General features: G+C 45.2%; 1 protein-coding gene across 2 annotated transcripts; it reads left to right on the top strand.

The window, feature by feature from the left end:
- Nucleotides 1-21,918: 21,918 nt before the first annotated feature.
- ADAMTS16 (ADAM metallopeptidase with thrombospondin type 1 motif 16) lies at nt 21,919-106,583 on the top strand. 2 transcript variants are annotated; one of them, XM_083448556.1, is made up of 23 exons: nt 21,919-22,444; nt 22,736-22,832; nt 27,218-27,543; nt 40,022-40,298; nt 41,927-42,126; nt 44,416-44,499; nt 47,114-47,273; nt 48,408-48,513; nt 49,035-49,172; nt 52,945-53,098; nt 54,064-54,159; nt 65,020-65,168; nt 68,383-68,555; nt 69,070-69,200; nt 72,761-72,884; nt 74,138-74,382; nt 77,454-77,592; nt 87,715-87,841; nt 98,147-98,348; nt 99,468-99,662; nt 100,365-100,583; nt 104,839-104,986; nt 106,058-106,583. In XM_083448556.1, exons 1-23 carry the CDS (start codon nt 22,385-22,387, stop codon nt 106,171-106,173), a joined length of 3,666 nt encoding a protein of 1,221 aa, XP_083304682.1. In that variant the 5' UTR covers nt 21,919-22,384; the 3' UTR covers nt 106,174-106,583. The 2 variants fall into 2 exon arrangements, with proteins under 2 accessions (XP_083304682.1, XP_083304683.1); XM_083448557.1 differs by lacking the exons at nt 21,919-22,444; nt 22,736-22,832; nt 27,218-27,543 and having other exon boundaries at nt 40,050-40,302.
- Nucleotides 106,584-144,179: the final 37,596 nt, after the last annotated feature.

Genomic DNA, 144,179 nt, shown 5'->3' on the forward strand with positions numbered 1-144,179 from the left:
ATGGATTTTTAATTTAAGCCCCTGTGGATTACTTTCATATTAAATTGTTTCCAGTCCTATTCATAATCACTTGGGAGACAGTGACAAAAATGAATCGGGGGGCTTTTCCCCCCCTCGAAAGGCTGTCATTACAAAGAACAAAAATATGATTTCACCTTAAATATACAGAAAAATACAAGGAGGGTGTACCTGGTGTGGAGAGGAGACCTGTATCCTGTTCCTTGATAAATAGCCCAAAACTGGAGTACATACATATTTTAGTTTGGCAAACTCTGCTATTTCCCGCACTGCATTCCCATTCTTCTTTTTACCTCAGCACCCAGTTGAAAAGGTGGATGTAGCACAGGTGAGGTCAGCCTGTGGCCCTCCAGGTAGGTGAAGCACAGGTGGTTTCTTTTCCAAATACAGTAGTCAGGGAGATGTGCATGTAACCCTTTAAAAAATGCTGAAATGCCACAGATCAGATGCTCAGGATTTAGGTTCCCCCTCCCATGTCAAACAGCTGGTTTGTAGGATTTCAACTTTTAAAAATATGCTTACATGCACACAGTCCCAGCTGCCCTACTCATCTTGTTGGACTGATGACATGAAATTGGACTACAGTGCAGTTATAAAGAAATGCAAATAACCCTCTATAACTTCTTTTCTTCAAACCCAGAAAATTGTTGATTGCCCTCGAGGCTGGGGCTGGAGAGGGGTTGGTACGGAAGTTACTGCTGTACTCTTGAGTTTAAAATGTTCCAGCAGCTAGGATGAAAAGGTGAATTGTTATACTGCTGAAATGAAATAATAATTCTGGTTCTGGGTAGCAGTTATACACAAAAGTCTTCGGGGGGGCGGGACCCACAAGATGAGACAAATTACCGTATTTTTCGCTCTATAAGACACACCAGACCATAAGACGCACCTAGTTTTTGGAGGAGGAAAACAAGAAAAAATTATATTCTGAATCTCAGAAGCCAGAACAGCAAGAGGGATTGCTGCACAGTGATCCCTCTTGCTGTTCTGGCTTCTGGCATAGCTGCGCAGCCTGCATTCACTCCATAAGACGCACACACATTTCCCCTTACTTTTTGGGAGGGAAAAAGCGAGTCTTATAGAGCAAAAAATACGGTAGTTTTGCCCAGAATTCCCAACCTCATCAAAACTAACCACATGGAAATGTGTTTTGCCTCCACAAGGAGCATAGGAACCTTCCTCCGACTGTTGCAATACTCCTTTTGCTTTTGTTTAACTGTTTGTTTTGTGCTTTTCTCCAGTATTTTTATGTTGTGAACCGCCCTGAGATTTTCAGATGAAGGGCGGTATATAAACTTAATAAAATAATAGTAATGCACATTCAAATTGCGGCGATTGTTAGGATATTTCCGTTCCACCTTAAAAGGGAGCAGGATGTTTGTGTCACAGCCTGCGTCTTTCCTGTTTCACAGGATGTTTCTGTTGTGTCTTTGCTTTCGTTTCTCCTTCTCTCTGTGCCGGAACACTGAAGCAGGCAGTCATGTTTTTTCTTTGTTCTGACCAACGCTGAATAAACTTGTAAATATGCTCTCCTGCGTGCATCTTTCGCTGTGCATTATCTGCTGATAGAGCGTGCATCAGCTCTGGAATGTGGCAAGCTATTTCTGGAGCTCGTGTCGCTAATTGCTGATACTGCGTGTCTGCGGAAGATCGATGGACGTCCGGAGACGACGTGGAGTCATGATGGACTTTGTCTCCCTGGCAGTATCCAAACAGCGATGTGTTGAAGTGAGGGCATGTGGAATAGTGGAAAGGCATGTGTGTGGATGTAATCTCATGCACTATGCTAAACCAAAACAAAACAGCAGTAAGGGGGAAATTGTTCTCCAAGATTGCGGGGGGGGGGGGCAGAGGGAATAAGTACACCAGGGAACTGGAATGCAAGAAAATCAAACCTACCCATTCTTAAGGAAATCAGCCCTGAGTGCTCACTGGAAGGACGGATCCTGAAGCTGAGACTCCAATACTTTGGCCACCTCATAAGAAGAGAAGACTCCCTGGAAAAGACCCTGATGTTGGGAAAGATGGAGGGCACAAGGAGAAGGGGACAACAGAGGACGAGATGGTTGGATAGTGTTCTTGAAGCTGCCAGCATGAGTCTGACCAAACTGCGGGAGGCAGTGGAAGACAGGAGTGCCTGGAGTGCTCTGGTCCATGGGGTCACAAAGAGTCAGACATGACTAAACAACAACAACACCAGGGAACTGCCTGGAATATACTATCCATGTTGCTTGAAAGTGATGTGGGGTGATGCATTAAGATTGGAAGAGGGAAATCCAAGTCAATCACTATTTATTTCGTATTTATTTATTTTCATATTTATAACCTGCATTTTCATATATATATATATATATATATAGGCAGTATAAAATGAGCACGCTGTTGTTGAATCTCACCTATGATAAGGAATGAAAAAGACGTCCCACATCATAACTAATCTATAACTTGTGACCGTGCTGAAGCATAGGATGAGAACCTCAGATAAATCATTACAAATGGGGCTTTCATTCTGCTCCCTCTCCCCTATTCAGCATAACATTTTCAGACGACGAAGGGCCAAGCTGGGGTTAACTCTCCCTGACCAGAATGATGCAATGCACAATTGAGCCTCTGTCCTCCTGAGCCAAGCAGCTTTCACAGAGTGGTCCCTTTTAATTAGCAGCCTGAGATTTTCAGGACCTGACAATTTCTTCATGGCAGCTAGCCAATAAGAGGAGGCCAAGCGGCCTCTGTTTCAGTTTGGCTTGGGCTCAATCTGGTTGCAGGATGACAGCTTTTGGCACAGGTAGCATCTTACAGTGGCATGCAATTCGACAGAAGGAGGGGGAAGCATGAAGCATATCATCAAATAAAAAACCCAGTCCATCTCTCCCCGCCCCCACCTCCCTTCCTGGTCCCCACTGCCCTTCCATCCACTTACTGCCTCCCAGCAAGCATTAGCAACAAAATCACTGATAAATCTTGATAAGGAAGAATTGGTGCTTGGTCCTTTTCTGGCACACTCCTGTGGAACTCCAGATACCTCCAGGGGTGATGGAATTGACTGTTTGCCCAGAGAGCTTAAGCACAGGAAGGCCTGATGCAATGTTACGTGTGCAACAGCTAGATGATGACTGACTCCAAAGATTTTTCCAAAGCTCAGTCGGTAGAGCAGTAGGCTTTTAATCTTGGGGCTGTGGGTTCGAGCCCCACATGGGGGCTTTATCTGCAATTTCCCTTCGTCCTATGATTTCTCCCATTTTCCCTGTGATTTCTAGGCCTGGGTCCGAGAGGCAATTCATTTACCCAGCCACTAATCCTGGAAAAAGGCCCTGTGTTTACTGATGATTCAGAACAAATGTCAGTTGCGTGGCGAGTCCCCCCCCCCCAGGAGAAATAAAGACACAGGGCACCAAGTATTAGGTTTATGGGCGAATTAGGCCACAACTTGATTGATTACAGGAATGAGCGGTATTGGCTTAAGCATTGGTCCTATCGACTAGGTGGCTTCAGCTCAATTGCGTGAGGACCAGCAAGGGTTAACACCATTGGAGGGAGTCCTGCTGAGGCACGTCAACTAGGAGCTCTCCCGGGTCACCGCTCGAGGGCGTGCCTTAGGCCCACACCTCCATAGGCTTCGGACAGGGCCACGCCCCCCCAGAGTCCTTTATCGGACTACCCTTAGCTTTTGGGGGGAGGTGATGGTGTTTCCTCCCCCCCCCCCACATCTCTTAACCCCTCTTTACCAATGCCTAACTGCCAATGCCAAGGAGTTGTGACAAGTTGCTACAAGGTAGGCGAAAAACCGAGTGACTGAAATTGCCAATTGGGAAAAATTCCTACCAGGCCCCTTCCGGCGACCAACCAAAGTCCATAGCAAAGTCAGGAGCCTGCCTAAAGGGAGGGTGGGAAGCTGGGTCAGCTGGCACGACAAAAAGAGGGCAGGCCCTGGCCACGCCGGCCCTAAATAGGGCGATCCACGCCTCCCCAGCCACCCAATAGGCTGGCTGGGTAGACGACACGGCTGGGATTCCCACGGTCTACGTGGGGTGGGGCGTGACGCCCGCAACCCCACCTCCTCCCCAGCTCAGAAGTGGCTTTCTCAAAAAACCCTATGGACGTGCGTTCCAATTCAGCAGTGAACCCCGGGTTTTCTCAGAGGAAAGGAAACCCTGGAAGTGGAAGCTTCAATTAGATGGATGAGAATATACCTTGAAAAGCATCTCCCCCAATGCGCCAGACCCTATGATTGGCAGGTGAGGCTTTCTTCTGTTATGGAAGTGTTTGCCACCCTGGGCTCTTTGGGAAGGAAATTCAACGTAATCGTAATAAAATATGGTATCTTCTGGATTCTTCCACACCCATCTACTTACCTTTGCTGAAGAGACCACAATGGGTGGACAACTAGATCAATACCTATTGACTAAGGATGCTGGTGGCTTCCTTCAACAGTAAGTGAAATTGTAATTTTGTTAGTTGCTTAGGGTGTGCTGTCCATTTCTTCCTTTTCCTGATGGAAGTATCTTCCTTTGTAACTTCTGTTATAGCAACTTCCTGCTGTTCTGCTGAAGTCAAGCCTCCTAATGTTGCCTGTCGTCCATTGCTGTGCTGAAGGCTTTGCAAAATGCAGCTTTGCTGGCTGTTAGGTTGAATGGTTTCTGCAAAAATAACCTTGAGGTAGGGTGAAGTTTGGCGTATCATTAAACAGCAGCAAATTGTCAGTTATTTAGCTTATTCTTTTATCTTTACCATTCCGAATGGGATTTTATTTTTATTTTTCTGCCACAAGCAACAAGAAACCATGATAACATTCGGCTCCGTCCATCATTGACTTTGCTCCTGCCCACCACTGACAAGTTACCTCTAAAGGAATGTGGCACCTGGCAGAAAACAAAAATGGTTGCACATCCCTGTGTTTTAGCTTTGCCAGATTTCAGTTGACTTTGCTGAAGCTACAGAGGTTTTTGTATTTAACTTGTAAAGGGACCCCTGACCATTAGGTCCAGTCATGACCGACTCTGGGGTTGTGGCGCTCATCTCGCTTTATTAGCTGAGGGAGCTGGCATACAGCTTCCAGGTCATGTGGCCAGCATGACTAAGCCGCTTCTGGCAAACCAGAGCAGGGCATGGAAATGCCGTTTACCTTCCCGCCAGAGCAGTACCTATTTATCTACTTGCACTTTGACATGCTTTTGAACTGCTAGGTTGGCAGGAGCAGGGACTGAGCAACGGGAGCTCACCCCGTCACGGGGATTTGAACCACCAACCTTCTGATCAGCAAGTCCTAGGCTCTGTGGTTTAACCCACAGCGCCACCCGCGTCCCATCTTTTAACTTGTACGTTGCCTTAAAATACCTGGTACTGAAGGCAGGCTTGTAAATTGAACTAACAAACGAATAAAGTGCATGTGTTTTCCATGCATGCAGATTTCACCGGCAAAAATGAGATTTAGAACAGTATTCACTGAATCTTAGAATCATAGAAATGGAAGGGACCACGCGGGTCACCTAGTGCAACCCCCTGCAATGCTGGAATATTTTGCCCAATGTACGGCTCAAACCCATGACCCTGAAATTAAAAGTCTTATGTTCTACCAACTGAGCTATCCCTCGGGTAAGATTCTGGTTATGTATGCCTGCTCATAGCAGACCCAAAATACAACTGTTTGGGTTCTTCCCCACTTCCATGGGGAAGCTAAAGACTTCTGAACCCTGAGGGAAGGCAGACGTGAGGGAACCCAGACCAGGGAGTATAAATACCACCAGCTCCCTGTTAGCCTGAGAGGACTCTTACTCTACATTTTATATAATGTATTTGTTCTGGTGTTTTACGGTAACACTGCATTGGCCAAAAGGTAGTATGTAAATAAATAAATAGGGTTCAATCTGAAAAGAGTGGAGCGGAATTCAATGGATTGTGTTTGTTTGGATTAGGCATCCCAACTCTAGTGTTAACCCATCCCAACACAGCAAACCCAACCAAATAAGTTCAGATTTCCACACCTGTTCCTGACTAAACCCCAAAGTTGAGCTATATCTCTAAAGGAAGGTTATGGTATGTAAGTTAAAGGTGAAGGTACCCCTGCCCGTACGGGCCAGTCTTGCCAGACTCTAGGGTTGTGCGCTCATCAGACTCTATAGGCCAGGAGCCAGCGCTGTCTGCAGACACTTCCGGGTCACGTGGCCAGCGTGACATCGCTGCTCTGGCGAGCCAGCGCAGCACACGGAAACGCTGTTTACCTTCCCGCTGGTAAGCGGTCCCTATTTATCTACTTGCACCCAGGGGTGCTTTCGAACTGCTAGGTTGGCAGGCGCTGGGGACCGAAAAGCAGGAGCGCACCCCGCCACGGGGATTCGAACCGCCGACCTTACGATCGGCAAGCCCTAGGCGCTGAGGCTTTAACCCACAGCGTCACCCGCGTCCCGTTATGGTATGTACTCCAGCTCAAATGAAACATGGCATAGCATGATAGTCACCCCGCCACCCCATAATGGAGGGAAATGTTTTGAAACTCAGGTAGGAAAAGTGACCAAACATGGGGCTTATGCCTGCCAGGTGTCAATTTCACTGAGGGCAAACAAAACCAATTGCAAGAGAAAGTAAGAGAGGGGAAAGGGAAATAACTGCACAAACCTTTCTGCTGATCGAGAGCACTTTCAAAGATTTTCTTGAAATACAATGAGTATTGGCTCAGCCCTAATTTAACTGAGAAATGTGCTGAGTAATGGAGAATAAGCAAATGCTTGTAATGTGTGGCTTGGGGACTTGGATATGTATTACCCAACTCTTCAGCTGAAAAGGATCCCAGACCAGCTTACAAAAGATTAATGACAAACAACCTAGGCTTACAACCTAAAAGACATGGCACAAAAGGGAGAAAGGATGAGGAGAGGAGAGGAGAGGAGAGGAAAATAAGCAAAGTCAACCACCAGCTCTTAAAGTTTTCAAGTTATTTTAATGAAAACAGGTCAAAGAGCAGAGGAGCCAAAGAGAGTTGGCCTCTCCTTGTTGTATACCTGGGATGTGCTACAAACCTAAATTGGTTTTCTGTCATTTTGTCACAGCATTCTCCAGAGAATCCTTCCCTCTATCACTGACAGAACATGTGAGGTGGGTGCTCTGTGCCAAAGCACACAGGTACAGAACCCAAATTTGCAGAGACTTTAGCCCCACTGCACACTTTTGGGGAGGTGAGGATGGTACAACTGAGGCTTCTGTGCATACCAGCAGCCACATGGAGTTTCCTCCTCTTACAATCCATTATGCACATAGCAGAGAGCACTGGTATCTGGCCGCTGCTCTACTGCACAAAGAGGACCATTGGCCCAATAAGTGTATGAACTGGGCTTTTGTTAGCAAATCTAGCCCGGTGAAACCGCAGAAGCAGACGGCAAACCCTCCGCTCCCGGAGATGCTTTTCAAGGACGTCTGACAGTTTGAAGCTTAATAGTGACAGGTCTCTGGGCATGTTGTTGGGTGGCCCCTTTCCAGAATGTCACACACTCTGTTTGAAAGAATTGTCATGAACGCTTGTTTCCATGTATGCATATTAATGTATGACGTTGCTATCCTTGGCACCTCATCTACCAAACATCGTTGTTGACCAGCCACATTCTAACATATCTTTAACTGTCAGCCATGAAGCTTGCTTTTTTTTTTTTTTTTTTGCTTTTGCTGTTGGCTTTGGAGGCTGCTCCAGCATCCATCAGTCATTCAGAACTGGTGGCTTCTGCAGTCTCCTGCTGACTTACAGGTGCTCTGGACCAAAGGAATTAAAACCCCACATGCCACCCTCTTGTTGTAGCTCCTCGGCAGCATGAGGGGAATGTAGCTCAGAATGTTGTTAGGTGATCTTCATCTCTTTGAACGGTAAAAAGCTCCAAAGACAGATACTCCAGGTTTAATCTCATTTAGCTGTTACACACACACACACACACACACACAGAGAGAGAGAGAGAGAGAGAGAGAGAGAGAGAGAGAATTTAAACATATCTGTTACCCTAGGAAGCTCAGGTCAGCCACACAGATTTTATCTTCACATCAATCCTAGGGAGTAGTTACAGGTAGGTAGCAGTGTTGGTCTGCCGTAGTCGAAACAAAATAAAAAAATTCCTTCCAGTAGCACCTTAGAGACCAACTAAGTTTGTTATTGGTGTGAGCTTTCGTGTGCATGCACACTTCTTCAGATACCCTAGATACCTAGAGAGTAAAGGTAAAGGGACCCCTGACCATTAGGTCCAGTCGCGGACGACTCTGGGGTTGCGGCGCTCATCTCGCTTTACTGGCCGAGGGAGCCAGTGTACAGCTTCTGGGTCATGTGGCCAGCATGACTAAGCCGCTTCTGGTGAACCAGAGTGGTGCATGGAAACGCTGTTCACCTTCCCGCCAGAGCAGTACCTATTGATCTACTTGCACTTTGACATGCTTTCGAACTGCTAGGTTGGCAGGAGCAGGGACCAAGCAATGGGAGCTCACCCCGTCGCGGGGATTCAAACCACTGACCTTCTGATCAGCAAGCCCTGGGCTCTGTGGTTTAGACCACAGCACCACCCGCATCTCACCTAGATGGCGATTGGCCTAATAGTTCACTCAGTGAGCCTCATGGCAAGCAGATCCAGACCTCTCCAGTCTAAGAACAACAAATAATAGATTCATAATAGCAAACTATTTCAACATATAAATTCAATAAATCATAACATGGCCACATACATCTCTGCTTCATAATAAGTGGCTGATCCAACAAAATAAATCAAAACATGGCAGGTCATGCTCCAAGTAAATTATTTTGGTGTCATGGCTGTGATTCACGAGTGTCCTTTGTTAACTATGGTAATATTTTTAATTAGATGAAGGGGCCTGGCAATTTCCCTGGGCTCTGACACCAAATATCATTTCAGATGTACGGCATCATTCTTATCCTTTATGTTTCTGTAGGAAAACCCCATGATGCAAGCCCTTGGCAGCAAGGCAAACGTCTAAGAATTTAGTTCCAGTCTGCTAGCAGAGGGCCTGTTCCGATGGTTGCCAGCTCCCATGTGGCATAAACACAGTATGAATCACTGCTTAGTTTTTCTCCTGGAATTCTGTGTTTTGCTGAGTATATTTTATATATCTTCCAACATAGATACAATAGGCTGGCCTCCATCTAAAATACTTCTTCTGTTGGGGCAGTGCTGAATTCCACTCTGTAAGATGCTTGACTGAGGCAAAAGCCTTTTACAAAATGGAAGGAAGGCTGGTCAGTTTCAGGCCAGTTCTGACTAGCTGGAAGCCACAGTGCGACAGCATGACTAGGTCCCAGTGTCCTAAAATATCAGAAAAGGCATTACCTACCTTATCGGGAAGGTATCACAATACAGGTTCATGTTAGGAATGCCCAACCCCCTACTCTGGGTTCACATGTAAAGCAAATATCTTCCAAGTCTAGCTCTTTTTCCTCTACGACAAAATCCCTCAGTGGATTTCTTCCAGTGTTTTAACTGCGTGGGCTGCAGATCATCTGGGAGGGCCTGAAACCAATATGCTTGCTTTGGGAGGAATATCATCTTTATTGCCGAAATGTTTCCCAGCCATGAAAGTCCTTCAGGAACAAATTTCCTCTTTCAGGTTCATAATTTCACTTTTTGAGCCGATGTATATCTTTTGTAATGATTATCCCTGGATAATTAAAACAGTTTGCTTGGAATGTTAGACCAGGCAGCTCACAATGTTAGATTAGACAGTTTCCGTATTGCTAATTGCTGTTTCCATGACAAGTTAAGACACATAAACTGGGACTGAGTATAATTAATCTACAAGCCTTCTACATGTTAAAAAAAATCTGCTGGTGTCACTTTGAATTCTAGGATTCCCTCCCAAGGGTCAGGAAGAATGAGGAGAGGTTCTACAAATAGATTGATGACATGTGCTTGGCTTTCAATTTCTTACACATTGTTTTAATAATCCTTCTGATTTTATCAGCCAAGACTTTGATTGCAATAGCAAACAGAATCCCCAACAGAGGGCAACCCTGCTATTAGATCAGAATGTCTAGCATTCACACACACACACACACACACACACACACACACACTAGTCTCCAATTTTGGATCGAGTTGTGAATCCAGGGCCATGAATTTCTTTCCAAATTGAAGTCTCCTGAGTAGCCTCAGCAAGAACAGCCACTCAAAGCTGTCAAATGCCTTGAAGGCATCAAGAGATAGTTGAGCCATGGGCTCTTGTTGACATGTCCTTAATGCAATACCTTTAGGATCCATCTGATTGAATCTACAAGATCCTACCCAATGTACATAACTTTATTGTACTAGCCATTGGCCATGACAAATCTGAATCAAAAATAAATACAAGCAAAAGGGGTGCTGTGCCACAAATAGGGAATCTACAACATGTCTACTTGGCACAGTTTAAGGTTTTCTAATATAATGAAAACACTTAGCTATTATGTCAGTAAGGAACTTTGCGTTCTGATTTACCTGTGCTATGGATGAGTAGGATGCCGTTTCTACTGAATCTTTACCTAGTGTAGGGACTATGGTCAATCTAGCTAGTTTCCATGAACTGGGTGTCTCCCTCCTTCCAAAATGCACTCACAGCTGAGAGATAAACACCTCAGAGAACACTTTATAAAAATTGCTCGTGAAACCACCCTCTCATGGGACTTCCCGTCTTTTCAGCCCACCTACCAGTTTTATTTCCTCATCTGACACAAGCTTGTTCCAATAATTTCTATGGCCTTCCAAAAGAAGAAGAATGAACATGTCATTTAAGCATTTGGCAATGCTTTGTACATCCCTCGAGGTGTATAGTTCCTTGCAAAAGGATTCCAAAAGATTATTGGTGTTGCTTTATATGTCAGACTCCATCTTTCTTCTCTTGTACTTTATACTAAGGGCAATGTTCCTTTCAGCTTCCTTTCTCGAAGCCCTCACAAACAGTTTTGAACTCATAATGTCTATTGATACAGGTCATTTGAACATTAATTCCCACCCCTACCCTCAGGCCTTCAGCTCATTTGTTTTACTCAAAATACACAACACATTGGCATTCCTGTTTCTTTATACCTACTTTATAGAAGACCAATCTCCTAAAGGAGCTCATTGCATTCAGTACATTTCCAGAGTGCATTGGATTCACTTATAAACTGCCCTCTCAAGTCAGCTTTCAAAGAGTCACACAAGAAAAGTGTTATTCGTACCACATGACCTGCATTAATAGGTGGTTAACAAATTTGGTGTATAGAATCAACTCTTCTAAAGTGGAATATAGCGTTGTAGTTAATGATAACCCTATATAGACCATATGCCTGCAGGAGATTGTTGTTTTAGGGTATAACCCAGCCCAACTGATTTCCATACGAGCAACTGAAGCATTTGCTAAACCATCCCACTGACATTTTTGGGGGTTGTGCCCCTAATATATTGTTAGGCCCCATTTCTTATTTAAAGCATTTCCTGTCAACGTGATTGTTGCTGCAAAGGATTCAGTTTTGAATTACATACTCAAAATAGTGACAAATTCCTTATAAGTGGGAAAGCACTTTTTAATATATATATAAAAAATCACTGACTTGTACTGCATAACTTTATCCCATAGATTCCCTGTTAAACCCATTATTTTATTTTCAGAGGAAAAGTTTAGAATCAGACTGTTTAATTTTCTTGAAAGGGTTCCCAACAGGGTCCTGAGAAGGAAGTCCCTAAGGAAATACTGTAGCTTTCAGAATTCATTCCCGCCAGTAGAAAACAAAAACCCTGTGTATTAGTTTATTCCAGACTGAAATTTAAAACATTTATTAGGGGACTGGAAAGTAAAGAAAGTTTCATTGGTCCCATAGACAATGAAAACTTATTCCATTGGATGTCCCATCTCTATCAGGCATAGGCAAGTTTTAGAGCCAGTGTGGTGTAGTGGTTAAGAGCGGTAGACTCGTAATCTGGGGAACCGGGTTTGCTTCCCCGCTCCTCCACATGCAGCTGCTGGGTGACCTTGGGCCAGTCACTCTGTGAATCTTTCTCTGGATGTGTTGAGAGTGTGCACACCAAGAGTTGCAACATGACTTGCCGTGTCCCAGGTGACTTGTGGGTGTCGAGTGGGTATCCGCACCACAGCATGCCCCCCAAATCCTTAGCAATGAGCAGAGGTTCAATGTGAGGTGTGGAGGGGTCCCTGAAGAGTCTACTCAATGTGAAATGTGTCCCTCAGGGACTTGGTCAGAAATAGTTGGAGGGGAGGAGGTTGGCAGGGCTCAGCCATGGGCAGCAGTCGGCGGTGAACCATGGGACAAACCATGAGCCAGAACTGAAGCACAAAGCAGGAGGCAAGCTGGAGGAGCCAACCAGAAGTCAAAACTGAACCAGAGAGTAAAACAACGTAGCTCAGGAAGACCACCATGCTCAAGAAAAGCTGACCAGGAACAGGAATCTGGAGTACGTCTTTTCAGAAGGAAAGTGGAGCTAGTCTAGGATCTGTAGCTATTTCACATGGAAGCCTGCCACGTGTACTTCAGTGGTTCTCTACATGGGACACAGTCCTTGCAGGAGGTGATGCTCCCTGCCTTCCCTAAATGGCACCACTGACCACAGCACTAATCCATATGAAGGACATGGTAGCCAGGCCCGTCTTACCCATTGAGACTAGTGGCGCAGGGCGCTGGGCACCAAGTTTTGGAGGGTGCCATGCAAGAGTCCAGGGAACACTGAACAAGTGTGCTGAGTGAGCGAGGGTGCATGCGCCGCTCCCGTTGAGCATCGACTTGCATTTTTCCCTTTTAGCCTGCAGGCACCAAATTCTGCGGGGTGCCAGAAAGCTAAAAGGGAAAAAACCGAGCCAATGCTCTGCAGGAGCGGCGCACATGCCCTCGCTCGCTCAGCGCAGGCCCGCTCGCTCGGTGTGCTGCCTGCCGTGGCCACTGTGGCACGAAGCGGCCAGCTCAGCAAGGAGACACCACATCCAGCCTCCGCCTCTTCCCCGCCGGAGGAGCCGCCCTCCAGCCACTGCCTGCCTCCTCCAGCCCTAAAAAAAGGTCAACTCTGAGAGGGGGTGGCGCCGGAGGGATCTTTGCATCACGGTGCCAGATATGCTTAAGACAGCCCTGACTGTAGCACAGTCAACTTGAGGAATTAGGTGTTTGGAGTGAGTTTATCACCAGGGGTCTGGATTCTAAGCAGCCAGTACATTTGTTACCATCTGTAAGATGAAGACCACATACACACACCTGTCCTGTTGTTGTTGTTGTTGTTGTTGTTTAGTCGTTCAGTCGTGTCTGACTCTTCGTGACCCCATGGACCAGAGCACGCCAGGCACTCCTGTCTTCCACTGCCACCCGCAGTTTGGTCAGACTCATGTTTGTAGCTTCGAGAACACTGTCTAACCATCTCGTCCTCTGTCGTCCTCCTAGGTAGATAAAAAGAAGAATATGTTATAGCTATTTGGGTGCTAGAAAACTGCACAGCACTATGGTTTTCAGAACTTTTCTGTCTCGTCAGGAGGAACATTTACGCTGGGTTTCTCCCCCTCCCCCTCCCCTTTCAATCCATGCAACTCACTGAACTGCTCTTAACTGCTCTTTCACCTTTGACACGGTAGTAAAAACTAGTTAGCCATCCCAAGGGGTTTTGTTTTAACAGGTGAGGGAACATGAGCATTGTGGCACTTTGCTTACGTGCTGCAGTCCAAACAAATAGATCTTACTTGTTTTACGATATCATTCATGTGTAAATCCAAAGGCGTATGACCGCCCTTTCTCTGAAACATGCTGGGGACTGAAGCAGGATTGATAGGTTTGTAAGGGTGCAAGGCTCTGAAATGGTCAGGAGAATTCTTCAACATCTTTGCAACTCTACGTAGAGTTCGGCTCAGGCACACCTAAGCCTATTTACTCCACTGGGTTTAAACATCTCTAACTTTATAAAAGATTGGGTGCCTAACCAAAATCTTGGGGATGAGGGAAGTGACACAGATATCCATCTTATCAAGAGGTTATGCACACAGCATGGGAAGGTACCACTGAGGTGGTCATGATGCGTGCTTCACAGAGGCCAGACTAGGCATTTGGAGGGAAGTCAGAGAGGATAGACCTCAGCTTGAAGGTGTCCTTTATTTGAAGGGCTGCCCAGTTGAACTCTGGTTTAAAGATAAAGAATCCTAAGAAGGATGAACAGGGGCCTTGAAAGTTGCCCATCCAGTGTGCTAAAGAGTATATGAAAAAACATTGTTCTGGAGTAAGCATATCGGTATGTAATGAATGAAGCTTTGCAGAGTTAAAGAAAGAGAAAAATGATGTAAAAAGTATAAAGATAAACGTAATCTACATTAGACACAACAACTTAGAAAGAGTAAAAATTTCGAGGTCTTAGAACAAAGGAAGGAAGTCAATATGTGTATATATATGTAATGATTAGGGACACGGGTGGCGCTGTGGGTTAAACCACAGAGCCTAGGACTTGTCGATCAAGAGGTCAGCGGTTCGAACCCCCATGACAGGGTGAGCTCCTGTTGCTCGGTCCCTGCTCCTGCCAACCTAGCAGTTCGAAAGCACGTCAAAGTGCAAGTAGATAAATAGGTACCACTCCGGCGGGAAGGTAAACGGCATTTCCGTGCGCTGCTCAAGTTCACCAGAAGCGGCTTAGTCATGCTGGCCACATGACCCAGAAGCTGTACTCTGGCTCCCTCGGCCAGTAAAGCGAGATGAATGCCGCAACCCCAGAGTTGGTCATGACTGGACCTAATGGTCAGGGGTCCCTTTACCCTTTACCTTTATGTAATGATTAGATTAGAATGATGATATGGTTTTATTTGTAGATGAGTGTTTTTGTTTCTTTTTTCTCTTGTGTTTTGTTTTCTTGTTTGGATTCAATGTTTGTAATTTTTGTTGTAATTTTGCATTGAAAATAAAAGTTAGTATCTACACAACAGACACACAGGTAACTGGGTCACAGTCTTCCCCACTATGGTAAGATATACTGTATTTATATTTAAAGCATAGCAGTCATTTCTAAATTTGCCCATATGCATATAAATTAGTACATTGAATATATATTTTTGCAAAATCTGTGTCCCCTTTATGTCATCTTTTTTAGGCTATGCAATTCATCCTTTCTAGCACTGTGTAAGTGGCAATCCAAGCTATCACTTGGGCTGCCTCCCAAAGTGACCTTGAGAGGTGTGAGACCTACTGCACACCACTTAGTCATGCCAGATGTGTGAGGCCCTGTAGCACTGTGGTTTCTTCTCACATTGTGTGAGATGTTTGCATGTGATCTAAGACTTCTGAAAGGTCACCAGAAAGAGCTACGCTGAAGCAGCTCTCTTGCCACTAATATGGTGACGTTGGAAGAAGCTCTAAGTTAATGGTTGTCTCAATTCAACAACCCTGTCAATAAGAGGTCTGTACATTCTAGTGTTTTCCCCTTCTTCAGCTAAGCAAGCTTCTGTAATAGCCCTCTTCTGTATAAGGCAACAACAAGATGAGAAAGAAACTTATTTTGTCTTCTTCAATCAGTCAACCAACACTATCACCAGAAACTTCTTCCATGAAGCAATTTGCTGAAGAAAGCAAGCACACACAGACTGCAAATGTTATCAGATGATCAGCCTTTCCTTGGAGATGAACGAGGAAACTCCCAATGATTTAAGCACAGGACCACACAGATGGTTGGGAGTGGTGAGATCAGTTACAAAGAAGGATAAGGCTATAAATTTCCCATGGCTATCGCACACAGTCTGCTACACCTGGCCTTTGCAGAGGTCCTGGGAGATGGCGATCAGTTCTGCTGTTGGTAGAACTTGTTCCTTATCTAAGGATTAAAAGAATTTGACCAACTGCAGAGAGGGAATGAGAGGGGGAGCATGCAGAATGCGAGACAAAGCAGCTGCTAGATGAGTTCAGTAGAGTAAATGTGTAACTGAGGTCAGAAATTGGCAACATGGCTTCAACCTAGGTCATTTTGGTGCACCATTTAGTGATGAAAGATGAGGAGTCCTCCTGGCAGGGCTGTTCTTTTAGAGCAAACACAGGAAAGTAGAGAGTGAAAGTGTAAAGCAGGCATGGCTGATGCCTGCAGTTGGCAAGGTTGGGATCTTTCCAGAGTCAAGACCTGTTAAGGGGCCCATCAAAACCCAAAGCTGCCATTTTGCTTTTGCTTCAAATATGGCGCACACCAGGTGAGATGACGCACCTGAATCTCCTGTCACAATAGAGTTCAGGGATGATTTCTATCGAGGTAGGGCCTTCATAGGATGCACTGGCCTGGCTCACAATTAATGCTAAGCCAAACCAAGGCTATGTGTCAGTGTGTGAGCTTGTAGCTACTCGGGAAAAATCACAACTGCTTCACTCCTTTGGTGCTGCTGCTGCTGCTGCTACTGCTTAAACCTGGGCTCGTGGTTTCTCTCTCCAGACAAACCGTAATTGGTAACCAAGATTTGTCCTCAAGGTCCTGCTAATCGAGTACAGTGGTACCTTGGGTTAAGTACTTAATTCATTCCGGAGGTCCGTTCGTAACCTGAAACTGTTCTTAACCTGAAGCACCACTTTAGCTAATGGGGACTCCTGCTGCCGCCGGAGCATGATTTCTGTTCTCATCCTGAAGCAAAGTTCTTAACCCGAGGTACAATTTCTGGGTTAGTGGAGTCTGTAACCTGAAGCGTATGTAACCTGAAGCGTATGTAACCCGAGGTACCACTGTACAGTCATACCTTGGATCCCGAATGCCTGAAACTCGGAAATCTTGGCTCCTGAATGCCGCAAACCTGAAAGTGATTGTTCTGGTTTGCGAACGTTCTTTTGGAACCCAAATGTCTGGCGGGGCTTCCACGGTTTCTGATTGGCTGCAGGACCTTCCTGCAGCCAATCAGAAGCCGCAAATTGGTTTTCGAATCTTTTGGAAGTCAAACTGACTTCCGGAATGGATTCAGTTTGACTGAATCAGTACGACTGTACTATGAAACACCAGCCACTGCCTGGTATAAAGCACCCAGATATTCCAATCTCCCTCATGTAATCTCGGTGACTGCCCTTTGAGATAGAAGATGCATTCTTGATCCTATTTATAATCTAAATCCTGGTACAGAATGTGTCTTCAAAGCATCCTGTAGCAGCCGCCCAGTTGCCTTGTCGACATTTGCAAAGAACGAGCAAATCTCCTTGCAACATAACTGAAGAGCCCCCACGTGGCTCTGTGTGTCTAGCACCACTTATAAATGCTAGCTTTTAATGAGGTAAAGTTTGAAGGTCATTTTAGTCTGTGGTTTCTGCCAATGTAAAGACAAGGAAGTTACTCAGTTTCCATTCAATGATTTATTATGATGTATTTCTCCTTAACAGGTGAAAAATTGACCTTGATGTTTAACCAAGGTGAAGACATATGTTTGTGAGACAGTATATACCGTATATCTGGCCCATCGCCAGATATAATCTTCTTTAAAATTATTATATTGGTTTCAAATCTAATCATGCCTAGTTGTCCAGGTCTGCATAAATGGTGGCCCATGAAGCCCAAAGGAGCCAACTCAGTGTGTAAAATATGCTTGACAGTCACCCTAGCTGCTTGGCTAGATGGATGACTAGGGACGATGCAGCAATGGTAGTCAATTCCCATTAAGACTACCATTTTGGATTTACTTCCAAGGAAATATACTCAGGACTCAGCTGCCATCCTTGTCCTTCCATCTGATGTCTTTTGAGTTCTAGAATTCCATTGGTTTGGAGGGAAATGTTTCATTCTCCTCTTCATCGTAAAACTATCCAGCGTTTCTAATGTAGCTGTGAGTGTCACTGCAGACCTTGAACCGTTGAGGATGCCAAGGGTGTTGGAGCTTTGCCCAAGAACATCAGTCTTGAAGGCTGGATCCTAGCCTAGAGAACCAGCTGTGGCTTAGCTCCCACTGAGGTGCTTAATCTGTATCTGGGTTGTATCATTTCAGACTGCAGGTGGGATCTCATGTGATGAAATCCTGCCTCATTGTTTAAAAAGTTTCCACACATATAAAACTTAGGATGTCAGGGAGAAGGTTGTGATTCACAGTATACTTAGTGGTCCAGGCTAGCATAATTTGTGACTCACTTGATGGATCACAATTTCATATTTTATGTAAGAAAGCAAGAGGGGGAGACGTTTTATTGTCTAGCCTACAGGGCCTTTGCAATTTCCAATACAAAATCAACTTGAAAACAACCAAGAATATATATAAATTCTGTGTACACCCAACATTTCACTTAGGAAAAAAATAAAACAAAATGATATTAAGGGAAATGTTTCCTGTGTGGAAACAGCTGTTCAGAAGAGAGGGTTTTTGGCAGGTGTCAATTCAAACAGCCTCAGAGACAGAAAAACTGCACCTGGAGAAAATTCCCCTTTCCGCACGACTACGAAAGGTTCAGCTCTACCCTTAGTCACTTGGCTTCTATCCTTAGAACTGGTTCTGCCTCTGTTCTGTCACTTTGGCCTGAAGGCTGGGAGTAAATGATTCCGATTTCTCCACCTATACGCAGAACATAGTGCCGACGCTTTGGTGTGGACATGGCAAAACCCAGGCTGCGGGAACAGCTGCAAACACCGAGTTAAACAGTTTTGCCTGAACCATTCCCAGCTCCCTCTTCCGGATGAGCTCCCCACCCGCCCACCCCCCAAACAAGGCAGCAAAATGCCATGCAATTTGTCACAGCACTGAAAGTTGTGTCATTCTCCTCCACTTGCCAATTTTGCTAATACATTTGGTTTGGCCAGCTGGCAAGCAGAGAGTTTCGTAGTATGCATTTTCATGTTAGCATCCAGGCCTTTCTGCACCTAAACTCTCTTTATTCATGCCTGCACAGAGTCAGAACCAGTCGCAATAGTGGAAACTGGCAGTGGGGGAATCAAATTTGTAGGTGCCTGCATCAAATTTGGGTAATCGGGCACATTATTTCTCTCTTGGGGGAGGGAGGGAATACATGAATTGTTTTGATTTTTTTAAAAAATTATCATCTTATGGCTGCAATCCTATACACCAGAGGTGGGAAATTTAGGCCCAGACCCAAATCAGCCCTCCAGGCCATTCTGCCTGGTTCTTGGGATTATGTCCTGGCTATATCTCCTCCTAGACCACATCTCTCACCTTCTTCCACACCCTCCTTGAGTGGTTTACCCATCTGAAATGTGCCCTTGAGCTCTGATAACTCTGCTCGATAACCTGGATGGGGGGAAAAGAGAGAAGGGTTTTGTGACTGTGTGAAGAAACTAACATTCTGTAGGAAGGCACACTTTTCATTCATTGCTCTGCCGGCTTTTTGCACTGAGGTCCAGCTCCGAGGGCCTTCTGGCGGTTCCCTCCCTGCGAGAAGTGAAGCTACAGGGGACCAGGCAGAGGGCCTTCTCGGTGGTGGCGCCCTCCCATTAGATGTCAAGGTAATAAACAACCATCTGACTTTTAGAAGACATCTTAAGGCAGCCCTGTTTAGGGAAGTTTTTAATGTTTGAGGTTTTATCAGTGGCATAGCGTGGTGGGTGCAGGGGGCCCCGGCCGCACTGGGCGCAACATCTGGGGGTGCACGCTCGCACTCACAGTGCTAAAATCAGTGCTAAAATCCACGGGTTAGGGGGCGCAAATTACTTCCCTTGCCCCGGGTGCTGACAACCCACGCTACGCCACTGGGTTTTATTGCACCAGTCAAACCCTATAGATAGAACAACCTTCCCGGCAAACATGGGCATAGGCAGGAATTTTGTTGTTGGGCTTTGGGGGGGGGGGATCACAGATAACCCCTCCCCCAAAAAAGGACATTACAGGGGGGAAGGTTTCTGCTGGGTGGGCCGGAACTCAATTGAGTATTTTCAATGCTTTTCAATACTTTTTGTGGATTGGGGGGGGGCATCGGCTTCCCCCTGTGGCTACGCCCATGCTGACAAAGGACGCCTGCTGATGCACATGGGCAGTGGCGCAGCGTGGGGGGTGCAGGGGGCCGGGCGCAACATCTGGGGGCGCGCTCGCACTCGACTGCTAAAATCCACGGGTTAGGGGGCGCAAATTACTTGCCTTGCCCCGGGTGCTGACAACCCACGCTACACCACTGCACATGGGATCTGTGGAGGTGAATTCTCCCTCCTGTCCCATCAGCATCTCAAGAGAGAACTACTGCTTTGCTCTTGTATTTCATTGTGTGTGACTTAAGGGCAGTGTTCCCCAGCCTTGGGCCTCCAGCTGTTTTTGGACTACAACTCCCATCATCCCTCGCTAGGGTGTCCTTCTCCAGTCCACAAGCAGCACGCAGGGAATCTCTGCTTGCTCACCTGTGGAGCAGATAAGTGCTACTGAGGATCCTAGAAATTAGGGTAGATTTAGAAATGGGGCCCAAGTCCACCAGTTACAGAAACCATGTCCTCTCTATGTAGCATCACTGTAGCTAGGCTTGGTCTACCTCTAAAGGTAAAGGGTAAAGGGACCCCTAACCATTAGGTCCAGTCACAAATGACTCTGGGGTAGCGTCACTCATCTCGCTTTACTGGCTGAGGGAGCCGACGTTTGTCCACAGACAGCTTCCAAGTCATGTGACCAGCATGACTAAGCTGCTTCTGGTGACCCAGAGCATCACACGGAAACGCCGTTTACCTTCCCGCCAGAGTGGTATCTATTTATCTACTTGCACTTTGACATGCTTTCGAACTGCTAGGTGGGCAGGAGCTGGGACCAAGCAACGGGAGCTCACCCCAAAATGGGGATTTGAACCGCCGACCTTCTGATCGGGAAGCCCTAGGCTCTGGTTTAGACCACAGCAGAAGAATAAAGTGACAGACTCCTGAGACAGGCAGATGGCAGACATGATAATTGCCTGCAGGCAGGAGATGACCTCTCTGGAGATTTCCAATCTTTGTTTTTGGGGTTGTTTGTTTTTAAAGGATTCCTTTAAAATTTTCAATTTTGGCTTTGTCCTCTGGTGTCAAATTTTAGCAGCGCCCTGTGCAATGCCCTGCCTCTCGCACTCCATTGTAAATCAATGTTGTGCCCCGGTGGCACACACACCCCGCAACTGAATCAATTGTGCTCTCCTAAATCTGCCTCTATCCTAGTTTTACTGCTTTTTTAAAAAATGAGGAAAATTTATTTTAAAGAATTAAAATCCCAGTGACATTCTCCACCTGCATCCAGAAATGGTAACGTCATTCTTTCACTGTTGAAATTTACCACTTCGAGATAAACTAACAGGAAGGACTCGAAATCTGCGGGACCAGAAATTCACAGAAGACTGGTGTAAATTTACAGACTATCTGAAAAGTAATTGTGATGATCAGACTACGTTTGTAGGTTTCAATAAGTTTTGTGAGGTGAATTATTGAAACTATTGCAAAAATGGATAAAGGGGAGGATGGTTAGTTAAGATAATTAAAGGCAATATGAATTTAAGAAATGCATAAGAAGTGGTTAAAACGGTAGTTCGTCAGAGGTGCTGATGGAAGTCCCAAAAAAGATTGTATAAGTGGTGAAGCTTTGTAGTATGTATTATAATTTATATGTTAAAATTAATTAAAATTATTATATTAAAAAAAAAATTACCACTTCGTTCTCTCCCTCTCTCTGAGAGATGGGCAAAGAAGCACACTCTTTACCTGCTCAGGAGCACTTTCACCTATTGTTTTCCATTTACAGTACAGTTAAACCCTGGCAGCAAAGCTGATCTCTCCAGGGCAAATGGGCATGGAATAATCCCTGGTTCCCTATGCGCTCGCTCGCTTCTCTCTCTCTCTCTCTCTCTCTCTCTCTCTCTCTCTCTCTCTCTCTCACACACACACACACACACACACACACACACACTTGTCTGCATAATTTGGCCGGCCCCCGCCCCTCTTGCTCCGCGAGGACAAAGGCAGAGTCGGCGAGCTTGCGCGCAAAGTCCCACGCCCCTCCCCTCTCTCCTTTGCCGAGGGGCGTCCTTCGCCTCTACGTGGGAGGAGTAGGGGGGCGGCAGAGGCAGCAGGTGCTGGGCGGGACAGGGAGAGCTGCCCCCTCGGCAGAAGCCGGCCGGCTGCCCCCTCCCCGCCCTGCCCAACGGAGGCTGCCGCCGCCGCCGCCGGAGCGCAGCTGGGGCGCCTGGCCATGGAGAGCCGCACCTGGCGCGCCGCGCAGCCCCGACCTGCCGCCTCCTGCCTCGCCAGCGCAGCCCGCCGCCCCCGCCGCCCCTCTCGACGAGGCACCTTTTAGCCGCTGGGCGTCCCTCTCCCGCAGCAGCCAAGTGAAGGAGGGCTCCGCTCATTCCTGCCATGCCTGCGCTTTAGGCTGCCGCTCCGGGGCATGCGGCTCTCTGCCACCCTGGCAGCGCGCTCCGCTTCCCTCTCCAAAACAGGAGCCAGGCGCCCGGCGTCCGGGCTGCTCCGTCGCTAGGGGTGGTTTGCGGAGCTCCGCTTGGCGGGAGAGGATGCCGTCCGGCAGCCTGGCGGGACTGTGGCTTTGGCTGCTCTTCCAAGCGCAGCTCCAGGTAGGTTCTTCCAGGACAGCTGTGCGAAAGCCTCCTCTCTTTTTCTCTCTTGCAAACTGCAGTAAAGCCAGTATTCGGTGATCTCCGCGGCAGGACCACCCCAAATAATGCTGGTTGCATTAAGAAGGACTTTGCAATACAGAGAATCCATAAATCAATTCTGTTCTTTCTAACCTTTCCCCATTTGCCTATATTTCTTAAATCTTTGTATATATCCATTCAGAAGGGTGGGGTATAAATAACAGCATTATTGTTATTGTTATTGTTATTGCCACCCCCTCCCTTTTCCAGGGTGCACCTGTGACATGTGCAGGTCAAGCGGCCGCTGGGAGCCCAGATCTCCTTTCCTCTTTGCACTCTGAGTTGTTGGAGTTCACAGACAACAGTGGTAAGTGAGCAGAGTAGATCCTATATTGTACTGACCCTTGTGATTGGTTATATTAGCCTGTAAGGGAGTTGGCTGGTGTCTAATGGAAGTGATCTCTTTGGCTTCCTTTATAATTCTCTGCGTATGCTCAGGAGCTCTTCTGACGTGGGGCTTGTAAAGCCCGATGCCTGTTTACTCAGAAGTCAGTGACTTTCCATGTATTCAGGGAAACTTGCTTCCGAATAAGGGTGCTGTCACGTGGTGAAATCCTGTGCATGCCTCCCATGAAGTAAGCTCCATTGAGTTCAATGGGACCTTTGTCTAGGTAGGTGTGCATAGGGTTTTATTTGGAGTGGTTGATTGAGGTTCTGCCCATATTAATAGGATTGATAACTCATGCACCTGGGATCACAAAGTGTTTTGAAATAGGTGTTGCTAATGTTTAGATTCTGTGGCTGTTCTAGGCTACATGCCCAATGCAGGTCTACTGAGAAATAAGCCCCACTGAGCCCAATAGGGCTTTCTCCCAATTACATCTTAATTCCAAAAACATACGACTGGGCTGTAAACAAAACCTGCTGCTTTCTATAAATGAATAGTGAAAACTCTTTGATTAATATGTTGATATCTGGAATAGCAGAGATTGTGAAATATGGGCTATACTTGATGCATTGGCTTTGATCGGCGTTAACGGATTTCCACAGGCACATAAATGTATATGCTATTTTAGCGTGGCTTTCTTAAATTAAACGGATATATTTGCAACTGGCTTTCTTCCCGTCTGGAGTGGCTGCTGCCCTGCAACATAAGACCTAAGAATAATAACTTAATGGGTGAGGAAATCACATCCACACACATTCAAGCTAATGAGTAACTGTTGCCCTCAGTCAGGTCTTACTACATGGTGAGAGGAGCCCAGAAGGAAAGGTCTGCCCAATTGCTGAGTTGCTCCACTCAGAACTGAGCCTCATTAACAATCCAAATATTGTGGGGTGCAGAATCTGACCCTTTCCCCATGATTGTGACTGGAGGAAGTTCAGCCTTTTTTTTATAGGCTTACAAAACTTCCAGATGCAAGATACCCTACTGGAACTACGGTACCCTGTTCTGTAATAGTGTCAGAAAGCAACATGATGAATAAAGCATAATTGTTTTTAACTACTCACCTGGTTGCCATAGGTGATTAGGAAGGTCACCCAGGTGATGGAGTGAGCAGGCTGTCTGAAGATGGGTGGAGTGGTTGTCCCTTCCTCTGACAAGTCACCTATGTTTCTGGGCAGGGGGTGGGGGCACTCCTTTCATAGAAACCCAGCAAGGACACAACAGAGGTGTGCAGTGCTTGACCCCCCCCCCTTCAGCATCTCAGTTTGTTAACTATGATGGGAGGCTCCCCCCCCCCCCGCCCCATGGAGGAGTCATGCAGGTTTCCAGGGGAGGCACAGATTGGCTCTACCATTCTCGTGGATTTCCATACTGGATGATGCTCACGAAGCAAAGGTTGTTCCCTCCCACCCAGCAGAGACACCAAAAAGGACCAGCAGCAGATGGAAAGAGCTGCCAGAATGGTGTCTTTCTGTTGCTAGACATGGAACAAGTGGGCCTCATGCCTGCCTAACATGGAATCATATAATTGGAAGGGACCCTGAGGGTCATCTAGTCCAACCCCCTGCAATGAATGAATCTTTTTGCCCAATGTGGGGCTCGGACCCATGACCCTGAGATTTAGAGTCTCATGCTCTACCAACTAAGCTATCTGGATCAGGGTGTTAATCGGGTACTTGGGCTTATTCACACGCACCATGCTTCTGTCGATATTCATACAATGACAGTACAGCCCTTGGTCTATGTAAGTCCCACACTGAGTTGAATGGGACTTACCCCCAGGTAACCATACATACGCGGGTGGCGCTGTAGGGACGCGGGTGGCGCTGTGGGTTAAAGCCTCAGTGCCTAGGGCTTGCCGATCGCAAGGTCGGCGGTTCGAATCCCCGTGGCGGGGTGCGCTCCCGCTGTTCGGTCCCAGCCCCTGCCAACCTAGCAGTTCGAAAGCACTCTCGGGTGCAAGTAGATAAATAGGGACCGCTTACTAGCGGGAAGGTAAACAGCGTTTCCGTGTGCGGCTCTGGCTCGCCAGAGCAGCGATGTCACGCTGGCCACGTGACCCGGAAGTGTCTTCGGACAGCGCTGGCCCCCGGCCTCTTTGAGTGAGATGGGCGCACAACCCTAGAGTCTCTCAAGACTGGCCCGTATGGGCAGGGGTACCTTTACCTTTACCTAACCATGCATAAATTCAGTTGGTTGGCAGCAAAGGGGCTCTGTCACCAGCCTAATAAGCTTCTAGGCTGGATGCATGAGGAGCAAACCCTCTTCTTGCAGTCTCAGAAATCGGCGAGGAGGCAGGGAGCCCACTACCACCACCAAACACTCTGAACAAGAAAGTCTTTTTTGAAAAATGTTGCAGGGCTGTGACTTTTAAGAGCCAATTTACAAGTCTGTATTAAAAGCAGTTGTGCTCGTGGAGATAAGAAAGAAGACACCGGGGGTGCTGAATAGTGAACATTAATAGCCTGAAAAATTCAGTGAAGGTCTCCCTGGAATTCAAGTGGAACTTTCTCGTTAAGTTTATCAGGACTTTTATTTGAGATGTTTTCAAGATAGCATTTAAACAGCTTTGGGGAAACTGCTATTCTTTGTAAGTTGGAACTAGATGGATTAAACACATGGCTTCTGGCAAAGATGGAGCCATCGTGTATATAATTCTCCCCTTCCCCTCTGTTGCATCTAGTAAGGATTATCTGGGCTGTAAACACAACAAGATTCCTCACAACCTCACTGCTATTAGAATAAGTTATGTGTTCTCATCATCTATGGGACGCGGGTGGCGCTGTGGGTAAAAGCCTCAGCGCCTAGGGCTTGCCGATCGAAAGGTCGGCGGTTCGAATCCCCGCGGCGGGGTGCGCTCCCGTTGTTCGGTCCCAGCGCCTGCCAACCTAGCAGTTCGAAAGCACCCTCGGGTGCAAGTAGATAAATAGGGACCGCTTACTAGCAGGAAGGTAAACGGCATTCCGTGTGCGGCTCTAGCTCGCCAGAGCAGCGATGTCACGCTGGCCACGTGACCCGGAAGTGTCTCCGGACAGCGCTGGCCCCTGGCCTCTTGAGTGAGATGGGCGCACAGCCCTAGAGTCTGTCAAGACTGGCCTGTACGGGCAGGGGTACCTTTACCTTTACTTTCTCATCATCTACCCTTGAAATGCAGCATAAATGCTAGGTCTGTAATCGCTAGGAAAATGAATCTGCTTTAAAAAAATTGTGATAATGGATTAATGGATCCTGTTATGCAGGTATGTAAAAAGGCTATGTCCACAAAACTCCCAATTTACTGCAGGGGTGAGACACTAGATCCAGCCCACAACCCCCTGGGCCAGTTTTGATAGGTCCACCCATCAATCACTTGATGTCACAGTGAAATCAAACCACTGCCGGCAAAAGATGAGCAGCTGATTGTAAAGCACTCTGCATTCCCAATGAGCAGCTCTCTAGTGGAGCCCAACCCAGCAGCACTGTCAGGGCAGTCAGCAAGCCTCCTTGTTAAGAAACCGCCTTCCTGTTGTTCCTTTGGAGCGACAGCCTTACCTGCCCGTAGCACGCAACACGTGTGATGTCAGGTGTGGAGGCAGCTGGTCATGGTTTGGGGGGGATGGCCTTAAGGGCCAAATTTGGACTCATGGTGGATTTAATGAAACCCATTGAAACCAATATTTGAGGTCTCTCTGGCCCCTTCTGCACTCTACATTTAAATCAGCAACATACCAACAGTCAAGTCTCACCTCAGAGAATCCTAACTGTATTTTGTGGTGGGTGCTGAGAGTTCGTAAAGGTAAAGAGACCCCTGACCATTAGGTCCAGTCGTGGATGACTCTGGAGTTGCGGCGCTCATCTCGCTTTATTGGCCGAGGGAGCCGGCGTACTGCTTCCGGGTCATGTGGCCAGCATGACTAAGCCGCTTCTGGCGAACCAGAGCTGCGCACGGAAACGCCGTTTACCTTCCTGCCAGAGTGGTACCTATTTATCTACTTCATGCTTTCGAACTGCTAGGTTGGCAGGAGCAGGGACCGAACAACGGGAGCTCACCCTGTCACGGGGATTCGAACCGCCGACCTTCCGATCGGCAAGCCCTAGGCTCAGTGATTTGGCCACAGCGCCACCTGCGTCCCTTCTGATAGTTCTTAGGAGACCCCTATTTCCTTTCATAGAGCTACTCAGAGCAATTTAACAATCAAGCCCTCCTCCCAGGGGACATTTTCAGTAGCCAGGTTGTGCGTACAAATGCATGCAAACACTTGCATTTGCACCTGCCGCCATCCATGCTGCTGAAAGTTCTGACTCTCTGCCTTGACTGCTTACAGAATATGTTATTGTGACAGCATATGAAGTAGACCAAAATGGGGCTTATGTAAGTCATGGAATTGCACACCATGAAAGGAGGAAGAGAGAAGCATCTGAGGGAGAAACTGACTCGCTGCACCTCCATTTCCATGGATTTGGCCATGACTTCCAGCTTGACCTGAAGACTTCAGATTTTCTCGTGGCACCTGGATTTACAATACAGACCCTGGGCAAGGGGAGAACCAAGTCAATACACACATACCCAGCAGAAGACTTTTGCTTTTATCAAGGTGTCTTGCGATTGCACAAAAACTCATCTGTAGCACTTTCAACATGCGGAGGCTTGGTGAGTAAACATGGAACAACAAGTTGAGGGGGGAAATAAAATGCAAAATGTTGTAGCTATTGTTACAATGAAATTCAGGATGGATGTGCAGGTAAAACATCTGCGGAAGCTTCAAAAGGGGGAGACTTTGTCTTGTTTTAAAATACGTTTTTATGTATGAAACATTTCACAAGAAGACTGTACCGGCAAACATACATTTTACTGCCACGTGTACTGCATAGGTATGTGAGAAATATATATATATAAAGCAAGCATATCAGCATATATATATAGTGCATAATTTTGCGGAAGCTATAATTCCACCCACCCACCTCTGTTCATGGGGAGCATTTATTGTAAGAATGTCAGAGCGCAGCTCCCAGTGGACAATATGTAGTGCCTCATCACAAACCTGGATTTGCATAATGCCAGGGTCATGAAGGGGAACAAAAGTGAAGGCAGGTTTTAAAATGGCAGTGGCCACAGAACTGGAGCAAGAAGGGAGAACCACTGAGAGGGTGAAAATTGGGATTTTAAACAGTAGATTTTGAGTAGAGCGAGCAGGGGGTGACACTGAGGCGGGGATGTGGCAATTTAAAACAAGGTCTGAGAACAGTGAAAAGGGAATTTGGAAAACTTGTTAGTTTCTGTGTTGTACCTACCGCTGCCATTTCTTTTCGTTAAAACAGGTGCTTAAAAAAGCACAGCTCCCCAGTAGCCTTCCATCCCTGCTTTACTCAAATCTCTATTGTTGTTTAAAACTGCCCTTTTCCTCTCAGTATCTTTCCATCCCTGCTTCACTCTTTCTGCCATTGTGAGCTGCATTCAACCTGGTGTGTCACAAGTTGTGCAAATGTGGTATATGCATGTACATCAAAACAGGTAATCCAGGAAGTCATTATTGGTTGTGGCTCCCTTTGTCATCAGGCAGTTTTAAACACAAGCTTGCTGCTCCATCATGTTGGAAGTGCCCCTTAGAGTAGAATATTGGCTAAGGGTGGAACAACCCCCTCCTCCCATACACTGTTTTGGGGGTTCTCCAAATTCAGGAGGCGCATGGGGGGGGGAAAGTCCCATTACTCAAGCAAAAGTCCTTGCATATGCCTTGTTGGGTGAATCCCACCCGACGTGGGATGGAGATCTGTACATAAACACTGAAAGTTCAGTGAAGCTGGCATTCATTTTCTGCAGAGATGATTTCACTGAATATATTTTGCTGCTGAATAATTTGATGTTCATCAAGAGTGCCAGGGATGATGTTATCTTCTCTTGTTTGACCTAAAGGCGCATCTCCACCCAAAGGCGGTTTCTGTAACTTCATAAATCTGTTTTTCCACTCAGAGATGTTCAGGTTTTAGCTAAAGACTTACTGAAGTGCTCTATCATATGTTCACATGAATATACAGGTGGAGAATTGCTGTTGGTCAGAATTCTAAGTCAGGTGGACTGTTTACCTGACTCTGTATAAAGCAGTTCCTTATGGTTCGTTCACACATGCAAATAATCAAAATGTGTGACAGTGTCATGTGGGAATCAGCCCTTGGTCCTATCTTAAAGAAGATAATTCATTTTGCAAAGCTTACATTAAAGCCTGCTGACATCATGTTGGGATGTGCAGTCATGGAGGTAACCATCAAATAATTTGGTTGGGATGACTAAAGTATCTCCACATACTCATGGACAAGGTTTGTTTGTCAGCCACTGCTTTCCAGTCACTGGGAGCTGCAAAACAGTCAGCTGAAAGCTACTCTTGCTTGAGTTGAGTGCATAAGACTGAATTACTAAGAGGGATTTAGGGATGCACAAGAATCCCTTCATTTACTTTGAAGGAGCTTCCTCAAAGGGATCCTTTGTGAACCTCTAACTGAGCAAATGCAAAACCCTTCCAGGTGACATTTGTCCTGCCCTTGTGCTTGACATGTTAAAACCCAGGCTGAAGACATTCCTATTTGTCCAGGCATTTGGATCATGAACTGCATTGCATTCAGAGTGTGGCCCTGTAGATATTAGAATCATAGAATAGAATCATAGAATCATAGAGTTGGAAGAGACCACAAGGGCCATCGAGTCCAACCCCCTGCCAAGCAGGAAACACCATCAGAGCACTCCTGACATATGGTTGTCAAGCCTCTGCTTAAAGACTTCCAAAGAAGGAGACTCCACCACACTCCTTGGCAGCAAATTCCACTGTTGAACAGCTCTTGAGAGCCAGTGTGGTGTAGTGGTTGAGAGCGGTAGTCTTGTAATCTGGGGAACCGGGTTCGTGTCTCCGCTCCTCCACATGCAGCTGCTGGGTGACCTTGGGCCAGTCACACTTCCTTGAAGTCTCTCAGCCCCACTCACCTCACAGAGTGTTTGTTGTGGGGGAGGAAGGGAAAGGAGAACGTTAGCCGCTTTGAGACTCCTTAAAAAGGGAGTGAAAGGCGGGATATCAAATCCAAACTCTTCTTCTCCTTCTCTTACTGTCAGGAAGTTCTTCCTAATGTTTAGGTGGAATCTTCTTTCTTGTAGTTTGGATCCATTGCTCCGTGTCCGCTTCTCTGGAGCAGCAGAAAACAACCTTTCTCACTACTGTTTTACTATATTTTTATGTTTGATTTAGTGATCTTTTGTTGTTAACTGGCCTGTGCTCAGGAATGGAGGAAGGAGAGGATATAAAAAATAAACTAATTAACTAGCTAAATAAATAAATCAGTCATGGTCAGTGGAACTCCTGCTTGTTGTCTCTGCCACCTTCCCCCACCCCCCAGCCAAGCTATCCTCCCAACTTACCCAGAGTAGGAGAAGGGGGCCCCATTGATGAGAGAGGTTGTCTCAGCTCCCCTGCAGAGCTTCCTTTCCCACCAAAGAGTGCACTCAGGCTACACATCGCAGCATCCCTGGTGGGAAGATGATGCTATTCCTGTCTATTTCCACCAGCCCAGTCCTCCATCTGCGGTAACTGATATGAACAGCATCACTTTCCCTTAGGGATGATGTGACATAGAATCATAGAATCGTAGAGTTGGAAGAGACCACAAGGGCCATCGAGTCCAACCCCCTGCCAAGCAGGAAACGCCATCAGAGCACTCCTGACATATGGTTGTCAAGCCTCTGCTTAAAGACCTCCAAAGAAGGAGACTCCACCACACTCCTTGGCAGCAAATTCCTCTGTCGAACAGCTCTTACTGTCAGGAAGTTCTTCCTAATGTTTAGGTGGAATCTTCTTTCTTGTAGTATGGATCCATTGCTCCGTGTCCGCTTCTCTGGAGCAGCAGAAAACAACCTTTCTCACTACTGTTTTACTATATTTTTATGTTTGATTTAGTGATCTTGTGCTGTTAACTGGCCTGTGCTCAGGAATGGAGGAAGGAGAGGATATAAAAAATAAACTAATTAACTAGCTAAATAAATAAATCAGTCATGGTCAGTGGAACTCCTGCTTGTTGGTGGAATCTTCTTTCTTGTAGTTTGGATCCATTGCTCCGTGTCCGCTTCTCTGGAGCAGCAGAAAACAACCTTTCTCCCTCCTCTATATGACATCCTTTTATATATTTGAACATGGCTATCATATCCCCCCTTAACCTCCTCTTCTCCAGGCTAAACATGCCCAGCTCCCTTAGCCGTTCCTCATAAGGCATCGTTTCCAGGCCTTTGACCATTTTGGTTGCCCTCCTCTGGACACGTTCCAGTTTGTCAGTGTCCTTCTTGAACTGTGGTGCCCAGAACTGGACACAGTACTCCAGGTGAGGTCTGACCAGAGATGTATTCCCCATGCTCTCCTCAGGGGGAAAATAAAGCTCTGCCCAAGAGCTGGATCCAATTCTAATTTCTGCTGCACTCGCAGCCGCTCCTGTCTCCTTCCATCCTGAGGTAAGTTGGGAGCATCCTTGGATGGCAGAAGATGGGGAAGTAGTGGCTGCAGAAAGAGTGGTGGCCACTGGTTTTGTGGGTCAAGCAATCCTTGAGAAGGATACTGCTTGACCTCTGCCATCTTATGGGTAGACCTCTGGACATCCCTTAAGATTCAGCTGCTGCAGTGGCGTAGCGTGGGTTTTCAGCACCCGGGGCAAGGCAAGTAATTTGCGCCCCCTAACCCGGGGCAAGGCAAGTAATTTGCACCCCCCGCTGCACTGTCCCTCCCCCAGATAGCCCCTCACTCTCTCTCCGCACCACACCACACGCCTGGCACCCTCCCCTCCACAGTGGGCGGCGACCCGGCGGCTCGGATCGGATTCGCACAGCCAGCACTGCAGTGAGAGAGAGTGAGTGAGCCAGGTAGGGGCAGAGAGCTGCGAGTGCGAGCGCCCCCCCCCAGATGTTGCGCCCGGTGCGGCCGGCCCCCCCTGCACCCCCCACGCTACGCCACTGAGCTGCTATAACAGCAGAGTCAAGATCCTGGTGGATGCAAGCAATTTCCCCCCCTCAAAATGTTTTGGGAACAAGCCACAAAGAGCTGCTGTTGGTTCTGGGCCAGACTGTAAATGACTCTGCACAATGAGGATGCAATGGAGGCAGCAAAGTTTGTCTTATTTCCTGCCTTTACTGCCACTAGGTTGATGAGCTCCTCCTAACCTGAGTAATAGGACTTTTTGGCAGTAGCTAACCTTTGATGACGTGGGTGGTGCTGTGGGTTAAACAACAGAGCCTAGGGCTTGCCGATCAGAAGGTTGGCGGTTCGAATCCCCGCGACGGGGTGAGCTCCCGTTGCTCGGTCCCTGCTCCTGCCAACCTAGCAGTTCAAAAGCATGTCAAAGTGCAAGTAGATAAATAGGTACCACTCTGGTGGGAAGGTAAACAGCGTTTCCGTGCACTGTTCTGGTTTGCCTGAAGTGGCTTAGTCATGCTGGCCACATGACCTGAAGCTGTCTGCGGACAAACGCCGGCTCCCTTGGCCAGTAAAGCGAGTGAGTGCCACAACCCCAGAGTCATCCGTGATGGGACATAATGGGCAGGGGTCCCTTTATCTTTACCTTAACCTTTGATGGCACAGCCATATGTGCAAGTCATCGCTTGATACTTGAGTCAACACATTTTGCACACCACCTAAATATATAGGTAGCTGTGCAGGGCCGTAAGAGCAAAAAAAAGAAAAGAAAAGAAAAAGAACAGCAGCACTAGTGTAACACCTTCCAAAAATTACCAAGTACAGTGGTGCCCCACAAGATGAAATTAATTCGTTCTGCGAGTTTTTTCGTCTTGCGAAGCACCAATGTGTATTGACGGTTTCCCATAGGAATGCATTGGCGGTTTTAAAAAAAAGGTGCAAGACGTTTCGTCTTGCGAAGCAAGCCCATAGGGAAATCCGTCTTGCGAAGCACCTCAGAAAACAGAAAACTCTTTTGTCTTGCGAGTTTTTCATCTTCCGAGGCATTCGTCTTGCGGGGCACCACTGTATTAAGCAAGTTTTCAAATTGCAAATTGCACAGAGAAAAGGGGAAAAAATGTTGCATTGAGAAGTTGGGAAATTAATTGTTAGCAATGAAGGCTGCTCTCTTTTTGAAATTATTTGGATCTTCTCTAGCACTGAGCAAAACACACACTTCCTTGATGTATTCAGCACTTAGCATTTGGACCTCTCAGAAGCAGTAATTATATACAGTTGTGTTGTTTATTATGCTCATGAAGCACTCCATTGGTCAGGTGGCTACGGCATCCGCCTTTATGCCCAACTCCCCAAACTATAACCTATCTTTTTTTATCTTGCATATCTGGGTTAATTGGCTTCCAGCAGTCATTCGTGATTTTCTCTCATCTTGCAGGGATTAAGGATGAGCGGAACCCTTTGGTTCCACTCTGAAAAGCTTTGACGAAACCAGTAGTAAATTCGTTCCAATTGACTCAAACTTATCTTCTGCCCCACTCTTTCTGGGCACAGGTCTGTGCTGGGTTTTTTCACCCCAGAACTTTCCCCTCAAAGAGCATTGTAATAACGTGCAGTTTTATAAGAGTATATATTTAAAGTAGATGAGCAAATTAAGTTAATTTAGATATGCAGAAAATATTTTAAAAGGTAAGTTTAAGGTACCGCAGAAAGAGGGGCAAGGAAGTCAAGTTTTGAAATGTTAAAATGAGTGTAAAGTTATTGAAATGTATAAAACTGAAAATCATAAATAAAAATAAATATATATAAGAACTTTCCCCACAAAAATCCGCTCTTTAAAGCTGAAGAGCAACAAACGGCAAGTCGTGTTTTCTGCGAATTGCCATTTGCTCCAATTTAGCAGTAAAGAGCAGGTTTTGGCAAGGAGGGCTTTGGGGAGGGGGGGGGAGAGAAAGAGAAAGCACTCATACACATAGCTTTAAAGCATTGACTGTGCCTGGAAAGTGTGGATAAGCCCTTGTCTGCAGCTACTCATCTGCTGCGTCATTTCCAGAACCACTGGGAATATAGGAAGCCCTGTGCCCATTCTCAATATTGTTCCAGATGAAATATGGGTTTAAGGCCCAAACACCAGTTGGGTGTTCCTGATTTAGTTCTTTCCCCATAACTTTCTAATTTACCCTGATTTCCTCCATGCTACCATGCTCTGGGAAGTTTAAAAAAAAACGCTAGTAAGTACAGCACTCTGCAATCCTTTGTGCGGTGTTTTGTAAGTTGATATGACAACACAATAACACATAGGAGGTGTTCTTTCAGAGGTAGCCTTTGGAGACCCAGAGATCTACTACATGCTTGACCCAGAGGGCAAATGAGCCCTTGGCCTTATAGTAGGAAATATAAAATCATAGTGGTGGGAAAAATTATTAGCTCACCCAGCCTCTGGCTTTGCCAAATTAAAATTGTTTCCTTTGGTAGGGTTTCTAGTGCTGTGATGAATTCCATTTTAGAATCTCTGTATGAATTTCTTGCTACAGTTTCCCTGGTAAAGGTAAAGGGAGCCCCTGACCGCTAAGTCCAGTTGTGGACGACTCTGGGGTTGCGGCGCACATCTGGCTTTACTGGCCGAGGGAGCCGGCGTTTGTCCGCAAACAGTCATATGGCCAGCATGACTAAGCTGCTTCTGGCGAACCAGAGCAGCGCACGGAAACGCTGTTTACCTTCCTGCCAGAGTGGTACCTATTTATCTGCTTGCACTTTGATGTGCTTTCGAACTGCTAGGTTGGCAGGAGCAGGGACCAAGCAATGGGAGCTCACCCCATCATGGGAATTCGAACTGCCAACCTTCTGATCGGCAAGCCCAAGAGGTTCAGTGGTTTAGACCACAGTGCCACCCGCGTCCCTGGTGCTTAATATTAAATGCAAAGACACCAGGTTGCCCACAATATGCATGAGGAACGGCTAAGGGAGCTGGGCATGTTTAGCCTGGAGAAGAGGAGGTTAAGGGGTGATGTGAGAGCCATGTTCAAATATATAAAAGGATGTCATATAGAGGAGGGAGAAAGGTTGTTTTCTGCTGCTCCAGAGAAGCGGACACGGAGCAATGGATCCAAACTACAAGAAAGAAGATTCCACCTAAACATTAGGAAGAACTTCCTGACAGTAAGAGCTGTTCGACAGTGGAATTTGCTGCCAAGGAGTGTGGTGGAGTCTCCTTCTTTGGAGGTCTTTAAGCAGAGGCTTGACAACCATATGTCAGGAGTGCTCTGATGCTGTTTCCTGCTTGGCAGGGGGTTGGACTCGATGGCCCTTGTGGTCTCTTCCAACTCTATGATTCTATGATTCTATGCATGTGACGTTACTCATGTCGCACATTGTGTGTGTGACATTTGGAGGAGACGGCACATCTAGAGGAGCTGCCCACTGAAGCTGGGACACGTGATGCGTAATGCATGTGACTTCATGAACATGTGACTCATGTCAGGCCCCTTCAACTTTGAGAGGACCTGGCCCCCTTCCGACAAATGTTCATTGGGCCAAAGACACCTTGGCCCTTTAGAGCTGGCACACCTGATTACATGGATTGGTGCATCATACTGTTAGGAAGGGTTTTTGGCATTCTTTTTTAAAAATAATACAGTGGTACCTCAGGTTAGGGACGCGGGTGGCGCTGTGGGTAAAAGCCTCAGTGCCTAGGACTTGCCGATCGAAAGGTCGGCGGTTCGAATCCCCGCAGCGGGGTGCACTCCCGTTGCTCGGTCCCAGCGCCTGCCAACCTAGCAGTTCGGAAGCACCCCCGGGTGCAAGTAGATAAATAGGGACCGCTTACTGGCGGGAAGGTAAATGGCGTTCCGTGTGCTGCTCTGGTGCCGGTTTGCCAGAGCAGCTTTGTCACGCTGGCCACGTGACCCGGAAGTGTCTCCGGACAGCACTGGCCCCCGGCCTCTTAAGTGAGATGGGTGCACAACCCTAGAGTCAGACACGACTGGCCCGTACGGGCAGGGGTACCTTTACCTTTTACCTCAGGCTACATACGCTTCAGGTTACAGACTCCACTAACCCAGAAATAGGGCTTCAGGTTGAGAACTTTGCTTCAGGATGAGAACAGAAATCGTATTCCGGCGGCGCGGCGACAGCAGGAGGCCCCATTAGCTAAAGTGGTGCTTCAGGTTAAGAACAGTTTCAGGTTAAGTACGGAGCTCCGGAACGAATTAAGTACTTAACCCAAGGTACCACTGCAATAATAATAATAATATAGTAAATCTCTCTTAGGACAGAACTATACATGGAGCAACAACAGCCTTGCATCCAGTCTTGGCTTCTCCCAAGCATGTAATATACAGTGGTGCCCTGCAAGACGAATGCCTCGCAAGACGGAAAACCCGCTAGACGAAAGGGTTTTCTGTTTTGGAGGTGCTTCACAAAACGAATCTGCTATGGGCTTGCTTCGCAAAATGAAAATGTCTTGCGATTCCTGGCGTCCCCCCCCCTTTTTCCCAAGCCCCTAAGCCGCTTAACAGCTGTTCGCTAAGCCGCGTAACAGGTGATCACCTAAGCCGCTTATCAGCTGATCTAAGCCGCTAATAGCCTTTTAGCAGCTAATCCGCTAATCCCTTAAGCCTTTAATAGCCGCTAATAGCCTTTTAGCAGCTAATCCGCTAATCCCTTAAGCCTTTAATAGCCGCTAATAGCCGCAATAGCGCTAATAGCGCTAATCCGCTAATGGGCTTGCTTCGCAAGACGAAAAAAACCGCAAGACGAAGAGACTCGCGGAACGGATTCTTTTCGTCTTGCGAGGCACCACTGTACTGGTATCCCCCCATTTACGTGGGGGTTACATTCTGGGCCCCTGCACGCATAAGAAAAATTGCATAAAGTGAGAAGCACCCCACTTTAATAGGGAGGGTGTGGGGGGAGGAGAGAAAGCGAATGAGACACTCATGTGCCAAGCTGTCCTTTGATCAGGGCCACTGCCCGGCATGGCTTCTGAAATATACTCGGAGTCGAGAGTGGATTTCATGCTCTTTATTCAGCTCATAATGGTGAGGAGGAATGGAAGTTCCCCCACAATATCTGCTTTATATACATTATTTACACAATGGGCTGCACGTGATTGGTTAATTCCGGGATTCTCCTGTAGGCCAATCAGGTTGTGGATTCACTTCCACCTGGAGCTGGATTGGGTGGCTCCTGCGGACCAATCATACTGCTGCATTGTTCTTGGACCAATCAGACTGCTGCATTCTGAATCCTATTGTTCTAGGACCAATCAGACTGCTGCATTTTGGATCCTATTGTTCTAGGACCAATCAGACTGCTGCATTTTGGATCCTATTCAACTCAGTACATAACAGCTTCCCTCGCTCACTTCTCGGCAGCAGCCCCAAGTGAAAGAAGGCTAATCTATTTATTTCTTTATTTTGTGGTGACCTGCAGTTGCACACAAGTGGGATGTGTGTAAGTGTGAGGGGGGGGGTGTGCCTGTACTTCAGTTTATCCCCATGACCTCACATTGTTCTGCTAAATTTCTTCTACACACCTCCATACACTTCAAGATTTCTCCGGAGAAAATGGGGGCATCCCATTCCATAATGATAATTTTACTATTTATGCCCCACACATCTTAGTGGGTTGCCCCAGCCACTCTGGACAGCTTCCAACATATATAAAAACATAAAAAAAACCCTAAACTTTTTTTTTAAATCCCTATACAGTGGTGCCCCGCAAGACGAATGCCTCACAAGACGGAAAACCCGCAAGACGAAAGGGTTTTCCGTTTTCAGAGGTGCTTCTCAGGACGAATTTCTCTATGGGCTTGCTTCGCAAGACGAAAATGTCTTGCGATTCTTGAGGTTTTTTTCCGCTCCCCAACCCCTTTTTCTAAAGCGCTAAGCTGCTAATAGCCATTTAGCAGCTAATCCGCTAATCCCTTAAGCCTTTAATAGCCGTTAATAACCCTTAAACTGCTAATAGCGCTAATCCGCTAATGGGCTTGCTTCGCAAGACGAAAAAACCGCAAGACGAAGAGACTCGCGGAACGGATTCTTTTCGTCTTGCGAGGCACCACTGTATAGGATTGCCTTCAGACAACTTGGGGGGGGGGGGGTTGGATAACTCCATACCCTTCAACATTTCTACCAAAGGGAAAGTGGGACATTCCGGGGTCAAATCAGAAAACAGGAAGGCTTCTCTAAATCAGGGACATCCCTGGAAAATAGGGATACTTGGAGGGTCTGCATCTCCCCTCCATACATATAGTGCCTCCGTCATGCAATTCCAGAGCAAGAGATATCATTCAGATACAATAACATGTCATTAAGAACAGCTGTTGTAAGAAATATGACTATATCGGCCAACCACCTGCTAGGTAAGGGACGCGGGTGGCGCTGTGGGTTAAAGCCTCAGCGCCTAGGGCTTGCTGATCGAAAGGTCGGTTCGAATCCCCGCGGTGGGGTGCGCTCCCGTTGTTCGGTCCCAGCGCCTGCCAACCTAGCAGTTCGAAAGCACTCCCAGGTGCAAGTAGATAAATAGGGACCGCTTACTAGCGGGAAGGTAATCGCCAGAACAGCGATGTCACGCTGGCCACGTGACCCGGAAGTGTCTCCGGACAGCGCTGGCCCCCGGCCTCTTTGAGTGAGATGGGCGCACAACCCTAGAGTCTGTCAAGACTGGCCCGTACGGGCAGGGGTACCTTTACCTTTACCTTTTTACCTGCTAGGTAAATCCCACATGGTAATATGCAAATGTGCAGAACCAAATTTAAGAAGCGAAAAATTAGTAACTCAGAGAAACTGAAATTGACAGGTTCACCCAATATATTACACCCAACCCTAGTTGGATTTGGGGCGGGGGGGGGAGTGACCGGCTGCTGTTTGTGGGATGCCTCCACCATTAAATAGACAGTGTGGAGGAGGGAGAAGAGCCTACTTCATCAGGGGTTTTTGGAGTACCCCCTCACAAAAAATAATCAAGCCAGAAGTTTGCTTTACCGAATTTTCAGCTCAGCGCTAAATAATTCCCATAAAAAGTAAAAGTAAAGGATCCCTGACAGTTAAGCCCAGTCGCGAACGACTCTGGGGTTGTGGCGCTCATCTCACTTTCCTGGAGGAGGGAGCCGACGTTTGTCCACAGACAGTTTTTTCAGGTCATGTGGCCAGCATGACTAAGCCGCTTCTGGCGAACCAGAGCAGCACAGGGAAACACTGTTTACCTTCCCGCCAGAGTGGTACCTATTTATCTGCTTGCACTTTGACATGCTTTTGAACTGCTAGGTTGGCAGGAGCTGGGACCGAGCAACGGGAGCTCGCCTCGTCCCGGGGATTCGAACCGCGACCTTCCAATCGGCAAGCCCTAGGCTCTGTGGTTTAGACCACAGTACCACCCGCATAAACAATTCCCATAGTTAGCCCTAAAAATGGGGGGGGGGGTTGAATATTTGCACAACAGGGGAAGAAGGAGGTCTGTATGAGTCTGTGGGTACTCCACTCCAGGTCTCCCTCAACATTATGTTTACTCCAGGCTAATGTCCTCACTTAACTAAGATTTGAGAATCGATTCCAGAGGCTGTTTCCAATTTCTGGTTTACACACACAAAAAACTCCAGCATTGCCAAGCACAGTTCGCATCGGTGTATATGTAATGTTAAGATTTAATTAAATAATTATTAAAATTCCGAAGGAAATTTGGAAGAGAGGGGAGAGGATGGATTTCATCCGGAGAAAGGAATGTGCATCTCCCTAGAATGATTTTTTAGCCAGTGTGGTGTAGTGGTTAAGAGCGGTAGTCTCGTAATCTGGTGAACCGGGTTCGATTCCCTGCTCCTCCACATGCAGCTGCTGGGTGACCTTGGGCCAGTCACACTTCTCTGAAGTCTCTCAGCCCCACTCACCTCACAGAGTGTTTGTTGTGGGGGAGGAAGGGAAAGGAGAATGTTAGCCGCTTTGAGACTCCTTAAAGGGAGTGAAAGGCTGGATATCAAATCCAAACTCTTCAAACTCTTTTAGTTTTCAGATCCTGATTTGTAGGGAGCCAGTGTTAAGTTTACAAAGGACCTCTGTTGTCTAAAAAACCTGCTGTACAAATTAAGATTTGTTTTAGGAGCTTAGTGTGGGAAAGGAAAATATCTAAAAGGAAGGAGTATCTTCTGAAGGACAATCTGAAGCCCCTGTTCTCTCTTTTAATTGTGTTTTGTCTTTCTAGTCTGGCTTGATAAGGACGCAGGAAGCTGATTACTTGCTGAAACCACTACCTCCAAATATTGCACTTAAACACAACTTCTCTGCTCCTCACGGTCACCGCCCTCATGTACTGTATAAGAGATCTACTGAGCCTCAGCTGGCATTTGATAATGAGGTAACTGTGAATGATGAGCGGCAAAGGGAAGTGGATGCTCACAATCATGTTTTTCAAGAGACCCACCATCATCGCAATTCTCAGCGGCGGCAAAAACGGCACTTTTGTGGGAGGCGCAAGAAATGTATGTAAGGGCACAGTTTCCCCCACCTGAGTTAATTCCACTGTCTGTATAGCTGTTGCTAAGATTGTTCATTTGCAGTTCAGTTGTTCTTTTCCAGTAAACAAACAGCTTCACAAGTAAGTGGTAGGAAGTGAGGTTATGTGAACACTTTGGACCCAAGCGCTGGATGTTGGTGTTGCCTGTCTGCCTCAACCAACTTTGGCATCAGCTGTGAAAGCAGTCTCCTCTGATCACTCCTGTAGTCCCAGCCTGTTGCCATGTTCTGGTTTCACTTCTGACTTTTTTTCTTCCTAAAGTTAGCACACAAAAGACTGGTACTAAGCTCTGCCACAGTGTTTGTTCCCTAACTGTGTGAGTGGTGATTTGGGTGACCATATCACTGTGTTCTTTGTTCTGTCCTTCAACTTTCAGTAAGGTCTTTCAAAACGGTTACATTTAGTTAGTTGCAAATCAAAATACTTGCCAGTATCTTCCTAAACTTCAGCCAATGTAAAGTATGCCTTAAGTCTCATTGTTTTTGATTCTTTAAGGTAAGCTGCTTAGAGATTTGTATTATATTAAGCAGTATATTTTTAAATAAATAAATTTATTTAAACAGGTGTGTATTTAATGGACCAGTTTGAAATCAATAGAACTTAAAGAGTAAATGTTTTTGTACAATTTTGCAAAGTTAGTGGCTATGTAGTAGTGCACAGCAGCCTCTGGCAACATTGCCTAAGCTAACAGGTTTGGTGCTAACATTTACTGGAGTCGGGTGAGGAGAACCTCTTGCCCTCTAACTGTTGCTGAACTACAAGCATGGCCAAAGGTCAGAGATGATGGAAGTTCAACAACATCTGGAGAGCCAAAAGTTCCCTGCACCTGAGTGGAGCAGTGTGGTTCCTGTCTCCATCCTCTACTTCTCCAGTGACACCTGTATATGGGAAATCAAACAGGAATGATTAATAACGCTCTGTACAGTGTGCATGAAATACTAAATGAGATAGAAAGGGATGGAGCGGAATGTTAAGAACCTTAGTGGTGTTAAGTTGCTTAAAAATATCAGTAAACACTGTCATCTGGAAATGTATTAAGTTCTTGCCACATGTACTTGACTTCCTTTGGTCCATGCCAGCATGGCCAATAGTTTTGGGATATTGTAGCCCACCTACATCTAAAGTACCACAGCTTAGCTACCCCTGCTTTAACTGGAGACACCAAGGTGTTCTTCTGCCTTATAAATGGATGCCATGCTCTGCTATAATTCTTTCCCACTACAGTCATACCTCGGGTTGTAGTTGCTTCAGGTTGAGCGCTTTCAGGTTGCGCTCCGTGGCGACCCGGAAGTAACGGAACGCATTACTTCCGGGTTTTGCTGCTTGAGCATGCGCAGACAGTCAAAATGACGTCACGCGCATGCGCGGAAGCAGCGAATCGCGACCTACGCACGTGCAGATATGGGTTGCGTTCACTTCAGGATGTGAACAGGGCTCTGGAACGGATCCCATTCGTATCCAGAGGTACCACTGTACATGGAAGTTACTTTTGGGGAGCCTAGTATAATCCTGTTTAGCTCTTTGATTTGACGTTACTCTGTGAAAAACACAGCTTTAGTTTTACTTGGACATCTCCTGTCTTGCTTCTTGCAGATATGCCCCAGCCTCCAGATGGAGACACTTACATCCTGCCAGATGAATATAGACATCTACTGCGAAGCAAGCGATCTCTTATGAAGGCTCACAAGAGCAAAGAGCTGAATGTTGAGACCTTGGTGGTGGTTGACAAAAAGATGATGCAAAACCATGGCCATGACAATATCACTACGTACGTCCTGACTATACTCAATATGGTATGACAGTCCTTTTTCTTGAGACACGTTGGGTGATGAATACAGATTCAAAATTAATATTGTCACTTTATAAGCATGTCCAGCCACTAGTTTGTACTCTCTTCCCCCCTCCAGATGCTTTCTGGAGTGAGACTGAGAGCATCCCCACCCCTCTCCCTGGCCCTTACAGCTGCTTCAAACACAGGTTGTGGGGAAACAACCTCACTGCGTTTCAAGCCGCTGAAGTGTATATAGCCTTAATGCTTTGTGGCATGTCTGATTTAGTTAATCTTTAGTTTTCCTGAGAGTGGAGCGATGAGATCTGTGCAACATGGAAGTAAAAGTTAATGAACCACAAATGTCGCCCTTGTTGCACATTGTTTAGTGCCCTGCAACCCTGAAATCACGTACCAGTTTTGCAGGAAGGAGGTTACTTTGATGCATGTTGTATGGGTTTCTTTCTCCTTTGAAGTATGGGTATGATCTGGCAAAAACTGAGCACGTTTAAGACTCATTGATTGCAGCGAAAGTGTTGAGCATGTCTTTTGGGGCCAGGACAATTATAGAAGCAAGCTTAAGCAGCTACATGGGCTGCCAGACTTCTAGGGGTACCACCTCCCGTAGCTGTGTAAAAGTCTTGGAGAAAGAGCCATAGCCTCTAGTAGTTGGAGGAGGCTCATCATCTAGGCTGACAATCCATGCATCCAGGGAACAAGATCAAGAGCTTTCTGATCACTATCAGGGTGTGGGCATCCAGGATGTAGACATAGTTGTAAAAAGGAGGAAGTAAAGAAGTGGCAGACATTATAAATGAAAACAAGAAAATAATGGCCCCAAGCCACCCTTGACCATTAATGTGCCTTTTTGTTCTGTTGCTCAGGGAGCAATCTTGTTCATAACTCCCCTTTTGAAATCAGTAGGCTTTAAGTACCTGACTTTGGTTAAATTTAAGGTTAAGGGACCCCTGCCCATTAGGTCAAGTCACAGATGACTCTGGGGTTGCGGCGCTCATCTTGCTTTATTGGCCAAGGGAGCCAGCGTACAGCTTCTGGCTCATGTGGCCAGCATGACTAAGCCGCTTCTGAGCAGCGCACAGAAACGCCGTTTACCTTCCTGCTGGAACGGTACCTATTTATCTACTTGCACTTTGACGTGCTTTCAAACTGCTAGGTTGGCAGGAGCAGGGACTGAGCAATGGGAGCTCACCCCGTCGCGGGGATTCGAACTGCCGACCTTCTGATCGGCAAGCCCTAGGCTCTGTGGTTTAACTCACAGTGCCACCTGCGTCCCTTGGTTAAATTACACTGCATTAAAAAAAACCCCCAAAAGAATTGCAAAAATCTGTTGTTACATGTAACAACAACAAAAAGAAAGAGTCCTGTGGCACATTAAAGGTAAATGTATTGTGGCATAAACGTTGATAGGCCAGATACATAAGCAAAGTTACAAGAGTAATGAGAATATATATATATATATACAGTGGTGCCCCGCAAGACAAATGCCTCACAAGACGGAAAACCCGCTAGACGAAAGGGTTTTCCGTTTTGGAGGTGCTTCGCAGGACGAATTTCTCTATGGGCTTGCTTCGCAAGACGAAAATGTCTTGGGATTCCTGGGTTGTTTTTTTCGCTCCCCACCCCCTTTTTCTAAGGCACTAAACTGCTAATAGCCTTTTAGCAGCTAATCCGCTAATCCCTTAAGCCTTTAATAGCCGCTAAACCGCTAATAGCGCTAATCCGCTAATGGGCTTGCTTCGCAAGACGAAAAAACCACTAGACGAAGAGACTCACGGAACGGATTATTTTCGTCTTGCGAGGCACCACTGTATATATATATATATATATATATATATTCATTGTTTAATGGGCACATTTCCAAGCACTTTTCCATAAGCAGGAGACAGCAACATGGCATTTGTATGAAACCAATAGATTGTATTCTAGCCCAAATTCTGAAATACGAGGGGCCCCCTCAGTGTTGAGCTCCCACCAGCTCCTGAAGACATACCTGTTTAGGCAAGTTGTTCCCTTGCCTAAGAGGGCTTCTGGTTTTGGTGTTTTAACTGTTTTAAGTGTTAAACCTTTTAAAATTTTGCCTTATTATATATTTTAATTAAGCATGTTTTAATGCCCAATGGATTTGTCATTGTATATTTTGATCACTTGTTGATTTTATAGTTATAAACTGCTTAGGCCCCATTTTGGCATATAAGCGGTATATAAATCAAATAATAAAGATAATTAATTTTTCACGGCAGATGTTGGTACTGCATTAGCTTCATCGGCTTTCATTTTTGGTATTTCCTCTTAGGTTTCTGCTTTGTTCAGAGATGGAACCATTGGAGGAAATATCAATATCGCAGTTGTTGGCTTGATACTTTTGGAAGAAGAACAGGTGACCGCGAATATTGCACCATTTTCTTTGAAGCTGAATAATTAAACATCGTTTTACTATTAGAGACCCCCCCACTCATTATTGTCAAAGTTCAGTCTGTCAGACTTATGGCAGAAATGGTTTCGCAAGAGTGAAGCAACTAAACTCTGGCTGGTGGAAGCCCTGACTCAAGCGGCCATGACACCATCTTCCACCAACCCTCTCCTTTTCAAGCACAGATTTCCCTGTGTTTTCTCCGTGGCTGAGAGTTGTGCTGACTCCATGCTCAGTTCTAATCAGGGGTTGGTTTTTAGTGAGCATTGTTAACTGGCTCAGTTCTAAGCAACCCATTCTTAGTGTGGACCGTGGTTAACCACAATGTCACGAGAATAAGAGTAATAATAATAATAATAATAATAATTTATTATTTATGCCCCGCCCATCTGGCTGAGTTTCCCCAGCCACTCTGGGCGGCTTCCAATCAAGTGTTAAAAACAGTACAGCGTTAAATATTAAAAACTTCCCTGAACAGGGCTGCCTTCAGATGTCTTTTAAAGATAGGATAGCTGCTTATTTCCTTCACATCTGAAGGGAGGGTGTTCCACAGGGTGGGCGCCACTACCAAGAAGGCCCTCTGTCTGGTTCCCTGTAACTTGGCCTCTCGCAGTGAGGGAACCACCAGAAGGCCCTTGGCGCTGATCTCAGTGTCCGGGCAGAACGATGGGGGTGGAGACGCTCCTTCAGGTATACAGAACCCATAGTGATGGTTAGAGACGGTGGAGAAATGATGTGTGTAAGAATGGAGGTTCAATGTGAACTCTCAGCTCACTCCCAGTCCCCAACCATGTGTGCCTAACTCCACTAGACACATTTGATTTGGAACATGCTTCTGAACTGACCACTTAAGGAAGCACTTTAAAACTCCATACTTGGAGATACAGAACCCTGTATCGTTCCTACATTGAGCCCCGCAAGAACAGCTCCTGATCCGCACTATTCCAGCTGTTACAACTGTGTTGACAGGGACATGAAAGCCTACTCTCCCTTCATTTACTTGCTTCGTTCCTTTTTTGTTTTTGAGTTGTCTCCAAACCCCTGTGCAGTAGAACGCTCTACTAGCAATGTAATGCTTCATTTTATGTGCTGAGCGATCAGGACTCCTTAAGTGACAGGTTAATTACACTGAATGTTTAGCTTTTCGTGCTTGGACCACGTCCAACATGAAAAGAGTAAGGAGAGTAATCTTTTGATCTTACACCTGTGATATAATTTTCCTTTACATCTTATGCTTAAAAATTGCTGCTCCTTAATTGTAAATCTGTTGCTTACTGCGCCGCTGCTTACAATTCTTTCTTTTGCAGCAAAGGGAGTTAAAGGAACATTTAGTACTTGTTAATTTTATAAGGGCAGCTTTTAGTTCGTTACAGCATAATTCTAACCTTGCCTACTCAGAGGTAAATTCTGTTAAATTCAAATGGAGTTTACTTCTTGGTCAGTAGAGGTTATGTGAACACTTTGGACCCAATCCTGTCCATTGGGTACTCTTAGTCCAATCAGGCTCTGCTGATTTTCTTTACTTTTATCCTTTGTTCCTATTATTATGTCGGATAAAAGATTTTGTAAAAAGGAGGAAGAAATATTGGACAAACATAATAATATATTCAGATACAATATTGATTTATTTTAAATGATATTTACAACCTGCTTCTGATATTTTGGAACCCGTGTTCCTCTCCCTTGCTGTTTTTTTCTAAAGAGGAACCTAGAGCTAAGATTCATACTGTCCTCCAGTGCTTATGTTTAATGATGACGTACAATATATTTCAATATATACCACAGTTCATATAGCATATACAGTCGTACCTTGGTTTTCGAACAGCTTAGTTCCAGAATGTTTTGGATCCCAAACGCCACAACCCCAGAAGTGACTGTTCTGGTTTGCGAACTATTTTTGGAAGCCGGACATCCGATGGGGCTTCTGCAGCTTCTGATTGGCTGCAGGAGCTTCCTGCAGCCAATCATAAGCTGCGCTTTGGTTTCCAAATGTTTTGGAAATCGAACGGACTTCCGGAATGGATTCCGTTTGACTTCCAAGGTACAACTGAAGAACACTGATCGACAGGTCAGAGCAAATGGCAATTGGGGGGAAACCCAAATTGCTGTTTGCTCTGATTGAGAGGTAAAGAGCAGCATCGTAGTGCCAATGCCCAGGGTGTGCAGAGGGTGAATAGAGCTTGCCCCACCAGCCCTTGCCACTGGAGCCAAGTGGGGCCACACTGTGCCGCCTTCCAGCCCACAAAGGAAGAAGCACAGCTGGCTGATGCAGCCCTTGAGGGGCAAATCACCCTGACGCCCACAGAGAGGAGTGCCAGGCCAGGCCACACTGGGCTCGCTCCTTGCCTGCCTCCCTTCCTCTGTGTCTGCTCACCATCTGTGCAAGGAGCGAGCAAGCTGTGGCCAAGCGGCCATTCAGCGAGGGGGCCAGGGACATAGCGGTAAGGCCAAGCCAGGCTCCGAGACTGTGTCTTTCCCTTTAAACACCTGCTTGTTTTTATCAACTCGCCCACAGCTACAAAACTAAATCTCATTCCCGGATCCCATTGGACTTTTTCTTCTGTTTGACTCTTCTGTTCAGCCAGGGCTCGTGATCAATCACCACGCTGACCATACCCTGAGTAGTTTTTGTCAGTGGCAGTCCGGGCTGATGGGGAAGGATGGGAGCCGCCATGACCATGCAATTTTGCTTACCGGCCTAGATATATGTTCCTGGAAGAACGAGCCATGTGATACGCTAGGTGAGTCCTTGCTGGCAACCTACTGTGGTCATCGCTGATGAAGCATTGACCTCTGCTCTTAAAGTGGTATCTCGGGTTACGGACACTTCAGGATACAGACGCTTCAGGTTACAGACGCTTCAGGTTACAGACGCTTCAGGTTACAGACTCTGCTAACCCAGAAATAGTACCTTGGGTTAAGAACTTTGCTTCAGGATGAGAACAGAAATCGCGCCTCGGCAGCTGCAGCGGGAGGCCCCATTAGCTAAAGTGGTACCCCAGGTTAAGAACAGTTTCAGGTTAAGAACGGACCTCCAGAACGAATTAAGTTCTTAACCTGAGGTACCACTGTACCTAAAAACCAGTGTCTAGCTTGACACTTAACCGGCTAAACACATATTGGTCCTATTATTTCACAACTGACTGACATGATTACACTCTAGCAACTGAAGGGTCCTAGACCCTATCTTGCCCTCTGAGAATTGCTACCCACCATGCCCCACAAATGTCAACAGTGGTGGAATAGTTGCAAACTAACGGGCATCTGTAGGAATAGAATTTGAGGGTTGATGTTGAACAGGGATCTTCTGTCCTGTCCTGTCCCCCCACTCCCATATTCCTGGAGCTTCTTGGAGTACAGTGGAATATATATATAAATTGGGGTTCTGCAGTCCAAATCCATACCGCCTCTCAGTGTATACCCATTTGATTCCTCAGGGCAGGACACCGGTGTGATAAATGCTGGAATTAAACATAACCATCACAAGCTATCATATGTTTGCAATGGGTTTTGCAATATTCAGGTGATGGGAGAGAGATGCCTCTATTTTGTTATCCAGTGTAATAGCTCTGCCAATACCTCTGGTGAGGAATTAGTGGTGTGCTCAGGGTGTGGGAGAGAGAGAGCAGGGATCCAGTTGTGCACTGCGATACATAAAAGCAGAGAAAGCAGTTCCTTTCTAATTCGTATCACAACACGGAAGCTGTGTGACGGTGGCAGCAACAGTCTACTTTGCAAAAACCCAAGTATTACATTTTGAAGCCAACAGACCAAGTTCTTTTGTGTTTTCTTTTTTGGTATTTGTTAAACTAACATTCACAAAGACCATTTCCTAATGAATGCTGTTTCCCCTCCCTTTACGTTTAATTTACCAGGATTTGCTCCCATAAATGGAATGTGCAGTAAATATCGCAGCTGCACGGTTAATGAAGATACTGGGCTCGGTCTGGCATTTACTATTGCTCATGAGTCTGGACACAAGTAAGTTTGTATGCATATCTTTGGAAAGAGATACTAGATATTTGTTTGTTTGTTTGTTTGTTTGTTTGTTTCCTTCCAGCATCCTTTCTAACAGGTGAAGTAGAAATTCGTTGTGCTTCGGTTAAATATCTGGTGACAAGCCAAATGACTGTTTGAGCAAACTGTGGTTAGAATTCAAACTGTGATACGATCTTCCAAACAAACATATCGTAATTTAGGTCTGCTTGTTTGCCTTCATGTTTCATCTGCTCAGCGTTTCAGAGTTCAGATTCTATGGCTTTGGGGGCTGGAACAATGGCTGGGACTATCACCCTATGTGAAGCATCATATTGGGTAAAAGTATTCACTGGGAATACTTTTCAAAAGAGCCCTTAATTGACAGTTTTTTCTAAAAACTTGTCAGGATTAAAAATGGTGCACAACCGAGAAAGCTCTCTTACGAATTTGCAGTTCAGAGTGCTGGTATTATTAGGCAGTATTTATATAGAGAGAATGCAAGTTATCGTTTTTTCCTCCTGCAGCTTTGGCATGATCCACGACGGAGAGGGAAATATTTGCAAAAAGTCTGAAGGTAACATCATGTCACCCACACTGGCAGGACACAACGGCGTCTTCTCCTGGTCAGCTTGTAGCCGTCAGTATCTCTACAAATTTCTAAGGTATGCATGTTGTGGAAATGAGAGTTGAGCCACTGAAAACTTTCCTTCCTGCCCCCCACACTTTTGATAAAGGAAAATTTGGATGTTTTAACTTACCTGTGGCTCAGTATACCAGAGCAGATAGATAACATTCATAGATCTCTTGGGATAGTGGATTGACTGGACATTCGCTAGGCCCCAAGACCAGCCAAGGGCCCACTGTCACAAGAATGCTGCCTTTCTTACTATATAGACCATAATGAAAATTAGAGGGAGTATGTTTAATGCTCTGCCTCCACTAGGATTCGGGGCAAGGGGCGTCCACTCAACTTTTCTACTCCATTTTACCAACTAGTGTTTGCTTCGGTAAGATAAGAGTCAGAAAGCTTATCACAAACAATTTTTAATCAAGGAGATTTACACTTCACTTGATAAAGGATTTCCTCAAAACTTAATCTCAGGACTGTGGGTTTGAGTTCAAGGCACCATACATGGTTCTCTCCTCATGCTCCTATTTTCCCCTCACAGCAACCCTGTGAAGCAGGTTAGGCTGAGAGAATGTGACTGTCCCAAGGTCACCCAGTGAGCTTCGTGGCTACGTGGAGATTTGAACCTGTATCTCTCGACAAACTATTTCGCTACCTTGGGCCTGCGTTCACATCGCAGTTTCTTCTGTTTTCCTAATTGCTACGTTCTGCATTATATTTGAGCGTTCACATGATGTAAAACCTGTATCTGGAACAAGAGTGGAACATGGTGCAAATTTAGTGTTCATTTCCATGTTACAGTAAAGCCCACAACTTACATGCATTTAATTTGTGCGCATTCAGCTTTACGTGCTTGGCAAAAAGAAGGAAGGAAGGAAGGAAGGAAGGAAGGAAGGAAGGAAGGCGGGCGTCCAGAGAAAAATACTTAGGCAATCCTATTCAGCACTGAACCCAATGTGTTTTGACCATACAGTGGTACCTCGCAAGACGAATGCCTCGCAAGACGAGAAACTCGCAAGACAAAAGAGTTTTTTGTTTTTTGAGTTGCTTCACAAGACGAATTTCCCCATGGGCTTGCTTCACAAGACAAAAACGTCTTGCGCCTTTTTCTTAAAACCGTCAATGCATTCCTATGGGAAATTGTCAATGCATTTCCTATGGGAAACCGTGCTTCGCAAGACGAAAAATTCACAAGACGAAAAAACTCACAGAACAAATTAATTTTGTCTTGCGAGGCACCACTGTATGTGATTTTGGCTTTAGGCATGATCCCCAGAACATAACCCCCACACAAGTTGTGGGCTTACTGTATTTGCTTACAGGGGGTAAAAAAACCCTTTTGCAACTAATAAGGAAATAAGTGATAAACTTGTGCTAGATTCTACTGTGGTCCCAAAGGTGGCTTTTACATCGTGTGAATGCTCAAATATAACGTGGGGATTAACAGACAGGAAAATGTTGTGAAAATGGAAACAGCTTCCATGTGAGTGAAGCACTGGTAGATAACTAGGCATTTCTTAACAGATGCACCCATAACAGGGATCTGAAAACCACAAGCATTCAGTGAATGAGCTTGCAGTAAGTTTTTGAGTTGACTTGCTTTTCTGTCATTTGTTAGATGGCTGTTGTTTTGCAATGCTAAGAAGTTCCGTGCAGAATCCTCCTGTGCTAAATTTCTCTCAGTCACGCTAATAGCGTTGACCACGTTGTCCTGCCGTGCTTCCACTATTAATAGCAGAAGATCTCATCCCATTTAGTGATGCCTGTATGGTAGAACTTATTTTAGGAGAATGGGTTAATGTTAGACTCAGCCACTCACGTGTCTGATATCCCCAGGATGTGCTCATCTTGTTTTTCAACAGCACAGAAGTGAAGACAACTAGATGCAAGCCAAACTACTGGTCTGATTTGAACCAGAGAGATAGAATCATAGAATTCATAGAGTTGTCGAACACCAGAGAGTTGAGAGCTAACTTCATTGCTGTTCCAGGCACAGTTTAGCCCTCTGCACATTGTCAGCTGTATCATTAGATATGCTGAGGCTCTGATGATAAAAGATATCAAATGGGGCCAGCCCACCCATTAGGCAAGGTGAGGCAACCACCTCAGGTGGCAGGATCCACAGGGGCAGTGGGTCCCAATGTGGAGCTCTATTCCCTCTTTGTTCCTAATGTTGTTCTTCACTCCCCCTTTTTCCTTGGCCGGGACAGGGGTGGGGCACCATTTTGTGATTTGCCTCAGGTACCAAAGTGTCTGAGTGCTGATTACAATGGGGAGTTACAGTGTACACACCCAGGTCCGGCAGACTTGATGTGTTCTCGAAACCTTGAGAATGATTTGTGAATGGTTTTATTTGTAGTTCCTGATAGTAGAACATAGCTCTATTCCAGGTTGTGTAGTCCTTGTATTAATCTAGAATCAGAACACCCAGTTCAAAAGTCTAAGGAGGGGTAGCCAAAATGATACCTTCTGAATGTTCCTGGACTACAGTTCCCTTAATCCCCGATCATTGGCCATGCTGGCTGGAGCTGATGGGAGTCGAACCCCAACAGTAGATGGAGTATACCACCAGTTTAGGGGTTTTCTTTTGCCAATTTCATTTGCACACAGGAAACCTGGGATTCCAGTTTCTGCCCGTGCCTAAATTCTTTCTCACATACCTTCTTCTTTTTTTAAAAAAAACTGGTTTAGAAATGCTTTTAAATAAATAAAAATGAATACTTCCTGTGATGCAACAAAAACACATTTACTTTGATACAGGAAAGGGCCACATCAAAACTTTCTGCTTTTATTGCCACCAGCAGTAGTAGTCCAAGGAAGTTTTACGCCCAAATCTAGGGTGAAAATACATGTCTTTGAAGGTGCTACCGATGTCCTCTGCACCCTATTATATTGGGGTGACATCCAGGAGGAGAGGGTTGTTATGTTAGGAGCTCGTCCTACACTCAAGTAGGACCCTGGCAGAGACACATGGCTGGCTGGCATGTTCTCTCCCTCCTGGTCGATTGTTCAGGAGCTTCAAAAGCTTTCTTCAGCCCAAACATCACAGCAACCGATGTCAACAGACACCGGCACACTTAGGGATCCGCAGAGTTTGCGCAGCTTGCGTAACAGACCTCAGCAACTCAGCATTTTGGCTAATCTACTTTATTTACATATAAACACACACGGAGCACTGCAACATGGCTCCCTCTCTCTCTAGCATCAGATAGCAAAGAGAGAGAAAAACAAAGGACAATAGTTCCACTTCACGGAACACAGTAACACAAACATCCTGTCTCCGTCACTTCCCATTCTATGGAGTCAAAACATACACCATCATGTGAAAGACAACAATCCCATGACTGCAGTCATGGAGCAGGAATTCTAACGTGTTATTGGTAGGATGTTGTTTGTCTCTTCAGTGCTTTCCAGTAGCCCTAGGACACAGCTGTCCTCTCCAGTAAATGGTCTCGGCTGAGGAACAGAGGCTGCAGCAAAGTATCTGAGCCCAAACAAAGTATGAAAAGATGGCAGCAGTTTTGCCTTCAAGAGTCAGAACAGGCAGCTGACCAGCCAAGGAAGCTTAAGGAATAGCTTCTCTAAGACTCCAAATACCAGCTCACAATTCTCTTGCACCTCTTTTATCTCGGCCCAAACCTAGTTGTTTCAAGCAGAATATGACACTCCCACATTGCTATTTCCTTTCATTCTTGTCTGTAGCTGACCTAGAACTGCCTTGTTTCACAGCTGACTAGCTGCAACACGGGTCCCTTTTAAAACTGCATTTGACATATCCAAATACACCTTGTTTGGGTCTCTTGCAGCTCTGCTCAGTCCTTGTGCCTTGCTGATCAGCCTAAGCCCGTGCATGAGTACAAATATCCCGAGAAGCTACCAGGGGAGCTGTATGATGCTGCCACGCAGTGCAAGTGGCAGTTCGGTGAGAAAGCCAAGCTGTGCATGATGGACTTCAAAAAAGTAAGAACCTGTTTTGTTTCACTTATCCCACCCTTAATCCAAGGAGCTCAGGACCATGTGCCTGTGCTATGGAGTGCCGTAACTGAAAAGGTCCTCACCCAAGTAACCACCCACTGGATCTCAAATGACAGAGGAACTCAAGGAGGTTCTTGGTTTGCCCTGTGTTGTTTATGTCCTACATTTATATGCCACCTTTTCCTCTAAGAGCCAGTGTGGTGTAGTGGTTAAGAGCAGTGGACTCGTAATCTGGTGAACCGGGTTCACTTCCCCGCTCCTCCACATGCAGCTGCTGGGTGACTTTGGGCTAGTCACACTTCTCTGAAGTCTCTCAGCCCCACTCACCTCACAGAGTGTTTGTTGTGGGGGAGGAAGGGAAAGGAAAATGTTAGCCACTTTGAGACTCCTTTGGGTAGTGATAAAGCAGGATATCAAATCCAAACTCAAACTCAAGGAGCTCAAATGATAATGTGCATGGTCCTCTCCTCCCGATATAAATCTCAAAACAACCCTGTGAGTAGGTTGGGCTGATCAACAATGACTATCCCAAGGTCACCTTGTGAACTTCATGGTTTAGTGGGGCTTCAAACCCTGGTCTCTCAGACCATGTTGTTAAGTCGTTTAGTCGTGTCCGACTCTTCGTTACCTCATGGACCAGAGCACGCCAGGCACTCCTATCTTCGCTCAGACCATAGTACAGCACTTTAGCGATTACACTGCACAAGCTTCAGCCATCTAGTAGATTGATATTTTGATGTGAGATTATGTGGGCAGAAGCCCCATTAATTTTGGTCAAATGTACCTCCACATGGAGGTGTTACCACTGAAAATTATATAGTGAGTCAACTGACCATTGGGCATGATCAACAGCATGAGTTTGCTCTGCTTTAGCCATTTTTAGTCGCAACAGTGGATGCATTCAGAAATTAAATGCCGACTTCAGTTTGTTGACATTTCCCCCCATTTAGGATATTTGCAAAGCATTGTGGTGCCATCGGATCGGCAGAAAATGTGAAACCAAATTCATGCCAGCTGCAGAAGGTACAACATGTGGATATGACATGGTAAGGAAGGTTTGTTTGTTTTTAGTTTGGCAATGGTTTGGTGTGGAAATGGTATGGTGACAGAAGAGAACGGGATTGTGGGAGTAGAACAGGAGTGGGAAATCAGGTGACCTCCATCCTCGCTGACCATTGGCCATGCTACCTGGGGATGGTGGAGGGTCGCAGACTCCTCATCCCTGGAGTAAAGGGGGTTCTCTCTGCGGGCCTCTCAGGACATCCCTTTTATACTGTGCTCCTAACGATTTGTGCTCATGGTGGTGTCAGGGATGGTTTTACTCCATCCTGCTGTCAGCACCATTGGTGCCAGGAAACAGTATTCTGTTTCAGGCCAGACATGCTGCTTCATTTCCAGTCACTGCAGGTAATTGCCTGCTGAAATCCTGTAACATTTTATATCTGAAATGCTCTGGTTTATTTTATTTTGTTGCCTTGCTTTTGCTGTGCAGGAGTGCCCCTCTAGTGCAAAAGCATCACATAGCAGCTAGTAAAGGGGAATGACGGGTGGGTGGTCAAGTATACATCCAACACGAATGTGCTGTTATTGCATCAATGACATGTTGCAAAATACACCTGGAAAAAAAAACCAAAAAACCTTGTAACAATAAAGAAAAATAAAGGGCCCTTTGACACCTTTTCATCACAAGTTGCAGTACATTAAATGAGTAAACTTCCATTCACAATTTACTAGGAAACCCTCATTTCCTCTATTCTTAGCAAGAGGGTTATCCGTTTTCACATATGTAAACCAAAGGTATCTTTACTTTTCTTGCAGAGCTGGTTCATATTCCTATACATTTCATATTCCATGCAACATATCAAAAGCAAGTTTGAACTTTAATATTTCAAGGCCCAATTCAAATATTCATTGTTGCCATGTTGCTGCCATTAAAAATTGGCTGCTGATCAGGATTCCCCACTACTGTGAAAATGTTTTATCTTCTGAAAAGCATCCAATAGATTATGGGGGGGGGGGCACATTAGCATCACTGGGCCCTAGAGATAAAGCAATAGTGTAGGTACCTCCCATATACAGTGGTGCCTCGCAAGACGGAAAACCCGCTAGACGAAAGGGTTTTCCGTTTTGGAGGTGCTTCGCAAAACGAATTTGCTATGGGCTTGCTTCGCAAGACGAAAATGTCTTGCGAGTTCCTGCGGGGTTTTTTCCCCTCCCCCCCCCTTTTCCCAAGCCGCTAAGCCGCTTAACAGCTGATCGCTAAGCCGCTTAACAGCTGATCGCTAAGCCGCTTATCAGCTGATCCACTAAGCCCACTAAGCCGCTAATAGCCTTTTAGCAGCTAATCCGCTAATCCCTTAAGCCTTTAATAGCCGCTAATACCCGCTAAACCGCTAATAGCGCTAATCCGCTAATGGGCTTGCTTCGCAAGACGAAGAAAACCGCAAGACGAAGAGACTCGTGGAACGGATTCTTTTCGTCTTGCGAGGCACCACTGTAATTGCATGGGTTCACTTGGGGGGGGGCATTTGACCATCCCCCTGGCCCAAGGTGGAGCTTCAGCCATTCAACCACCATTTTGATGGCAGCCACACCACAAGGAAAACTCTCTTCCATACCCTGTACTGTTTCTGCCTCCTCATTGCTTTTCTACCCTCCCAATCTCCTGAGAGTATGATCTACTAAGCTATTCATTTAGTAACACCACTTAGTCACTAGGGGTCCAAACTTCAAATTATGTGACGGCCACTTTTACATTTTAGTAACACAAGCTGGCCATGCTGTTAACTCTGAGGGTTAATTTTCTTTCCAAATTAACCACCACCCCCCAAAATTCATTCTGTATTAATTAGCAATTGTGTTGTGCTTTTTAAGTGTTAATGTGAGATACAGGTTGGCACCCTGATGGAGAAGGGAAGAGGGCTTAAACACTACTGTTTACACTAGAAGGGTGCCCCATTTGTAGTCTTATTCGAGGAAATCTGGGAGACCCGATTCAGCCTAGGTCTATAGTGGGGAGCAAAGGGTTGGAGTCACCTCCCTCCCTCACCATAATCTCGACACTTAAAAAACCCCACTGTTCATTTGTTCTTGTTTAGTCATTTAGTCATGTCCGACTCTTCGAGACCCCATAGACCAGAGCACGCCAGGCGCTCCTGTCTTCCACTGCCTCCCGCAGTTTGGTCAAACTCATGCTGGTAGCTTCGAGAACACTGTCCAACCCTCTCATCCTCTGTCGTCCCCTTCTCCTTGTGCCCTCCATCTTTCCCAACCTCAGGGTCTTTTCCAGGGAGTCTTCTCTTCTCATGAGGTGGCCAAAGTATTGGAGCCTCAGCTTCACAATCTGTCCTTCCCGTGAGCACTCAGGGCTGATTTCCTTCAGAATGGTTTGGTTTGATCTTCTTGCAGTCCATGGGACTCTCAGGACTCTCCTCCAGCACCATAATTCAAAAGCATCAATTCTTCGGTGATCAGCCTTCTTTATGGTCCAGCTCTCACTTCCATACCTCACTACTGGGAAAACCATAGCTTTAACTATATGGACCTTTGTTGGCAAGGTGATGTCTCTGCTTTTTAAGATGCTGTCTAGGTTTGCCACTATTCATAGAGTTGCTAATTTTAGTGTAAATTCATGCCAGTGCTAATTGCACAAATGGTGCCATAATTAATTTGGCCCTGCTGCAAAACTGGCACCACCTCTTGCCACACTCCCCTATGGAGAGGAAGAGCAGTGTGGACCTGGGTGATGCAGGGATTTTTTTGTCTCCCCTCTTCACATTTTTGATGGGCTTTGTGTGGCTTACATGTTTCCATAAAGAGGTGAGAAAGGGCTCCGGATAATCCACTAATCCAAACAGATTAACGTAGTTGATCTCTTTAGCGATGACTCGAAGGAGGGATAGCTCCAGTTCCTAGAAGAAGAAATATCATATCACTCTCCTTTTCCAAACTGAACTGTTGAGTCATTTGACTCCAGACTAGATTTTAAGGATATCATACACAAAGCACTTGTCAAGATGAAGGCAGACAGACACAGTTTAAGATCTTCACATCAAAGTGAACATGTGCTTTTAGGTTAAATTGGGTGTAATCCTGACTGACAGTCCCAAGAGAAGTGGTGGGTCCAGTTTTTATTTTATTTTTGTCCAAGAATAACAGGCAGGGACAATTAATCTCAGATAGATTACTTCACCTATAAATCAGATGGTATATTGTGTACAGTCCATTTGCTTCCCTTGCTGCACTCTCCTACTTTCAGTTTCTAAAGTTTCACTTGCCGTAAATCGTAACTCATTCTCAAAGCAAAAGGGGGTCATGCCTGAGATTAATCCATAACAATAACAGAGAAATCTAATGAGGTGGCTGTGGATTGTTACTTTGAAATGTAAGATTTTAAATACCAGTCCAGTAAGGGTAATTCACAGACAGAAGCAGGCTTGTGCATTCATCCAAATACAGAAGTTACATAGCAGAACTGTAGTACTTTCAAACGGATGAATATTCTTTTTTTATATATAAATAATATTTATTACTTTTTGAACAATTTAAACACTACAAAAAAACCAAAAACAAAAAAACAATACAATACAATACAAAGACACTACACAACACCTTAAACTAACAAAACCAAACAAAAACAATAAACACTCAAACAATTTCAATAACTTGTCTTTCCTTCACTTATTTCACCGACCTCCTCGCACCTCCCTTTTTGTATTCCACTTTTATCAATTGTTTCAGCAATTCCTTTCCATCTTTCTCTGTTTTCTGTCCTATAATTAACACATTCTAACCTTACTTTACCTATAATATTCTATTAATCTATTTATACTTAAATCCTTATAACATTTCTGCTAAAGCCATATAACTTCATTCCAACATTCTTTTAACATTCATTAATTTTGCAGTATTTCTGTAAATAATCTTTAAACTTTTTCCAATCTTCTTCCACCGACTCTTCTCCCTGGTCTCGGATTCTGCCAGACATTTCCGCCAGTTCCATGTAGTCCATCAACTTCATTTGCCATTCTTCCCGGGTGGGTAGATCTTGTGTCTTCCAATACTTCGCAATAAGTATTCTTGCTGCTGTTGTTGCATACATAAAAAAAGTTCTATCCTTCTTTGGCACCAATTGGCCAACCATGCTCAGGAGAAAGGCCTCTGGTTTCTTCAGAAAGGTATATTTAAATACCTTTTCAAACGGATGAACATTCTAATGTACTTCCCTAACCGGAATGCACAGATTGGCCATAACGGAAAATGCCTGCATAAAGCTGTGCTCCTGAAACATTCTCACCATCTCTGATCCATGCACAGAATCCTGCTTCCGCCCATGGATTACCATCTCTGGATCAGGGCACATATGCTGCACAGAAGGCATTCACGGCAGAATTATATTAGCAAGCTTTCTCAGTCTTTCTTCATCTTATATTTTACATATGAAGAGTACAGAGTCAGTTACGGGTGCGAGTCCTGCTGAAATTTAGAAAGGCCATTTTGCATGTTGGGTACAGTGAGTAAAACCAATGGATTTTGTTTGGCTCGCCTCCCCCTGCTCTCTCTACCAGGCCAGCTCATAGTAATAATGTTGATGATGATGATTTAATTTTATTATTTATACCCCACCCTTCTGCCTGGGTTTGCCCAGCCACTCTGGGCAGCTCTCAACAGAATATTAAAAGCATGATAAAACATCAAACATTAAAAACTTCCCTAAACAGGGTTGCCTTCAGATGTCTTCTAAAAGTCGAGTACAGTAGCACATCGGCTTATGTTATCCTCGGGTAACGTAAACTTCGGGTTGCGAAAGCGGCAAACCCGGAAGTGTTTTGCACCACGCGCATGCGCAGAAGCGCACATGCGCAGAAGCAGTCCCCACAGTTGCAGAAACCTCGGGATCTGACCGGAGCTCCGGAACTGATCCCATCCGCAACTGGAGGTACCACTGTAGTTGTTTATTTCCTTGACATCTGATAGGAGGGCATTCAGCAGGGCAAGCGCCACTGCCAAGAAGGCCCTCTGCCCTCTAACCTCATTTCTCGCAGTGAGGGGACCACCAGAAGGCCCTCAGAGCTGGACCTCAGTGTTCAGGCTGAACATTCAGTGTCACTACTGAACGCTGACTGATGCAAACTCTCCTGAATTCCTCACTCCTATTTTGGCTAAGTCAAAGTGGTGGTTTGAGAGGCCTACATCTTCATACAGGATTGTTTGGGTGTATGCATGAGTTACACATCATGACTGATGAGCAAAGGCAAACCATGTCTGGAAGCGAAGCAACTTGCCCTGGACCTATCTCCTTGTTGTGTCTTGGTGTCACCCACTTTGCCTCAGACATGTACATTTTGTGCCAGGGATGGGGGACCTGTGGCCCTTCAGATGTTGTCAGACTCCAGCTCCCACCAACCCCAGCCAGCATAGCCGGTAATGAGGGATGGTCCGACAACATCTGGAAAGCTACATTTATCCCCGGGACAAATAGTTCAATTCTGGTGGGAACCCATTTGCCTTCCCATGTGGAATGTAGCAGACTGGCTTGTCGATATAGAGAGTTCCCTTTTGTGGCTTTGAAAGGAAGGGTATTTTTGATTTCACGTGCCATGACCTTAGTTTTGTGGATGAACTTAGTTTTGAGGGAATCTCCATGCAGTGGATTGCAAATAGCTTTCATTGTATTTCTGAAGGAAGAGGCAATTGGAGGCAAACTTCCCTGGACTTTGATTCGCTGCTCCTAGCGTTGTGCAATTGCATAGGAGTTTCGGAACCAAACTATTCAGATAATTTTAAAAATTGTGGCTTTATCAACTGCCAATGGATTTCTTTAGGATTATTTTTTTTAGTTATCCTTATCATATTCTAAGGAAATCACATATGGAAGTAGTTTCTCCAACATTAGCAACTGAAATGGCAAAGATACAGAAATCTCCAGTTCTACCACTGATTGATGAGTGGATTCTGGGATGTTGGGAAATAATCAGGTTAAGTGAATGATTAAAAATTGTGAGAATTGGAGTCAGCCGGCTAATCAATAGCAGCTTTCTATCTAAGTGGATTAAATCCATACTATCTTGGGCAGTGTTAGATAGTATAGAATTATTGCTTTCTTCTTTTAGATAGTGATGGCAGTATGTTAAATAATCTTGGATATTTCCCCTCATATTATTTTTATATTTATTTTATTTTATAATACTACACAGATGATCACAAATAACTTATTTCCTATTGTTTATAATGAATCTTTTCTAAGCTTGATTGAGGGTTCATCCAGACTTTCTTTTGTGTTTGTTTCCTGGCGCTTTCTCCAGGAAAACTCACATTTTACGACCGAATCAGAGCAAATAGGTTTTCAGTATTCTGACACTTGCTCCAGTTCAGCACTAACGAGCGAGTTTTCCCAGGGAAGGCTCTGGGACAAATGACAAAAACAGGGAACTTTAAAGTGCATATCTGTTCCTGGAAAGCACAGTGCCAAAGGAAGTTGAGATGAGGCCTAAGTTTGGATCTACCAGAACTATTTTAAAGAGAAGTAAACCTTCTTAAGTAGCAACTTGTGAGGGCAGCTTCCCTTCTGGGGATTTCCAAGGTTGATCATGGGGAACCTGTGGCCCTCTAAATGTTACTGGACTACAGCTCCCATAATCCTTGGCCATTGGGCGTGCTGCCTAGGGCTGAGGAGTCGTCCACATCTGGAGAGCCACAGATTCTCTCTTTCTGCCTTAGGCCCAGAACCAGATTATAGCCTGGTGCACCTCTGCTAGATGTTCTCTTAGGGTAGAGAAGCTAAATCATAAGTTTACTGATAATCATACCCCATTTCTGCCTTTCCTCGAGAGACATGACTATCTGCCAAGGCAGGATTGTGCCTACATTACTCCTGATAACTTCTACCCTTGTGCTTTGTGGGGAACCCCATGGTTGTGTCCTAGCCTGCAATGCCCAGGTTGCTAGGTAAAGGTAAAGGGACCCCTGACAGTTAAGTCCAGTCATGAACGACTCTGAGGTTGCGGCGCTCATCTCACTTTACAAGCCGAGGGAACCGGCGTTTGTCCACTTCCACAGACAGTTTTTCTGGGCCATGTGGCCAGCATGACTAAGCCGCTTCTGGTGAAACCAGAGCAGTACAGGGAACGCCATTTACCTTCCCGCCGGAGCGGTACCTATTTATCTACTTGCACTGCGTGCTTTCGAGCTGCTAGGTAGGCAGGAGCTGGGACCGAACAACGGGAGCTCACCCCGTCATGGGGATTCAAACCGCCAACCTTCCGATCGGCAAGTTCAAGCACCACAGTGGTTTAAACCACAGCGCCACCTCCGTCCCGCCCAGGTTGCTAGCATAATTCAAAACCTCACAATTCCCCCTTATCACACTGGACTGGAAGTTACCAAGAGCAGCATGAGAGCAATCAAAAGATAGCAGCAGCCACACCACTCCAGGTAACATATGAATGAGGCCAGAGAACTCAGCAGAGAAACTTGCAGCTGGGCAAAAGGACCTGAAGAGCCGTGGGACAAGGGCACCCAAATCCTGGAGCTTTTTCAGATCAGCAGCCACTGTGTTGCCTTCTATTTTATTCCTGGAATTTGAGCAGGATGGTCTAGTCGAATGGTGCAGACAGCCCACCCCCTTTCCAAGATTTAGCTTTCCTTTTGAACTCTGATTCATTGCTGACTAAGCTTTTTTTAAAAAGGGTCGTAAATTAGAGATGTCAACGAAGCAAGACAGTGACAGCAAAGCCCCTTTTTAAGACCATGATCTGAAGCCAGAAATACTTTAGCAGGAGTAACTTGAATATTCAGCTTGATTGGCGGTTAACAAGGGCACAGGACACCAAAGGGAAACAAGTGTGCATTTGTAGATCTTTCTAATTCTTTACATTGAAAAATGGCAGGATGCATGTATTGGCTTTAGGAAAAAAAGAAAGAAAGAAAGAAAATGCCAGTAATAACCTTGTTGCACAGTTCCCAGCTAAGGGAAAACAGAATCCCTTTTCTCTATGCAGTGAGAGAAGCTCACAGTACACATCAGAACTGTGCGTAATCTGAGTTATAAATCATGAAAGGAGTTCAGTGGGCTTTTCAGTGCAGACTTCTACTTTCAATGCATGGAGAATAGGAAACCTGAGCACCAAGGCATGTGGCAGAGGTGGTGGACCTTTCTAGTGTATCTCCACTGATTCTAATCACATGAGGAGGAGAACTTCTGCTTGGGCCACCAGGCAGATATTCTAAAGTGCTGAATGTGGCAAAGCGTGTTCTCCTTCATGGAGAGCACGTGTTGCGGTGGGGGCCTTCAGGACACTCCAAAGTTGGAAGGCGGGCTAATTGATTGTTGACCACTGATGCGATTGGGGCTTCCCTTGTTGTTGGGAAGAAGTTAATGTTGCCATTTATTGATTGACAGCCAGAAATACTAAAACTCCTTGCACGAGGCTAGGGCTTCCTCTTTTCGCCAGTGCATCGGATTGCCCGTCCCCCCCTCCCTAGAATTAGGGAATTAGGGTTGTTCGCTTTGACCTTGCTATTGCCTGTCATGGGGTCGTCTGCTTTGGAGCGGGGGCCTGGTAGGAATTTGTCCATCTGGCTGATTGGCTGGGGCCATTTGGTTTTGCCTACTGCGTAGCAAATCGTCACAACTTGTAAGGTTCGCGGTTACGCATTGGTTTATGGTTTGGTTGGTTGAGGGGCATGGATTGGCTGTGCCTGCCCCTCTAATGCTGCTGCTGCAAGGGATTCTGTTAAAGGAATTGGGAGCTAACTATTGCTTGTCCACTCTGTCAAGGGGGCTCGGGCCATAGCAATGAGCTCCTGGTTGCATTTGGGGTGAGGGCAGGTTCCCTGCTCCGCGTAACCCCCAAGTGTATTCCCCCATTCTGACTTTCGCATCGTGCGGAATGTCAGTCTGTCCCCCATGGTGGGGGCAGATAGTCGCAACCAATGCCTACGCAACCACTCACAAATTTGTATTTTAATAAAGTTGTGGCCAAAATTATGCCAAAAATCTTAAACAAAAATTTCTGTGTGATGTGTGAGTTATTTGGGGTGGACCTGGGGACCTCGACACGCAATACCACATCTCACCCCACATTTCTTTGCAAAACATTACCTGAGGGGTGATGTGTAAGGAGCAGCAGCAGCCACACACATCCTCCCGAAAACCTAGGCAGGGTGTCAATTTCATTTCTCATTTTTCCAGTTGTCACTTCTGAATCAACTTCTGGTTTTCTTTCTTAAGCCCTCAAGAAAATCCATCAACATTTTAGCATGAATACCTCTGAACATTCATATCTTTATATGCAGTTTTTCCTAATCTATACATTTTTGCAAATTGATTCTCCTTATTATATTTTTGGACACTGTTTTCACTATGTGTTTTTGTGGACACTTTATCCCAGTATATGCATTTTTGGGTGCATTAGTTGCCTGGAGAACTGCATTGCAAAATTAAGGGACATGTGACTTTTAAAGGTAAAGGTACCCCTGACCGTTAGGTCCCATTGTGGATGACTCTGGGGTTGTTAGCTCATCTTGCTCTATAGGCTGAGGGAGCTGGCATTTGTCTGCAAACAGTTTTTCTGGGTCGTGTGGCCAGCATGACTAAGCCACTTCTGGCGAACCAGAGCAGCACACGGAAACGCTGTTTACCTTCCGACCAGAGCGGTACCTATTTATCTACTTGTGCTTTTACGTGCTTTTGAACTGCTAGGTTGGCAGGAGCTGGGACCGAGCAACGGGAGCTCACCCTGTCGCGGGGATTCGAACCGCCAACCTTCTGATTGGCATGCCCTAGGCTCAGTGGTTTAGACCACAGCACCACCCGCATCCCTTCTCATGTGACTTTTAAAGGATGGCAAGTTTCAGTTCTCAGATTGTTTCAGAAAGTGTGGATTGGGTAGATCCACCTTTGAATGTGAACTTAAATCTAATTTCTACCCCCCTCCCTACCCACAGATTGCTGGTGTACATACATCCCATTTGTTGCAAAAAAAAATAAAAACGAATTCCAGTATTTCTCCTGGATAAATAGTTTGGTGCTGTGTGGTTTGCTTACTTTCCTCATCAAAATCGTCAAATACCAAAAAGTGTGTTGACTTCCCAAGTGAAGGCTAGGAGACACTGAAATGGAACACACACTTGGTTGTTTTGTCTCCTGGAAAAGCAGTGTGACCTTGGACATACAGTCCAGGTGTCTCAAAGGAAAGCATAAATCTTCAAGGGAGTTCGCCTAAACACCCAAATTCTTGTGATTTAACTTGTATCTCAGTCTTAGCAGGACTTCTGAAAGCTAAGAAATGCTCACAATTTATACAATCCATGTATAAATCTTGCATATCAGGGCTGCGGTTCAGCAGCTAAGATATGTCCTCTCCTGTGTTGTTTCAATTAATGCACAAAGTGGGGACACATTGTGGCAGTAGGCTCCACCTCCCAACTTGTGGGTGTCTGTCGCATACCAATGAATATTGCCAATGAAAACATACAATGGTGGTAGGGTGTGCATGGATTCTGCTGCCCTACATGCACTCAGCACATTGCTGGGGGTAGATCTATGCTCGTAGAGTTTAGCACAGTGTAGCAGGAGCCTCTCTGGCAAATGCTCCCTTTCTGCACCCAGTGGAGCTTTTGTCTACAAACAGGGTGACAACTCCACTCAGTACTAATCACTTCCCTCCAGTTCAGGGAGTCAGGATTCCTCAGTCCATAACTGAAGCAGGAGGGAGCTTCTAAAAAGCAGTCTCAAGAAGTCAGAAAGTATTAAACAAAGTTTAAAACTGTGTGGTTGGGTGAGATAGATAATATAAGTGAGGTGGCTTCATTGTTGGTGAGACATGTGGTGTTGATGCAAAATAATTTGCACTTGAAAGTATGGAGCAATGAGCAAACATCCGCAAACACGTTATACGTTTCAGTGGTGCCGTGGAGGGCAGTGTGTCAAGTATGGCGATGAAGGGCCCAAGCCAACCCACGGACAGTGGTCAGAGTGGTCCCGGTGGTCATCGTGTTCCAGAACCTGCGGAGGAGGCATATCTCACCGAGAGCGAAATTGTACGAATCCAAGGTGATTGCGAGTTTCTTTTTTTCAAGTCTAAATGTGGTGGAATAAGCCAGATGTTGCAAAGCCATAACCATTTCTTTAGTTATGGGTAATGGCTTGCATCAGCAGCTAAGGCACAAGGGCACAATAGTGTGCTTCACCAGTGTCATTCACTGGGTGCCTCTCCTTGTTTATAGCAAACATTGCAAAACACAAGACTGGGGCTTGTCCACACTTCTGCTTCTCCTGTGCCCAGAAAGCACAGGTTCAAGTGGTTTTACCTTTGCCCCACCACTTTTCCGGGAAAACCCACTCTTTACTCCTAAACCAGAACAAACGTCAATCCACAGGGAACTTACAATTTGTTCCTATTTAGCACCAAACTGCAGGTTTTCCTGGGGGAAAGCAGTGGGGCAAGTGGAAGTATGGATGAGCCTTCTGTTTACCTCCATTTGAGACGTGTTGTGATACAGTTTTCCATAGTTCAGTAGCACAGCACACAATTTGCATTCATAAGATCCTAAGTTTCAGTCTCCAGGATCTTTAGTTAAAAGGATCTTGTTTTTAACAGGTTTGGGAAGGCATCTGCCTGAGAGCATGAAGGACTACTGCTAGTTGAATCAGACATCTCTGTGCCAAGTAGACCAGTGATCTGACTGTGGGATGGGTTTTAATGGATAATTTATCTCACATGTGGGTTGAAGAGTTTCAAAATCCCATCCTTGGCAACAAAAGCATAGGAATTAGGCTTTCAAACCCTGTTCTGAGCTGACTGTCCCTTCTTACCCTTCTTAATAAAGAATCAGGCAACAGCTAGTAAAGCAAGTTTAAAAATAAGATTTACTTACTTTATAATCATTCATTAGTTCACAGCAACAGTAGCCGGAAAAAAGTATGCACACAAAATACTTACAGTTTAACCAGCTTCAGACATGCAGCGAGCAGAGGCATGTCTGCATCCAAAGTTGGTCAAAGGAAGAGAGGGAGAGGAGTATTATATGCTCTTTCCTTTCTAGGAGAGGAAGGGAAATGACATAACACAGAGTCCTCTCTAGCAATTGTATTTCTATGGTTTAAGTATCTGCCTACCAACAATACAGCTCTGTGGACGTAGCTGCTTCTCATGCTAACTAGCAAGAGTGTGCATTTGTAAGGTCTGACTGCTAATGTACCACACTGACAGCGTCACATGCTCCTTGAAAGGAGCAAAATTCAGTGGGACTTACTTCTGTACTCCTTGGAGGAAGAGCACTATGGAGATATAAAAACCATCAATTGTTTAAAAAACGTTTGAGAGGAGGGTGTTTCCCGTAACATGAAATCTCAGCAAATACATTTAAACAGCTAAGGAAATGTTTTAAAGCACACCCTTTCTCTGGGGAGCTATGCATAGCCTCCTACTTTCTCTTCACAGGTTAAACTAAGATATGGGTTAAACTGAGGGACAGTGACTTGCCCAAGGCCAAGCATTAGGCTTTGTGGCACCACAGCAATTTGAACCTTGGTCTCCCTAGGCCTCCCTATGTTCAGCCATAACCAGTACTTCACGCTGGAGGTAGTTATTTGTTTCTGCTCCACAAAAGTTCAACCAGATGTTTTTAGGATGCTTTCTTGGCTTATCCTTGTTCAAAACCAACTTCTTAACAATTTCCTTGAGCGTTCAGATGCTGAGAGTGCATTTCCATTGCACGGTATCTGCAAAACTGGCATGGTCATGTTCAGGCTGATTTCCAGAAAATGTAACAGAGGTTTCAGGCATCTTCAGAAAATGCAGAGGGAAACACTCTGGCCAATCTTGGCTAACCAATCAAAATAAGCACAGATGTTTGTTATTGAGCACATAAAGGTATATAAGGCCATATTGAAACTGCAGTCTGCTTGCATTTTAAGGATGTAAGATATGGATATTATATTGTGTAAAATTAAATGCAGTAGAAGCCTGGTATGGTGGAATTGACTGTGCCCCTCCCAGCTTCAGATGAGGGGAGGTGCCCTATTTTCTTTTTACTGCTCCTTGATTTAAAACATACCCTACAAATGAAAATAAAATAGCATGTCAGAGGTGAAGTTTGTGGTCCAGACTGCTCTGTGTAGGCTAATTTTGTATTTGCTGCAAGTTTGTTTTGTTTTTATGGCGCCCGATATTCACTTAGTCAAGTACACCTCATGTTGTAGAGTCTATTCTGCCACCTCAGTGTGCTAAATGTGTAGACCAAGTCTTAGACAAAGTTGGAGAGATGGATTCAAAAAGGGTGATCTAGTACTCAAGAATATCCGTACTGAAACTAGAAGCCCTTGTCTGCATCCTCCAACTAACGTCTGTATTCAATTGGAATAGGAACTTTCTCAGTGTCACTTGACCTGTTTCCCCTACGCAATGTATTGTTGGTGCCAACTAGATGCTTGGTAATCGTGGCAGAAATATGCTACCAGACATTTGCCTGGTAGCTGGAGGATGTCTTCTCACTAGGGGGTAAACTTAGGATATAATATGATATGCATAATTGCAGTTCCCTGGGCTTATCATTTGACCTTCTCTTGGCACAAAGAAGAACATTCTAAGTGCCTTAATGCAGTCTCCATCAAGCCACGAAGCACATTTAGCTTTGGAATGTACACATCCTTCAACTTTATTAAAATAGTTATGGGGGATTTCCACATTGACCTCAGACCTTGACACAGATGACTTTTTAAATGTTAATTTGTTTAGGGTTCGATCTTGTAAACAGCCTGCTTTTCCAGAATGCCTTCAGCAACTGAAGGGGACAGTGGGAATGAACCTGGGACAAAAGCTTTCTGCTAGTGTGGTTTTTGCTCATCTTGAGAGTACAGTGGTACCTCAGGTTACATACGCTTCAGGTTACAGACTCCACTAACCCAGAAATAGTGCTTCAGGTTAAGAACTTTGCTTCAGGATGAGAACAGAAATTGTGCTCCGGCAGTGCGGCTACAGCAGGAGGCCCCATTAGCTAAAGTGGTGCTTCAGGTTAAGAACAGTTTCAGGTTAAGAACGGACCTCCGGAATGAATTAAGTACTTAACCCGAGGTACCACTGTACTGCAAAGAAGCCTGTACTGAATGCACTGAGGCTGATGGATTCAACTAAGCTGGAATCAAAATGTCGCTATGCGAATGGCTACTCTACCCTCTGCTTTGTGTTGGTTTATTCAAGTCCGTGTTGTTAAAATGGTTAGCAGCTGATGTGAAGTAATCTTCCTCCCCCACCTCAACATTGCAGACCGTCGCATGGAGGAAAGTTCTGCGAGGGTTCCTCTCGGATGTTGAAACTCTGCAACAGTCAGAAGTGCCCAAAGAACAGCATTGGCTTCAGAGCAGCCCAGTGTGCAGAATTCAACAGCAAGCGGTTCAGAGGATGGAACTACAAGTGGAAGCCTTATACTCAAGTAGCAGGTGAATTTAAATCTGTGATTTAAGATTCTGCTGTTTAAAGATATGGGCATGATTCCCCAAATCAGGTGCACATTTGAAGATGCCTGGACATTCCGTGTAATGGAAGGAACATGGGGGGCTTCCGTATGTGACTTTGGTGGTTCCCACTCACCTCCAGGATCACAGTATCTGAAGGACCAATTCAGCTGGGCTTTTAGACTACATATTATTTTCTCTTTGGGCTCATCCACACTTCCGTTTGTCCCGCGATTTCTAGGTATGGGTCGGAGAGGTTGCATTTTTGTTCTGCAGCTTTCTCCAGGAAAACCCACTGCTTACTGCTGAATCGGAACAAACGTCAATCGGGTTTTGTGCAGATTGACGGAAGAAATTTAGGTGCAAATGGAAGTGTGGGTGATCCTTTCTCATAAATCATGCAAACATGACCTCTGCTTCATCAGATACCTTGTTTTAAGATAACAACAGTCCAATGGACAAAAATAAACGTATGTTCATGGTTGTCTTTGCATTTCAGATCAAGACTTGTGCAAGCTGTACTGTATTGCAGAAGGCTTTGATTTCTTCTTTTCTCTGTCGAACAAAGTAAAAGACGGGACACCCTGCTTGGAAGATAGCCCTAATGTCTGTATAGATGGGATTTGTGAGGTAATAATGAAATAAGGTACTCTATTTTGCCATTCACTCAACATTCCTTATCCGTAATAAGCAATGAAGGCAAAGTGTGATGTCTGAGTACCTTTCATTTTATGTTGCTCAAGAGGGAGGGGTAAAATGTCAGGCTGGAATTAGACATTGCAGGAGTTGCATGTGGCTGATGCCAAAAACATCGCCAACAGACTCATCTTCCTCTCTTCTACCCTCCGGTCCACATCTAGCAATACAAAATTGGGTGATATGATAGCCATGTTCAAATATATTAAAGGATGTCACATAGAGGAGGGAGAAAGGTTGTTTTCTGCTGCTCCAGAGAAGCGGACACGGAGCAATGGATCCATCTACTAGAAAGAAGATTCCACCTAAACATTAGGAAGAACTTCCTGACAGTAAGAGCTGTTTGACAGTGGAATTTGCTGCCAAGGAGTGTGGTGGAGTCTCCTTCTTTGGAGGTCTTTAAGCAGAGGCTTGACAACCATATGTCAGGAGTGCTCTGCTGGTGTTTCCTGCTTGGCAGGGGGTTGGACTCGATGGCCCTTGTGGTCTCTTCCAACTCTATGATTCTATGAAAAGGATGCAGGCAGCAAAGCGAAGTGCCAAGAGGGTGAATGACAACATGGTATACATGTTGTATTGCGAAATGCTATCTGGAGAGAAAGGAAGAGGCAAGACAGGGTCACTATTTTGGTGACAGTTGTGTTTTCCCCAAAACTCCTGGTTCTGGTCTCAGGAAATGCAATATGGCTTGGAAGCTTCAGTTTGTCCTAATCAATAGATCAGTCGACTATGACTGTTTAATCCTGTGTGCATTTAGGGTCAGACTAGATGGTAAGGTAGCACCATATGGTGTTCTGCCCTGACCATGTGTAGCCAGGGATGCAGTGTTGCTCTAATTTTTAGAACAAGAAACTAGATATGGAGAAGTGAGGTAGAAGAGGAGAAAGGTTTTACACCCTCACTTGTGTTCCAGTTTTGGTGTAAAGATCAGACCAAAGATTAGCTCTCTGAAACCTGCTTTATGGTGAAATCAGTGGGGCTTAAAGGTAAAGGTAAAGGTACCCCTGCCCGTACGGGCCAGTCGTGTCCGACTCTAGGGTTGTGCGCCCATCTCACTTAAGAGGCCGGGAGCCAGCGCTGTCCGGAGACACTTCCGGGTCACGTGGCCAGCGTGACGAAGCTGCTCTGGCGAGCCAGCACCAGCACAGCACACGGAAACGCCGTTTACCTTCCCGCTATAAAGCGGTACCTGCTTATCTACTCGCACTTAGGGGTGCTTTCGAACTGCTAGGTGGGCAGGAGCTGGGCCCAAACGACGGGAGCTCACCCCACCGCGGGGATTCGAACCGCCGACCATACGATCGGCAAGTCCTAGGTGCTGAGGTTTTACCCACGGCGCCACCCGTGTCTCTCAGTGGGGCTTACTTCCAAGTAAACAGGCATAGAGCCTGGCTTTAGTTGGTTAGGCCTGATTTTGATACAGGCGCACTTTTTTTTGTCTTTTGAAGCTATTTTGGTTCTCGTGTATTGATGTAGTATAGAATTGCAATATTGCTATGTGCATCTTAATCTCCGAGCAGTAAGAGATTTCAGGGTTCCCGGCGCATCGCTTGGGTTTGGTTTCCGTGGCATGACAGTTACTAGAGGTTGCTGGCATTTTGTATGAGAGGTTTATTTATGCTCCTATACAGATTGAGCATAAGATGGAAAGTTCATAATGCTAATGCTCCCACAGATCCTGCTCTTGCATTAGGTTTGGCAGTGGGGTAGTGGTCAACTCCATACCACTTGATTCTGTGCAAGGAACGAGTCAGGCCTCTCCCCATTTCAGCTCCAGCCCCCAAACTGACAGTCCTTTGTTTTCTTTCAGACATAGACACCTTGCTGTCAGCATCTTTACCCAGGGGAGGGGGGAGGGGGAGGCCTGTTCACCTTTCAAATCTTATATTGGAAACTGAATAAAAATAATAATTATTTTTTTAAAAAAAGGGTCTCCAACTCAGTAGCGTAGTGTGGGGGGTGCAGGGGGGGCCGGCTGCACCGGCCGCAACATCTGGGGGTTAGGGTTAAGGGGCGCAAATGCACGGGTTAGGGGGCGCAAATTACTTGCCTTGCCCCGGGTGCTGACAACCTACGCTACGCCACTGCTCCAACTACAAGTTTCCGTGACGATTCATTGCCCTAGCTTACATTACAAAACAGGTATTTAACAAACCTGGCTATCTACTTAACAAAGAAACTGGTCTGGCCATTTTAGCAGTCCCTTTCTGTACGGAATCCAGTCTTACATCTGTAAAAGCACAGGCTTGGAAGGAAACCACAAAAACCCATTCAGATCTAACCCTGCTCTCATTACAATATTAAATATGGCCTCTCCTTCTAAAAATAAATTAAAGACGGCCTTGAAGATGAACATAGTTGCTCATTCTTTGTTCCTTTTTGAGAATGCAATGATACTCTGTTTCCATTGAAGTAATAAAAGTCTGCAATCCCAACCCCACTTACCTGGAAGAATGTCCACTGAATTTGGTAGGACTCACTTCTGAGTAGATGGGGTTAAGATTGCTCTGCAGCTGGCTTCCAAAAGATATACAACATAACATCAAAAATGGTCCAGGACAAGAGAACAAATACAGTGACCCACAGACAGGTCCAGGGACCTGGGTGGCGCTGTGGGTTAAACCACAGAGCCTAGAAGGTGCTGATCAGAAGGTCGGCAGTTCAAATCCCTGTGACAGGGTGAGCTCCCGTTGTTTGGTCCCTGCTCCTGCCAACCTAGCAGTTCGAAAGCACATCAAAGTGCAAGTAGATAAATAGGTACCACTCTGGCGGGAAGGTAAACGGCGTTTCCATGCGCTGCTCTGGTTTCGCCAGAAGCGGCTTAGGCATGCTGGCCACATGACCCATAAGCTGTACGCCGGCTCCCTCGGCCAATAAAGCGAGATGAGCACCGCAACCCCAGAGTCAGTCACGACTGGACCTAATGGTCAGGGATCCCATTACCTTTACCTTTACAGACAGGTCCAGACAGTTTTCCCTCAAGGAATTTGGTTTTTTCCCTTTCCTCCAGCCAGTGGAGGAACAGTGTTGGAACAGGGCTGAAAAGAGAAGCTATGGATTGGGGAAGCCCTGGCGCGAGCTAGTAAAAAAAGAAGCAGCAGAAACTGGCTGTCCCTGCTTTAAATTGTCAGTAAGGTGCTGACCCCTTCTCATTTTTTATTGTTCCACTTTTATTCTGCCGCTCCACCCAGAGGGCATGAAGAGGCCATTGGGCCTATTGTGGAGAGTTACAGAATGCAGGGGGGAGGAAGAGAGATTCCTCACGTCAACATAGTTTCATATTATGAGCAATAATACCCTGGCAATTACCCAAGGTGAATGAGGCTTTCTTTCCCCAAATGCCTGCTTACTCAGCCTTTTGTCTGGAGAAATGAAACATGCCTAGGAAATAAAATTTTAAAAGTCTGATGGTTTCCTTCTAACTTTCGCAACTGACTTATCACTGTGATCTAAACGCGGACGTTGCAGATGATCATGTGCTCCTTGCCTTGCAGGTGGTTGGCTGTGATCACGTCCTAGGCTCCAGTTCTGTGGAAGATGCTTGTGGAGTGTGCAAAGGAGACAATTCAAGCTGTAGAATATATAAGGGGCAGTACACAAAATACCACCCTACCAATCGTAAGTGTGCATTGAAACAGCATGTGTAACCTCAGACTCGTAGCTGGAATTGCTCAAGAGTTCAAAGAAACCAAAGAAATCTGTTCAGCTTTGAAAGGTTCAGTCTGCTATCTCGATTCAAACTGGTGCTAAAGTATATCTAAAGACAGATTAAAACCTGCTCCCTGATCTCAGGGACCACTATGCAAAATTTGGTTATAACTTTAAGAGGTGTCCAGATGCATATGGAATAGACAAGCAATTTCCCAAAATACAGTAGTACCTCGGAAGTTGAACGGGATCTATTCTGAATTGCTGTTTGTTCCTCCTTAAGGAGTGGGTTTTCGGTGCTCGGACATGGACCAGGAAAGCACTGACTTGTGCCTAGAAAGTCTGCAGCCAAAGTTAAGCGTGGATGTGCCCCTTGTCAGAGGCATAGGAAGATGGGTGCAGTCCGCCCCGGGTGCCATCCCAGAGGGGGGTAACAAACCTCCCCCCGGGCAAATTGCCCCGCTGTGCCACGATCAGCCCCCTGCCGGGAGGATTGCGCCACAATCGGATCCATGCCAGGAGGATCGCACCGCCACACCACGATCGGACCCCCAAGCGGATTGTGCCACCGCAATGATCGCCCTGTCCCTGTGGGCAGATCACCCTGCCCCTGTGGGCGGACCACCCCACCCCCGTGGGTGGGTGGATCGCCCCGCCCCCAGGTGGACACCGCTCCGGGTGCCCGAGTGGTTAGCTCCGACTCTGCCCCTTGTATACTAATTCCCCTCGTCCCCACATCCACCCACCACCAACACATGTTAAAACAGAGCTGGGTAGATTCCAAAACTCTCTTTGAAAACCCTGCTTTTAACCCAAGTAGGAGAGGACAGAGGAAGCGAGTAGCAGGAATGATAATCACACCACTTGGGTAACATGAAAACAATTCACTCAAGATCCATGGACCACCATACTCTACATCCCTACTTGGAGTGTGTTCTCTCCTGCCCAAGGTCTGCAAAATTAGGAGCTGGAGTGACCTGCACTATTGACCAGTGAGGGAGCGGAAAACCAGGTTCCTAATATTTAATACAGGAACTTTATACTGGCGGCCAGTCACAGAAGCTAATGTTTCACTCCATGAGTATTCCAACTTAAGTCTCAGCAGAAACAGAGCCTTAAAATTAAACAAGAACTTGATGAGTGAATAATTCCCTTCTGGCTCCCCACCTTCATGTGGCGCTGGCTAGGATACTAAACGCGGTTTCTCTTCCTCCTTTGTCTAGAGTACTACAACTTAGTTACTATCCCTGCTGGAGCACGAAGCATCCGTGTGTATGAAATGAACACCTCCAGCTCCTACATTGCTGTTCGGAGTTCCAGTAAAAAATACCACCTCAATGGCTACTGGACCGTTGATTGGCCAGGGAGGTACACGTTTGCTGGATCTGTTTTTGACTACCGAAGGCCACCTAACCAGCCGGAGACATTAACTGCTCCTGGGCCGACAAATGAAAGTGTGGTAATAGAGGTACGTTATGTTTGTGATACTTAGGTGCCATGGTCCAAACGTAGAGAGAACATTAGAATCATAGAATCGTAGAGTTGGAAGAGACCACAAGGGCCATCGAGTCCAACCCCCTGCCAAGCAGGAAACACCATCAGAGCACTCCTGACATATGGTTGTCAAGCCTCTGCTTAAAGACCTCCAAAGAAGGAGACTCCACCACACTCCTTGGCAGCAAATTCCACTGTCGAACAGCTCTTACTGTCAGGAAGTTCTTCCTAATGTTTAGGTGGAATCTTCTTTCTTGTAGTTTGGATCCATTGCTCCGTGTCCGCTTCTCTGGAGCAGCAGAAAACAACCTTTCTCCCTCCTCTATGTGACATCCTTTTATATATTTGAACATGGCTATCATATCACCCCTTAACCTCCTCTTCTCCAGGCTAAACATGCCCAGCTCCCTTAGCCGTTCCTCATAAGGCATCGTTTCCAGGCCTTTGACCATTTTGGTTGCCCTCCTCTGGACACGTTCCAGTTTGTCAGTGTCCTTCTTGAACTGTGGTGCCCAGAACTGGACACAGTACTCCAGGTGAGGTCTGACCAGAGCAGAATACAGTGGCACTATTACTTCCCTTGATGTAGATGCTATACTCCTATTGATTGACATTGTGCAGTTACATGACATGGCCTGTCCCAGATAAGGAAACCACGCGTCTGATAGTTATGGGCCCTCTTCTGACAGCTTGTGTGCCCACAACCCAAGAATTCTCTTTTTTATATGTACAATTTATTAATTTTATGATAACAAAAAAGAGCTAAAACAAAAGAAAACAAAAACATAAAAATCATACTTCTTAATTAATTGACTTCCCTCCAACTCCCCCTCCTGGTTCCATTTTTTGTACTTATTTATACACGTCCATTGAGTCTTATACTCTTAACTATCTGATTTTAAAACCTTGGGCATATTATTACATTTGACCTTTAAAAGTTCAACTAATGTAGAAGCCAATACACAAAGCTTACTAATTTTGCCTGAACATTTCTCCCTTTTTAAAGAGATAATAAAAAAGAACAATGTCCTTTTTCTTTCTAGGACTTCAAATTGTCTAGCGTGTCCACCATAGTTCATTCATTTGTTTTGCCAATCTCCTTCATCTTCTTTGACAGTGGCTTCTTCCTTCTATGGAGGTGGGCTGGTCTTGGCCTGGGGTCCGTTCTCAGATGTAGGGACAAAGTCTTTTGCATGATAAATCCATTAAGTCCTGTACCTTCCAAAATAATAGCTTCATTTTTAAAAAACAAAGGTCATTTTCAACATATTCTTCAAATCTTTATGTATCACTTCCCAGGCTTTCTTAATAATTTTACATTGCCACCACATATGGTAGCCTCTCATACCTAACCCGAGACCTCTCCAGCATGGAAGTCATGGCTGCTGTTCGCTTTTCAAGCCCCTCCTACTTCTAGGAGACAGTGGGGCTGGGGAAGATGGGGAATCTACTGACCCGTCCCCAGTGGCATAGCGTGGGTTGTCAGCACCAGGGGCAAGGCAAGTAATTTGCGCCCCCTAACCCAGGGCAAGGCAAGTAATTTGTGCCCCCCGCTGCACTGTCCCTCCCCCAGATACTCCCTCGCTCTCTCTCCGCACCACACCGCACGCCTGGCACACCCCCCCCCTCCACAGTGGGCGGCGACCCGGCGGCTCGGATCGGATTCGCACAGCCAGCACTGCAGTGAGAGAGAGTGAGTGAGCCAGGTAGGGACAGAGAGCTGCGAGTGCGAGCGCACGCCCCCCAGATGTTGCGCCCGGTGCGGCCGGCCCCCCCCTGCACCCCCACGCTACGCCACTGCCCGTCCCTCATCTCAACTACCCCTCCTCCACCTTCCTCCGCCTCAGACTGCCCTGACTCCCCCTACCCCCTTGGCACCTGACTTACAGGTGGCATGACACCCCATAAATAACAAGTCCCCTCTCTTGGGTCATTCCAGTGGTCCCCCACCTCTGCCCCGCCAGTCCCTGACGTTAGACCATGTTACTGTTGAACCATTCACTCTCTGCCTAACCTACCTTAATCGGTTGTTGTGAGGATAATTGGGGGGGGGGGGAGAGAACTAGGTACATCTTCAGCTCCTTGGAGGACCAGGTGACATATAGATGTAATAAATAAATGTATGAAGACAAATTCAGTTGCTATTACTGGGTAACATCCAACCAACATGTTCTATCAGTGTTATGCATTAGTTGAGCACTGCCCATTGTTGCTGTTGTAGTAAACCAGGGGTCAGCAAGGTTTACCGGCCATGGGCCGGATCACTCCCATGGAGATTGTCTGTGGGATGGACTGGCGCAACGCGACACCGGAAATCGTGTCTGTGCGTGTCCGCGGCACCGGAAATCGCTTTTGCGCATGCCCAGACACTGAAAATTGTGCCTGTTCAGAAGCAATTTTTGGCATCTGGACATGCAAAGACACGATTTCCGGCACCGCTCAGCGAGTCACCGCACCGCACTGTGCTGTTTTAGTGCAGCATGTGGGAGACTCGCCGAGCGGGTGGCACGGTTTGGGGGCGGCTTGTGGGCCGGTAAAACAGTCTTCATGGGCCGCATCCAGCCCATGGGCTGCACATTGCCGACCCTGTAGTAAACCTTTAGAATTTGTTTTTTATATTAAGCAATACAGTGGTACCTCGGGTTACATACGCTTCAGGTTACATATGCTTCAGGTTACAGACTCCGCTAACCCAGAAATATTACCTCGGGTTAAGAAGTTTGCTTCTGGATGAGAACAGAAATCGTTCTCCGGCGGTGTGGCAGCAGTGGGAGGCCCCATTAGCTAAAGTGGTGCTTCAGGTTAAGGACAGTTTCAGGTTAAGAACAGACCTCCGGAACAAATTAAGTACTTAACCCGAAGTACTACTGTATATAAATAATAGCTTAACAGTAAGTATATAAATAAAGAGTAAATCATTAGAAGGCATACTTTCTTTTCAGAGATTCCTCATTCAGGGAAACTCTCTTGCTAACTCCACATTCAAAATTTCAGCAAATGCTAAGCCTATGCTGCTATGTTTCCCTCTTTTGTTTTGTTTCTTAGCTTCTCTCTCAAGGCAAAAACCTAGGAATTGGCTGGGAATATTCCCTTCCCAAGGCAGAAAGTGAAAAAATGACAGCACTGAAGCCTAACTATACATGGGCCGTCACCCATTCCGAATGCTCCGTCTCGTGTGGAGGAGGTAATGTATCTCTGAAATGTTCAAAAATATAGTTTTATTGCAGACCACAGACTCTTTCCTGTCCAGGAATAGCCCTCACTAGGCACTTCCAGGCTGCTTGAAAATGTAACCTGTAGGAATAGAAAGCTCATTTATGGGCTATATAATTAGGTTGGCTCCTTCGTGTTATGTTAAATATGGCGATGGGGGGGCGCCCAATACTTTGTTACGCTGATCTTCGCTGTGCAGAGGAAAGTATTGCTTTAACATGACACTAGAAGAAGCAATACCAACCAATCGTACTTCTAAGACTTCAAGTATTTCCACATGTCACTCTGAAGAACATTATTAGCTGGCCACCAGGAAGTAGAAGGAGCAGCAGTAACCAATTAAAGAGAAGACTTCCTTTTCTGGAAATTCAGAGGCACTGTTTCTGCTTTAGTGGGATGGTAGCACTTCTGGCCCAGTTCGTCTTGATGGGCGGCTGTTGGAGCAGGAATGGCAACACACTTGAACCTGTCATTTGCAGGTGATAAGTGCTCTGATTCCCATGGAAGAGCCTTTTCATTCCCACTGCCATTCTGACTTTTCCTTCCTTGATGGAGGGCTTGTCCACACTTAGGTTTTGCCCTGCCCTTTCCAGGCAAGAGGTCTGTGCTTTAACACTCCCATGTCTGAGCGTTGGTTTTTTGTTTTGCTTTTGCCCTGAGCTTTCCCCACAAAAACCTTCTCTTTAGCGCTGAATTGGAGCAAACATCTTTCTACCATTTATCCATCCTGGAGACCTCTGACCCTTTTCCTCTGCCCCTTCCTCCCTACTCCTCCACTGGAGATATCAGTGTTGCATGCCGAGTTCCCACTCCCCCCCCCTAGTGGAAATAATGACACATGACACAATTATTAAGGTTAATGGGCTAAATAAGGCCACAGCTTTATTGGTTACAGGGGATGAGCGGTATTGGCTTAGGCATTGGTCCTAACCAACTATATCCGACTTCAGCCCGTCCGCTTGAAGTCCAGGAAGGGTTAACCACCAGTAGGGGGAGTCCTGCTGATGCACATCAACTAGGAACTCCCCCGGGGTCACCAATAGGGGGCGTGCCTTAGGCCCTCACCTCCCCAGGCTTCAGACAAGGCCATGCCCCCCAGAATCCTTTATCAGACTACCCTTCAATATGTGGGGCAGGTGATGGTGCTACCTCCCTTCTTCCATCTACAGAACAATACCAGTGCCTAACCACCAATAGCAAGAAAGTTGTGATGATTTTGCTACGAGGTAGGCGAAAACCAAGTGGCTGGTGCCAATTTGCCAAGTGGAAAAGTTCCTCCCAGGACCCTCAACGGCGACCAACCAAAGTCCATAGCAAGGTCCAGGAACGAAAACCTTATAGGGTGGGAGGGTGGGAAAAGCAGGAACAGCTGGCAGGCGGCAAAGAGGGAAATCCCCAGCCGTGTCCTGCTTTAAATAAGGCAGGCCACATCCCCAGAGCCAGCCGATTGGCTGGCCAGGAGATGACGTGGCCGGGAATCCCCCCAATTGCGCGGGGGCTAGGGCCGTGAAGCCCGCAACTCCACCTCCTCCGAAGGGCGGAAGTGGCTTTGCTTCCAGCATTCTCTCTTTCTGCTTCCTAGCTCCTCCTTGCTTCCATGCCAATGGTGGGGCTTCCCTGCTGGCAGAGCTGAGCAAAGAGGTCCCTCGGCTCCATTTGAAACATCTCCATCAGAGTAGACTGGGGCTTTGGATTGCTCTGTGAAGAAGGAGGGGTTCCTTCTTTCCTGGCTATGCTTCATAAAAAGTTGGTGGTAGAGGCAAACAGCTCTACCTCTCTTTTAAATCAGAACCAGTGAAGCCGGTGAAGGTCCTGTGTGAGTGCCTGGAGGCGGTTGGAGGATGGATGGCGGCTAACAGATTGAGGTTGAATCCTGACAAGACTGAAGTACTGTTTTGGGGGGACAGGAGGCAGGCGGGAGTGGAGGACTCCCTGGTCCTGAATGGGGTAACTGTGCCCCTGAAGGACCAGGTGCGCAGCCTGGGAGTCATTTTGGACTCACAGCTGTCCATGGAGGCGCAGGTTAATTCTGTGTCCAGGGCAGCTGTCTACCAACTCCACCTGGTAGGCAGGCTGAGACCCTACCTGCCTGCGGATTGTCTCGCCAGAGTGGTGCATGCTCTAGTTATCTCCCACTTGGACTACTGCAATGCGCTCTACGTGGGGCTACCTTTGAAGGTGACCCGGAAACTGCAATTAATCCAGAATGAGGCAGCTAGACTGGTGACTGGGAGTGGCCACCGGGACCACATAACACCGGTCCTGAGAGATCTGCATTGGCTCCCAGTACGTTTCTGAGCACAATTCAAAGTGTTGTTGCTGACCTTTAAAGCCCTAAACGGCCTCGGTCCTGTATACCTGAAGGAGCGTCTCCACCCCCATCATTCAGCCTGGACACTGAGGTCCAGCACCGAGGGCCTTGTGGCGGTTCCCTCATTGTGAGAAGTGAGGTTACAGGGAACCAGACAGAGGGCCTTCTCGGTAGTGGCGCCCGCCCTGTGAAACGCCGTCCCTTCAGATGTGAAGGAAATAAGCAGCTATCTTCTTTTTAAAAGACATCTGAAGGCAGCCCTGTTTAGGGAAGTTGTTAATATTTAATGCTGTATTGTTTTTAACACTTGATTGGAAGCCGCCCAGAGTGGCTGGGGAAACTCAGCCAGATGGGCGGGGTATAAATGATAAATTATTATTATATTATATATAAACAGGATCAGGCCTGAGGACTGGATAGTGAAACTGGGGGGGGGGGGGGTTTGCCTATCTCTAAGATGACCCCATGAGCATTTTGCTGGGGGGGGGGGTTGCCTATCTCTAAGATGACCCCATGAGCATTTTGTGTGTGTGAATGCGTAGCAAACACACAGAGACATACACACTTGCCCTCAGATGTGGATGCTCTCAGCTACACTGCCTTGTATTCTGAGAAGGTAAAGGTACCCCTGCCCGTACGGGCCAGTCGTGTCCGACTCTAGGGTTGTGCACCCATCTCACTTAAGAGGCCGGGGGCCAGCGATGTCCGGAGACACTTCCGGGTCACGTGGCCAGCGTGACGAAGCTGCTCTGGCGAGCCAGACCACGCAGCACACGGAAACGCCGTTTACCTTCCCGCTCTAAAGCAGTACCTATTTATCTACTTGCACTTAGGGGTGCTTTCGAACTGCTAGGTGGGCAGGCACTGGGACCGAACGACGGGAGCTCACCCCGCCGCGGGGATTCGAACCGCCGACCATGCGATCGGCAAGCCCTAGGCGCTGAGGTTTTACCCACAGCGCCAACCATGTCCCCTTCTGAGAAGGTACCCGGACAGTAAGGCTCGATTTCAGACAAAGAGTAAATTGTAAGATGCCAGAGTTTGAGCAGCCTCCATATGGGGTGATAATCCTGTTGCTTGTTCTCTGTGAACATCTGCCACCTGGTTCAAAAGACCAAAACACTGGGAAAAGAAGAGCTGATGTCATCAAGAAGGTAAAGGTCAAAGTGACTGTGATCCATCAGAAGTTGAAGCTGGTCCTTGTTTCAGCAGCTCTAATGCAAATTCTTTCCCCTTTGATCTAAGGCTGCTATGCTTGTCAAACTGTAACAGTATTTTTAAGTGATCAGTTTGTTCCCCAGGAAAAAAACAAAAAACCTTCCTTTCATCTTTTCGACTTTTCATTTACAGTAGATGTGTTACAATCTCCTGGATCGTTAGGATTAGTTACTGATACATTACTGAATTTCACATGGCTAAAACTGGAACTAAGCGCTCGGCAGCCTGCGTGTTTTTCAAAAGTAAGCAGCCAGGCTTCTCTGCTAGAAGAGGAAGGGGGATTTTCAGGGGAGAAGCAAAGGTTGGGAAGGAAGCCACTTAAGCCTTTGCCCATTCGCCACTATTCTTATCGCTGGAGCTCTGGATATTAAAGAGCCAAAATAATACAGAACATGTTTAGCCTGGAGAAGAGGAGGTTAAGGGGTGATATGATAGCCATGTTCAAATATATAAAAGGATGTCACATAGAGGAGGGAGAAAGGTTGTTTTCTGCTGCTCCAGAGAAGCGGACACGGAGCAATGGATCCAAACTACAAGAAAGAAGATTCCACCTAAACATTAGGAAGAACTTCCTGACAGTAAGAGCTGTTCAGCAGTGGAATTTGCTGCCAAGGAGTGTGGTGGAGTCTCCTTCTTTGGAGGTCTTCAAGCAGAGGCTTGACAACCATATGTCAGGAGTGCTCTGATGGTGTTTCCTGCTTGGCAGGGGGTTGGACTCGATGGCCCTTGTGGTCTCTTCCAACTCTATGATTCTATGATTCTAAGAAAGGCAGCTGGAGTGGGAGGTTGCAGAGGGGAAAGAGTGGGAACCATTAAGCACACAGACACCCACTGAATTGTACACACATCCACTGGCTTAACAGCATGCTCCGGCACCAGGAGTAGAGAGCAGGCGGGGGCATGGCTGGCGTGCATCCCAGGGGGCATGGCGAGCATCCCAGGGGCGTGGCTTGCCATCCCTGCAGAGGCGTGGCCTGTGTCCTGGGGGCATAGTGCCTGGTGTGCTTGGGGGTGCATGGCACATGTCTGGGGGGGTGGCCGCGATGGTGCCCCTCTCCCCGATGGTGCCAGGGGTGGTGCACTCTCCCCGCCCCCCCCATTCCTCCGCCAGTGCACACATCCATGGTGAGACATATATAGGTTGCCAGATATTTAGTTGTCATGTAATTTCCCATGGGTCACTTTGTCATTGACAGCAGCGATTGAAGGTTTATTGTCATATCTTGGGTTAAATATGCTGAGCATTTTCAGATTGCGTTCTGCGGCGACCCGGAAGTAACGGAATGGGTTACTTCCGGGTTTCGCTGCTTGCGCATGCGCAGACGCTCAAAATGACATCACAAGTGGCATGCGCAGACATGGGTTGCATTCTGCTCAGGATGCGAACTGGGCTCCGGAACGGATCCCGTTCGCATCCAGAGGTACCGCTGTATTTCTTCTGCTTGGGGGGGGGGGTGTTGCAAGGGGTGTCTGTTTCAGTTTGCAAAACTCCTCTCAGATCATATCGGTGCAATGAGCTGCTAGCCCTCAGGGAACAAACCCAATCCCTTGAGGCCAAGGTAGCTGCTTAGGAGAAGATGAGAGCCAGAGAGGTCGGTTGGCAAGGCCTTTGGAGATACGCTAGCAGCATCCCACTCCCAAGGCGACAGCTTCCCTGCTGTCCTATAAAATGAGGATCTTGGAGTAAGTCAGGGCCACTCTGGGGAAAAGGGAAACGATATTTTAGAAGAGACCCGTTCCTTGTGGGAGAAACCTGATATCTTCTATGGAGGATCCCCCCAGCAGCAAGAGGGATTCTGGTAATACAAGGGTGTGATCATTATATGGGCATAAACCACTGGGTTTGTGAAGGGTGCGTGGATTACCTCCTGGTGACTCGCCTGCCTGGTGTAAAGTTTGTGGATGTCACACAAATAATCTAAATAGAAATGGAGAGGAGTCCATGGTCATCTTGGAAGATGCTGGCATCTGTGGCCTGAGGAAATGTAGTTGTGTGGCCCTGGAAACTAAATTTGGGTTGCTACGTAGGAGGTTACCCAGGACCTTCAAAGTAACTTTCTCTGAAATGCTAACTGTTCCCATGCCAGCTAGACAGGAAGAGCTAAGACATGGGTAGGCAAGCTAAGGCCCGGGGGCCGGATCTGGCCCAATCACCTTCTCAATCTGGCTCGCTGACGGTCCGGGAATCAGCATGTTTTTACAAGAGTAGAATGTGTCCTTTTGTTTAAAATGCATCTCTGGGTTATTTGTGGGGCATAGGAATCTGTTCATTTTTTTTCTTCAAAATACAGTGGACACTTGGGTTGCGAATGTGATTCATGCGGGAGGCACGTTCGCAATAATAATAATAATAATAATAATAATAATAATAATAATAATAATAATAATAATAATTTATTATTTGTACCCCGCCCATCTGGCTGGGTTTCCCCAGCCACTCTGGGCGGCTTCCAACAAAGATGAAAAATACACTAAAATGTCACATATTAAAAACTTCCCTGAACAGGGCTGCCTTCAGATGTCTTCTAAATGTCAGGTAGTTGTTTATCACTTTGACATCTGATGGGAGGGCGTTCCACAGGGCAGGCGCCACTACCGAGAAGGCCCTCTGCCTGGTTCCCTGTAACTTGGCCTCTCGCAGTGAGGGAACTGCCAGAAGGCCCTCGGAGCTGGACCTCAGTGTCCGGGCAGAACGATGGGGGTGGAGACACTCCTTCAGATATACTGGACCGAGGCTGTTTAGGGCTTTAAAGGTCAGCACCAACCAACACTTTGAATTGTGCTCGGAAACGTACTGCGAGCCGCAGCCCCACGCCTGCACATGCGTGGGTCACAATTTAGTGCTTCTGCGCATGCGCACGCACCAAAACCCGGAAGTAACCCATTCCGGTACTTCCGGGTTCGGCGTGGTGCGCAACCCGAAAATGCGCAACTTGAAGCGTCTGTAACCCGAGGTATGTCTGTATAGTCCAGCCCCCCACAAGGTCTGAGGGACAGTGGACCGGCCCCCTGCTGAAAAAGTTTGCTGACCCCTGAGCTAAGAGGATGGTGCCATGAGAGCAATACAAAGAGGCCAAAAAGACATGTCTGGCAATTTGAAGAGAAATGCCCTGTATAACTGTTTATATGCTAATGCTTGAAGCTGGTGTTCTGAAGTGTTTTAGAGGAGAGATTCCACCCCAGATTCCATAAAGTGAACGGCGGTGGCATGGTCATGACAAATGAAAATGCAAAATTCCTGAGTTGCAACTGAGTTGCAAATGGGTTTTCTTTTTCCTGGAAACAACATGGAAATGAGTTGTAAGTTTCTGCTTGGTGCCACTAAATTTCAAGGAGTGGATTGTACATCATGTGAAAGATCGCATAAAACATGAGAATTAACGAGTGAGGAAATGTCGGGAAGACAGACATCTGCTTTATCTGTGCAGATGAAAAGGCTGTCGTTGCCTTCCCTCCCAACGCTTGCTTCTCAAAACAATTCGGAGTAATTCCCTCTTGCTGGAACTATCCTGTGCTGTCACTGTTATCATTTAAGCCTCTGAACTTCTTGCTCATTAATTGTGCAGACAGCATGTGACGGGCAAGTCTATAAAATGCATGACCAGTTTGTCTGGAGGCGCAGCAAGCCACACATTGTGTAACAAACAAAAATAGCCGAGCTCAGCACATGAGGCAGACTGCGGAGGCAGGGAGGCCTGATAATAGAAGGGGAATAAATTGTGGGATAGAATCCTTCCAACACTGGGTGAAGGGTTAAGTCGCCTCACACGCCACCTTTTATTGGTAGTTTTGAAAGGAATTTACGTTCTGTTTTCTTTGTGTCAGGAGAAAGCAAGTTCATGCAAAGTGCTGAGAGGTAACAAAAGTATGCTGGCAAGCAGATCTGTGAGGGGAAGTGGGGGAAAGATACAGTAGGAAAGGAGTTGGTCTCTGCTTGTCTACAGGTGACTCTTTGAAACATTTCCTTCACTGTATTCATGGGACTTTGCCTTTCGTAGAGGATTCCCCATCGTGTGTCTGAGCAAGCAACGCGTGGCGTGTTCTTGAGTTATTAAATAAACCTTGAGAGCATAGCTGTCAACTTACAGATTTGAAAATAAGGGGGCAGCAGCCTCGAAAATAAGGGATCAGCAGCCAAAATAAGGGATCAACAATTACTTTGATAAAATACATATTTTGTTGCATGCAAATGGATTTAGATACCTATTAGGTCCATAGATTACCATATAGCATATATTCAACACAAAAAAGCAACAATTTGTTGTTGACAAAGGACAGCTGGACACAGAAAGGGCCCCATTACCTTCAGTAGCTTATTTAAGGGACATCATCAATAAGGGACACCAGCGGGACATGGCACTGGGATAAGGGACTGTCCCGCCAAATAAGGGACGCTTGACAGCTATGCTTGAGAGGCGCTGCCACCTTGCCAACCCCCCACAGATAAGTGTCCATGACAGCAGGGGAGAAAGAAGGTGCAAGGCCAAAGGGAGTTATTGGGGAAAGCATCACCCATAGGTTAGCAGGATGTTCTTCCCACCCTCTATAGTGGCCTGAAATGCTGCCATTGATCTAGGGCAAGGCCTCCTTATGAAGAACAAATGGGGGGATGGAGCAAATGTTTAAGTCCAGTGGGCACAGGGCAAAGCTTGCAGATACTATATGTCCATGACTGCACCATGTAGCCCTGTGAATGTAAGGCATTGCTTGCATGGGTCCTGTTACATCCACCACATGTAAGACTGTTGAGCTTTGAGATGGACAGCTGTACCCGTTGGAAGGCTTGGGTGCAGTGCTGCTCTGCCATCATACATGACCACACGGCCCTTCCTTAAACCTGACCTCCATACGATGTTGGACTACAAACCCCATCATCCCTGACCACTGGCCATGTGGGCTGGCCATGATGGGGATTGTAGTCCTACCGCATCAAGGTTAAGGAAGGCCTCTCTGCACACTTAGAGCTTTGTCTAAAGTAAACCTTCTGGGAATGATGCCATAACACAAAAGGCATGCAGTGACTCTCAAACACACTGTGTGGAACACGCTTGCAATCTAAGCAGCCACCACACCACCATTTGTGTGAACTAGACCATTCCCATGATAAAGGCACCATTCTAGCACTCTTGATCTCTGTAGCTCTAGTTCTGTGTAAGCAAATAAGACTGAAGTGTGAGCAGATGCCCCCTGTCCTGTTCTGTTGCCCCTCTGTGTCGATTGATTTTGCCTCTCGTTGCACTCTGCTACCTTCTGGTTCAAATTGGATAATTTTTAAAATTCATTTAGGAATTGGTGCGTGCTTAGTTTGCTACAGTTTTCTGTTGACGTTCTGTTGACAATGTGCATTGATTTTAAAACTCTGCGCAAAAAGTATTGTTGATGGGATTGTGCAATTACATGAAGATTTGTTGTTGTCATGTGATTTAATCAATGTCCATATGAACTCCTGAGCTTCAGCAAACTGCATACATGGTCTGAAAATTTGAAAGAAAGATTGGTGGACTGAATCATAGAATGACAGAACTGTAGATTTGGTCATCTAACCCAACTCCCTGCAATGCAGGCATCTCAACTAAAGCACAAGTGACAGGTGGTCATCCGGTCTTTCCTTAAAAAGCTCCAATGATGGAGAGTCCACCACTTTCTGAGGGAGTCTGTTCCACTCTTGAACAGCTCTTACCATCAGAAATCTCCTTTCTTGTAACTTGAAACCATTGATTCAGGTCCGACCCTCCATAACAGAAGAAAACAATCTTGCTGCATGATTAGCCACTTCAGAACCCCCAAATCCAGAGACAAGTTTGGATAAGGAGAATTTTGTAAATATTCCTAAATATACTGTTCGACAGTGGGATTTGCTGCCAAGAAGTGTGGTGGAGTCTCCTCCTTTGGAGGTCTTTAAGCAGAGGCTTGACAACCATATGTCAGAAGTGCTCTGATGGTGTTTCCTGCGATGGCCCTTGTGGTCTCTTCCAACTCTATGATTCTATGATTCTACTCCTCTAAGACAACACTTATTCTCTTCTGCAAAAATCCGAAGCATTTCCCTCATCTGGTCATTGAAATTTGCTCACATACATCCCTGTGAATGGAAAGGAAGCCAGGTGTTCTGGAACCCTCTCCCCAAAAGCTTAGTTTTATGCAGCTATACGTCAAAAAAATCTCTTAACCTCTTCACTAAAATAACCACCATTTAGGTTTAGATCCAGGTTATGTCCGTAAGAGAAGAGCCATGGGTGGGAACGAGAGGGAAAGAAAGAGGGACTGCAGAAGGGGAAGAGAACAACTGTGGAATAAGCATCAGAGGGAAATCTTATATATGATTACCAGAGCTGCTCTGAGATAATCAGTCATGTAATTAGCAAATACCTAAGGAAAACACCAGACTTGTTTATTTGAGCTGGGCACCCGAACCACAGGAGGCAATCAGAAAAACGAGGTTGCTGTTTACATTGGGTTATGTAAGACGTACACGGTGGATTTGAGATAACCAAGAGATTGGGTTTCGGATGCATGCAGCTGTTTGCAACTTGGTACTAGCCACCTGTGTTCTTTTGTATGCAGGTCAAATGGTCACAAAAGCAAGTTGCTACAAAGACGGGCAGGTACAGGTGGATCCTTCTTTCTGTAACCCCAAGACTCAACCAGCTCCCGGAATTGTTCCTTGCAAAATGGCAGCTTGCCCTCCCAGGTAATAAAACCCATCGCAAATTGTGTGTTTCCTCTTGGTGCATGCATTTATTTAAAAATCTTTGCAACACAACGTTTTGATGAAAAGTTTCTGAGGCTTTTGCAGGAAATGTTATTGAGGTTTTGTTTAATCTGCACTGGCTTCCAGTTTGTTTCTGGATAAAAATCCGAGTTTCTAATCACTGATTATAAAGCCCTAACCTGTTCTGAGACCAGGGGATTTGAAGGGTTGCCTTCTCTGACTGTCGGGAACTGCCCAGGCTAGGACCAGAAAATGTTGGCCCTGTGTACGGCTGCCCTGTCCCCAGTTTAACTCATTTCAGCCATGAATCCCTTTATTAGCCTCCAATTCCTCTTCTTTTTGTTTCTTCTTGTCCTAACCCACCGCCTGTAATATGGAAATAATACAGTGGTACCTCGGTTTAAGAACAGTCTGGTTTAAGAATGCTTCGGTTTACAAACTCCACAAAACCGGAAGTAGTGTCCCAGTTTGAGAACTTTACCTTGGTCTAAGAACGGAATCCGAATGGTGGAAAGGCCCCGGTGGCGGGAGGCTTCATTAGGGAAAGCACGCCTCGGTTTAAGAACAGTTTTAGTTTAAGAACGGACTTCTGGAACAGATTAACTTCAAAAACCAAGATACCACTGTAGTAGTAAACTACCTTAAATGTAAAGGGACCCCTGACCATTAGGTCCAGTCGCGGACGACTCTGGGGTTGCGGCGCTCATCTCACTTTATTGGCCGAGGAAGCCGGCGTACAGCTTCCGGGTCATGTGGCCAGCATGACTAAGCCACTTCTGGCGAAACCAGAGCAGCACACAGAAACACCGTTTACCTTCCCACCGGAGCGGTACCTACTTATCTACTTGGATGTGCTTTTGAACTGCTAGGTTGGCAGCAGCAGGGACCGAGCAACGGGAGCTCACCCCGTCATGGGGATTCGAAACGCCAACCTTCTGATCACCAAGCCCTAGGCTCTGTGGTTTAGACCACAGCCCCACCCGCGTCCCACAGTAAACTACCTTACCTGTTCTCAAAACCGTTTAAACTGAATATTTGGATTGTCAGCCATGCCTGGCTTGATGGTTCTTAAGTTATGAAGACTCGATATATTGAAGAGTGAAATGCTGAGTATTATTACTATTATTTGTTAATAGTAATACCTTTGTCTGTTGTCTTCTGCTTCCTGCTCTTCAGCATCAGGAGATGCTGTACAGACCAGACTGGCCTAGGGAAGGTTGCCCTGGCCTGCACAGCATCAGAGCCAGTATGGTGTAGTGGTTAAGAGCGGTAGTCTCGTAATCTGGGGAACCGGGTTCGCATCTCCGCTCCTCCACATGCAGCTGCTGGGTGACCTTGGGCTAGTCACACTTCTCTGAAGTCTCTCAGCCCCACTCACCTCACAGAGTGTTTGTTGTGGGGGAGGAAGGGAAAGGAGAATGTTAGCCGCTTTGAGACTCCTTAAAGGGAGTGAAAGGCGGGATATCAAATCCAAACTCTTCTTCTTCTTCTTCTTCATCACAAAACCAGCCTCCGCCTCCTCCGACGCTGTAGACATATTTCCAGAAGTTCTGCGGCGGGAGGAGGAAGAGGAGTAGTGATGTGCAGAGTCCAAGTAAGTTTCCTTCCATTTTTTGACCCTGTGCTCTGGTGTGAGCCAACTGACTCAAGCCACAGCACAGAACCAAAAAAAAGCACCAGAGCACAGGAGTTAAAATGGAACATCTGGGATGGGATCAGAAGCTGGGGTGACCTCTGTCGATCCAGGATGTCCCAGTTAAATCGGGACACTTGGGGGTATGCAATTACAGTGGTGCCTCGCAAGACGAAAAGAATCCGTTCCATGAGTCTCTTTGTCTAGTGGTTTTTTCGTCTTGCGAAGCAACCCTATTAGCAGATTAGCGGATTAGCGCTATTAGCGGTTTAGCGGCTATTAAAGGCTTAAGGGATTAGCGGATTAGCTGCTAAAAGGCTATTAGCAGCTTAGTGCCTTAGAAAAAGGGGGTGGGGAGCGGGAAAAAACCCTCAAGAATCGCAAGACATTTTCGTCTTGCGAAGCAAGCCCATAGAGAAATTCGTCCTGCGAAGCACCTCCAAAACGGAAAACCCTTTCATCTAGCGGGTTTTCCGTCTTGCGAGGCATTCGTCTTGCGGGGCACCACTGTACCTGCTATGGAGCAGTAAAATAAGCCCTCCAGGTGTTGCCGACTTTAGGTACCATCAGCCCCAGGAAACATGGGGCATCATGGGAGTTGTAGTCTATAATTTCTGGAAAGCACCATGCTGGACTTTTGACAGAGAGTGGTTGCCAAGGGGCTGTGCTTTCTGCTCTCTGCGTCTTTCGATGCTCAGGGGTCATTTTTCACCTGACAAATACGACTTCTCATCAGGCTCTTAGTTGTGTTAGAGTATGAAGGAGGGGGGAAACGTTGAATAATGGAGATAGACAGATATCACATTCAGGTTTGCATGCCTCTTATTAAATATAACAACCAAGCTCTCATTTGGGATCCTGCAAGAAAAAGTAATACAGTCCAGAATAAAATATCCTGCAGAAAAAAAGTGCCTAGCTAGAATTGCAGTTTCAGAAAGAAGCATACTGTTTTTAATTTTTAGGCACTCCAGCACTTTGAGGACACTTCTAATTTCATTGATCCTGAATCATCGTAGTGAAGTAGTTATTTAATCACAGCACATGTTAAAATGGGCAAGCAGTTATATCATGGCTCTGCATGCGCATATAGTGCCTTACATCATTTATGTGCACTCTCTCGAGTTAAAAGAGACATCGCATTGCCGTCTGAACCTTCCAGACATCATTTCTGGGTTCTACATGGGATATTTTAGAATTCATGGCTGCAAGCCCTGAAGGGGTTTGGCTGCAGTCCCAGATTTGAGCGTTTAAGCCAGCTGAGCTAGCTCATGAAGTCTATAAATATTAGGCTTACACCAGAGCAAAGCTTAAGCTGGTTGTTAAATTGCTGAGCATAATCAAAACTTTTGCAGCGTAAAACATTTATGTAACGTTCTTCGCATGGGTAATAGAAGATGATGATACAATTCCAGTTAATTCCAGTTTAATCCTTATTTATCATTATTATTGATTGATTTGATTTCTCAGGTCTAAGGAAACGCACTCACTTCATTTGGTCTAACAGGAAGTGATGGCAAACTGTAGAGCAGGGGGTGGGCTAACCCCAGGTTTGGGGGCTGATGGAAATCGCATGAGCAATTCACACATGTACACAGTACCAGTAAGCTATCATTTGACCATAGGCTTATCCACACTTACCTTTCCTTTGCTCCTTCCAAGCACAGCCCACATGTTAAAACTCAGTGTTCAAATACCTTTTCTTCCTTCCTTTCTTCTTCCTTTTTCTGCTTGGTAGGTTTTCCTGTGAAAACCTGTTCTTTAAAGCTTAACTGGAGCAAATGGCAATCCGTGAAAAAGCTGAATGGACATTTGCTTCAGCTGAGCGCTAAAGAGCGGGTTTTGATGAGGAAAGCTTGGAGCAAACAATAAAAGATAAATGCCTGGATAGAGAGCTTTTAAGCACCAACCTGTGCTTAAAGGTACCTGTGGATAAGCCCTTACAGTGATATTCAAACTAGGCCACTAACAGCAATGTTAGGTACGGACTGAAACAAGGTGTTCTGTGGTTGGGTGACAGAGATGACCCATCATCCCCCCTGACATGACCTTTAATTAGGCCTGAGCTGGCGTAGTTGATACAAAGTGAATGAGAGGGAATTTTTAACAGGAAATGATTGACAGGGACCCTTTCTCATGTGACCTTTTTGGCATGAGAGCCCTTTATGGCATGGTTCTTTCCCATGCAACAAAAGTAATCTTGAAAAAAAGAAAGAACACGCTGCGCCATATAGAAGGAGCTCATCCTGCAACTCTTCTCCAAGCTGCTGTTGCCCATTGTGGAAATTGCAGGTTAAGTCATCCTATGCATGCTTATTCAGAAGCTAGTTCCGCTGAGTCCGTGGGACTTACTCCCAAGTAAGTGCGTACAGCAGGGCCGGGGATCTTTACCAGCTCAAGGGCTGCATTCTCTCCTGGTAATATGATAATAATAATAATAATAATAATAATAATAATAATAATAATAATAATATACCCCAGCCACTCTGGGCGGCTCCCAACAGAATATTAAAAATACGCGAAAACATCAAATATTAAAAACTTCCCTAAGCAGGGCTGCCTTCAGATGTCTTCTAAAAGTCAGGTAGAGCCAGTGTGGTGTAGTGGTTAAGAGTGGTAGTCACGTAATCTGGGGAACCGGGTTCGTGTCTCCACTCCTCCACATGCAGCTGCTGGGTGACCTTGGGCTAGTCACACTTCTCTGAAGTCTCTCAGCCCCACTCACCTCACAGAGTGTTTGTTGTGGGGGAGGAAGGGAAAGGAGATTGTTAGCCGCTTTGAGACTCCTGAAGGGGAGTGAAAGGCGGGATATCAAATCCAAACTCTTCTTCTTATTATTATTTCCTTTACATCTGATGGGAGGACGTTTCACAGGGTGGGCAGGCGCCACCACCAAGAAGGCCCTCTGCCTGGTTCCCTGCAACCTCACTTCTCGCAGGGAGGGAACCGCCAACATACCCTGTGTTCTCTGAGTGATACAGGAAGGAGCAAAGCTACGGTGGTTTGCACAGCGCAAAGAAGGGACTGGACAACACTCCAAGTAGAACCAAGTGGTTGCAGAGTTTATAGGCTACACCAATGAAGCTGTAGGTAGTTGGGGGGGTCACACTTTTGAAGGCGCCCCCATATAGAAAAACAGAATTTTCTCATAGACATAGGGAGGAGGCTACTGAGATAGCTGTAAAAGCGATTTCTGTGTTCAGCCCCCTTTCACTTGATTTCTTGATCCTGTTTTCATAAATATCAGGAGAACCAAAGCCGTCTATTCGAGGCAGGGTTTGAGGACAGAATGATGAAGGCAGAGAAAAAACATCTCTTGACTTTGACTTGGTGAGATTAACAGCCCTGAAACTAAGTCCTACTTCAGGATTTGTGTCCAGTAACAGTTTGGTGTTACATGCTTCACGGAATAATATGTGTTTATGGGAAATTATTATTATTATTTATTATTATTATTACAGTGGTACCTCGGGTTAAGTACTTAATTCGTTCTGGAGGTCCGTTCTTAACCTGAAACTGTTCTTAACCTGAAGCACCACTTTAGCTAATGGGGCTTCCTGCTGCTGCCACGCCGCCGGAGCCCGATTTCTGTTCTTATCCTGAAGCAAAGTTCTTAACCTGAAGCACTATTTCTGGGTTAGCGGAGTGTGTAACCTGAAGTGTATGTAACCTGAAGTGTATGTAACCCGAGGTACCACTGTATTATTATTATTATTATTATTATTATTATTATTAATCTTATTATCTGACTGGGTTGCCCAGCAGAAAACATTCATAAGCATAGTACACACACAGTTTCACCTTGGAGTGAAGTGTTGTTCATTCATGGTTTAGGCAACAAGTTTTGAAGAGGGGGGGGGAGGAAGAGATAGCTGTGAAGTTGAACATCCCAGAAGTGTTGACGGGAATGTTTTAGGTCACTTGCAGAGGACTTGGGTTACTGCTCCAGGTTTCTCTCTTTCCGCACTCTTTGCCAGTCAGCTGTCATCATCTGCCGGCCTTTTCCATGCCAAGTTCTGATATCGGGCAGTAATCTTGGGGGAAGAGAGAAAAGCACGGGCAGATTCCCGAGGCTGCCTGAAGTCCGCTCCTAAGGTCAATGACTAGAACATCTGTTCAAACAGCAGAACACGGGAAATTGTGAGCGCAGAGTGTCCTATGATTTCTGTCTGCGTTTCATTACTGGTTCATAGATACAGTGGCAGAAGTGGAACATGTATGTGGCTGTTAAAAACAGCAGAAAACAAGGCTGGAGGAGTCTAAACAAGCTGTGCTTACTGTTATAGATTGGGTTTCACACATTTTATGTTACAAGGCAGGGACGCGGGTGGTGCTGTGGGTTAAACCGCAGAGCCTAGGACTTGCCGATCAGAAGGTTGGCGGTTCGAATCCCCGCGACGGGGTGAGCTCCCATTGTTCAGTTCCTGCTCCTGCCAACCTAGCAGTTTGAAAGCATGTCAAAGTGCAAGTAGATAAATAGGTACCGCTCCAGCGAGAAGGTAAAGGGCATTTTCGTGCACTGCTCTGGTTTGCCAGAAGCAGCTTTGTCATGCTGGCCACATGACCCAGAAGCTGTACGCTGGCTCCCTCAGCCAATAAAGCGAGATGAGCTCCGCAACCCCAGAGTCGGCCACGACTGGACCCAATGGTCAGAGGTCCCTTTACCTTTACCTTTATGTTACAAGGCGCGTTCTAACCAATCGTATAAGCATTGGTAGACGAATGTTCTAATGGCAAGCGCATGAACTTTCAACTGTCAACGGTCATTTCTTGTTCGGCATTATTATTGTGTTGTCCAGTCAGTTCGGTTCTTGTTTTCCTATGAGTGAGCTGTTGCGTGTGTAGGTCCCCAGGCCACCCCTCAAATAACTTCACACATAACACGTAATTTAGTTTTGTTTTTTTGGGCACTATTTTGGCCACAACTTTATTAAAATACAAAATCAGTGAGGGGTTGTTTAGACATTGGTTATGACTATCTGTCCCCCCGCCTGGGACAGAACTGACATCCCGAGGTCGGATCGGTAGCCAGTAGAAGAGAAAGTCTAACTGGGGGGTCATCTGAGCTAAGCGTCGGACCCACGCCGCTCTCCCCAGCAGCTCCCCAAAAGCTTGCCTTCCTATGACAAGGATTCCCATGACAGGGATTGGGCGGCCCTGGTCCCATGACAGGGATTGGACAAAATCGTGGCAAGCCCCAGGATTCCTTTAACGGAATTCCCTTCAGCGCAATAGGATGGGCAGGCACAGCCTATACTGACCCCTCCACCACCAGCATATTATAACCAATGCCTAACCGCAACCTTACAAGTTGTGACAAATTGCTGAGTAGTAGGCAAAAACCAAATGGCACAGCCAATCACCAAATGGCAAAATTCCTACTAGGCCCCTGCGCCAAGGCAGACGACCCCATGACAGGCAAAGCAAGGTCAACCGGAAAAGAGGGTGGGCGGCCGGGTGATCCGATGCACTCTGCAAAGAGAAAGAGAAACCAGAGTGCACCAATATTTAAAGACCATGGTCCCACCCACCCAATTTGCAACATACAATTTGCCCCAGCAACCCGGTTATCCAATCACAATGCCAAGCAACAACTATTAACCTGCCTGGCAACAAGAGGCCTGGCCCGGTGGCCCACACCGCAACACTTGCTCTCATTTATTGGAGAACACGCTTTGTCACTGACACATGTTAAATAAATGTAGTTGAGGAACTTATACTGCCTTGGGCTTCTGACTTCTTCCGAACATTTAACACTTACCAATATGTGATGATGGATTGAGGGGGAGTCCCCATCACACTGAATTATTTCTCACAGCAGCGCTGAGATGCGGGAGGGAGCATGATGTAATCTGCACCTTTCTTCTAGAATGTTGTGTTTTGAAATGTGCAATAAAAAACAAAACAACATTTGACAGTCCCCCCCCCCAAAGCATATCATGAATCAGGCAGAAAGCTACTGATTTGCAAAGAGCCATCCAGCAAATTCATGACTAAGGTGAGACTGATGCAGAAATGCTTCGTAAACTGCAAATGAACAACATTTGACAATAACTCAAATTATTCACGCGTACAGTTTATAATAATTTGAGTTATTGTCGGTTACTATGCATATGCAGGTCATCGTTTCAATAATTCATTTGCAGTTTGTGAAGCATTTCTGTATCTTTCTGCTGTGCTGAAGAAGAATTCCACGAAACAGTGGGTATAGCCAGAATCACTGTTCACTATGTCTGTTTGCGGACCACTTCGGCAGCTTTGGACGTCATAAAACAAAGATTTATGGGTTGTTTTCACCAGATAAGAATCTGACCCGTTGCTTCTTTCAGAGACTCGCATAGTCTACAAAGACTTTCAGAGACTTATAAGTTTATTTTGTTCTATGTTTTCAAGAGAATCCATCAAGAGTGCATATTTTGTGATTTTCAGAGATTTATAATATTTCTGTTTGTTTGGTTTTGCAGAGAGTGCATATTTCATATATTTCATACTGTTCAATGTTCTGTATAGATTATATAAAGTGTTTATATTGACATCGCATTGCTGCACTTGGTCATCGTGTTGCCTTGGATATTACTGATAATTATTTGCAACACAGGGGTTTAATTGTTTGGTTACTTGAAGTGAGACTGAAGCAGGAATGCTTGGCTCACAGCTTATACTCTTGACTGTACATACCATTTCTCTCTCAAACTGGACCTTCCTCAACCTTCCTCAGACCTCTTGTCTGAGTTCTGCTTATCCTCCTGTGATGAGGATAACATTAAATAGCCTTGAGATCTTTGGAGGAGATCCTGAATGGAAACATGGTGTGTACAAATGAGTCAAATGCCATTCACATTGGCTTAGGCCATTGGTGGAGAATCTCAGGCCTGGGTACTGAATGTGGACCTCCAGTTCTCTCTCTGGCCCTCAGGATGCTCCCTGGGCTGCGCTGCTGCTGCTCCACATCCATCTTGAGCTCATTTGCCTGTCTGCATTGTACCTTTGAGCTGTGGTGATGCCTGGATTTGAGGATCGAAAGATGAGTGTGTGTATGTGTGTGGAAATGCCTGGCTTTTGGGTGGCTGCCCTGTGCTTTCCAAAGATGAGAGTCCCACCTGTTTTTCAACCATCACTTTATGCCTTTGGTTGCATCTACCATTGGCATGTGTCTCAAAAGTTTGCCCCTGCGGGAACATGGGTGCGAATAGATTCCTTGCCCCTGGTATCTTTTTTTAAAATAATAATAATAATAATAATAATAATAATAATAATATTTATTAAAAGTTTAGTAGTTACAGAAAAAGAAAAAGAAGCAATAAAAAATTTAACAGACAATACATCTGTCAGAGCTGGCTCCTGGTCCCAGCTCACAGAGGACCAACGCTAGCCGGTAGTAATGTACAAAAGTCTTTATTGAAGTACAGTTTCCATTTCCAAGCCGCAGCGCCCCAGCTCTACGTCTAGAGTCTAGACCGGCGAAGCTCCATCTGAATCTCCGCCCCCTGTACACCAGTTTAAGACTCTAACCTTACTCCACCTCTTCCTTCTCTCCTTTCTCCTCTGGGTCCTGCTACCCCCCTGGGTCCCTTCTTTCCTGGACTCTTCCGACGCAGACGTTGACCCCCCTGACTCCTCCCTCTCTCTTCGACGGGCTTTAGGACCCGGCTCCCTATCCGGGCTGCCAACTGTGCTGCTCTCCTGTACATTTGAACTTGGCGCGTGCGCGCAGCTTTTAACCTTCCTCTTGACCGTTTCCTCGCTCCCCGACGGAGGCGTGGTCAATCCTGCCTCATGTTCTCCCGCTGGTAGCGCGCCGCCTGATCCCGATGCCTGGGACTCCTCCCCCCTACTGCACTCTGGTGTGGACGCTGGTCCGGACTTCCAACTGCTGCTCTCTGAGTCCCCTCTGGCCCCTTCTTCCTGAAGTGCCCCCCTGGGCACTCCCCTTGCCCTGACCATGGGAGCCCCTTTTTGTGAATCCTCCGATTCACTGGAAAGACTCAGAGACCTCGGACCGCTGTCATCGCTGACATTTCCTTCGGACTCCTCCCCCTCGCTCTCCATTTCCTCCCTATCCTGTGCCTCTGCTCCTGAACCCCTGACAACATCAAAAATAAAAAGAAAAAACAACAAAAAGTAAAGAAAGTAAAAAAACATTACAACCAAACAACAAGAAAAACAAAAACATTTAAAAACACATCCAATATTTCCATATCTTTACCTTTCATTTACTAGTTTCATCAACCTCCTCACACCTCCCTTTTTTGTATTCTAGTTCAATTTAGCTATTTCAGCAAATCCTTTCCATCTTTCTCAATTTTTGTCCTAAAATCTATCTTAACACAATCTAACTTTAAATTTTCCACCCCTTAACAATCAATTTTTGCTTAATTCTTTATAACATTTCTGCTAAAACCACATAACTTCATTCCAGCACTCTTCTAACATTCATTAATTTTGCAATATTTCTGTAAATATACTTTGAATTTTTTCCAATCTTCCTCCACCGACTCTTCTCCCTGGTCTCGGATTCTGCCAGTCATTTCCGCCATTTCCATGTAGTCCATCAGCTTCATCTGCCATTCTTCCCGGGTGGGTCCTTGCCCCTGGTATCGTCCCCCAATGCTAAATGCCTTTCTTTGAATCTTTCCTTCTTCCTCCTCGTCTAGCTGGTCTGTTGGCAACTGGAGCGAGTGCAGCTTGACGTGTGGAGCAGGCGAGAGGTACCGCTACGTCCGTTGCATGCAGAGAATTCACTACAAGCCAGAATGGGTGTCGGATTCTCTTTGTCGATTCCCGGGCCCAGCCAACAGGGAACTCTGCAACAAACAAAACTGCCCACCGACCTGGAGTGCTGGGTCCTGGTCCGAGGTAAACAAAATTCACAGGAGTTTTTGTCAAATATTGGAGCTGTTCCGACAAGTCCGCTTACCCTTGTAGGTACGGCGGCATTGCGGGCTGGCAATGCCTTGTATCACGAAATCTGGTGTGGGGGCTACAGATGATGGAGGCTCCCCTGCCAGAAGCTTAGAGCTCCCCTTCACCAGCTGGGTATTTGGATCCAAGCCTGCCTACAAACTGACCAATGGCAGGCAGGTTTGGAGGCCGGACCCTCCTAGTTGGGTGGGCTTGAAGGGGCAGGTAGGCTCCCTTCAGGTCCACTCCCAGGATATTCAAGGTGCCCTGGCTTAGCCCCAGCACAAAAAGCTCCCACTATTCACTCATGTGCTCCAGACTTCCTGTTTCCATGTGCAGTCTGATAGGTAAGCATCCCTGGACAGTTAAGTCCAGGCGACTATGGGGTTGTGGCGCTCATCTGGCTTTCAGGCCAAGGGAGCTGGCGTTTGTCCACAGACAGCTTTCTGGGTCATGTGGACAGCATGACTAAACTGCTTCTGGCACAACAGAACACCGTGACGGAAGCCAGAGCACACGGAAGCGCCGTTTACCATCCCACCACAGCAGTACCTATTTATCTACTTGCACTGGTGTGCTTTTGAACTGCTAGGTTGGCAGGAGCTGGGACAGAGCAATGGGAGCTCACCCCATCACGGGGATTCGAACCACCGACCTTCCGATCGGCAAGCCCAAGAGGCTCAGTGGTTTAGACCGCAGCACCACCCACGTCCCTTGCAGACCAGTAATATGCCTCCAAGTATAAATTAGTCAGGGTGGAGTGTGTAGAATGGCAGCTGCCCTGATCATTTGCTTGTAGACCTTTGACTTCATTCACATGGTGGTCCTAATGTTCTAAATCTGAGACATTTGTAAGAATAATTTTTCTTAAAATATTTTTCTAACATGCAGTAAATTTAGCGGTGGGTTGTTTTTTTATTGAAGTGATTAATGCTCTGGAATTGTTTTTTTTTTTTTAAATAAAAAAAAATATCCTACTAACATCTTTCATTATGTCTTGATTCCCTCCCACCCACCTGCAACTTCTGGAAAACATCAACCCCTAAATGTTTGTATCCCGTTCCATTTTCTCAGTGCTCTCGAACATGTGGGAAAGGCTGGAGGAAAAGAGTGGTTTTGTGCAAAAGCTCCAGTTCTACTCCCTGGGCTCAGGTTCTGTCTGATGCTGCCTGTGCCTCAGAACTGAAACCGAAGATGCAGGAAGCCTGCCTCCTGAAGCGATGCCATAAACACAAGAAGATCCAGTGGTTTGTGTCCACATGGACCGAGGTGAGAAAATGGAGAGGGCATTTCTATTCATTAATGTGTTGTTGTTGTTTAGTCGTTTAGTCGTGTCCGACTCTTCATGACCCCATGGACCAGAGCACGCCAGGCACTCCTGTCTTCCACCGCCTCCCGCAGTTCGGTCAAACTCATGCTGGTAGCTTCGAGAACACTGTCCAACCATCTCTTCCTCAGTCGTCCCCTTGTCCTTGTGCCCTCCATCTTTCCCAACATCAGGGTCTTTTCCAGGGAGTCTTCTCTTCTCATGAGGTGGCCAAAGTATTACTTCTGTCTTAAACGGAATTTCAAACCTGCACAGAATTTATTTCTAAGTGTGTGCGCTATAGAGCACACCGGTAAGCCCATTTCTCTCTCACACACAATTATAACTTATGCAGAAAACAAGGGATTTTTAAAAATGCTATCTCGTCAGGGGTTCTCAATGGGATTTCCACAGATCTTATCCAAGCAGAAACTGCTACTGGAAATAAAAATAACACCTTGTCTCTCATAACACTGTGGAAGAGCCAAGTTTTGACTGTTCATCGAGTAGCGGTTCCGCACAGCACAGATGTGCTTGCGGTATTAATCGTTTGTCTCCTTCAGCAAATACCCAAACTGTACAGTTTTCTGGTGAAATAGGGGACCTAAACTATTTAATACTAATGCATTGTCACTGTATTCTCTTCCCTGCACCTCCTTTTCTAGTGCTCTGTGACATGTGGAAAGGGAGTGCAGAGGAGGACACTGAACTGCGCAGAAAAATATGTTTCTGGAAAATACAGAGAACTTGCGCCTAAGAAGTGTTCCCACCTTCAGAAACCCAACATAGACCTGGAAAAAGCCTGCATCCTAAACTCATGTCCCAGGCACTCTGCTTACTCACCAGTAAGTCAAGGCAGCTGGTTTTCCTCTTCTTGGTCTCAGGTAAGGATGCCGCTAACTTTGAACCCGTTTTATATTTCACGTTAGACCTCATCCATCATGTTTCTTTCAAACAGTGTCTCTTTTGCTCTGTGTTTGTGCTGCTGGCATGGTCTTTTACTTCCAGGTCTGGTCTATGGAGAGAGCTGGCTTGTGTAATATAGAGACTACAAATGTGCGGGAAATTGATTGATTGGCAGTCAAGGGAGATGAAAGAAAGGGCACATAGCAAAAGGGCATTGAACCCCTCCCTCAAGTGCAATATAAATGTTGTTCATTCTAATGTGTGAATATTTTGTACCCCTTATTTATATAGAAGCTATATAGAGTAAGGTAAAGGTAAAGGGACCCCTGACCATTAGGTCCAGTCGCGACTGACTCTGGGGTTGCGGCCCTCATCTCGCTTTATTGGCCAAGGGAGCCAGCGTACAGCTTCTGGGTCATGTGGCCAGCATGACTAAGCTGCTTCTGGCGAACCAGAGCAACGCACGGAAACACTGTTTACCTTCCCGCTGGAACGGTACCTATTTATCTACTTGCACTTTGACATGCTTTCGAACTGCTAGGTTGGCAGGAGCAGGGACCGAGCAATGGGAGCTCACCCCATTGCGGGGATTCGAACTGCCGACCTTCTGATTGGCAAGTCCTAGGCTCTGTGGTTTAACCCACAGCGCCACCCGAGCAATTTAAAACAAATTATCAATATACAAATAAAATCTGCAAAGTTTAAAATCTGTATGTATCCCTTGTTCACTTGTCCAAAAAGGCTCACCAAAACAAAAATGTTTTAGCAGACATCTAAGATATGTGGACAGTAAACATGAAAACCGTAATTCTGAAGGGAAGAGATATTCATCAAGAAATTGTGGAAGAGAATGCATTTTATTTGCTTTACGAAGCACTTTGGGCTGTCTCATACCAGCCACTTATTAAGGTGTCCAATTATTTTAGTGACATATTCAGAAAAGAACATTGAAGTGGGGCCACCTTTATTCAAAGCTAAAAGTTTGGGTGAGTCCATGTCCTGTAGAAATAAGTAGCATATTGTTGCAGATCATTATACCTAGCAATTATCAGGGAACCGCCTATGTGTTTATGACATAGAAACCAGCAAGTCCCCTGCACTTAGCACAGTTTTAGGTTACCTATTAATGGCTTGCTGGTGCTCAGTTGCTTGTAAGCATTTTCACACCATAAGCCATGCTAAGCACTTGAGAGGACTGTAAAGATACAATGGCTTGATGCCCATGGAGGTTTATTCTTGGATTGGCTGTGCCATTTGGACATCCGTTTTTGAGCTGGCAGTTTAAGTTTATGGAAGTTACCTTTCATCGGAAGGATGGTACTAAAAAAATAAACATTTGGTTTGGAGGAAATGACTATAACATTGCAAAAGAGTGCAGTAGCAATGGTAACATATATCATATGTTCCTGGGTTCTATCTCTTTATTGCATTCTAGAATGACCATGAAATGAAGTCCAGCAGGGGCGTTGTATATGAACCGGCACATAGATTTGTGGACATCCACTTAGCTCTCTGGAGCAAAACAAGCACAGGAAGAGAAAGGAAATAACCCCATTCACATTTTAATGCAGATTCACCTCATTCACACGTCTTGAACCAATATGCAAACTGAAATGCAGCTAGCCTTAAAAATTTTGCAGGTTGCTGTCCAAATAATTGACTAAAGAAGCTTACTGTTGTTGTTTTTTTAAAAAAATAATATTTATTAAAGGTTTTATAGTTACAGAAGAAAAGAAAAAGACAGTAAAAAAAAAATTAAGAGACAATACATCAAAAATAAAAGAAAAAAACAATACATCAACACAACAAGAAAAAGCAAAAACATTTAAAAACACATCCATTTTCCATATCTTTATCTTTCAATGACTTATTTCCTCGACCTCCTCCCACCTCCCATTTTTGTATTCCAGTTAATAATTAAACCAGCAAATCCTTTCCGTCTTTCACTGCTTTCTATCGTTTAATTGTCTTAATTTATTTTAACCTTATCTTACCATCAAAATCTTAAAATTTATCTATACTTAAATCCTTATCATATTTCTACTAAAGTCATATAATTTCATTCCACCATTTCCCAGCATTCCTTAATTATGCTATATTACTCTAAATAAAATTCTAAAAAATTTTCCAATCTTCTTCCACCGTCTCTTCTCCCTGGTCTCGGATTTTGTCAGTCTTTTCTATCAGTTCCATATTGTCCATCAACCTGGTGCTCTTTTATCTGAGGCTCTTAACTCTTCTCCCTGTCCTGTCTGCAGATTTCTTTTGATGCCAAAGATTAAGTCCCAAAGGGTTTCCATCTTAGCAGCTCCTTGATTCCATCTCGACATAAGCTTACTGTAGTTGTTGTTGCTACTGCTGCTGCTGCTAACTACTGTTGCTGTCGTTGTTTTATTACATTTATATCTTGCCTTTCTTCTTTCATGGAACTTAAGGTAGTATATATCTAGTTTCCAAGCAGTCATCCATCCAGGCACTGACCACCATCAGGAAGGTGGTAGCCTCATGTGCTTTCAGACCATACCCCTCAGACAAAGTTTTAAAGGGAAAGTGCACACAAAAAATGTGCACATTAGTGAAAATGACATAAAATTGCATTGTGTTAAATAAAATTGGAAAAATGCATACATTAGACAAAAATGCATATATTGAGGACATGTACTATGTTCAATTTTTTCATACATACTTTTTTGGGGGGGAGGGGGGAATCACAAACTGATTCAGAAATAGAGTGATCCAAACTTAAGATTGGAAACTGCAAATAACTTGCTGAAACCATCTGAGCGGTTTTGCCTTTTCCCTGCCACTTTCCTCTGGAAAACCCACTCTTTAGCACTAAATCAGAACCAACAGCAATCCACAGAAAACCCAATTGCAGTTTGTTCCAATTCAGTGCTAAAGAGCAGGTTCCCTGGAGGAAAGCAGTGGGGCAAACAGAGATGTGGATAAGCCCATCGTGTTCCTGAGAAGATGGAAGGGGAAGCTTGTAGCTTCCTGGGAAACTTGCACTTTTTGAGGCCGATGAATGAATTTCCAAGTTCTGACTGGAAATTGGCATTAGGGGAATCTATGAACTATTGCACATCTTGAAACCCTATTCATCTTAACCTAAGCCCCACTGAGCTCAATGATCTACACCCAAATAAGTGTTTTGGGGATCATTGGTTAGTTAGACAAATCAATTAAAACCCGTTTTTGGTTTTTTAATAGTTTTTTTTAAAAAAGAGGGAATCTTCATTTGATTTGGCAACACGTTCCTTGCATACATTTAAAGCACTCTTATTCCACTTTAAACAGGCATGGCTTCCCCCTCAAAAAAACCTGGGAGCTACGGGGGCTGAGAGTTGTTAGGAGAAAATTAATGAATGTTAGGAAAATGTTGGAATGAAATTACATGGCTTTAGTAGAAACATTATAAGGAGTTAAGTATAAATAAGTTTTAAGGTTTTGATGGTAAGATAAGGTTAAAATAAATTAAGATAATTAAATGACAGAAAGCAGTGAAAGATGGAAAGGATTTGCTGATATAGTTAATAACTAGAATACAAAAAAGGGAGGTGCGAGGAGGTCGAGGAAATAAGTTAATGAAAGATAATGATAAATATTGGATGTGTTTTTAATTGTCTTTGTTTTGATGTATTGTGTTTTTTGTTCTCTTTTTATGTTTGTAATGTATTGATTTGTATTGTTTATTTTTTTCCCCTTTTTTCCTTTTTCCTTCTTTTTTCATTTTTTCTGTAATCTTTAAACTTCTAATAAATATTATTTTTTAAAAAGAGAGAGAGAGTTGTTAGGAGACCCATGTTCCCCTCCCAGAGCTACTATTCCCAGAACGATTTAACAGTCCACCCTCCTTCCCAGAGTTCCCTGTGATTTCCAAACTGTAGCTCTGGCCCTCCAGGTTCAGGGATGGTGGGAACTGTAGCCCAATGAGGACATAAATCACAAGGGACCAGATAAAGCAGCTGAACATTCAATCTTATGCCCTTTGCTTTATGTCTATATTAACAGGTATAGGGTTGGGCAGCAAGTGAAAGGACCTATCTGCATATTTGACAGTAATAATCCAAAGTAAACAGGTAGCAGGAACACTGCAGAGATCTCTTACTGGAGCAGCGTTGCTAAAATTTGCAGCGATTACGCTCTTGTCTTTACTACTCTGTTTACACATTGACATTTTCAAAAGGTTTGCATTCTATTAAACATGCGGTTGGACTCCGATTTTCCTTACAGTGCACAACAACCTGTGGAGGAGGCATGCAAGTGAGGTCAGTTCAGTGTCTAGCCAATGGGAGGTCAGCCACTGGATGTCTGCTACACCAGAAGCCGGTGGCCTCGCAGGCCTGTAACACCAACTTCTGCCCTCTTCCTGAAAAGAAAGGTAAATTCTGTTTCTTTTGTTGCTGTTTTTCCCAACTTCCACTTTTGCATTTAAGGTTTGGACTCGCTGAACAGACCAACTGAGGTTAAGGGGTTGTAAGGTAAAGGTAAAGGGGACCCCTGACCATTAGGTCCAGTCATGGCCGACTCTGGGGTTGCGGCGCTCATTTCACTTTATTGGCCAAGGGAGCCGGTGTACAGCTTATGGGTCATGTGCCCAGCATGACTAAGCCGCTTCTGGTGAACCAGAGCAGCACACAGAAAGCCATTAACCTTCCCGCCGGAGCGGTACCTATTTATCTACTTGCACTTTGACGTGCTTTCAAACTGCTACGTTGGCAGGAGCAGGGACCGAGCAACGGGAACTCACCCCGTCCCAGGGTTCGAACCGCCGACCTTCTGATCGGCAAGTCCTAGGCTCTGTGGTTTAACCCACAGCACCACCCTGCTGTAGAATCACACTAATCTTGTGTTCTCCTGCCAACCTAGTGATTCGAAAGCATGCAGTGCAAGTAGATAAATAGGTACCGCTCCAGTGGGAAGGTTAAACGGCATTTCCGTGCGCTGCTCTGGTTTTCCAGAAGCAGCTTAGTCATGCTGGCCACATGAGCCGGAAGCTGTACGCCGGCTCCCTCGGCCAATAAAGCGAGATGAGCGCCGCAACCCCAGAGTCGGCCATGACTGGACCTAATGGTCAGGGGTCCTTTACAGCAGGCTCACCGCCAATAATATACTGTACATTGGTACCTCAGGTTAAGAACTTAATTCGTTCTGGAGGTCTGTTCTTAACCTGAAACTGTTCTTAACCTGAAGCACCACTTTAGCTAATGGGGCCTCCTGCTGCTGCCGCGCCGCCGCTGCACGATTTCTGTTCTCATCCTGAAGCAAAGTTCTTAACCTGAGGTAATATTTCTGGGTTAGCGGAGTCTGTAACCTGAAGCATATGTAACCTGAAGTGTATGTAACCCAAGGTACCACTGTGTATGTCTGGGTTCACCCTGTTTCTTTCAACCACCAGTAGTCCCATATTGTCTAAAGTCTTCTCTCTCTCTTTTGACTCTTCTCGTTTCAGATACCTTCTGTAAGGATTACTTTAACTGGTGCCACTTGGTTCCCCAGCACGGTGTTTGTAACCATAGTTTCTACGGGAAGCAATGCTGCAGGTCTTGTGTAAACTCAAATTTGTAAGGGAGACTTGCTCCTCAGGCAAAAAGCGTAGCTTTTGAGTGCAAACCTTGCTGCGCCTTCAAACCCGGAACTGTGATTGCTGAAGACATGATTCTCAAGAGTGACTTCAATTTGCTCTGAAGCCTACTTTCATTATTCAATGAGCCTGGACACAAAATGTAGTCAATAGCTACCTGGATGAGTGAGGTGTCTCAAATATTTTTCAGTACTGTATTCTGAAGTGACCCCCCACCCCACTACGGTTTTGGAGTAAGCATCCTGTTCTTAAGACGAATGGAGGGAAGGGGTTTTAATGAACAGGGACGTTTTCTGCATTTGAATTGGTCCTTCAGTCGCTGGCATCTTCTTTTGAGACGACACCGAAGAGTTGCCTGGAGCATGGACACCTGAAGCCGGCAACAGAGAAGTCCGTCCTACCATCTACCAGTGCACCATCTACCAGGGAGTTCTCTTGCACGAACCCCACCAAAATCTGTGGCGGCTGTGCAAAGAGCTCAGAAGTGTTTCCACGGGGCTTATTGTGCGGGGACAGCTTTGCACTGGATTGCGTCCAAGATATTTATTGCGTTTTACCAGTGTTCTAGCACAGCTCCCGGCCAACTCCACGGGACCTTGTGTAGGAGAACTCCCAGGTGAGTGTCGCTGCTCACCTGCCCCTTTGTGCCTCATGCCCTAGTGGCAGAATCTATAAAGGCCCTATTTAAATGAAGACTGTAACTGATTACAGCAGTTGAAACCTACTTGAGGCTCTTTGGCCAACAAATAAACCTGAAACTGCTTTAGTTAGATCTGTAGCTTTTAATGGATGAGAGAATCTGAGGGGGAGGGCAGGCAAGGACAAGCCTCAGGGGTGCCCTTCCCCTCAACATTTGCCAGATAATAAGATCCTTTATATTTGTTGTTTTCAAATGAGCGATCTTATTTAAATGTCCTTGTTTTATGCTGTACTGCTAAGTGTAAAAAGAGTGTTCTGCCATCAGTGTTACTTAAATGGCTGACTATACCAAAACTATGTTTGCATTTAAACATAAGGTACTACTACCATTGTTAGATTCCAGCACCATAGTAACATATTAAGCCTAGGAAAATGTTTTTTTCTTTTTTGCAATGTAATACTATTCAGGGCAACTGGAACATGTTTTGCAAGTTTAGAAGCTGCACGCAATGCTGACATCAGAGCTGTGTATATTCTGCAATTCCACAGATCAGAAATGCATATACAGTGGTACCTGGCAAGACGAATGCCTCGGAAGACGAAAAACTCGCAAGACGAAAGAGTTTTTCGTTTTCTGAGTTGCTTCGCAAGACGGATTTCCCTATGGGCTTGCTTCGCAAGACGAAAACGTCTTGCGCCTTTTTTTTAAAACCGCCAATGCATTCCTATGGGAAACCGTCAATACACATTGGTGCTTCGCAAGAAAAAAAAACTCGCAGAACGAAAAAACTCGCAGAACGAATTAATTTTGTCTTGCGAGGCACCACTGTATATATGTTACTGAGCATGGAATGCCAATTCCAGAGTATCTTTGATTTCATTAAACAAGTTTCTAGCTCTCGTGGCTGCCAAGATACATTGCAGTGCAATCATTTGTATGTTGACTTGAAAGCAAATTCTAATGAGCTCAAAGAGGCTTATGCCCAGGTAAGTTTATATAAGATTGCAGCCTTAAATGTGTGGGGGCAATGCTTGCCATAGCCTTAGATTTCAGAGCAATTGCTCAACAACATTTCTGCTGTTGTGATAGGGCTTCAGTTGCAAAAGAAGAATAAATTTTGCAAAATATGCAAAAATGCACATGTTTGTATTGTTTGCAAAATTGATGGAGAACACAGAATTTGACTTTTTTGGTGCTGAATTTTTCACTGTTGGAAATGCAGAGTGTGCACAGCCCTGAGTAAAATGTAAACTGCAATTACAGCATTGTTGCTTCCTCAAGATTTTCTGGTGCTGTCACTCCAAATGGAAATCTGAATATTTATGTTATCTGAAGTTTAATAAAAAAAAATTTGTTTCTTTAATGTCTCGTCTCAAAAGTAATTTCAGATCCTGCTTCCGATGTCCAGTCCATTGTAAACTTTTATTGTATCCATTTCTTGCTGCGTTTATTAAATCAGTTAGCAGCTAGCAGTCCCACGGCCAATAGGTTTTTTTTAAAAAAGAAAATTTGGGCATGAGTTTTTCAAACCTGTTTTCAGACTCAGCAAAAAAAACATGCATATGCTTTAAGAAGCATTTACTGAGATGATGGGCTGGCAATGACATTTTATAGCGATCTCTTGGCAGCTCCCGTTAGACCAATGCACAGATTGTGGTGAGCATTATATATGACTAAGTTTGCCAAACGTTTCAAGAATGGATATGAAAATCTCCTTTATTAAAACAACAACAAAAACAAGATAAATCTTCCAAGTCTGACCACATGTTACATCAAACCTCAACATTATTTAGAGAGTGTCTGAATGACTTTGCTTCAGACTGGTTGGATGTCTCTCATATTATCCGTATTACAGTGGTACCTCGCAAGACGAATGCCTCGGAAGACGAAAAACTCGCAAGACGAAAGAGTTTTTCGTTTTCTGAGTTGCTTTGCAAGACGGATTTCCCTATGGGCTTGCTTCGCAAGACGAAAACGTCTTGCGCCTTTTTTAAAAAACCGCCAATGCATTCCTATGGGAAACCATCAATACACAGTGGTGCTTCGCAAGACGAAAAAATTCACAAGACGAAAAAACTCGCAGAACGAATTAATTTCGTCTTGCGAGGCACCACTGTACAGAAGTTCTTCCTTTTGAATAGGAAGGCTTAGTGATCCTTTCCTATGCTTTTCTCCTCCTACTGAATGGGAAATAACTACAGCCTGTGTTACTGGCTGCAGGATTTAACTTTTCAAGGATCTCAAACTGGATTCAATACAAAGAAGAGTAGGTCTCTAAGGACTAATGGTTGCGAATATTATTCTAGAAAGTAAATGGGCAGTGTTGGGCGATGGAAGAGTTACTGAATAGAATTTCCAGAGAGCAGAACTTCAACACTTGCCCTGCCCCAAAACCAACAGAAACAGAATAAATCTTACAGAGAAAACCCCAAAATAAATCATGCAAAACAAGAAGAAGAAGAAGAAGAAGAAGAAGAAGAAGAAGAAGAAGAAGAAGAAGAAGAAGAAGAAGAACTACTACTACTACTACTAATAATAATAATAATACTTTATTTATACCCTGCCCAACTGGCTGGGTTTCCCCAGCCACTCTGGGCAGCTTACAGCATATCTTAAAACATCAAGCATTAAGAACTTCCCAATACAGGGCTGCATTCAGATATCTTCTAAATGTTGTGTAATTCTTTATCTCCTTGACATCTGAAGGAAGGCGTTCCACAGGGAGGGCACCACTACCGAGAAGGCCTTCTGCCTGGTTCCCTGTAACTTGGCCTCTCACAGTGAGGGAACCGCCAGAAGGCCCTCGGAGCTGGATCTCAGTGTCCGGGCAGAACGATGGGGGTGGAGACGCTCCTTCGGGTATACTGGGCTGATGCCTTTTGGGGCTTTAAAGGTCATCACCAACACTTTGGATTGTGCTTGGAAACATACTGAGAGCCAGTGAAACTCCTTTAGGACTGGTGTTATATTGTCCCGGCATAACGCACATAGGTAGCAGAATCCAGCAAACCTCAATGCAGAATTTAGCTTACCACGGATCTCTCTCTAAAGCAGCTGCTCTGATCAAACTCATCCCACTTTATGGTGTAGGAGGAGTTAAAGACCATATCATCGAAGTCTCATTTATCTCTTTTGCCACACGGACATTATAAAAACTATATATAATACCTGGTTTTTTATGCTGGTTCAACCATGGCAATGAAATGTTTCCACAGTTATTGTGGGGAGGGGGGAGGGTTGGCAATAGTGACGGTAAAATCCAGCCAAAGAACTGATAGGGAACATACATCTTTAAGTAGAAGTCATTTCTGCTTTTGCAGCTTCCAGTGCTTTATATTTAACAAATAATTCTTTCAACGCCACCATGCTTCTGTCTGTTGATCTGCAAGCCAAGCCAAGCTTAACAGAGCTTGCATGTCCCAGGGTGTACCATATTTTTTGCCCCATAGGACGCACTGGCCCATAGGACGCACCAAGTTTTTTGGGGGGAAAATAAAGAAAAAAAAATTATTTCCCCCCCAGGCACTTGTGGGGCCGGCAGTGGGGAGAAGCACTCTTCTCCCCACCGCCCGCCTGCAGATCAGGTCCGGGGACAACGGGAAGACGCGCTGCGCCTCCCAGCTGTCCCCGGAGCTTGCGGGGCTGGTGGCGGAGAGAAGTGCTCTTCTCCCCACCGCCGGCCTGCAGACCAGGTCAGGGGACAACGGGAAGACGTGCTGCGCCTCCCCGCTGTCCCCGGAGCTTGCGGGGCTGACGGCGGGGAGAAGTGCTCTTCTCCCCACCGTCAGCCTCCAAACCACATCGGGAGACAGTGGGATGGCAGCGTTCCGCCTCCCCGCTGTCCCCCGATCTTGTGGGGCTGGCGTTGCGGCTCTCCTGAAGCCTGCATTCGCCCCATAGGACGCACACACATTTCCCCTTCATTTTTGGAGGGGGAAAAGTGCGTCCTATAGGGCAAAAAATACGGTATTTTGGATAAATTCAGAAGAATGCTGCCTGCTGGACATCTTTGGGAAAGTCTTTGGGTACTACTGCAGCAGCAGGTGCTGTGACATTCAAATTGACTTAACGGTAAAGACTCGGACTTAGTCCCAGCTAATCCAGACACAGTCACAGGTAATTTATTGGAAGCAAGATTCTGACTTTGTTCCTATGTAAACCTCTGACTCATCCACTCCAAGTGTCAGGGCTTGGCAGCATCAACCTTTCCGCGGCTGAAGAATTCTGCTGTTCTCATCGTTTTGTGGTCACTTCAGGTCCCGTCCCAAATTATTAACTTTTGGAAGTGTTGCCATTGCGTAATAGCCATGCTGGTGATGGCTGGGTTCGGAGGGAAAAGAAGAAAGCATCAACTTACTCGTCCCATTGTCTGCGCTGAACAAATATTTCCACTTGTTTCCAAACACAGAGACAAAACATTACCCATTTCCATGAATCAGGTTTCTTTGCAATCAAAGAATAAAAATATTTTGCTGTAGTCAGGATGCACATGGGGTCTGGTGTTGATTTAAAGAGACCATGAAGAAACATTTGAAGGCAGGCCAGATCTATCATACAGACCTATCATGAGGGTGGCTCACCTTCCAAATGTTTGAATGTTTTCTTCACTGTAAGGTAAAGGTAAAGGGACCCCTGACCATTAGGTCCAGTCGTGACCGACTCTGGGGGTGCGACGCTCATCTCACTTTATTGGCCGAGGGAGCCGGCGTACAGCTTCCGGGTCATGTGGCCAGCATGACTAAGCCGCTTCTGGCGAACCAGAGCAGTGCACGGAAACACCATTTACCTTCCCGCCAGAGCGGTACCTATTTATCTACTTGCACTTTGACGTGCTTTCGAACTGCTAGGTTGGCAGGAGCTGGGACCGAACAACGGGAGCTCACCCTGTCACGGGGATTCAAACCGCCGACCTTCTGATCGGCAAGTCCTAGACACTGTGGTTTGTAAATTTACTCCAGTCTTCAGTAAATTTCTGGTCCCGCCGGTTTCGGATCCTTCCTTTTAGTTTGTCTAATTCTGCGTAGTCCATTAGCTTCATCCTCCATTCTTCTATCTTCTTGTTTCCATTTTTGGGCCAAAAGTACTCACTTTAGACCTTCTTTCCATAGTTTCACCCAATCACTCAGTTGTATATTATATCCAAAATCTTTGGCCCCATAAAGGCAGATTTTCAAAGCTTCCCGAGCAGCTCAACATGTGCTCCTCAGGGGGAATTGTCTGGAGAGCTGCTCCTTGACATTACACTGCAGACTCCAAGTGGTGCTGTTCCTAATTCTCAGGTGGTAGCATCAAGCCCAATGCGCCACATGAGTTGTGGACATCTCATCGGGCAAGGTTCCCAGTCCACAACAGATGTCAATGCTGTCTGCGAGTGGGAACAGGGAATCGCAGAGAGTGATGACCCTGACTCCTGAGCTGCCTCCCATTAAGCTGGTGGTCAGGCTGATCCCTGTGGTCAGCTATGAAAATTGCCCCGAGAAGAAAACATGGCCTAATATCTGCTTCTTCCTTCGGAAACGGCTTCCATAGAAGTGTCAGCCTCTCTGATCTTACCATTGTTTTTCTCACATATTTAGCAATACCCACTCCTTGTCTGTCTGGTCTATAAGATTCAGGAGTGAGGACTGTGAGTTATGGTTATGCTGCTTCATTAGAGCAAGGTTATAAATTATATATACATATATAGTGTAAGGTAAAGGTAAAGGGACCCCTGACCGTTAAGTCCAGTCGTGGACGACTCTGGGGTTGTGCACTCATCTCGCTTTACTGGCTGAGGGAGCCGGCGTTTGTCCGCAGACAGCTTCAGGGTCATGTGGTCAGCATGACTAAGCTGCTTCTGGTGAACCAGAGCAGCACACGGAAATGCCGTTTACCTTCCCGCCGGAGCGGTACCTATTTATCTACTTGCACAGACATGCTTTTGAACTGCTAGGTTGGCAGGAGCTGGGACCGAGCAACGGGAGCTCACCCCGTCGTGGGGATTCGAACCACTGACCTTCTGATCGGCAAGCCCTAGGCTCTGCGGTTTACACCACAGCGCCACCCACGTCCCATTATTAGTATTGGTTTGGCCTATTTTGCAGTAGAAACCCTAGCCATCTCACTTTCTTTTTTTCCTCTCCCAGACGGTTACGTGAGACAGACCACATGACTTCTGTCAGAGTTGAGCTCACAGAAGATCTTCTTTCATCCTGGAAGACATTCAGATGGACCCTCTTGGTCATCTTACACACCATTCAAGATATATAGCATTACACACACACACACACACACACACACACACGGGATGCTTGGTGAGCCTGGGGGCACATACTTCTCTCTGTCTGAGAAACATCCAGCAGTGACTCTGACTCCAGTTGTAACTATATGATAGCCATGAATGCCATCACAGTCTCTCTCTCTCTCTCCGCCCCCAACTGCTCCAAGCTAGAATTTAATTCCAGGCCACAGCCAGACAGAAATTATGCCCTGTCATTTTGTTCACAGTCCATTTAGTACTATCTTTAATGCAGAAGCAAATATTAAGTGTGAGTCAGCCTGGAAACATTCGCTCTTTTGCAGTCAAGGTAAATTCTGCTTCGGAACAGAAAGTCTGATTTCTACCACATTCATTGCTTTCCTCAGATTCCTCCAACACACATGCACACACAGAGAATCTTGCAATTTACTAACCCACTGAGGTAGAATAAATCTGAAGCTTATGATATATCTTATATAGGTTGTAAACCTCTATACAGGTTCAAAGCACTTCACATACTCATGAATCATTACAACAGGTCTTTAGGAAGGTCAGTATTGTTATAGATTTGGGGGACACACACACCCCAAACCCTAGAAATGAACAAACAGTAGGATTCTGATTAGTTGGGGTATTGCACTTAATATAATGCACTTTAATAATATAATGCACTAAAACACACTTAAAACGTTATATTTGCAGCTGTATAGCTGGGTCCTTGGTTTCCTCATTCAATAATAACAACAACAACAACAACAACAACAACAACAACAACAACAATAATAATTTATTTATACGCCCATCTGGCTGGGTTTCCCCAGCCACTCTGGGCGGCTTCCAACAAAATATTAAAATTCAGTGGTCTGTTAAACATTAAAAGCTTCCCTAAACAGGGCTACTTTCAGATGTCTTCTAAAAGTCTGGTAATTGTTCTTCTCTTTAACATCTGAAGGAAGGTGTTAGGGCGGGCACCACTACCAAGAAGGCCCTCTGGCTAGTTCCCTGTAACTTGGCTTCTCGCAGTGAGGGAACCTCCAGAAGACCCTTGGAGCTGGACCTCAGTGTCCAGGCTGAGTGCGATCTGAGAGCAGTGCCAGAGAAGAAGAAGAAGAGTTTGGATTTGATATTCCGCTTTATCACTACCCGAAGGAGTCTCAAAGTGGCTAACATTCTCCTTTCCCTTCCTCCTCTGCAACAAACACTCTGTGAGGTGAGTGGGGCTGAGAGACTTCAAAGAAGTGTGACTAGCCCAAGGTCACCCAGCAGCTGCATGTGGAGGAGCAGGGAAGCGAACCCAGTTCACCAGATTACGAGTCCACCACTCTTAACCACTACACCACACTGGCTCCTTCCAGAGCGCCAGCTTTGAGTATCACGATGACAAACAGTCACCTATACATACCTAGTGTAGCAAGGCGTGGCATCTTGAAGACTCGCCACTTTACTGTGGTAGAAACTTTCATGGATAGCTGCCACTTAATATTTAAAGAGTCGCAAGATTCTTCTTTATATGCCTACTCTCTTTCTTCCCACTGCTTCCACCCTCTTACTGAGCACACCGCAACCCTAAATGATTAATAAGTGGAAGCAACATCACAGAGGTGATGATTAAGATATCTTGAAAAGGTAATAGATTGGCTATTAATAACCCACCGTATTTTACTCCTGCTGAGAAGTGGAATGTCTGCAGCTGAATTTATGAGTCTGGATGTATAATAAAATGCCTTGATTGAAACAAATAAATTACAGGACGTCTCATTTACTGCTGGGCAAAGAATAACAGTTGAGCTCTGTGTTGTAAAGTTTATTCTTTTTGTGGCCAAAGCTCTAAAGTGAAGAGGTGACAGCAGAATTTGCAAAATTCTGCTGAAGCTAAGAGGTGGCTGCTTTTGTTGTTTTTGCAGAATTCCTTGCTGTATTTTTTTTTTTCCTTTGGAGCAAAACAGCTTCCTATCCAAGACAAATAAAAAGTTAGCAATTGTGCAATTGTGTATCTAAAGTTGCACTAAACCAGTACCCTGATAACACAGTTCTGCGAACTGAAAGCATAACCTTCCTTTTGACAATGAATTTTAGCCAAGCATACAGTTATCGGGGTAAGCCCCAGATAGCTGTATGGCACCCCTGTGAAGCTTCCTCATTGCACCTGCAGATATTTTCCTGAACAAAACAGGATAGCACCTGACTACAGGCGGAATTCAGACATTAGGTAAAATCAAGCGGATGGCATGTGGGGTGATTTTTGTGCCAGCCTGCTATTTGTTTTGGCCTTTTATGGAGTCGGATTTGATTAATTCCACGATTTTCTCCAACCTCAAAGTTCTTTGAAACGAGGTCTACCGTTTCATATGACGTGTCTTTGTAACCTGACAAGGGCCCAATGGCAATATAAAATATATATCTAGGAGGACGAAGAGTGAGGGATTAGAAGCAATTTAATGGAAACACAAACCTGTTTGTGAGATAGAAGACAGCTTATTATTGTTCGAAATCTGGAATTCAAGCCGCCTGACTGTCAGGAGCTGGAAGAAAATGCTGTTCCTACAGAGAATAGCACCAGGCCTGTTCTCCTTCATGTGTCAGCTTTTACCACCTGGAATGATCTAAAGCAATCACTATTCACAAAGCAAAGAAACAGGTGTGGGGCTAGGGGGAAAAAAGAGAGAACATTTCAGATCCTCTAGCTACAAGTAACCAGCTATAATTCCAACAATGAGTGTCACTCATCTCTTATTTTATCAGTGGCATGGTATTGCAGAGCAGTCCTGGACCTATATTAGGTCAGAACTAGACCATAAAGAAGGCTGATCGCCGAAGAAGTGATGCTTTTGAATTATGGTGCTGGAGGAGACTCTTGAGAGTCCCATGGACTGCAAGAAGATCAAACCTCTCCATTCTGAAGGAAATCAGCCCTGAGTGCTCACTGGAAGGACAGATCCTGAAGCTGAGGCTCCAATACTTTGGCAACCTCGCGAGAAGAGAAGACTCCCTGGAAAAGACCCTGATGTTGGGAAAGATGGAGGGCACAAGGGGAAGGGGACGGCAGAGGATGAGATGGTGGGACAGTGTTATCGAAGCTACGAACATGAATTTGACCAAACTGTGGGAGGCAGTGGAAGACAGTAGTGCCTGGCATGCTCTGGTCCATGGGGTCACGAAGAGTCGGACACGACTAAACGACTAAACAACAACAGATACATTGCTGCCATGCTGGTGGAACATCATATGCACTGTGTGCTCAGCTGGGGTGTGGTGTGGTGGGAGAGGAAACATACAATTGGATTATACAAAAACTGCAGGAAAATGATAGACAATGCCCACCCCCACCCCCATTTATAAGAAGTGGATGTAAAAGGAGCAGGGAGGAAGAATAAAAGAAACTGACAGGGGCGGGGAAGGTACAAGTACAGCGTGAAAGGAGAAGTGGAGAAGAAATGCCAGGAGATGAGTAAAAATACTTTGAGAAGCACAAGGAAGGAACATTTGCAATAAAAAACCCTTTGAGCAAATTGTGCCTAGAATTGTCCTGACCTTTAAAGCCCTAAACGGCCTCGGTCCTGTATACCTGAAGGAGCGTCTCCACCCCCATCGTTCTGCCCGGACACTGAGGTCCAGCTCTGAGGGCCTTCTGGCAGTTCCCTCGCTGCGAGAAGCCAAGTTACAGGGAACCAGGCAAAGGGCCTTCTTGGTAGTGGCGCCCGCCCTAACACCTTCCTTCAGATGTTAAAGAGAAGAACAAAGGCGCCCACCCTCTGGAATGCCCTCCCATCAGATATCAAGGAAAGAAACCAACTATCTGACTTTTAGAAGACATCTGAAGGCAGCCCTGTTTAAGAGAGTTTTTAATGTTTGACATTTTACTATGTTTTTATGTGTACTGTAGGTCGCCCAGGGTGGCTGGGGAAACCCAGCCAGATGGGCAGCGTATGTATGTATGCATGTATGTATAAATACAACAACAATAACCATAGTGTGGTGTAGTGGTTAAGAGCAGTGGACTCGTAATCTGGTGAGCCGGGTTCGCTTCCCTGCTCCTCCACATGCAGCTGCTGGGTGACCTTGGGCCAGTCACACTTCTTTGAAGTCTCTCAGCCCCACTCTGGGTGGGGCTGAGAGCCCTCACTGGGTGTTTGTTGTGGGGGAAGAAGGGAAAGGACATTGTTAACTGCTTTGCGACTCATTCGGGTAGTGATAATGCGGGATATCAAATCCAAACTACTACCCTAATTCTTCTTCTTCTTCTTCTTCTTCTTGCTGAAGCACAGCAGGAAGAAAATAACACTGATCAGCTAATAGAAAATGTAGTAGTCTTTAAGGATCCACAAGACTCTTTTGCTGATTTTGCTAACACAGTTATCAACCTCATTGTTCTCGTTAGAATTTGAGAAAAGGCAACATTCTTGCTTTCTGTAGGGTGCATCTTGGCTCAGTTGCTTGGCTTATCTGGAGTGACCTGCAGGCAACCTTCTGCAGTGCACCTGCTCTGTGCTTGTGGCCTAGATTACATAGGATGTTCCCTGGGAGACTGGCAGGGATCCAGTCTAAACACTGCTGGGGGGTTTAAGCACTCATCACAGGAGAAGGCCTAGTCAGCAGAATTAGGCTGAACCCACAGGACTCACGCCACTCATTTCTGCATATATGTTAAGATACTTCAGAAGTTATTGATACCAGTTCTTCGTTAATTGACAGGAAAGGAGAGGAGGAATAATCAAAGGGCTGGCCTGCACATGTATACTCGGTATATGACTCAAAAGTGTGAATGATCCACCACAGAACTTTCAAACCAATGGATGTTTTTCATGCCGTTAGTTTGCACCAGCAGCAAGGGCTGGTCGGTTCACGCATGGCTGCAACGTTGCTTGATTTCTCCGCACTCGGCTGCCAAACACCACTGTTTTAGAATTAATAATAATAATAATAATATGCCCCGCTCATATGGCTGGGTTGCCAAGCCACTTTGGGCAGCTTCCAAGACATAAAAACAAAACATACAAAACCATGTAAATAAAATTTCAGCAGCAGAAGATGGACAGGTATTGCTTGTGATGGAGAGGTGGGATTCTGCACATTCACCAACAATGGCATGGACCATCATGGGGGAGATAATTACACTACTGTCAGCTCATACCCAAAGATACTCTATCTGATTAAAAAAACCACACACACACAATAAATCAGCCCTGTGGGGTAAGGATGAGGGGGAAGAGACACAATAACAGGGAAAACACAGGAATGCAGTGGTTTGTGGCTTGCCGGTGGAAAAGTGCCTATAGCGGACACAAGATCTACCCACCCTGGAAGAATGGCAGATGAAGGTGATGGACTATATGGAATTGGTGGAAATGACCGGCAGAATCCGAAACCAGGGAGAAGAGTTGGTGGAGGAAGATTGGAAGAAATTTAAAGACTATTTACAGAAATACTATAAAATTAATGAATGTTAGAATGATGTTGGATTGAGGTTAAAGGGTTATTAGTAAAACTGTGGTGAAGGAATATGGAAAAATGGAAGGTTAATAGACGAAAAACTAAAGGTATAATATATTAAGATCAAGATAAGGATAAGGTAGAGGGAAGGGATTTGCTGATTAAATAATTGAACTGGAATACAGAGAGGGGAGGTGTGGGGAGGTCCGGGAAATAAGCAAACGCAAGAAATATTATGAAAACTGAATTGTTTTTATTTGTTTTTATTTTTGTATCTTTCTTTTGTTCTCTTATGTGAAAATCTTAATAAAAATATTATTTTAAAAAAAGTGCCTATAGCGGGGGAAAGGATGGTGTGGAAGCACTGCAAGTCATCACTGCAATGGTGTGCATAACAAATACATCATACCTCACCTTTTTAATATATCTATCAAGAATGGCAGTTCACACTGTTTTAGGGTGGGGGGAAACCACTATATCCGAAGTAAGCTAGGAAGAGTGATTTGTTTTGTATATCTGAAGCTCCCCCCCCCCCACTTGCCCTGGTCCAATTAGCTTGAAACAGTCCCCACCTATTGACCTTGTGGAGAGTCTCCCCTTCTCTCCCCCCCCCCCCCCGCCATGGATCTCTTAGCCTTTCATCATGCCAGAGATGTCTTCACTATAGAAACCAAGTGTATTTGGTAAACATAACTGCTTCTTCCCCCTTCCCATCTTTCTTATGCTCAGATGTCTTAGGTTATCAAAGCTAAACACCCTAGAAAATCACAGTGTCATATTTTGAGGGGGTGGAATGGCCCATTTCAAAGACCTAGCCCCTTGATTAATGGTGTGTGTGGGTGTGTGGGTGGGTGTCTATACAATGAGTGCAGCACACCTGCAAAAGCCAGGGCTGGAGAAGATAATGTTGCTATTGTGTTATCAGAGGCAGCCTGGTTCAAAAGTTAGTTTAATTGAAGTCCTTGGATTTAAATCCAAGTTCTCTACTCCCAAAGAGTTATTTTGAGTGGAATAAATGTTTCCCATGCATTTTACTACTGGGAAGATCATTGCAACGGAGGCTTGTTTATTCTGAAAGGAAACTTGTAAAGATAAAACATAGTTCCCGAGGATTCTCACCAGAGCCTTGAACAATGTAAGTATCTTTTTATTCACTTTAATTATTAGATTTAGCTTGACTCCCTCTTTCTTCTCCCCCTCTTTCTTTTCTTTTCTTTTTTTACAAGTGAATGTACTCCTTCTCAGGCCCCAGCTTCTCCTGAGACCTCCCTCACAATCAACACTGTTAATAAAATGTTTTAAACAGAAACAAAGGAATTCCAATCCCAAGGATGGTCACTTTGCTAATATATGTGATTCTCTCTGTGCCAAAGCCTTTGGTAAAGACAAGGTAATAGGGCTTATTACACCACCACATAGATTATAGAATTGTAGAATTGTAGAGCTGGAAGCCTGTTGTCTTTGCCCATGGAGTTTTCTTGGCCCGCTTCTTGGGAGAAAAGCAATGACAAACCTAGATAGCATCTTAAAAAGCAGAGACATCACCTTGCCAACAAAGGTTTGTATAGTTAAAGCTATGGTTTTCCCAGTAGTGATGTATGGAAGTGAGAGCTGGACCATAAAGAAGGCTGATCGCCAAAGAATTGATGCTTTTGAATTATGGTGCTGGAGGAGACTCTTGAGAGTCCCACGGACTGCAAGAAGATCAAACCTATCCATTCTGAAGGAAATCAGCCCTGAGCGCTCACTGGAAGGACAGATCCTGAAGCTGAGGCTCCAATACTTTGGCCACCTCATGAGAAGAGAAGACTCCCTGGAAAAGACCCTGATGTTGGGAAAGATGGAGGGCACAAGGAGAAGGGGAAGGCAGAGGACGAGATGGTTGGACAGTTTTCTCGAAGCTACCAGAGTTTGACCAAATTGCGGGAGGCAGTGGAAGACAGGAATGCCTGGTGTGCTCTGGTCCATGGGGTCATGAAGAGTCGGACACGGCTAAACAACAACACACCACCACATAGATTGTAGAATTGTAGAATTGTAGAGCTGGAAGCATCCCCAGTTAGGGTCATCTACTCCAACCCTCTGTAGTGCAGGAATCTCAACTAAAGCATCCTTCCTTGACCTATGCTATGGATCCTTGACCATCCAACCTCTGCTTAAAAACCTCCAACGAAGGAGAGTCCACAGCCTCCTGAGGGAGACCATTACACTGTCAAACAGCTCTTACTGTCAGAAAGATTTTTTGATGTTTAATTGGAATCTCCTTTCTCATTACTTGAAGCCATTGGTTTGAGTCTTACCCTCGAGAGCAGGACGCAAAGGTACTTTCACACACCTGCCTGCACCCACAGAGAGACCACTGTAAATGGTACCAGATGCATAAGCTGTGTGCCATGCTAGTCTTTTTCTTTACAGAACACAAAATAAACGCACAGCCAAATCTTCACTATGGTTCCATGGAAATTTGTGAGCTTTAGATGTTTTAGGCTCAGTGATCATTTAAGAATGATGGTGAAGGGATTGAGTAGAGTGTTGCATTTCAGGCTGGTTTTGGCAGTTGTCCTGCAAAACACTTTCTCAGCCACCACTCTGTGGCTGCAGATTGCACCTCCAGCGCATGCATGCCTCAAAACCACATTACAGTGGAGATGCAGCAGGTGGAGTTCTGAGCCCCGTATTTCCTGCTGAACATACAGAAGAGTCCTATGGGTGCAATCTGCAAGCTAGGAAGCCTGCAGTTCAAATCTAGTTCACTTCAGCCATGAACCTGCTAAATGAACATAGACAAGCCACTTTCTCAGCCCTGTGGGGGGAAATGAGAAACTAAATCTGACATATTCACCCAGTTTGGTAGATTGGGATCTGCTGGGAGAGCTCCTGATGATTTGCAGTGGATTGGAGAGGATTTCTGACTCCCGGTGCTTCAACAATAGCTCAAGCAAAGCTATTTATTCCACCTAGATTAGGCTGCTGAAATGAAGAATGCTAACCAGAACCAGGAGTGGACTTAATGCAAAGTGACTTTGAGCTCAGTTCATTTCTGGTACTGAAAATGAATTCTGGGGCTGATATGCTCAGAGGCATCCTGTTCTTTAATTATAACCAGGGCCAGCCCACCCATGAGGGAAGGTGAGGTGACCTCCTCTGGTGGCAGGATCTACAGTGGCAGCAACAGCTGTGGAGAGCTCTTTGGAGGCCAGATCTCCCATGTTGAATCTACAGGGGCCTCTTGGCAAATAGACAGCACTGCTGGTCTGCCACCCTTGTTCCCGATGTAGATCTTCACTCACCCGCTCTTCCCTGGCTGGGGGAGACACCATTTTGTGGTTTGCTTCAGGTGCCAAAATGTCTTGGGCCAGCCCTGTATGTCTTCTGCAGCTGGCTCTGGTTGATAGATGTTGGGGTTCTGCTGAAAAACAAAGTAAATCACATGTGTGACGTCTCATGCCCACCAACGTTTCTCTGATGAAATTAGAAGCATCCCATTCCATAATGAGAATTTTACTATTTATACCCCACACATCTTACTGGGTTGCCCTAGTCACTCTGGGCGGCTTCCAACATATATAAAAACATAATAAAACATTTTAAAACTTCCCTATACAGGAAGCTTGCCTTCAGATGACTCAGGGGTCAGATAACTCCATACCCTCCAACATCTCTCCAATGAAAATAGGGACATCCTGAGGAAAAGTGGGACATTCCAGGATCAAATTTGAAAGTGGGACAGCTTCTCTAAATCTGGGACATTCCTAGAAAATAGAGATACTTGGAGGGTCTGATTTCTGCCCACCCATGATGTACCTTATGGAGTTGTTTCTAAGGGTTACTCCTGTATTGTACATGAAGGACTTCAGACCCTTTTAAAAAAGTGCTATATAAATGCTAGATGTTATTAATGGTTTCTCTGTCTGCAGTTCCACAAGTGTTGACCCAGATGTAGAGTTAATTCTTCTCAACTGCAGAATGTACACCCAGGGCTGCCATTTGTTTCTTTCCTTTTTGTTTGTTTAGCTTGATTATGGATGATATTTTGCTACAGTCGAGGGCAACCTCATAGGATGCTATAAAACCCAAGAAAAACACACACCGTGCCATAACTAAATTACAAATGTTCATAACAAAGACTCTGCTTTCAGGTACCTGGAAACATGTGCAGATCCAGGGTTGCCATTAATCTCAATTTAAAGAAAAGCTGCTTCAAGTGCCAGCATTCACTCAGCACCAGCTCTCCATTGGTGATATCATTAGCAGAAGGCTTGCCAAAGGGAATACTCTGATAAATAAACTAGCCCATACCAGGCTAATAAGGCATCTTCCGCTGCAGTTGGGATCCATTTACTAGGGTTGGTTTTTCAACTTTGAAGGGCTCTTGGGTGAAGTGTAGGAAATGAAATCCTCTTCTGTATATTGAAGGCTGGAACCGTTACTGGAAAGCGTGTTCTCCTTCATGGAGAGCACGTGTTGCGGTGGGGGCCTCCAGGACACTCCAAAGTTGGGGGCGGGCTAATTAATTGTTGGCCACTGATGCGATTGGGGCTTCCCTTGTTGTTGGGAAGAAGTTAATGTTGCCATTTATTGATTGACAGCCAGAAATACTAAAACTCCTTGCATGAGGCTAGGGCTTCCTCTTTTCGCCCATGCATCGGATTGCCCATTCCCCCCCCCTCCCTAGAATAGGGTTGTTCGCTTTGACCTTGCTATGCCTGTCATGGGGTCGTCTGCTCTTGGGGCAGGGGCCTGGTAGGAATTTTGTCCATCTGGCTGATTGGCTGGAGCCATTTGGTTTTTGCCTACTGCACAGCAAATCGTCACAACTTGTAAGGTTCGCGGTTAGGCATTGGTTTATAGTTTGGTTGGTTGAGGGGTATGGATTGGCTGTGCCTGCCCCTCTAATGCTGCTGCTGCGAGGGATTCCGTTAAAGGAATTGGGAGCTAACTATTGCTTGTCCACTCTGTCAAGGGGGCTCGGGCCATAGCAATGAGCTCCTGGTTGCATTTGGGGTGAGGGCAGGTTCCCTGCTCCACATAACCCCCAAGTGTATTCCCCCATTCTGACTTTCGCATCGTGCGGAATGTCAGTCTGTCCCCCATGGTGGGGGCAGATAGTCGCAACCAATGCCTACGCAAGCACTCACAAATTTGTATGTTAATAAAGTTGTGGCCAAAATTATGCCAAAAATCTTAAACAAAAATTTCTGTGTGATGTGTGAGTTATTTGGGGTGGACCTGGGGACCTCAACACGCAATATACGAATTCCGAAATCCTCATTTTATTTTCACCTCAAACTCCCCTCTTAAGAATTAAAATGGCAGTACCCAGAAAACAGCGCTGAACCATCACAGGCTGTTGGTTATACGCTGGCTGAAAAACACAATCCCAAGCCTGAAACTTGAGGCAGATGACTTGGAAAGGACTCACAGAGCCCTAAAACCTATGCCAAAACCCAGCGCCCCCCCCCCCCAAGAGACATCATTGTATGCTTCACACACTACAAAAAGAAGGAAGAGGTATGGAACAGCCTCAAAAACTCAACCAACCTTCGATATGGAGAAACCCCCATTCTGGCCTTACAGGACTTATCTCAGGATACCCTAAACTGGAGGAAAAGCCTGCACCCATGCACCCAGCATCTCCAACAAGCAGGGATCAAATACCGATGGGGCTTCCCCTTCCGCCTCGTTGTAACAACCAATACAACACAACACATGGCTACCAACATACCTGAGGCCCTGCAACTACTAAAGAACCTTGAACTTGACCTCCCACCTGAATGGCAACCGGCAAACCCACCAAGTGACAGCCCCAACCACGAGGAAACAACAGCAAACAACTGGACAACGGTACAGAAGAAAAAGAAACAACAGAAGCGACACAACAGTGCAAACCAATACAGAGAAGCATCACGCTCAGAATCGTCTCGCCGGCCATATGACACAAGAAACCAGACCAAGATTAACCAAACCAATTCATCACAGACAACCCCAGCTGAATGAAGCAACCAGGAAAAAACCACAAACTGAAGGACTGGTGATTCCCTCCCCCTTTCCCCCTCCCCCCCCAAAAAAAACATAGATTTAGTCAACACCATCAACATCCACCCCAGCCCCGCACCCCCACAGAAATCCCCACCTCAGCACCAGTAAGGATGATCTCAACCACATTACCCATCACCCACACCTTCAACATCCCCATACTCCATACCAGGGGTCAGCAACCTGCGGCTCCGGAGCCGCATGTGGCTCTTTTACACCTTTGCCGCAGCTCCGGGGCGGATACTAGCGAGGGGAGGAGGCGCATTGTGCGCCCCGACACTCCCCACTGTGGCGGGCGCTGTACTGGCTGTGACGTTGCATGGGGGCGGTGCGTGCATTAGTCACGCACCGTCCCGACGTCACCTTCCCGCCTGCTGTCAGATCGGAGGGCAGCGGCTCCCAGGTGTTTTTTTCTTCGGAAATGGGTCCAAGTGGCTCTTTTTGTCTTAAAGGACAAAAAAAAAGCACTCAAAACAAGAATACTCTGCATCACCAAAAAAGACGGCAACATAACATTCTCCCCCGAAGAAATAACCTCAGAATTTGCAGAATTCTACTCCAACCTATACACCTCCCATAACCCACCAGAGAAGGAAATCAGAAATCAGAAAATTTCTAGCAGGACTGACCATGCCTACCCTAACTGATGAGGAACAGGAATTCATGGACAGCCCTATCACCCCAGAGGAATTTGATGCGGTCCTCAAAAACCTGAAACCACACAAAGCCCCAGGACCAGACGGCTTCACAGCAGAATTCTATAGGAAATTTAAAGAACCCTTGATGCCCTACATGACCCGCCTATTCAATGACATCATAAAAGGGGGCCCCATCCCCAAAACCTGGACCCACTCCAAAATAGTCTCCATCCCAAAACCACTAAAATACAGCCTAAAAGTAGAATCATACCGCCCAATCTCATTAATAAACCAAGACTACAAGATATTCACATCAATCTTGGCCAACCGCCTAAAAATCTTCCTACACAAGTTAATAGCCCCAGACCAGACTGGCTTTGTCCCTGGCCACAATATAACAGACCCCATCTGGAAACTACTGAACCTGATCGAACACAGCAAGGCAACCAAACTCCCATTGACAATTATGTCCCTAGACATCCTCAAAGCCTTTGATTGCTTAGAGAGGGAATACATATTAGCAGTACTAACTAAAATGAAATTTGGCCCCAACTTCCTACTAATCCTCAAACAAATATTCTCCCAAGCCTCAGCAAAATGCAGAACTAACAATATGGATTCTAATACTATAGCTATCCAAAGAGGCACGAAACAAGGATGCCCACTGTCTCCCTTCTTATTTATCCTGGCTCTGGAACCCTTAGCAATCCGCATCCGAGCAGCCACAGACATCAAGGGAGTGGAAATAAAAGGCAGAACCTATAAATTAGGGCTCTTTGCAGATGACCTAATGGTCACAACACCAGACCCCATAAGCACAGCAACCTCCCTAATCAGAGAACTCAACACATTTGCAATGGTGTCGGGCCTATGGGTAAATTTTACAAAGTCAGAAGCTATGTGCTTCAACACCCCTCCTCACACCCAAAAGGAACTCACGAAGGTCACCAAAATAAAACTTTGCCACACCAAGTTCAGATACCTAGGGGTACAAATAACCAGAAACCTCAATAAATTGTACCTCCACAACGACAAGCCCCTGTGGTGACAAATTAACAAAGACCTAACGAGATGGAATAGCATGAATTTCACTCTCTCAGACAAAATAGCCATGATCAAAATGATCACACTCCCAAAACTAACCTACCTATTCCAGGCCCTCCCAATCTGGATCCCCTCAACTCAACTTTGCAGTTGGCAGAGAAAACTACACTCTTTCATCTTCTCACATAAAAAACCAAGAATAAGCCCCAAATACCTGCACCTCCCCACCTCAGAAGGAGGATGGCGAATCCCCAACATAGAAGCATATTACAATGCCAACCAAATACGCCATATAATCCCATATATACTAGAAGATGAGACAAAACAATGGGTACACCTAGAGAGGGACACAATTGAAAATATCTGCACCACAACATACCCACTCCTCCCAAACAAACTAAAGAACATTCCCACAACACTTAACAGGTACACACAGACCATGCTCAAAGCATGGAAAACACAAATAGGCAAACTATCCCCAACCCCATCCCCACTAATCCCCCTGGCGTACCACCCATTATTCCACCATGCAGCACAAAACCTCCAGATAAAAACCTGGCAAACCAAAGGGTTATCGCCTAATAGACTTTTATAAAAATAACAAACCTTTGTCAACACAAGAAATACAAAACAAACTAGAAGACACCCAAATGCCCTGGTTAACACAACACCAACTACATGCCCTCTTAAACAACCCAACAGTAAAATCAGCAGCAACTAGGCCCCTGACAACCTTCGAAAACCTCCTCCTGACAACAAAGGGAAACAGTAAAGGGACGGTATCCGCAATATACAAAATACTACTACAAAATCCCGCAAATCCCCTAGATGCAATCAAAAAACAATGGGAGAATGACATAGGCTATGAGATTAACCCCACTCAATGGACCAGAATGTGGTCTAAACCCCCCTTTAAATCCATATCAACGAAAAGAAAAGAACTCACACTGAAACTCACCTACAGGTGGTACCTAACACCAAGGAAACTAGTGCTAATACACCCAGAAACCTCACCAAAATGCTGGAGAGGGTGCACCTCCACAGGCACATACCTCCACATGTGGTGGGAATGTCCCAAAATCCAACTATTCTGGACAACAGCCATACAAGAAATATGTAAAATAACTAAGCAAGTAATAGACATCACCCCAGAATTGGCCCTACTAAACATTTTCCAAGACAACAATGCCCATTTACACCACAAAGAACTCATAACCCACCTACTCTCAGCATCCAGAAGCATCATAGCCAGACACTGGAGAGACCTGTCAGGAGTAAGTATGGACCAATGGTACCAAATAGTATGGGAAACAGCCCTACTAGAAAAATTAACTAATAAACTGAAACTGACATGGGGAAAAACAGAAGAAGACGCCTTCACCCCGGTATGGCTCCCGTTTATCACATACACAGCCCAACAGGACAATGACTATAATCCACCAACAGCATACAAATAAATACGGCTAACCTGATCCAAAACACCCACCCACCTCACTCACACACAAAAACAAAGATCACCACAGCCAAACACAAGCAAACAATCACACCCTACGCCAACCCCAACCTCTATCACCACCAAAGGAACACAAGTGAACAACACAAACAACGCTGACCCCAAACTCTACATACATTAAACATAATAGAAACACCGTCACCTGACCCCATCCCCTTCCATCTTCCCTCTCTCCACCCCCCTTTCTTGTTTCTTTTCTTCTCCCCCTAATGCCTCAACAAATGAAATGGATTTGTAAAAATGTTACATGGAAAAACAACAACGAGGCATTACACTTACTTCTGTAAAACAAGAAAATCCTTAATAAAATATCAAAATAAAAAAATAGAATCCCTAAGACCCGGGGTCACAATGTCAGCAAAAATCTGACTTTTGGCAATTCACTCAAAAATAGTGCCAAACGATTGCAAATGCTCCCCTGAAAGGTTTGGGAGTCGAAACAGAAGTCTTTTTATCACAAGACTAGAAATCAGCCCTCAGCAACTTAACCGGCGGAAAATATTTTTCTGGAAAAATCCCTAAGCCCCAGGGTCACAATTTCAGGAAAAATCTGACTTTTGGCAATTCACTTAAAAATGGTGCCAACCGGTTGAAAATGCTCCCCTGAAAGCTTTGGCAATGCAAACAGAAGGCTGTTTATCACAGGACAAGAAATCAGCCCTCAACAACTTAACCGGCGGAAAATATTTTTCTGAAAAAAACCCTAAGCCCCGGGGTCACAATTTCAGCAAAAACTGACTTTTGGCAATACACTCAAAAATGGTGCCAAACGCTGGCAAATGCTCCCCTGAAAGCTTTGGCAGTCGAAACAGAAGGCTTTTTATCACAGGACAAGAAATCAGCCCTCAACAACTTAACCGGCGGAAATCTTTTTTTTAAAAAAAAAAAATCCCTAAGCCCCGGGGTCACAATTTAAGCAAAAATCTGACTTTTGGGAATTCACTCAAAAATGGTGCCGACCGGTCGCAAATGCTCCCCTGAAAGCTTTGGCGATGGAAACAGAAGGCTTTTTATCACAGGACAAGAAATCAGCCCTCAGCAACTTAACCAGAGGAAAATATTTTTTTGGAAAAATCCCTAAGCCCCGGGGTCACAATTTCAGCAAAAATCTGACTTTTGGCAATTCACTCAAAAATGGTGCCAACTGGTTGCAAATGCTCCCCTTTGGCGATGGAAACAGAAGGCTTTTTATCACAGGACAAGAAATCAGCCCTCAGCAACTTTACCGGAGGAAAATATTTTTTTGAAAAAATCCCTAAGGCCCAGGGTCACAATTTCAGCAAAAATCTGACTTTTGGCAATTCACTCAAAAATGGTGCCAAACGCTTGCAAATGCTCCCCTGAAAGCTTTGGCGATGGAAACAGAAGGCTTTTTATCACAGGACAAGAAATCAGCACTCAGCAACTTAACCGGAGGAAAATATTTTTTTGAAAAAATCCCTAAGCCCCGGGGTCACAGTTTCAGCAAAAATCTGACTTTTGGCAATTCACTCAAAAATGGTGCCAAACGCTTGCAAATGCTCCCCTGAAAGCTTTGGCGATGGAAACAGAAGGCTTTTTATCACAGGACAAGAAATCAGCCCTCAGCAACTTAACCGGAGGAAAATATTTTTTTTGAAAAAATCCCTAAGCGCCGGGGTCACAATTTCAGCAAAAATCTGACTTTTGGCAATTCACTCAAAAATGGTGCCAACCGGTTGCAAATGCTCCCCTGAAAGCTTTGGCGATGGAAACAGAAGGCTTTTTATCACAGGACAAGAAATCAGCCCTCAGCAACTTAACCGGAGGAAAATATTTTTTTGAAAAAATCCCTAAGCCCCGGGGTCACAATTTCAGCAAAAATCTGACTTTTGGCAATTCACTCAAAAATGGTGCCAAGCGCTTGCAAATGCTCCCCTGAAAGCTTTGGCGATGGAAACAGAAGGCTTTTTATCACAGGAGAAGAAATCAGCCCTCAACAACTTTACCGGAGGAAAATATTTTTTTGAAAAAATCCCTAAGGCCCAGGGTCACAATTTCAGCAAAAATCTGACTTTTGGCAATTCACTCAAAAATGGTGCCAACCGGTTGCAAATGCTCCCCTGAAAGCTTTGGCGTTTGAAACAGAAGGCTTTTTATCACAGGACAAGAAATCAGCCCTCAGCAACTTAACCGGAGGAAAATATTTTTTTGAAAAAATCCCTAAGCCCCGGGGTCACTTTTTCAGCAAAAATCTGACTTTTGGCAATTCACTCAAAAATGGTGCCAAACGCTTGCAAATGCTCCCCTGAAAGCTATGGCGATGAAAACAGAAGGCTTTTTATCACAGAACAAGAAATCAGCCCTCAGCAACTTAACCGGAGGAAAAAAATTTTTTGAAAAAAAATCCCTAAGCCCCGGGGTCACAATTTCAGCAAAAATCTGACTTTTGGCAATTCACTCAAAAATGTTGCCAAACGCTTGCAAATGCTCCCCTGATTCCTTTCGCAGTCGAAACAGAAGGCTTTTTATCACAGGAGAAGAAATCAGCCCTCAACAACTTAACCGGAGGAAAATATTTTTTTGAAAAAATCGCTAAGCCCCGGGGTCACAATTTCAGCAAAAATCTGACTTTTGGCAATTCACTCAAAAATGGTGCCAAACGCTTGCAAATGCTCCCCTGAAAGCTTTGGCGATGGAAACAGAAGGCTTTTTATCACAGGACAAGAAATCAGCCCTCAGCAACTTAACCGGAGGAAAATATTTTTTTGAAAAAGTCCCTAAGCCCCGGGGTCACAATTTCAGCAAAAATCTGACTTTTGGCAATTCAATCAAAAATGTTGCCAAACGCTTGCAAATGCTCCCCTGATTCCTTTCGCAGTCGAAACAGAAGGCTTTTTATCACAGGAGAAGAAATCAGCCCTCAACAACTTAACCGGAGGAAAATATTTTTTTGAAAAAATCCCTAAGCCCCGGGGTCACAATTTCAGCAAAAATCTGACTTTTGGCAATTCACTCAAAAATGGTGCCAAACGCTTGCAAATGCTCCCCTGAAAGCTTTGGCGATGGAAACAGAAGGCTTTTTATCACAGGACAAGAAATCAGCCCTCAGCAACTTTACCGGAGGAAAATATTTTTTTGAAAAAATCCCTAAGGCCCAGGGTCACAATTTCAGCAAAAATCTGACTTTTGGCAATTCACTCAAAAATGGTGCCAACCGGTTGCAAATGCTCCCCTGAAAGCTTTGGCGATGGAAACAGAAGGCTTTTTATCACAGGACAAGAAATCAGCCCTCAACAACTTAACCGGAGGAAAATATTTTTTTGAAAAAATCCCTAAGGCCCAGGGTCACAATTTCAGCAAAAATCTGACTTTTGGCAATTCACTCAAAAATGGTGCCAACCGGTTGCAAATGCTCCCCTGAAAGCTTTGGCGTTTGAAACAGAAGGCTTTTTATCACAGGACAAGAAATCAGCCCTCAGCAACTTAACCGGAGGAAAATATTTTTTTGAAAAAATCCCTAAGCCCCGGGGTCACTTTTTCAGCAAAAATCTGACTTGTGGCAATTCACTCAAAAATGGTGCCAAACGCTTGCAAATGCTCCCCTGAAAGCTATGGCGATGAAAACAGAAGGCTTTTTATCACAGAACAAGAAATCAGCCCTCAACAACTTTACCGGAGGAAAATATTTTTTTGAAAAAATCCCTAAGTCCCAGGGTCACAATTTCAGCAAAAATCTGACTTTTGGCAATTCACTCAAAAATGGTGCCAAGCGCTTGCAAATGCTCCCCTGAAAGCTTTGGCGATGGAAACAGAAGGCTTTTTATCACAGGACAAGAAATCAGCCCTCAGCAACTTAACCGGAGGAAAATATTTTTTTGAAAAAATCCCTAAGCCCCGGGGTCACTTTTTCAGCAAAAATCTGACTTTTGGCAATTCACTCAAAAATGGTGCCAAACGCTTGCAAATGCTCCCCTGAAAGCTATGGCGATGAAAACAGAAGGCTTTTTATCACAGAACAAGAAATCAGCCCTCAGCAACTTAACCGGAGGAAAAATTTTTTTTGAAAAAATCCCTAAGCCCCGGGGTCACAATTTCAGCAAAAATCTGACTTTTGGCAATTCACTCAAAAATGGTGCCAAACGCTTGCAAATGCTCCCCTGAAAGCTTTGGCGATGGAAACAGAAGGCTTTTTATCACAGGACAAGAAATCAGCCCTCAACAACTTTACCGGAGGAAAATATTTTTTTGAAAAAATCCCTAAGCCCCGGGGTCACTTTTTCAGCAAAAATCTGACTTTTGGGAATTCACTCAAAAATGGTGCCAAACGCTTACAAATGCTCCCCTGAAAGCTTTGGCGATGGAAACAGAAGGCTTTTTATCACAGGAGAAGAAATCAGCCCTCAGCAACTTAACCGGAGGAAAATATTTTTTTTGAAAAAATCCCTAAGCCCCGGGGTCACAATTTCAGCAAAAATCTGACTTTTGGCAATTCACTCAAAAATGGTGCCAAACGCTTGCAAATGCTCCCCTGAAAGCTTTGGCGATGGAAACAGAAGGCTTTTTATCACAGGACAAGAAATCAGCCCTCAACAACTTTACCGGAGGAAAATATTTTTTTGAAAAAATCCCTAAGGCCCAGGGTCACAATTTCAGCAAAAATCTGACTTTTGGCAATTCACTCAAAAATGGTGCCAAACGCTTGCAAATGCTCCCCTGAAAGCTTTGGCGATGGAAACAGAAGGCTTTTTATCACAGGACAAGAAATCAGCCCTCAGCAACTTAACCGGAGGAAAATATTTTTTTGAAAAAATCCCCAAGCCCCTGGGTCACAATTTCAGCAAAAATCTGACTTTTGGCAATTCACTCAAAAATGGTGCCAACCGGTTGCAAATGCTCCCCTGAAAGCTTTGGCGTTTGAAACAGAAGGCTTTTTATCACAGGACAAGAAATCAGCCCTCAGCAACTTAACCGGAGGAAAATATTTTTTTGAAAAAATCCCTAAGCCCCGGGGTCACTTTTTCAGCAAAAATCTGACTTGTGGCAATTCACTCAAAAATGGTGCCAAACGCTTGCAAATGCTCCCCTGAAAGCTATGGCGATGAAAACAGAAGGCTTTTTATCACAGAACAAGAAATCAGCCCTCAGCAACTTAACCGGAGGAAAATATTTTTTTGAAAAAATCCCTAAGCCCCGGGGTCACAATTTCAGCAAAAATCTGACTTTTGGCAATTCACTCAAAAATGTTGCCAAACGCTTGCAAATGCTCCCCTGAAAGCTTTGGCAGTCAAAACAGAAGGCTTTTTATCACAGGACAAGAAATCAGCCCTCAACAACTTAACCGGAGGAAAATATTTTTTTGAAAAAATCGCTAAGCCCCGGGGTCACAATTTCAGCAAAAATCTGACTTTTGGCAATTCACTCAAAAATGGTGCCAAACGCTTGCAAATGCTCCCCTGAAAGCTTTGGCGATGGAAACAGAAGGCTTTTTATCACAGGACAAGAAATCAGCCCTCAGCAACTTAACCGGAGGAAAATATTTTTTTTGAAAAAATCACTAAGCCCCGGGGTCACAATTTCAGCAAAAATCTGACTTTTGGCAATTCACTCAAAAATGGTGCCAACCGGTTGCAAATGCTCCCCTGAAAGCTATGGCGATGAAAACAGAAGGCTTTTTATCACAGAACAAGAAATCAGCCCTCAACAACTTTACCGGAGGAAAATTTTTTTTTGAAAAAATCCCTAAGCCCCGGGGTCACAATTTCAGCAAAAATCTGACTTTTGGCAATTCACTCAAAAATTGTGCCAAACGCTTGCAAATGCTCCCCTGATTGCTTTCGCAGTCGAAACAGAAGGCTTTTTATCACAGGACAAGAAATCAGCCCTCAACAACTTAACCGGAGGAAAATATTTTTTTGAAAAAATCGCTAAGCCCCGGGGTCACAATTTCAGCAAAAATCTGACTTTTGGCAATTCACTCAAAAATGGTGCCAAACGCTTGCAAATGCCCCCCTGAAAGCTATGGCGATGAAAACAGAAGGCTTTTTATCACAGAACAAGAAATCAGCCCTCAGCAACTTAACCGGAGGAAATTTTTTTTTTGAAAAAATCCCTAAGGCCCAGGGTCACAATTTCAGCAAAAATCTGACTTTTGGCAATTCACTCAAAAATGGTGCCAAACGCTTGCAAATGCTCCCCTGAAAGCTTTGGCGATGGAAACAGAAGGCTTTTTATCACAGGACAAGAAATCATCCCTCAGCAACTTAACCGGAGGAAAATATTTTTTTGAAAAAGTCCCTAAGCCCCGGGGTCACAATTTCAGCAAAAATCTGACTTTTGGCAATTCACTCAAAAATTGTGCCAAACGCTTGCAAATGCTCCCCTTAAAGCTTTGGCGATGGAAACAGAAGGCTTTTTATCACAGGACAAGAAATCAGCCCTCAACAACTTTACCGGAGGAAAATATTTTTTTGAAAAAATCCCTAAGCCCCAGGGTCACAATTTCAGCAAAAATCTGACTTTTGGCAATTCACTCAAAAATGGTGCCAAACGCTTGCAAATGCTCCCCTGAAAGCTTTGGCGATGGAAACAGAAGGCTTTTTATCACAGGACAAGAAATCAGCCCTCAGCAACTTAACCGGAGGAAAATATTTTTTTGAAAAAATCCCTAAGCCCCGGGGTCACTTTTTCAGCAAAAATCTGACTTTTTGCAATTCACTCAAAAATGGTGCCAAACGCTTGCAAATGCTCCCCTGAAAGCTTTGGCGATGGAAACAGAAGGCTTTTTATCACAGGACAAGAAACCAGCCCTCAGCAAATTAACCGGAGGAAAATATTTTTTTGAAAAAATCCCTAAGCCCCGGGGACACAATTTCAGCAAAAATCTGACTTTTGGCAATTCACTCAAAAATGGTGCCAAACGCTTGCAAATGCTCCCCTGAAAGCTTTGGCGATGGAAACAGCAGGCTTTTTATCACAGGACAAGAAATCAGCCCTCAGCAACTTAACCGGAGGAAAATATTTTTTTGAAAAAATCCCTAAGCCCCGGGGTCACTTTTTCAGCAAAAATCTGACTTTTGGCAATTCACTCAAAAATGTTGCCAAACGCTTGCAAATGCTCCCCTGAAAGCTTTGGCGATGGAAACAGAAGGCTTTTTATCACAGGAGAAGAAATCAGCCCTCAGCAACTTAACCGGAGGAAAATATTTTTTTGAAAAAATCCCTAAGCCCCGGGGTCACAATTTCAGCAAAAATCTGACTTTTGGCAATTCACTCAAAAATGGTGCCAAACGCTTGCAAATGCCCCCCTGAAAGCTATGGCGATGAAAACAGAAGGCTTTTTATCACAGAACAAGAAATCAGCCCTCAGCAACTTAACCGGAGGAAATTTTTTTTTTGAAAAAATCCCTAAGGCCCAGGGTCACAATTTCAGCAAAAATCTGACTTTTGGCAATTCACTCAAAAATGGTGCCAAACGCTTGCAAATGCTCCCCTGAAAGCTTTGGCGATGGAAACAGAAGGCTTTTTATCACAGGACAAGAAATCATCCCTCAGCAACTTAACCGGAGGAAAATATTTTTTTGAAAAAGTCCCTAAGCCCCGGGGTCACAATTTCAGCAAAAATCTGACTTTTGGCAATTCACTCAAAAATTGTGCCAAACGCTTGCAAATGCTCCCCTTAAAGCTTTGGCGATGGAAACAGAAGGCTTTTTATCACAGGACAAGAAATCAGCCCTCAACAACTTTACCGGAGGAAAATATTTTTTTGAAAAAATCCCTAAGCCCCAGGGTCACAATTTCAGCAAAAATCTGACTTTTGGCAATTCACTCAAAAATGGTGCCAAACGCTTGCAAATGCTCCCCTGAAAGCTTTGGCGATGGAAACAGAAGGCTTTTTATCACAGGACAAGAAATCAGCCCTCAGCAACTTAACCGGAGGAAAATATTTTTTTGAAAAAATCCCTAAGCCCCGGGGTCACTTTTTCAGCAAAAATCTGACTTTTTGCAATTCACTCAAAAATGGTGCCAAACGCTTGCAAATGCTCCCCTGAAAGCTTTGGCGATGGAAACAGAAGGCTTTTTATCACAGGACAAGAAACCAGCCCTCAGCAAATTAACCGGAGGAAAATATTTTTTTGAAAAAATCCCTAAACCCCGGGGACACAATTTCAGCAAAACTCTGACTTTTGGCAATTCACTCAAAAATGGTGCCAAACGCTTGCAAATGCTCCCCTGAAAGCTTTGGCGATGGAAACAGCAGGCTTTTTATCACAGGACAAGAAATCAGCCCTCAGCAACTTAACCGGAGGAAAATATTTTTTTGAAAAAATCCCTAAGCCCCGGGGTCACTTTTTCAGCAAAAATCTGACTTTTGGCAATTCACTCAAAAATGTTGCCAAACGCTTGCAAATGCTCCCCTGAAAGCTTTGGCGATGGAAACAGAAGGCTTTTTATCACAGGAGAAGAAATCAGCCCTCAGCAACTTAACCGGAGGAAAATATTTTTTTGAAAAAATTCCTAAGCCCCGGGGTCACAATTTCAGCAAAAATCTGACTTTTGGGAATTCACTCAAAAATGGTGCCAAACGCTTGCAAATGCTCCCCTGAAAGCTTTGGCGATGGAAACAGAAGGCTTTTTATCACAGGACAAGAAATCAGCCCTCAACAACTTTACCGGAGGAAAACATTTTTTTGAAAAAATCCCTAAGGCCCAGGGTCACAATTTCAGCAAAAATCTGACTTTTGGCAATTCACTCAAAAATGGTGCCAACCAGTTGCAAATGCTCCCCTGAAAGCTTTGGCGATTGAAACAGAAGGCTTTTTATCACAGGACAAGAAATCAGCCCTCAGCAACTTAACCGGAGGAAAATATTTTTTTGAAAAAATCCCTAAGCCCCGGGGTCACAATTTCAGCAAAAATCTGACTTTTGGCAATTCACTCAAAAATGTTGCCAACCGGTTGCAAATGCTCCACTGAAACCTTTAGCGATGAAAACAGAAGGCTTTTTATCACAGGACAAGAAATCAGCCCTCAGCAACTTAACCGGAGGAAATTTTTTTTTGGAAAAAATCCCTAAGTCCCGGGGTCACAATTTCAGCAAAAATCTGACTTTTGGCAATTCACTCAAAAATGGTGCCAACCGGTTGCAAAAGCTCCCCTGAAAGCTTTGGCAGTCGAAACAGAAGGCTTTTTATCACAGAACAAGAAATCAGCCCTCGACAACTTAACCGGCAGAAAAAGATTTTTTGGAAAAAATCCCTAAGCCTCGGGGTCACAATTTCATCAAAAATCTGACTTTTAGCAATTCAATCAAAAATGGTGCCAAACGCTTGCAAATGCTCCCCTGATAGCTTTGGCGATGGAAACAGAAGGCTTTTTATCACAGGACAAGAAATCAGCCCTTAGCAACTTAACCGGCGGAAAATATTTTTTGAAAAAATCCCTAAGCCCCGGGGTCACAATTTCAGCAAAAATCTGACTTTTGGCAATTCACTCAAAAATGGTGCCAAACGCTTGCAAATGCTCCCCTGATTCCTTTGGCAGTCGAAACAGAAGGCTTTTTATCACAGGAGAAGAAATCAGCCCTCAACAACTTAACCGGAGGAAAATATTTTTTTTAAAAAAAAATCCCTAAGCCCCGGGGTCACAATTTCAGCAAAAATCTGACTTTTGGCAATTCACTCAAATATGGTGCCAACTGGTTGCAAATGCTCCCCTGATAGCTTTGGCGATGAAAATAGAAGGCTTTTTATCACAGAACAAGAAATCAGCCCTCAGCAACTTAACCGGAGGAAAATATTTTTTTGAAAAAATCCCTAAGCCCCGGGGTCACAATTTCAGGAAAAATCTGACTTTTGGCAATTCACCCAAAAATGGTGCCAAACGCTTGTAAATGCTCCCCTGAAAGCTTTCGCAGTCGAAACAGGAGGCTTTTTATGACAGGACAAGAAATCAGCCCTCAACAACTTAACAGGTGGAAAATATTTTTTTGAAAAAATCCCTAAGCCCCGGGGTCAAAATTCCAGCAAAAATCTGACTTTTGGCAATTCACTCGAAAATGGTGCCAAACGCTTGCAAATGCTCCCTTGAAAGCTTTGGCGATGAAAACAGAAGGCTTTTTATCACAGAACAAGAAATCAGCCCTCAACAACTTAACCGGCAGAAATTTTTTTTTTCAAAAAAATCCCTAATCCCCAATTTCATCAAAAATCTGACTTTTGGCAATTCACTTAAAAATGGTGCCAAAGGCTTGCAAATGCTCCCCTGAAAGCTGTGGCGATGAAAACAGAAGGCTTTTTATCACAGAACAAGAAATCAACCCTCAACAACTTAACCAGAGGAAAATATTTTTTTGAAAAAATCCCTAAGCCCCGGAGTCACAATTTCAGCAAAAATCTGACTTTTGGCAATTCACTCAAAAATTGTGCCAAACGCTTGCAAATGCTCCCCTGAAAGCTTTGGCGATGGAAACAGAAGGCTTTTTATCACAGGACAAGAAATCAGCCCTCAACAACTTTACCGGAGGAAAATATTTTTTTGAAAAAATCCCTAAGCCCCAGGGTCACAATTTCAGCAAAAATCTGACTTTTGGCAATTCACTCAAAAATGGTGCCAAACGCTTGCAAATGCTCCCCTGAAAGCTTTGGCGATGGAAACAGAAGGCTTTTTATCACAGGACAAGAAACCAGCCCTCAGCAACTTAACCGGAGGAAAATATTTTTTTGAAAAAATCCCTAAGCCCCGGGGTCACAATTTCAGCAAAAATCTGACTTTTGGCAATTCACTCAAAAATGGTGCCAAACGCTTGCAAATGCTCCCCTGAAAGCTTTGGCGGTCGATACAGAAGGCTTTTTATCACAGGACAAGAAATCAGCCCTCAGCAACTTAACCGGAGGAAAATATTTTTTTGAAAAAATCCCTAAGGCCCAGGGTCACAATTTCAGCAAAAATCTGACTTTTGGCAATTCACTCAAAAATGGTGCCAACCGGTTGCAAATGCTCCCCTGAAAGCTTTGGCGATGGAAACAGAAGGCTTTTTATCACAGGACAAGAAATCAGCCCTCAACAACTTAACCGGAGGAAAATATTTTTTTGAAAAAATCCCTAAGCCCCCGGGTCACAATTTCAGCAAAAATCTGACTTTTGGCAATTCACTCAAAAATGGTGCCAAACGCTTGCAAATGCTCCCCTGAAAGCTTTGGTGATGGAAACAGCAGGCTTTTTATCACAGGACAAGAAATCAGCCCTCAGCAACTTAACCGGAGGAAAATATTTTTTTGAAAAAATCCCTAAGCCCCGGGGTCACAATTTCAGCAAAAATCTGACTTTTGGCAATTCACTCAAAAATGGTGCCAAACGCTTGCAAATGCTCCCCTGAAAGCTTTGGCGATGGAAACAGAAGGCTTTTTATCACAGGAGAAGAAATCAGCCCTCAGTAACTTAACCGGAGGAAAATATTTTTTTGAAAAAATTCCTAAGCCCCGGGGTCACAATTTCAGCAAAAATCTGACTTTTGGCAATTCACTCAAAAATGGTGCCAAACGCTTGCAAATGCTCCCCTGAAAGCTTTGGCGATGGAAACAGAAGGCTTTTTATCACAGGACAAGAAATCAGCCCTCAACAACTTTACCGGAGGAAAATATTTTTTTGAAAAAATCCCTAAGGCCCAGGGTCACAATTTCAGCAAAAATCTGACTTTTGGCAATTCACTCAAAAATGGTGCCAAACGCTTGCAAATGCCCCCCTGAAAGCTATGGCGATGAAAACAGAAGGCTTTTTATCACAGAACAAGAAATCAGCCCTCAGCAACTTAACCGGAGGAAATTTTTTTTTTGAAAAAATCCCTAAGGCCCAGGGTCACAATTTCAGCAAAAATCTGACTTTTGGCAATTCACTCAAAAATGGTGCCAAACGCTTGCAAATGCTCCCCTGAAAGCTTTGGCGATGGAAACAGAAGGCTTTTTATCACAGGACAAGAAATCATCCCTCAGCAACTTAACCGGAGGAAAATATTTTTTTGAAAAAGTCCCTAAGCCCCGGGGTCACAATTTCAGCAAAAATCTGACTTTTGGCAATTCACTCAAAAATTGTGCCAAACGCTTGCAAATGCTCCCCTTAAAGCTTTGGCGATGGAAACAGAAGGCTTTTTATCACAGGACAAGAAATCAGCCCTCAACAACTTTACCGGAGGAAAATATTTTTTTGAAAAAATCCCTAAGCCCCAGGGTCACAATTTCAGCAAAAATCTGACTTTTGGCAATTCACTCAAAAATGGTGCCAAACGCTTGCAAATGCTCCCCTGAAAGCTTTGGCGATGGAAACAGAAGGCTTTTTATCACAGGACAAGAAATCAGCCCTCAGCAACTTAACCGGAGGAAAATATTTTTTTGAAAAAATCCCTAAGCCCCGGGGTCACTTTTTCAGCAAAAATCTGACTTTTTGCAATTCACTCAAAAATGGTGCCAAACGCTTGCAAATGCTCCCCTGAAAGCTTTGGCGATGGAAAGAGAAGGCTTTTTATCACAGGACAAGAAACCAGCCCTCAGCAAATTAACCGGAGGAAAATATTTTTTTGAAAAAATCCCTAAACCCCGGGGACACAATTTCAGCAAAACTCTGACTTTTGGCAATTCACTCAAAAATGGTGCCAAACGCTTGCAAATGCTCCCCTGAAAGCTTTGGCGATGGAAACAGCAGGCTTTTTATCACAGGACAAGAAATCAGCCCTCAGCAACTTAACCGGAGGAAAATATTTTTTTGAAAAAATCCCTAAGCCCCGGGGTCACTTTTTTAGCAAAAATCTGACTTTTGGCAATTCACTCAAAAATGTTGCCAAACGCTTGCAAATGCTCCCCTGAAAGCTTTGGCGATGGAAACAGAAGGCTTTTTATCACAGGAGAAGAAATCAGCCCTCAGCAACTTAACCGGAGGAAAATATTTTTTTGAAAAAATTCCTAAGCCCCGGGGTCACAATTTCAGCAAAAATCTGACTTTTGGGAATTCACTCAAAAATGGTGCCAAACGCTTGCAAATGCTCCCCTGAAAGCTTTGGCGATGGAAACAGAAGGCTTTTTATCACAGGACAAGAAATCAGCCCTCAACAACTTTACCGGAGGAAAACATTTTTTTGAAAAAATCCCTAAGGCCCAGGGTCACAATTTCAGCAAAAATCTGACTTTTGGCAATTCACTCAAAAATGGTGCCAACCAGTTGCAAATGCTCCCCTGAAAGCTTTGGCGATTGAAACAGAAGGCTTTTTATCACAGGACAAGAAATCAGCCCTCAGCAACTTAACCGGAGGAAAATATTTTTTTGAAAAAATCCCTAAGCCCCGGGGTCACAATTTCAGCAAAAATCTGACTTTTGGCAATTCACTCAAAAATGTTGCCAACCGGTTGCAAATGCTCCACTGAAACCTTTAGCGATGAAAACAGAAGGCTTTTTATCACAGGACAAGAAATCAGCCCTCAGCAACTTAACCGGAGGAAATTTTTTTTTGGAAAAAATCCCTAAGTCCCGGGGTCACAATTTCAGCAAAAATCTGACTTTTGGCAATTCACTCAAAAATGGTGCCAACCGGTTGCAAAAGCTCCCCTGAAAGCTTTGGCAGTCGAAACAGAAGGCTTTTTATCACAGAACAAGAAATCAGCCCTCGACAACTTAACCGGCAGAAAAAGATTTTTTGGAAAAAATCCCTAAGCCTCGGGGTCACAATTTCATCAAAAATCTGACTTTTAGCAATTCAATCAAAAATGGTGCCAAACGCTTGCAAATGCTCCCCTGATAGCTTTGGCGATGGAAACAGAAGGCTTTTTATCACAGGACAAGAAATCAGCCCTTAGCAACTTAACCGGCGGAAAATATTTTTTGAAAAAATCCCTAAGCCCCGGGGTCACAATTTCAGCAAAAATCTGACTTTTGGCAATTCACTCAAAAATGGTGCCAAACGCTTGCAAATGCTCCCCTGATTCCTTTGGCAGTCGAAACAGAAGGCTTTTTATCACAGGAGAAGAAATCAGCCCTCAACAACTTAACCGGAGGAAAATATTTTTTTTAAAAAAAAATCCCTAAGCCCCGGGGTCACAATTTCAGCAAAAATCTGACTTTTGGCAATTCACTCAAATATGGTGCCAACTGGTTGCAAATGCTCCCCTGATAGCTTTGGCGATGGAAACAGAAGGCTTTTTATCACAGGACAAGAAATCAGCCCTTAGCAACTTAACCGGCGGAAAATATTTTTTTGAAAAAATCCCTAAGGCCCAGGGTCACAATTTCAGCAAAAATCTGACTTTTGGCAATTCACTCAAAAATGGTGCCAAACGCTTGCAAATGCTCCCCTGAAAGCTTTGGCGATGGAAACAGAAGGCTTTTTATCACAGGACAAGAAATCATCCCTCAGCAACTTAACCGGAGGAAAATATTTTTTTGAAAAAGTCCCTAAGCCCCGGGGTCACAATTTCAGCAAAAATCTGACTTTTGGCAATTCACTCAAAAATTGTGCCAAACGCTTGCAAATGCTCCCCTTAAAGCTTTGGCGATGGAAACAGAAGGCTTTTTATCACAGGACAAGAAATCAGCCCTCAACAACTTTACCGGAGGAAAATATTTTTTTGAAAAAATCCCTAAGCCCCAGGGTCACAATTTCAGCAAAAATCTGACTTTTGGCAATTCACTCAAAAATGGTGCCAAACGCTTGCAAATGCTCCCCTGAAAGCTTTGGCGATGGAAACAGAAGGCTTTTTATCACAGGACAAGAAATCAGCCCTCAGCAACTTAACCGGAGGAAAATATTTTTTTGAAAAAATCCCTAAGCCCCGGGGTCACTTTTTCAGCAAAAATCTGACTTTTTGCAATTCACTCAAAAATGGTGCCAAACGCTTGCAAATGCTCCCCTGAAAGCTTTGGCGATGGAAAGAGAAGGCTTTTTATCACAGGACAAGAAACCAGCCCTCAGCAAATTAACCGGAGGAAAATATTTTTTTGAAAAAATCCCTAAACCCCGGGGACACAATTTCAGCAAAACTCTGACTTTTGGCAATTCACTCAAAAATGGTGCCAAACGCTTGCAAATGCTCCCCTGAAAGCTTTGGCGATGGAAACAGCAGGCTTTTTATCACAGGACAAGAAATCAGCCCTCAGCAACTTAACCGGAGGAAAATATTTTTTTGAAAAAATCCCTAAGCCCCGGGGTCACTTTTTTAGCAAAAATCTGACTTTTGGCAATTCACTCAAAAATGTTGCCAAACGCTTGCAAATGCTCCCCTGAAAGCTTTGGCGATGGAAACAGAAGGCTTTTTATCACAGGAGAAGAAATCAGCCCTCAGCAACTTAACCGGAGGAAAATATTTTTTTGAAAAAATTCCTAAGCCCCGGGGTCACAATTTCAGCAAAAATCTGACTTTTGGGAATTCACTCAAAAATGGTGCCAAACGCTTGCAAATGCTCCCCTGAAAGCTTTGGCGATGGAAACAGAAGGCTTTTTATCACAGGACAAGAAATCAGCCCTCAACAACTTTACCGGAGGAAAACATTTTTTTGAAAAAATCCCTAAGGCCCAGGGTCACAATTTCAGCAAAAATCTGACTTTTGGCAATTCACTCAAAAATGGTGCCAACCAGTTGCAAATGCTCCCCTGAAAGCTTTGGCGATTGAAACAGAAGGCTTTTTATCACAGGACAAGAAATCAGCCCTCAGCAACTTAACCGGAGGAAAATATTTTTTTGAAAAAATCCCTAAGCCCCGGGGTCACAATTTCAGCAAAAATCTGACTTTTGGCAATTCACTCAAAAATGTTGCCAACCGGTTGCAAATGCTCCACTGAAACCTTTAGCGATGAAAACAGAAGGCTTTTTATCACAGGACAAGAAATCAGCCCTCAGCAACTTAACCGGAGGAAATTTTTTTTTGGAAAAAATCCCTAAGTCCCGGGGTCACAATTTCAGCAAAAATCTGACTTTTGGCAATTCACTCAAAAATGGTGCCAACCGGTTGCAAAAGCTCCCCTGAAAGCTTTGGCAGTCGAAACAGAAGGCTTTTTATCACAGAACAAGAAATCAGCCCTCGACAACTTAACCGGCAGAAAAAGATTTTTTGGAAAAAATCCCTAAGCCTCGGGGTCACAATTTCATCAAAAATCTGACTTTTAGCAATTCAATCAAAAATGGTGCCAAACGCTTGCAAATGCTCCCCTGATAGCTTTGGCGATGGAAACAGAAGGCTTTTTATCACAGGACAAGAAATCAGCCCTTAGCAACTTAACCGGCGGAAAATATTTTTTGAAAAAATCCCTAAGCCCCGGGGTCACAATTTCAGCAAAAATCTGACTTTTGGCAATTCACTCAAAAATGGTGCCAAACGCTTGCAAATGCTCCCCTGATTCCTTTGGCAGTCGAAACAGAAGGCTTTTTATCACAGGAGAAGAAATCAGCCCTCAACAACTTAACCGGAGGAAAATATTTTTTTTAAAAAAAAATCCCTAAGCCCCGGGGTCACAA

This window comes from Podarcis tiliguerta, assembly GCF_965153285.1.
Source record: "Podarcis tiliguerta genome assembly, chromosome: 7".
NCBI lineage: Eukaryota > Metazoa > Chordata > Lepidosauria > Squamata > Lacertidae > Podarcis > Podarcis tiliguerta.

What these genes read in the sequence shown, in the direction of transcription:
- ADAMTS16 (XM_083448556.1), top strand. Translation starts at nt 22,385, where the DNA reads ATGCCGTCCGGCAGCCTGGCGGGACTGTGGCTTTGGCTGCTCTTCCAA. An exon ending in CGAAATTGTACGAATCCAAG is followed by an intron (nt 65,169 to 68,382) that starts GTGATTGCGAGT and finishes TCAACATTGCAG; the next exon opens with ACCGTCGCATGGAGGAAAGT. An exon ending in AAAATACCACCCTACCAATC is followed by an intron (nt 72,885 to 74,137) that starts GTAAGTGTGCAT and finishes TCCTTTGTCTAG; the next exon opens with AGTACTACAACTTAGTTACT.